The sequence below is a fragment of the Canis lupus genome, chromosome X, assembly GCF_011100685.1.
Source record: "Canis lupus familiaris isolate Mischka breed German Shepherd chromosome X, alternate assembly UU_Cfam_GSD_1.0, whole genome shotgun sequence".
Lineage (NCBI taxonomy): Eukaryota > Metazoa > Chordata > Mammalia > Carnivora > Canidae > Canis > Canis lupus.
Genome location: NC_049260.1, coordinates 88,949,848 through 89,094,026, shown reverse-complemented (window position 1 = coordinate 89,094,026; position 144,179 = coordinate 88,949,848). Strand labels below are relative to the sequence as shown.

At 41.3% G+C, this 144,179-nt stretch overlaps 1 protein-coding gene and 1 non-coding gene across 6 annotated transcripts; one reads left to right on the top strand and one right to left on the bottom strand.

Annotated features, from left to right (window-relative positions):
• Positions 1-26,404: 26,404 nt before the first annotated feature.
• PLS3 (plastin 3) lies at positions 26,405-117,326 on the bottom strand. 5 transcript variants are annotated; one of them, XM_038588120.1, is made up of 18 exons: positions 117,182-117,284; positions 113,532-113,612; positions 71,648-71,731; positions 67,960-68,040; positions 55,344-55,507; positions 47,442-47,571; positions 46,808-46,940; positions 45,130-45,211; positions 44,018-44,183; positions 40,670-40,812; positions 37,466-37,561; positions 32,593-32,788; positions 31,545-31,623; positions 30,656-30,770; positions 30,314-30,447; positions 29,304-29,427; positions 28,961-29,085; positions 26,405-27,652 (listed from the first exon to the last, which is right to left on the bottom strand). In XM_038588120.1, the coding sequence occupies exons 4-18, from the start codon at positions 68,030-68,032 to the stop codon at positions 27,520-27,522; spliced, it is 1,893 nt and encodes a 630-aa protein (XP_038444048.1). In that variant the 5' UTR covers positions 68,033-68,040; positions 71,648-71,731; positions 113,532-113,612; positions 117,182-117,284; the 3' UTR covers positions 26,405-27,519. The 5 variants fall into 5 exon arrangements, with proteins under 5 accessions (XP_038444048.1, XP_038444050.1, XP_038444047.1 ...); XM_038588122.1 differs by lacking the exon at positions 113,532-113,612 and having other exon boundaries at positions 71,627-71,731; positions 117,182-117,326; XM_038588119.1 differs by lacking the exon at positions 113,532-113,612 and having other exon boundaries at positions 117,182-117,326.
• Positions 117,327-132,217: 14,891 nt separating this feature from the next.
• LOC119868585 lies at positions 132,218-132,320 on the top strand. The gene has a single exon (XR_005386579.1). It is a non-coding gene; the product is annotated as a U6 spliceosomal RNA (small nuclear RNA).
• Positions 132,321-144,179: the final 11,859 nt, after the last annotated feature.

The window sequence follows — 144,179 nt, the reverse complement described above, 5'->3', positions numbered from 1 at the left end:
GCCTTCCCCTTATTCCACCCCACCTGGGACTACAACTCGGCTGAAGGTAAGGAGAGACTCCGGGTCCACCGCCAGACTCTAGGGGCAGGTCTCCAGGCTGCCGCAGGCAAGCCTCCCAATCTGGCCAAGGTCTATGGTGTAAGACAGGGTAAAGATGAGAGTCCAGCGGCCTTCTTAGAATCATGGGGGCTTCTAGGCAGTACACCCTATGAACCCAGAAGCCCCGGAAACAAAGGCTGCAATTATCATGGCTTTTGTTCATCAGGCTGCTCTGAACATTAAAAAGAAATTGCAAAAAAATAAAAATAAAAAAAATAAAAGAAACTGCAAAGAGTAGAGAGACTAGGAGAGAAGAGCTTGCAGGACTTAGTAGCAGAAAGAGTCTATAGTAATAGAGAAAGTCTGGAAGAGCAGGAAACCAAAGTAACCAGCAGACCTAAAACCTGGCCAAGATCCTGCTGGCCACAACCATGGATGACCCACAGCTAAAAACGGAGGCACCTCAAGAAGCAGGGACAGGTAAGGAGGATGGCCCTGGGTCCGGGTCGGGAGTGCCCTAAACTGAACAAAAACCAATGTGCCCATTGCAAGGAAGAGGGCCACTGGGTGAAAGACTGTCTTAACAAAAGACCTAAGGCCCCTGCCAAGATCTTGGAGATGGAAGACCTGGACTACTAGGGGAGTTGGGGTTTGGCACCCCTCCCCGAGCCCAGGGTATCTCTCAGAGTGGAGGGGCAACCTGTTGAATTCCTAGTGGACATTGGGGCACAACACTCGGTTCTATTACAGACCCAAGGGAAATTGGCAAGCAAGACTTCATGGGTGCAAGGGGCCACGGGCACCAGACAGTACTCATGGACTACCCGAAGAACTGTGGATCTCGGCATGGGCTGGGTATCCCATTCCTTCACGGTCATCCCTGAGTGCCCCTACCCGTTGTTGGATCGGGACTTGCTCACCAAGATGGGGGCACAAATTCGCTTCCACCCCGAAGGGGCAAAAATCTTAAACAAGGAGGGGCACCCAATTCAGGTGCTTGTCCTGAGTTTAGAAGACGAATAGCAAGAAGACCACCAATTACTTAACACTGCCCCCTCCAGATTCCCCCACCAGTGTCTCAGATAAAAATTGACGATGGGGAGCAAATTGATTGACTTTAAATGGCTCCAGATGGGACATAGCAAATAGGTCTTGAAAATTATCACTACTAAGCCTGAAACTTTTATTCTATTGAGGTTTCCTGAAGGTCACGTAAGTTCTGTTATCTTTTTGCAATTTGTTAGTAAAAAATTGGCTAAATTGATGGTTAATTGTCTGTTTCCAAGTTTTCGTAAGTAATTATTAAGATACCTTTCAAAGTCCTTGGTAACCTGAAATCTTAGTTACACTTTGATGATAAATGGAATTAAATTCATCGGACATCTAGGTATTTTCCAAACGGGAAAAAGTGCTGAAACGTTGATTTGAATCTGTTGGTGAACATGCTTTGTACTTAACTGTTTCGTAAATTTGCCGTCTAGAATCTTGGGGGAGGGGCAAGATGGCGGGAGAGTAGGGTCCCCAAATCACCTGTCTCCACCAAACTACCTAGAAAACCTTCAAATTATCCTGAAAATCTATGAATTCGGCCTGAGATTTAAAGAGAGACCAGCTGGAATGCTACAGTGAGAAGAGTTCGCGCATCTATCAAGGTAGGAAAACGGGGAAAAGAAATAAACAAAAGGCATCCAGGGGGGAGGGGCCCGCGAGGAGCCGGGCTGAGGCCGGGGCGAGTGTCCCCAGGACAGGAGAGCCCCGTCCCGGAGGAGCAGGAGCTGCACCGACCTTCCCGGGCGGAAAGGGGCTCGCAGGGAGTTAGAGCAGGACCCAGGAGGGCGGGGATGCCCTCGGGCTCCCCGGGACACTAACAGACACCTGCGCACCCAGGAGAGTGCACTGAGCTCCCTAAGGGCTGCAGCGCGCACGGCGGACCCGGAGCAGCTCGGAGGGGCTCGGGCAGAGGAAGAGGCTCCATGCAGAGGGGCCTGTGCGATTCCAGGAGCAGCTCGGAGGGGCTTGGGCGGCAGCTCCGCGGAGGGGGCTGCGCGGCCCGGGAGCGCGAATCCAACAGCGCAGGCTCCGGAGCACAGGGCGCCGGGACACAGCCCAGGATCCGGCCTGCCCCCGGGACAGGCAGAGGCCGGGAGGGCCCAGGACAGCGAGGACGCTCCTGCCCCAGCTGAGCAGATCAGCGGCCCCGCCCCGGAGCCTCCAGGCCCTGCAGACAGAGTTCCTGCCGGAGCTGAATCCAGGTTTCCAGAGCTGCCCCGACACTGGGGCTGTTCCTCCTGCGGCCTCACGGGGTAAACAACCCCCACTGAGCCCTGCACCAGGCAGGGGCACAGCAGCTCCCCCAACTGCTAACACTTGAAAATCAGCACAGCAGGCCCCTCCCCCAGAAGACCAGCTAGACTGACAACTTCCAGGAGAAGCCAAGGGACTTAAAGAACACAGAATCAGAAGATACTCCCCTGTGGTTCTTTTTTGTTTGTTTGTTTGTTTGTTTTTGTTTTTGTTTTGTTTTGCTTTTTCATTTGTTTCCTTCCCCCACCCCCTTTTTTTCTCCTTTCTTTATCTTTTCTTCTTTTTTCGTTTTTTTTCTTCCCTTTTTTTTCTCTTTCTCTTTTCTTTCCTTCTTTCTCTCCTCTCTTTTTCTCTTTTTCCCAATACAACTTGCTTTTGGCCACTCTGCACTGAGCAAAATGACTAGAAGGAAAACCTCACCTCAAAAGAAAGAATCAGAAACAGTCCTCTCTCCCACAGAGTTACAAAATCTGGATTACAATTCAATGTCAGAAAGCCAATTCAGAAGCACTATTATACAGCTACTGGTGGCTCTAGAAAAAAGTATAAAGGACTCAAGAGACTTCATGACTGCAGAATTTAGAGCTAATCAGGCAGAAATTAAAAATCAATTGAATGAGATGCAATCCAAACTAGAAGTCCTAACGACGAGGGTTAACGAGGTGGAAGAACGAGTGAGTGACCTAGAAGACAAGTTGATAGCAAAGAGGGAAACTGAGGAAAAAAGAGACAAACAATTAAAAGACCATGAAGATAGATTAAGGGAAATAAACGACAGCCTGAGGAAGAAAAACCTACGTTTAATTGGGGTTCCCGAGGGCGCCGAAAGGGACAGAGGGCCAGAATATGTATTTGAACAAATTCTAGCTGAAAACTTTCCGAATCTGGGAAGGGAAACAGGCATTCAGATCCAGGAAATAGAGAGATCCCCCCCTAAAATCAATAAAAACCGTTCAACACCTCGACATTTAATTGTGAAGCTTGCAAATTCCAAAGATAAGGAGAAGATCCTTAAAGCAGCAAGAGACAAGAAATCCCTGACTTTTATGGGGAGGAGTATGAGGGTAACAGCAGACCTCTCCACAGAGACCTGGCAGGCTAGAAAGGGCTGGTAGGATATATTCAGGGTCCTAAATGAGAAGAACATGCAACCAAGAATACTTTATCCAGCAAGGCTCTCATTCAAAATGGAAGGAGAGATAAAGAGCTTCCAAGACAGGCAGCAACTAAAAGAATATGTGACCTCCAAACCAGCTCTGCAAGAAATTTTAAGGGGGACTCTTAAAATTCCCCTTTAAGAAGAAGTTCAGTGGAACAGTCCACAAAAACAAAGACTGAATAGATATCATGATGACACTAAACTCCTATCTCTCAATAGTAACTCTGAATGTGAACGGGCTTAATGACCCCATCAAAAGGCGCAGGGTTTCAGACTGGATAAAAAAGCAGGACCCATCTATTTGCTGTCTACAAGAGACTCATTTTAGACAGAAGGACACCTACAGCCTGAAAATAAAAGGTTGGAGAACCATTTACCATTCGAATGGTCCTCAAAAGAAAGCAGGGGTAGCCATCCTTATATCAGATAAACTAAAATTTACCCCGAAGACTGTAGTGAGAGATGAAGAGGGACACTATATCATACTTAAAGGATCTATTCAACAAGAGGACTTAACAATCCTCAATATATATGCTCTGAATGTGGGAGCTGCCAAATATATAAATCAATTATTAACCAAAGTGAAGAAATACTTAGATAATAATACACTTCTACTTGGTGACTTCAATCTAGCTCTTTCTATACTCGATAGGTCTTCTAAGCACAACATCTCCAAAGAAACGAGAGCTTTAAATGATACACTGGACCAGATGGATTTCACAGATATCTACAGAACTTTACATCCAAACTCAACTGAATACACATTCTTCTCAAGTGCACATGGAACTTTCTCCAGAATAGACCACATAATGGGACACAAATCGGGTCTGAACCGATACCAAAAGATTGGGATTGTCCCCTGCATATTCTCAGACCATAATGCCTTGAAATTAGAACTAAATCACAACAAGAAGTTTGGAAGGACCTCAAACACATGGAGGTTAAGGACCATCCTGCTAAAAGATAAAAGGGTCAACCAGGAAATTAAGGAAGAATTAAAAAGATTAATGGAAACTAATGAGAATGAAGATACAACCGTTCAAAATCTTTGGGATGCAGCAAAAGCAGTCCTAAGGGGGAAATACATCGCAATACAAGCATCCATTCAAAAACTGGAAAGAACTCAAATACAAAAGCTAACCTTACACATAAAGGAGCTAGAGAAAAAACAGCAAATAGATCCTACACCCAAGAGAAGAAGGGAGTTAATAAAGATTCGAGCAGAACTCAACGAAATCGAGACCAGAAGAACTGTGGAACAGATCAACAGAACCAGGAGTTGGTTCTTTGAGAGAATTAATAAGATAGATAAACCATTAGCCAGCCTTATTAAAAAGAAGAGAGAGAAGACTCAAATTAATAAAATCATGAATGAGAAAGGAGAGATCACTACCAACACCAAGGAAATACAAACAATTTTAAAAACATATTATGAACAGCTATACGCCAATAAATTAGGCAATCTAGAAGAAATGGACGCATTCCTGGAAAGCCACAAACTACCAAAACTGGAACAGGAAGAAATAGAAAACCTGAACAGGCCAATAACCAGGGAGGAAATTGAAGCAGTCATCAAAAACCTCCCAAGACACAAGAGTCCAGGGCCAGATGGCTTCCCAGGGGAATTTTATCAAACGTTTAAAGAAGAAACCATACCTATTCTCCTAAAGCTGTTTGGAAAGATAGAAAGAGATGGAGTACTTCCAAATTCGTTCTATGAAGCCAGCATCACCTTAATTCCAAAGCCAGACAAAGACCCCACCAAAAAGGAGAATTACAGACCAATATCCCTGATGAACATGGATGCAAAAATTCTCAACAAGATACTGGCCAATAGGATCCAACAGTACATTAAAAAAATTATTCACCATGACCAAGTAGGATTTATCCCTGGGACACAAGGCTGGTTCAACACCCGTAAAACAATCAATGTGATTCATCATATCAGCAAGAGAAAAACCAAGAACCATATGATCCTCTCATTGGATGCAGAGAAAGCATTTGACAAAATACAGCATCCATTCCTGATCAAAACTCTTCAGAGTGTAGGGATAGAGGGAACATTCCTCAGCATCTTAAAAGCCATCTATGAAAAGCCCACAGCAAATATCATTCTCAATGGGGAAGCACTAGGAGCCTTTCCCCTAAGATCAGGAACAAGACAGGGATGTCCACTCTCACCACTGCTGTTCAACATAGTACTGGAAGTCCTAGCCTCAGCAATCAGACAACAAAAAGACATTAAAGGCATTCAACTTGGCAAAGAAGAAGTCAAACTCTCCCTCTTCGCTGATGACATGATACTCTACATAGAAAAACCAAAAGTCTCCACCCCAAGATTGCTAGAACTCATACAGCAATTCGGTAGCGTGGCAGGATACAAAATCAATGCCCAGAAGTCAGTGGCATTTCTATACACTAACAATGAGACTGAAGAAAGAGAAATTAAGGAGTCAATCCCATTTACAATTGCACCCAAAAGCATAAGATACCTAGGAATAAACCTCACCAAAGATGTAAAGGATCTATACCCTCAAAACTATAGAACACTTCTGAAAGAAATTGAGGAAGACACAAAGAGATGGAAAAATATTCCATGCTCATGGATTGGCAGAATTAATATTGTGAAAATGTCAATGTTACCCAGGGCAATATACACGTTTAATGCAATCCCTATCAAAATACCATGGACTTTCTTCAGAGAGTTAGAACAAATTATTTTAAGATTTGTGTGGAATCAGAAAAGACCCCGAAAAGCCAGGGGAATTTTAAAAAAGAAAACCATATCTGGGGGCATCACAATGCCAGATTTCAGGTTGTACTACAAAGCTGTGGTCGTCAAGACAGTGTGGTACTGGCACAAAAACAGACACATAGATCAGTGGAACAGAATAGAGAATCCAGAAGTGGACCCTGAACTTTATGGGCAACTAATATTCGATAAAGGAGGAAAGACTATCCATTGGAAGAAAGACAGTCTCTTCAATAAATGGTGCTGGGAAAATTGGACATCCACATGCAGAAGAATGAAACTAGACCACTCTCTTTCACCATACACAAAGATAAACTCAAAATGGATGAAAGATCTAAATGTGAGACAAGATTCCATCAAAATCCTAGAGAAGAACACAGGCAACACCCTTTTTGAACTCGGCCATAGTAACTTCTTGCAAGATACATCCACGAAGACAAAAGAAACAAAAGCAAAAATGAACTATTGGGACTTCATCAAGATAAGAAGCTTTTGCACAGCAAAGGATACAGTCAACAAAACTCAAAGACAACCTACAGAATGGGAGAAGATATTTGCAAATGACATATCAGATAAAGGGCTAGTTTCCAAGATCTATAAAGAACTTATTAAACTCAACACCAAAGAAACAAACAATCCAATCATGAAATGGGCAAAAGACATGAACAGAAATCTCACAGAGGAAGACATAGACATGGCCAACATGCATATGAGAAAATGCTCTGTATCACTTGCCATCAGGGAAATACAAATCAAAACTACAATGAGATACCACCTCACACCAGTGAGAATGGTGAAATTAACAAGGCAGGAAACAACAAATGTTGGAGAGGATGCGGAGAAAAGGGAACCCTCTTACACTGTTGGTGGGAATGTGAACTGGTGCAGCCACTCTGGAAAACTGTGTGGAGGTTCCTCAAACAGTTAAAAATAGACCTGCCCTACGACCCAGCAATTGCACTGTTGGGGATTTACCCCAAAGATACAAATGCAATGAAACGCCGGGACACCTGCACCCCGATGTTTATAGCAGCAATGGCCACTATAGCCAAACTGTGGAAGGAGCCTCGGTGTCCAACGAAAGATGAATGGATAAAGAAGATGTGGTTTATGTATACAATGGAATATTACTCAGCTATTAGAAATGACAAATACCCACCATTTGCTTCAACGTGGATGGAACTGGAGGGTATTATGCTGTGTGAAGTAAGTCAGTCGGAGAAGGACAAACATTATATGTTCTCATTCATTTGGGGAATGTAAATAATAGTGAAAGGGAAAATAAGGGAAGGGAGAAGAAATGTGTGGGAAATATCAGAAAGGGAGACAGAACATAAAGATTCCTAACTCTGGGAAACGAACTAGGGGTGGTGGAAGGGGAGGAGGGCGGGGGGTGGGAGTGAATGGGTGACGGGCACTGGGGGTTATTGTGTATGTTAGTAAATTGAACACCAATAAAAAATAAATTAAAAAAAATAAATTTGCCGTCTAAAGAGTTCTGGTGTTCAAAAATCGGTTACTCCTTAGTTTTCACTGGAGACTGAGGTTCCTAGGAATGGAAAAACTCTGCTAAAATAAGACTGATGACTGATAAAGAAAGCAACTCTGTATGTAGAAGAGGAGATATGTAAGAAAACTGTAAGGACTGGGAATATATTTTTGTTCAAGGTAAAAGAAAGTAATTTTGTCCCAAAGGAGACTGACTGGAAAGCAATGGCTTGGGACAAATTCCGAATGCAGAGGAAGGTGTAAAAGGGTTGTGAAGGGAAATCCTTGGAAAGGAATTTTAGATGTGGTCAGGACAGACTAAGATCAAAGTAAATGGATTTTAAAGTACAAGAGTATAAAATTAAAAGTCTACTTTGTGTTCAAAAGTTTCCCTGATTTGTTGGTCTGCTCTTGATAAGAGCAGCAGTTTTGTCCGAGAAGGGGTCAGGTAGGCGGGGGCAGCCGTAACCACGGAGCCGGAGGCCGTCGGGGCAGGGCCACTGGCAGCCGGAGCGTCGGCTCAACGGGCAGAGCGAGGCCCGGGCCAAGGCGCTGACCACGGGGGCAGGTGAACGGATCAACACCTACGCCGACGCAGGTCCGCCTCCGCCTCCGCCACCGCTCACCCCCCGGAGCCCTGACGGAGAGAGGGCTTCTGGCAGCGGAGGGACAGACTGTGAAGCGCCCAACAGCTCCTCCAACTCCCGAGGGCCCCCCGGCTGCCCGCGGCCCCGGCCGTCATCCGCTGTCTGGACCCGCCAGGAGCCGGGGCGCCGGGAGCCGACTCAGAAGCTCAGGAGGCGGCCCTTACGGCGACCCAGGTTTTAACAACCACGCGGCCTGATCCTCATCCGGGGGCTCCCACCCGGCCGACACCCCCAACTGTCCTGACACTGGCTTACGCCGGATCAAACGCTTGCCTCTGACCCAGTGCTCGCGTGGCTGGGGGAGGGCCGCAGACTCCAGCATCATCCTGCCAGAGGAACCGGGACGGCGGGGCCTGTCCAAAATGCGTCGGAGCGCTCCCGTGGGGACAAGGGAGATGGGAGGCCTCGTACGACATGCAAAGATCACTATTAAAGACTCTCGAGCAAGGATGGAGCGGATTGTGGCAGGCGGCCACGCATGCCGGTTAACTAACGCCACCGCCCATGGATCTAACCGGGCACCGGCTCCGGGGGGACCGCCCAGGAGCCTACTGGGAAGTGCACGTCACTGAGGTGAAACCTGGAAAATACGGCACAAGTATTTTTTTTTTTAATTTTTTTTTTTATTTTATTTATGATAGTCACACAGAGAGAGAGAGAGAGGCAGAGACACAGGCAGAGGGAGAAGCAGGCTCCATGCACCGGGAGCCCGACGTGGGATTCGATCCCGGGTCTCCAGGATCGCGCCCCGGGCCAAAGGCAGGCGCCAAACCGCCGCGCCACCCAGGGATCCCATTACTAGTGTCTGTAGATACCTTGTCAGGATGGACGGAGGCATTTCCCACCAAACATGAAGCAGCACAGACCGTGACCAAGAAACTGCTGGAAGACCTCTTACCGAGGTATGGTTTTCCTGTTAAGATTGGATCAGACAATGGACCAGGATTCGTCTCTAAGGTAACACGGGGAGTGGCACTAGTACTTGGGGCAGATTGGAAATTACATTGTGCATGTAGGCCCCAGAGCTCAGGACAGGTAGACAGGATGAACAGAACATTAAAGGAGACCTTAACTAAATTAGCCCTGGAGCCTGGCGGGGACTGGGTGACTCTCCTCCCCTTCGCCCTATATAGGGTGAGGAACTCCCCATATGAGATGGGACTGACCCCCTACGAGATCAGGTTCGGTCTTCCTCCACCTGTTATCCCCAATTTAAAACCTGAGGTGCTTGCTGAATTTGATGATCACCAACTCCTTTTCTCCCTCCAAATGTTACAACGAACCCATGAGCAGGTGTGGCCTAAGCTGAGGTCCCTCTATGAGACTGGGCCACCCCCAGACCCCCATCGATATCGGCCAGGTGACTGGGTATATGTGCGGAGATACCAACACCAGACACTTCAACCTCGCTGGAAAGGACCCTACCTCGTGATCCTGACCACTCCCACCACTCTCAAGGTGGACGGGATTACTCCTGGGTCCACTACACACAGGTCCGGCCAGCTGACCCACACGCCGTTCTCAGAGATTTTGTTCCAGAATGGAAAGGCCAACCAGACAAGGACAATCCCCTAAAGCTAAGACTGCGTCGTTCTCACTTACCCCACTAATGTTGCTTATGCTCTGTCCTCTTCGTGCCAGAACCAATCCCCATTAGCCATCTAAAAATGTGCACCTAGGGACACCTGGGTGGCTCAGTGGTTGGGCATCTGCCTTTGGCTCAGGGCATTACCCTGGAGTCTGGGGATCGAGTCCCATATCATGATCCTCCCAGGGAGCCTGCTTCTCCCTCTGCCTGTGTCTCTGCCTCTCTGTCTCTCATGAATAAATAAAATTTTTTTAAAAATGTGCACCTAAAAAAAAAGTGCACCTAATTCAGCCTTGCTTTTATTTTTTATTTTTTTAAAGATTTTATTTATTTATTCATGATAGTCACACAGAGAGAGACAGAGAGGCAGAGAGAGAAGCAGGCTCTATGCTGGGAGCCCGATGTGGGATTCGATCCCGGGTCTCCAGGATCGCGCCCTGGGCCAAAGGCAGGCGCCAAACCGCTGCGCCACCCAGGGATCCCCAGCCTTGCTTTTAAAGTCTTTTAAGGTTTAAAAAGATAGGAGCAAAAAAAAAAGAAAAAAAAAAAAAAAAGGGATCCCTGGGTGGCGCAGAGGTTTAGTGCCTGCCTTTGGCCCAGGGCGTGATTCTGGAGACCCGGGATCAAATCCCATGACGGGCTCCCGGTACATGGAGCCTGCTTCTCCCTCTGCCTATGTCTCTGCCTCTCTCTCTGTGTGTGTGTGACTATCATAAATAAATAAAAATTAAAAAAAAAAAGCAAAAAAAAGAAAAAATAAAAAGATAGGAGCATCTTAACTGTAGAGAGGCTTTTGCAAGCAAGGGGGGTTATGCCTGCCCCAAATGAGGAGTGTTGCTTCTTTACTGAACACTCAGGAATAGTCCCGGAATCTATGGCAAAAGTCAGAAAAGGTTTGGCTAGACGTAAATGGGAGCGAGAATAGCAACAAGGTTGGTTTGAATCATGATTTAATCATCCCCACTGGCTCACTCTGAGACCAGCCTGGACCCATGATTGGGTCCTTCCTTAGGTTCCTCTGAGAGGAGGAAATGTGGAGGCTGAGAAAATTAAGGCCATTCCACCTCAAGTTCAGCATTAGCACAAGTACAGCCATCTTAGGCCCCTGGCAATAAGAGCTGAACTTTATGGGAAAAACTGCAGATTGTCCTAGGCAGGGAATCCCGTAAGGGATTCAGAATGCCCTCGGCAGAGAATCTCATATCAGATCTTAAGAAACTCCCCCACCCTTTCCCCCATATTGGAATGGAAAAATTCCTCCACCCTTTTGAAGATCCCCTAGACCAGCCCATAAGAAACCCAGCTGTAACCCACTTCAGGGTCCAAACCCCTGCCCTGCTGTGTGGAGTATACTTGGACCCAAGCTCGAGCTTGTAAATAAACCCTCGTGTACTTGCATCAGTGTTGGCTCCTTGGTGGTTTCTCGGATTCACAATCTTGGGCATAGTCAGGACCATCCTGACCTGGTGCTGATTTGCTCCTGTTTGCTCCGGTTTTGCCTCTGCTCTGGTCCCTAAGGATTCATTAACTTGGGTGCCCCGGCTCCTGGTTTGTGTGATGAGGACAAGAAAGGCAAGAGAAATGCAGCTAAATATAAATCCCCTTGCAACTTGCAACCTCCGGACAAACACCTGAGATGTGAGTCCTCGGGATAGGATTCCCCAGGGAACTCATGGCTGCCTGTAGAGACCTTTTTTTTTTTTAAGATTTTATTTATTCACGAGAAATACACAGAGGCAGAGACATAAGCAGAGGGAGAGGAGAAACGAACAAGGGGTGGTGGAAAGGGAGACCGGCGGGGAGTTGGAGTGACTGGGTGATGGGCACTGAGGGGGGCACTTGATGGGATGAGCACTGGGTGTTATGCTATATGTTGGCAAATCGAACTCCAATAAAAAATTAAAAAAAAAAATAAAAATTCAAAAAAAAAATCAGCAGAGGGAGAAGCAGGCTCCATGCAGAAAGCCCGATGCGAGACTCCATCCCCGGACCTGTGGTCATGCCCTGAGCCAAAGGCAGACGCTCAACCGCTGAGCCACCCAGGCATCCCATGTCCTTTCTTTAAATCTTGCAGTCCAGGGATGCCTGGATGGCTCAGCGGTTGAGCATCTGCCTTCAGCTCAGGTCATGATCTCGGGGTCTTGGGATCGAGCCCGACATGGGGCTCCATGCTCAGTGGGGAGCCTGCTTCTCCCCCTCCCTCTGTTCTCTCTCTCTCAAATAAAATCTTTAAAAAACTTTTTTGTCTCAAAGTTTTCATGGGTAATTGTTAAAAAAAAATACAAGTATGTTTAATAAATAAAACAGTTGAATGGATTTTTAAAGTACACTGGTATAAAATTCAACTTCTGCATTTCTTTCTGTTAAAAAGACAAGGTTGTCTTGGGTTGTTGGTCTGCTCTTGATAAGAAAATGTAAATAAAGGGTCTTTTTTTCCCCCTCTTTTATCTGCCCAAGAAAACCAAGCATCTCTGTTTTGTCTTTATCAGGTCTTTGATTATTTGAGAAAGTTAAAACTTCTCAATGTTAAAGGAGCTAAGTTTTCCTAACAACTATATAGATTCCTGTAGAATCCCTTATTGCCACCTTGGTAAATGTAAATATTCATAATAATCTGTAATCCTATTTAGGCATGTGCTTTAAAACTTTCTGAGGGGGGCAGCCCCGGTGGCTCAGCGGTTTAGCGCTGCCTTCAGCCCAGCGCCTGATCCTGGAGACCCAGGATCGAGTCCCATGTCGGGCTCCCTGCATGAGGCCTGCTTCTCCCTCTGTGTCTCTGCACCTCTCTCTGTCTCTCATGAATAAATAAATAAAACCTTTAAAAAAATAAAAAAAAACTTTCTGAGGGTTTTGAGAAACTTCCCTGAGAGATGAATTATAAATAAAATCTTTTTGGACTCATTAGGCATGTTTATTTGGTACGTTAGGTTACTCTGGAAGCACTGTCAAACAACTAATGATAACCCTTACATTGTGTTTTTTGGATAAATGCTACAACTATTCTAGAAATTATATAATATTCCTAAAGTTTATTTTATTTTGTTATTTCAATTTTTTTCAATTTCATTTTATTTTAAGATTTTATTTGTTTAATTCATGAGAGACAGAGAGAGGGGCAGAGACATAGGCAGAGGGAGAAGCAGGCTCCATGCGGGGAGCCCCATGTGGGATCTGATCCCAGGGGGATCATGGAGACGCTCAACCAGTGAGCAGCCCAGTCATCCCCCTAAATTTTTTTTTAAGATTTTATTTTTAAGTAATCTCTACATCCAACATGGGGCTTGAACTCACAACCCGGAGATCAAGAGTTGCATGCTCCACCCACTGAGCCAGTCAGGCACACCAAAATTCCTAAAGTTTTTGTATGTTTTGGTATAACGTTATTAACTGACATTCTAATTACTGAAGTGTCATGTGTCACATAAATAACCAGATTTCCTTGTTGGCTATATTATATTGAACTCAGATTTTTTTTAAAAAAGATTTTATTTATTTGAGAGAGAGAGAGTGGTGGGGTGGAGCAGAGGGAGAGGAAGAAGCAGGCTCCCCACTGAACAGGGAGCCTGATGTGGGGCTCGATCCTGGGACCCTGAGATCATGACCTGAGCAGAAGGCAGATGCTTAACCAACTGAGCCACCCAGGTGCCCCTCATATTAGATTTTTAACTGTGACCACTTTAAAAAAAATCTTTGGTCATTTCTAGTTATTGTTCTGCTGCCCTTGCAAAATGTGTTTTGTCCTCAAGGAGAGTCATGAAAAGGACTTTTGACAAATACAAGTTTATGTTCTTTTTTTTTTTCTTTTAAAGATTTTATTTATTTATTCATGAGAGAGAGAGAGACAGAGACACAGGCAGAGGGAGAAGCAGGTTCCATGCAGAGAGCCTGACCCGGGTCCCCAGGATCACGCCCTGGGCCAAAGGAGGCGCTAAACCGCTGAGTCACCCGGGCTGCCCTTTGCTGGAACTTGTAAAAAGAAATCTCTAGGGCAGCCCGGGTGGCTCAGCGGTTTAGCGCCTCCTTTGGCCCAGGGCGTGATCCTGGAGACCCTGGATCTACTCCCACATCAGACTCCCTACAGGGCCTGCTTCTGCCTGTGTCTCTGCCTCTCTTTCTGTGTCTCTTAGGAATAAATAACAAACAAATGAAGCAATTAAAAAAATAAATAAAAGTTCCAGCAAAGCTGATTTTAAGAGATCTGGCTGGGGCAGCCCCGGTAGCTTAGCGGTTTAGCACCAACTTCGGCCCGGGGCGTGATCCTGGAGTCCCGGGATCGAGTCCCACCTCAGGCTCCCTGCATGGAGCCTGCTTCTCCCTCTGTCTGTCTGTCTGTCTGTCTGTCTGTCTCTCTCTCTCTCTCTCTCTCTCTCTCTCTCTCTCCCTGTGTCTCTTGTGAATAAATGAATAAAATCTTAAAAAAAAAAAAAGCTCTAGCTGGCCAATCACTATTGTTGCTGAGTTTCTATATATAATTAGGCCAAGTTTGTTAAAGCTGGACCTGATTCATGAACAAACGAGTCTTGGTTCAGCTATCATTGATGAAAATGAGAGCAGTTACAGAGGGACAATGTGTTTTGGTAACACATCTTTGTAGATAATAGATTTTAATGTTATTTATTATACACCAGACTAGATTCTGAATTCTCCTGGCTCCCTCAAATATCTGGTCATGGTCTCCAAACTCAGGTTTCCAGTCTTCTTCCATTCTCTAGACTTAAAGCCATTAAAAACTAAAACTGCTCCTTTCTCTAAAGCCCTGAAAACTAATGCCAGACAGCTGGAGGTCAGCTTCTGATAAATTGCCATAAAACTCCTGTATAGACTGTTGCTCTATGGGCCATTCAAAAGGATCACCAGAGGGAGACATTTGAATTACAAACCAGACAAATCCATCTGATTCCAGCTGCTTGTTCCCACTCCATCTGAGGATGCTTCAAGGCCTGACATCTAAAAAAATCTTCTCACTGGCAGGACTCGAGAATCAGGCACGGGGTTTGTAGTTTGCTCCAAACATTAACCTGTATTTTTCTTTTGTTTCCATGAAAGTGCTTCTGATTGCTACCTGAGTGCTCGCTCAACAAAATAGAGTCTATATGATGGTGTTTAGCACCAATTTTTAAAAATCATAATCATAAAAATGTAACAGGATTGCTAAAAGATATGAATGCTCAAATTGGTGCTAAACTGTCTTTCCCTCTCTTAATGATCAGGACTGGAGGAGGATTTTGGTGAACTGTCGAGAATCTTTCTACTGGGCTTCTTTTTCTTATAATAATATTAATCTTATTTTGTTGTGTCTGATGCCTCTATGCCTGCTGTGGAGACTCCTTCACTGCCATAACTTCAAGCCAACAGACGATCCATTCTACTCCAGGAGATTCACATACATTATCTACCTTGGACTCGGCTGCCTCTGCCTCTCATAAATGTTGACCCACACGGAGGGACATTTCTACACCTCTATTCAGCAGAAAGAAGTTATACAAGATAAGACCTTCCACTGTCGGCAACCTTAAAGACTAAAGGGTCAAAATTGTTCAGGGGGGAAAATGATGAGAACAAAAGCAAGAGAAACATAGCTTAAATCTCCTTACAACTTGCAGCTCACTGATAAATACCTGAGACATTCAGAGAGTGAATGGAACTCATATCTGCCTTAATGTTGATTTTTTAAAAGTTTTTAAAAAGATTTTATTTAGAGATAGGGAGAGGGAGAGAGAGAGAGAGCGCACATGAGCAAGTAGGGGGGAGGAGCAGAGGGAAGAGGTATAAGCCGACTCTGCACTGAGGACAGATCCCAACTGGGGGGCTTGATCTAACAACCCTAAGATCCTGACCTGAGCCGAAATCAAGAGCAGGATGATTAACCAACTGAGCCACCCAAGCGTCCTATGTTGATGTTTTATTAGAGACTAAAACAACCGTATCTTGGGGCGCCTGGGTGGCTCAGTGGTTCAGTGTTGCCTTTGGCTCAGGGCATGATCCTGGGGTCGAGACCCATATTGGCCTCCCTGCAGGCAGTCTGCTTCTCCCTCTGCTTATGTCTCTGCCTCTCTGTGTCTCTTATGAATAAATAAAATCTTAAAACCGCAACCATATCTTAATAGCCCAATCTCCAAGGTTCTGTACACCTCTTGTTCAACATAGAGAAATTCCTTAGAAATTAATATTACTTCTAACCCCCTCCCTCCACACACTTAAAAGTATACAGTCACTCCTCGCAATCACAGGGCAGCTCTTTCTGCCCATGGGCCCTGTCCCCGTGCTATAATAAAAGCACCTTTTTGTACCATAAAACATCTCAAGAATTTTTCTTGACCATTGCACTTGGTAACCCTGCACCATGTGGACAGATTTTGGTTTTCAAATTCAATACTCAGTGTGCCAAGCTCACTTCCCCGGCCCCTGCATCCCCTTTAACTTCACAATTCTGTCTGGCCTTCTGGGATACAGATCCTGCACCCCACTCCTTGGCTGCACCCTTGGGGTGGGTAGGAGAGGCTAGTGTGGCAGACTGTGCCTGAAATCTGCATGCCCACCTATTGTGCTTTCAGAATTCGGTTGCCTAAATGTATCCCATTGTGATTTCAGGACAAATACCCACACATATAGTCATGCATGATTGGGGTCAAAGGAATCTCAGCCTCAAGGTCAAATCACAATTTTTCCCAGATGAAGACTTTTGTTTTCCCATTACAGGCAGACTATTTCTAAAATTTTATCTATTTTTTTAAAGATTTTATTTATTCATTCATGAGACACACACACACAGAGAAAGAGAGAGGCAGAGATACAGGCAGAGGGAGAAGCAGGTTCCATGTAGGGAGCCTGATGTGGGACTCAATCCTGGGACTCCAGGATCACGCCCTGGGCCGAAGGCAGGTGCTAAACCACTGAGCCACCCAGGGATCCCCTATTTCCAAAATTTTAAAGTGTTCATTGCATCTTGAAGTAGAGGAGGCTTTGTTGTTATTTCATCCAAGCACCATGAGTATGGTGAACTTGGTGGGCTCTGTGAAACGATCTGTTCAATTTTAGATAAGCAAGTAGCACCGTGCAATTTGGCCACTAGATGGCAGGAGTGTTCAATATGAGCATAACAAGAAACTGGCTCAGAACACCCCCAAGTGGTCGCTCTGGCGAGTCCCAGGCCAAGCAAGAGGAATTTACCTAGGTTTAGTGAAAGGAATTCTTCATGTATGGGTCCTCCCACGTCTATCCTTACCTTGATAATGGCGTTAGCAGGTGTAATTCTGATCCAGATGGTTCCCACACTGGTAAGTCTACCCTGTCTACATCCTATCTCCACATTTAAGAACCTCCTCTAAGGAAAACCACTTTAATTAGCAAAGGAAATCGCAGATTTTTTTTTTAATGGAAACATAAGGCAAAGACAGAAACTCCACTTTTGTGGAAAAATGTTTTTCAAAAGAAGTCTCTAGGAATCCTCAAGCAAATTTCCTGAGCTCATGTGATTTCAAACATGAAGAACTGATCCAAAGTTTATTCACAGCAATTATGCACGGTTGTTTTTAAATCAGAGAACCTATTCTCAATCATTCATTCATGTAATCTCCACACCCAACATGGGCTCAAAGTCACAACCCCAAGATCAAAAGTCACGTGCTCTGCTGACTGAGGCAGCCTGGAAAGATTTCTTTGCAGTGGCAGATGTCCTATGGCTTTTCTAGACTAACTGTGCCTGCTGAGATTTTGATGTGCCTTTGGTCAAAACAGTCTGAATTTCTTGCCCAAATTCATTTCCTCAAGTCCCCCAGCAGTTTATGCTGTGGACTTACCTCAAGGCTTTGTGAATCCCCTAATGGTTGCCATCTTGCTCTTAGATTGAGGGATACGTATTGTTTTCCCTTGTTGAAATAATCCTTCTTATTTCAATCAGACTTAACTGTTTCTGGACACTGTGCACAATTCCTGAGACTCATAAGGACCTTCCAAAGCTCCTTACTTTGAGGATGAGCTCAGCCACAAACTCAAATGTTGTGGCCCACAAAGTCTCACCTGGGAAATATCTGGAGTCTCTCATACACCCAATTTTTCATACCCTGTGAAACATCTGGAGTCTCTCACACCCCAATCTTCCACCAAGCAGGATGAGGACAAACTAGAGGAGCTCAGAATGCAGAATAAGCAGAGCTTCATTTGAGAGAAGCTTACCAGAGATCCCAGAGTCAGCAAACTGAAAGGGCTCCATGGGTACCTTCACTGGCATCTAGGAGCCTTCCCTGGAATCTTCAGCAGCTGTCCTCAGGTGCCACCTCATTGCCAAAACCGTCGAATGACAAAACTAAAACAATTTAGCAATGAGTCTGAAGTTCTTTATTCAAGGGAAAAGGGTGCATGGTTTGGGGGGTGCGGTGCTCCAAGGTAGACTAGCACTCCTTCTGAGGATTTTGGGCAAGAGTAAATCTATATAGAGCGTTAAAAGAGGCAACCCTCCAACCCAGGATGTGATTGGGTAGGAGGTGGGGGATGTCCTTATAAAGGCCAGCAGGTCCTGTTTTCTAGGGTAAGGTAAAGTAGCTAAAGCTGAGTTGGAGGATTGCGATGGGAGTGTGTTGGGTTTCCTTGACAGGTGTTTCCCATTAGTGCAGGCTGACTTAGATTTAAATTTGTGATGGGGGCCAGACCACTGGGGCAGCCTTCATTTTGTGGGTGCTGATGTACAAATTAACCTTATCAGTGGGTAGAGCAAGGAGTGTTTGCTATAGCATAAATCCCCCCTTGACTAGTTAAGAGGTAATCGAGGACTACTACGTCTGTGGTTGCCCATAACAATCCAATGAATTTAGACTAATTGTCTTTCAGAGTTGAAGTTGTGCTACTTACAGTTTTGGTTAGGGTCGAGGCAAGTTTTGGGCCATGTTTGCCAGTGATACTGTCCCTAATGGGGGCGAACTGCCACTTACACAGTGTGTATAAAACCAGTCAGTTATGCCTTCTGGGAGTTTTTTTTTTTTTTTTGAATAATCTTATGGGGCATCTGGGTGGCACAGTTGGTTAAGCGTCAGACTCTTGGTTTTGGCTCAGGTCATAATCTCAGGGACTTGAGATCGAACCCCAAAGTAGGCCCCCACACTCAGCAGGGAGTCTGCTCAAGATTCTCTCTCCCTCTCCCTCAACCCCTCCCACCCATGCTCTTTCTCTCTCTAATGTAAATAGAAATCTTAAAACATAAAATAAGCTCATGTGTTTGGAAGTTTCCGGGAGTATGTTTTCCAGAGAAACATTATCCACTGGAGGGATGGCATGGTTCAATATCCAAAAGTACACAATTATCTGAAAGTACACAGAGTATCTAATATCACAATTACCCTGAATACATAGGATAAATTAGCGTACGCCAGACCAGTAAAAGCCTCCCCACATAAAATGTCGTAGCCTAATTGTGGGTAAGCTGTATTGGGAATATAAGTATCATTTATCGCAACAGGAGTAAGGCAGTTTGGTGTCCCTAGTGGTAAATTTCTTGAGTGAAGCTAAAAATTCAGCAAAGCAGGGAATTATGTGTTTTCTGAAGATGAGCTGATTATCGTGGTCAGGAGAGCCTCATTAATATTGTGTACTACTGATTGGCTTGGTTTTGCTGATAGTATTAGAATAGCCTTAGCAGCATTCTGATAATGTGAGGTCAAGGTCTATTTTTTTTTTAAGACCAAAGGTCAGGGGATCCCTGGGTGGCGCAGCGGTTTGGCGCCTGCCTTTGGCCCAGGGCGCGATCCTGGAGACCCGGGATCGAATCCCACGTCGGGCTCCCGGGGCATGGAGCCTGCTTCTCTCTCTGCCTGTGTCTCTGCCTCTCTCTCTGTGTGTGTGACTATCATAAATAAAAAAAAAAAAAAAAAAAAAGGTTAAAAAAAAAAAAAGGTTAAAAAAAAAAAAAAGACCAAAGGTCAGGATTAATGATATGAGGGAAGTTTATTAAGTACCAGAAGGAGCCTATACTATAAAAGGGAATCTGGGGCTGCCTGGGTGGCTCAGCAGTTGAGCGTCTGCCTTCTGCTCAGGATGTGATCCCGATCTGGAGATGGAGCCTGCTTCTCCCGCTGCCTATGTCTCTGTCTCTCTCTTGTGTCTCTCATGAATGAATAAATGAAAAAAAATTAAAAACGGTAATCTGCCTTCTGAGATGTTTAAAGGGATTGATATTAAATTACTGTCAGCAGGTGCTGGTGGAGGATGTTGGATAGCCATTAGTTAAATTCAGAGCAGTTGCTATGGCCTGGGAAGAAAATGTATAGAATATTTTTTTCCCCTCAAGTTCCAGAAGACCATAGAGGGGGGCACCTGGGTGGCTCAGTCCTTTAAGCTACCAACTTTTGATTTTGGCTCAGGTCATGATCTTGGGGTCCTGGGATTGAGCCCTGTGTTGGGCTCTGGGTTCAGTGGGGTCTGCTGGAGGTTGTCTCCCTCTCCCTCTACACCCCCCCCCCGTCCCCACTCATGCATGCTCTCTCTCAAACAAATAAATAAAAGAGAGAGCACAAGCAGTGGAGAGGGGCCATGGGAGAGGGAGAAGCAGACTCCCCACGTAGTGGGGAGCCCAACATGGACTCCATCCCAGGACCCGGAGATTATGATACGAGCCAAATGTAGGTGTTTAACTGATTGAGCCACCCAGGTGCCCTGGAAGTTTTATTTCTGTTGCCTGTTTCAGAATACCAAATCTCCAGCTGGCAGATCATGCAGAGAATATCTAGGTGTGTATTTTGAAAATGTATCTTATATCCAATGGTCAGAAAGCTGGAGATGTTTTGTGAGTCTCTAGGAATATTCAGTCACATTAGCTGTAATGGAGTAGAATCTGGGATTGGAAGTACAATTCCCAAATGCATGAGGCAGCTTTTTATTAACATATTGGGAGATAACATGGATCCCTGAGAGGTTTGATTTTATTGCTGTCAAGGCCTACTGGCAATACTCTGGGTCTGGGAAGTTCGAGGGTTTTTAGAGCTTTGCTTATGATAATTTTAGAATTCTATTAGTTTTCTTCATTTTTTTGAATTAGAATGTGATAAACACAGAGGGATTTCTGAGTACAATGCACTTTATTTTTTTATTTTTTAAAAAAGATTTTATTTATTTATTCATGAGAGGTGCAGAGAGAGGGGGTGGTGGCAGAGACACAGGCAGAGGGAGAAGCAGGCTCCATGCAGGGAGTCTGATGTGGGACTCAATCCCAGGTCTCCAGGATCACACCCTGGGCTGAAGGTGGCGCTAAAGCGCTGAGCCACCCAGGGATCCCCCAGTGCACTACTTTAAAGGATTTTAGGGGCACCTGGGTGGCTCAGTGGTTGAGCATCTGCCTTTGGCTCAGGTTGTAATTGAGTCCTACATCGGGCTCCCCATAGGGAGCCTGCTTCTCCTCTGCCTATGTCTCTGCCTGTGTCTCTCATGAATAAATAGAATTAAAAACATATTTAATATTTTAAAATGTCAATACCAGCAAAATGTGTGTGTGTCTCTGTCAACAGAGTGTTGTGGCCGAATCATCTCTGCCATTGAGGATGATCTCATGGAGCATTTTTGGTAAAATCCATTTTTATCATGGTTATCTTCTTAGACAATGGCAACACATCTCAAGGTCTTTTAACTCACCAGGTTCCTGGAGAGGTCAGGACATCTCTTTCTTTCTAAGCCATCATGGACTAACCTGAAATCACCTACTTACTATTGATGTAAAATATCCTCTTTTATTTATTTTTTAAAGATTTAATTTAATTATTCATGAGAGACACAGAGAGAGGCAGAGGGAGAAGCAGGCTCCCTGCAGGGAGCCTGATGCAAAACTTGATCCCAAGACCCCAGGATCACAACCTGAGCCAAAGGCAGATGCCCAACCACTGAGCCACTGAGGCATCCCAATATCCTGTTTTATATTTTGTCAGATGGTAAGTGCAGGCAAGGGCTGCATTTAGCCATCTGAACCGATTTAAGTTCCACGAGAAGCTTATATTTGAAGGAGAAATTTAAGTCTCTGATCACATATCCTGTTTAGCAATTCTTAGTTTTCCCTTTTGTGTTTGAACAATTAACAAACAGAACTACAGCAGAGTTATTTGCGAGTCTTTAGAAGGCCCGTCCAGAGCACGGGTGATTTCCTAAAAGAGATAAGCAATCAAGGGGTTTTCCTGTTTCAGGTAAAGGAAAAAGCATAACTGGGTTTGGAGCATTGCTAGCATTGATGGTGTTGTGCCAAGTAGAAGGCAGTGGCATTTCTAAGGGGGCCAGGTGACTAGCCGAAAGCTAGTGAGCACTTTTCTTCCATTGAGGTTGTTATACAGCACCAAGAAGTATTACATTTAGTGAAGATTTTAGAAGCTTACTAAAGTTTGACATATTTTGCTATTGCTGTCATAGTTGACAAAGTGGCTATGTCCTGGTGGCTGGATCTAAGCAATAGGCCCCTGGTGAGTCCTGTGTACCTGAATCCATACCCACAATGCCTCTCTATGCATATTTGGAGCAAAAAAGAAGAGCTGATTTTGAATCCAGGATCCTGGAAACATTTTTGGCAGACAGTCACCGCATCAGTCTTTGTGCTGAAACCGAGTATGTTTTAACTTGAAATGTATTTGGTCAGTGAAAGATAGAACCACCATATTCTAGGGGCGCCTGGGTGGTTCAGTGGGTTAAGCGTCTGCCTTCAGCTCAGGTCATGATCCTGGGGTCCTGGGATTGAGTTGCGCTTGGGGTCCCCTGCTCAGTGGGGAGCCTGCTTCTCCCTCTCCCTCTGCCCCTGCCCCTGTTCTTGCTCTGCTTCTCTCAAATACAATCTTTGAAGTAAAAAGAACTGTCATATTCTATCTATGCATAACTCACAGAGGACGTGAAACTCTTTTGTCACATTTATCATCATCATTACGACATTTGACAGGAAAAAGCTCTTACAGCGGTTTTGACTTAATTAAAAGTCAGAAAAATGTACTCTTATTGTCCTTTTTTTTTTTTTTTTAAAGATTTCATGTATTTATTTATGAGAGACACACACAGAGAGAGGCAGAGACAGAGGGAGAAGCAGGCTCCATGCAGGGAGCCTGATGCGGGACTCGATCCCGGGACTCCAGGGTCACACCGCGGGCCCAAGGCGGCGCTCACCGCTGAGCCACCAGGGCTGCACACAAAGGACATCTTAAAAATCTATAATGTATTCTGAATCTGGAGCCCGGATTTGGGAAAGGCGAAATCAAGAATCGCTGTTGGAGACAAGGTTCAAGTATCTAAAGACAGGAAATGTTTCGCCAACCCTGCGAAACCGTCCTAGAGGAGAGCGAGGTGGAAAGCGGCAGGGGCGAAAGCAGCGGCAGCGTCGCATGTTCGCCAGGAGAGGGAGACGTTCGTTCACTTCAGGATGCGGCCCGCGGTCCAGCGCCCCCCCCCCCCCCCCATGCTGGCGGCCCACGCGTTGGCCCAAGCTCACCGAGAACGAGGCTTAGGAGGGCCAGGCCAGCTCCCTTACGTGAGGGGCTATTTCCGTTTTTCATCAGTGATACTGGACTGAGAAGACTTATAAGTCTAAGCTGCCAAGCCTTACAAGGGGCCCCTTCCATGAAATCTAATGAACACAGCAGTTTTTTATTTTTTAAGATTTTTATTTTTTTGAGAGAGAGAGGGCAAGCGTGCAGAAGTAGGGGGGAGAGGGAGAAGCATATTCCCCACTGAGCAGGGAGCCCCATGTGGGGCTCAATCCCAGGGCCCCGGGATCATGGCCTGAGCTGAAGGCGGACGCTTAACAAACTGAGCCACCCAGGTGCCCCCGCTGCACAGTTTTGAAATGGGACTTTGAAACCAGGAAATAAGGATGGGTCACATCTGGACCTCAAAAAGGAATACACAGGATTTTTTTTTTTTTTTTAACACCTACCTGGCTCTTTTATCTCCAAACTTGTCAGAAACTAATCATCATTTCACATTGGGGATATTATTTATTTATTTATTTATTTATTCATTCTTTTATTTATTTATTCATTCATTCATTCATTCATTCATTCATTCATGAGAGACACCGTGAGAGAGGCAGACACAGGCAGAGGGAGAAGCAGGCTCCATGCAGGGAGCTCGGCGCAGGACTCAATCCCGGGACTCCAAGATCAGACCCTGGGCTGAAGGTGGTGCTAAACCACTGGGCCACCTGGGCTGTCCAAGATCTACCCTCTTAATAAATTTTTAGATTGGAAGAAAACATTTGCAGATGACATACGTGATTGTAGAAAATCCCAAAGAATTTACCAAAAACCCCACTCCAAATCAAAGGAAATACTTAGGTATAAACTTTAAGTGTATGGACTTGGGGTGCCTGGGTGGCTCAGGGGTTGAGCATCTTCCTTCAGCCCAGGGCATGATTCTGGGGTTCTGGGATTGAGTCCCACATCGGGCTCCCCACGGGAAGCCTGCTTCTCCGTCTGCTTGTCCTGTGTCTCTGCCTCTCTCTCTGTGTAGAGACACAGAGAATAAATGAATAATCTTTAAAAGACAAGAAAAGCAGTTCTTGGTTTCAATTGCATAACCCTCATTAATTTGAGAATCAGCATTCCCTTTTAATGTTCATTGGCTAATCAGTTTTTGAATTGGATAATCAATTCTTTTGCCCATTTTTCTTTTTAATATTTTATTTTTAAGTAATCTTGACACCCAGAGTGGGGCTCAAACTCACAACCCAAGATCGACGGGATCCCTGGGTGGCTCAGGGGTTGAGCGTCTGCCTTCAGCTCAGGATGTGATCCTGGAGTTTCAGGATCGAGTCCCACGTCAGGCTCCCTCCATGGAGCCTGCTTCTCCCTCTGCCTGTGTCTCTGCCTCTCTCTCTGTGTCTCTCATGAATAAATAAATAAAATCTTAAAAAAAAATAAAGAAAAAACCCAACCCAAGATCGAAAGTTGCACACTCTACTGACTGAGCCAGCCAGGCACCCCTACCCATTTTCTAATTAAATCTTTTCTTTAGCAGAAGACAGGTCTTAAGCCGGGTTTATCCTTACCAGGTACTCTGGTATATGTTTGCAGAAGACTTGCCGTTTATTTATTCATTAAAGCTGTTTTTATATTAAGAAAATTAACCTATCATATGGGTAGTATGGACCAAATGTTTGTCTCCCCCAAATCTTATCTCCCAGGTGATAGTATTAGGAGGTGGGGCCCTTAGGAGGTGCTTAGGTCATGAGAGTGCAGCCCTCGTGAATGGATTAGTGCCCTTCTTAAAGACCCCACAGAGCTCTCTCACCAACCCCATGTGACATTACAGCTAGAAGATGCCTTCTATGAACCAGGAGACAGGCCCTTACACGCTGCCAATCTGCTGGCACCTCAATCTTTACCTTCCCAGATTGCACAACTGTGAGAAATAAATTTGTTGTCTATAGGCTATCTAGTCTGTATTTTGTTTTAGTAGCCCAAAGGGACTAAGGCAATGGGACTAAACTGGCCCCCTCCACCTGGTCATCTATAGTTTGACTGTACTTATTGTATTTATTTGTACAAGTTTTTTTTTTTTTGCAAAAGCAGAATTGTCACATTTTTATTTTTTAAAAAATATTTTATTTATTCATGAGATTCAGAGAGAGAGAGAGGCAGAGACACAGGCAGAGGGAGAAGCAGGCTCCATGCAGGGAGCCCGACGCGGGACTCGATCCCGGGACTCCAGGATCATGCCCTGGGCCAAAGGCAGGCGCTCAACCGCTGAGCCACCCAGGTGTCCCACATTTTTTATTCTTTTATGTCTTTGGAGTTTGTATTATACTCAGAAAAATCTTTCTTACTTGAGCTATACAGTATTTTACACTATCACCATGCAGTTCATCAAAGGACTGTATTACACATTACTCATTTACACAAATCCTTAAAATGGTACCATGAACCACTTGCTGTCAACTAGGGGTGATTCTGCCCCACAGGGGACATTTGGCCACGTCTAGAGACATATTTGTTCCACATACTGGGGCTGTGCTACTGACACCTAAGGGGTAGAGGCCACGGAGCCCAGCTAAACCACCTGCAATACACAGGACAGCCCCTTCCGGCTCCAGCAAGGAATGATCTAGCTCCAAATGGTGATGGCGAGAAGGTTAAGAAAACCTGCCATAAACAATCTCCCCTCACTGGTTATTTGGATCCCTCATTGTTTAGGTCTTCTGTATATCACAGAACAGTGAAAAGATTGAGTGAGATGGGAACGAAGGAAAAAGGGAGGAACGGATAAGGAAATTCTGGTAAATTGGAGAAAACCCTCTGAAGCCCACTGGGACTCTCCTTAATTCGGTCCCTGTAATTCAGCTCCAAAAGCCTAAATTGAACAACCGTCACTTTGTACAGTACACCAGAAAAAGAGAATACTGGGCGGGGGTGGGGTGGGGGGGAGGAATCTGGCAGACATTACTGGCAAACCACGAAGGGGTAGAAACATGCAGAGACTAATGATTATGTAAATGCCTTTATTTGAACTAATGCATTGCTACCAGATTACATCACTTTTCAGAGTTAGCGTAACATTATGATCTCAGAAAGTACAGCAAACAGCTTGACAAAGCAAGAGTACATTAAGTCTTACATATGTATTTTTATTTTTTAGTGACCTCATCTCCTTGTTTTAGGTGTAAAATTAGAAAATTTATGGTATGCTTAGCATGCTTGGCCTACTGTATCCTGTCCACGTTCTGAGCACACTCTCTCCTCAAAAGTGTCATATTCAACAGCATTTTCAATCTAAAGAGAGAGTTTGATGATACAAGTTTTAAAACAAATAAGCATATATTGAACCAAGTCTTTTAAGACAAAATATGTCAACTGTTTACAGCTTGGGTGTGAGAGGGTAGATGCAAAATCAAGGAACACTTTTCCTCTACCTATAATGTATGGTTTTTACGTACTTGAAGACCCCTTAAAAAAAGTAGCAAAATCAGCAGTCTTATTTAATGTAATCAAAATATCCTTAAATGTACAAAAAAGATCACGTAGAAAGAATACTGTAAAAAGATACTGATTTTAAGAATAAAAGAATACGAAAAGCTTCTATTACATTCTGCACAGCCAGTTACTTCTGCCAATTTTCAGTACTACAAAGATAAGCGAAGGATACTCCTGTCCAAATATCCTCTGGCCACAGCTCTCAAACAAGAACTAGCATCCTGGATGGAAAGCAAACTTATGGTCTAATGATATTCATATCGAATCATCTAAGCAAGTCCCAAGAGGTGGACATTCTAAGGGGTGGGGGGAAGATACACAGAAACGACAATACAGCAATGGGAAAAGTCAAGGCTAGCGATGTAGGAGGTGGGAGTAAATGATTTGGCCATGAGTGCATTTCAGGTGTGCCTGACAAATCCGACTTTGACTCCAGGAAAGAGGAGGTGTTTCCATTAAAACTCTTTCCCCTGTGAGTTCTCAAGATGAGGAGTCTTGTGAATCACAACTAGGAGTCCTTTGAATGACCAACGGTTCCTTAAGCCATGAGCACTGCACCTGGGAAGAGCTGACCTGCTAATCATACACCTGGGAGCAAGGTTGTTTTTTATTCCCACGGGTGATTTTTACACCCTCTTCATCCCCCTGCCCATCAAGCATGCAAACACGGTCATGACCATCTTGGGCTTTACTTCCACAAGGTCTTCGGGGAGAGCGTACACCCTGGCTCCAATTCTTCTAGCCATGGACACGGCGTACCTATTGGCAACAAAAATCAAGATGAACCCCTTACTAGCCAAGGACAGGAGATGAGACATCTGTTTCCTCTTATAAAAGCATTTGGCTGGGATGTGAAACTTTCACATTGAAACTTCAAATTGGGATGGCTTTACGTTTTGTTGGTTTCTGTTTTGTTTTGGCGGTCACTCTTGAGTGACATCCCATTTCTAAGCTCTGATGTTTGGGACTGATTTTATTCACCCCTCTTCTGCAAGGAGAATTACTTTTGGAGCACTGACATGATATGAAGATGAGAAAAAATATATATAATTATCCAGATCGGCTGTACGGTCAGTGTTGATATGTTCATTGAGCACATAACAGGATAATGGATGCTCTCATGTGATCTTAAAGATGAGGGGTGGAAGACTATGTCACATGTCTGATTCCAAGCTGCTCTGGGAGATGCAGTGCAATCTTCCACACAGTCAAAGGAGGGGAGAGAATTTGGAAGGTATGTGGACAGAGTGGTCAGAACAAAGAAGACAAAAGGTCCACAAAATAAGGGAGGAAAGAACTTTTGTGTCCAGCTCAGGAAATCGGCAGGAGCATACTACAATTAATACACAAGACATTTCTAGGGGTTTTGTAACACAAATTTGTAAAGATGATCAAGTTTCTGAAAAAGGAAGTTTTTCAGTGGGCTGATCTTCAATGTATGCTAATCAAGCTTTCATGGGTTGCCTAGAAAACCAGGTCTCACAGTCTAGGTCTTTGGTGAAGAAGGGAAGTGACAGGTGGAAAGGCCCTTCTCCATATTGCTGAAATGCAGACAACTTCCAAAGCACAGTGTCAGTGGCAGGTTAAGCATCCTGCTCATTTAGGGAGCAAGATAATAAACTCAACATATGTAGGAAAGGTGATCTGTGCATGGTAAAAAAAAAAAAAAAAAAAAAAAAAAAAGGACAGCCATAAATAATGTGTTTCAAAAGAAAGCGTGAGGCAGAAGAATATTCTTAGCTAATTTTCTCCTTGTTGGAAGTTTGTGTAGCTGAGCTGCATTAAAACACAAACTGTAGTATTTCGGTAATTCCCTAAAGCAACAGCTGATTGAGCCCCTACTATGTCAGACGCGATGCTAGGCTCTTAGATATTTAATTCATTGCCAAATCTCTCAGCTAAGTATTACTGCTCACATCTTTACTGATGACGAGTCTGGGGCTCCAAGAGGTTTCCCTCAGGTGATACCGTTCTTACATGGTAGGACCTGAGCGAGAACGCAGACCTGCCTGGCTACAAAGCCTGTGCTCTTGCCAGGACATTGTCAGTATCATCGGTGTCTCTTACTTGGCATTATTGTGCTTGTCATCCTCTGTCAGGTTGCCGCTCTTAACAAGGTCATAGTTTATGCAGCCCGGCTGGATGGCGTCAATTAAGTCCACAACTGCCAAACTGGAGCTGATCGTCTTGTCCTAGTGTCAAAGGACAATACATCCGAGAGTTTCAGTTTGTACAGACTGGCGCGGGGTTACTCATATAAAGTTGCCATACACCCCGCCCGTGAGTGACGGGGGTCTTGCCATCAGCACAATGCAAATTCACGCCGACAAACCAACCAAAGGCTCTCCTTCCAAATGACTGACACTTCCTAGCAACCATAATGGTTAAGAGTCAAATGTGCAACTCTTACCTTGAAACTCTGAATGGAAGTTGATTTTCCAGCTTCAGCCAATGTTCTGTTCACCCAGCTTACGATGATGTCATCATTAGCTTTCTGCCCATCCCCAAGGTCTTCCAGAACATTGAGGGTGTATCTAAACAAAGAAAGGGAAGATGAGGTTTGAATCTACTTCATGAGAAAAGAAATGCGAACAATAGAAAGGTGCTTTCCCTTCAATTTCTTTTCTTCCATCCTCAGGTTTGAAAGACTAAAGATTTCAGGAGAAGAAATTCATTCTCTCTCTCTTATATATATATATTATATATAAATTTAAAAAAAATATATAAAATCATTCAAGTAGCAGTGGCTCACCACTGATTGGCCCTTTGCAGGTGGTGCTGGTGGGGGGGTTTCAGAGCTTTCCCGAGCGAGCTCAGCAGTCTAGCAGGTACCTTCTCTGTACTAGTCCAACAGTGGCAATGACTGCAAAGCAGCCGTGCTTTGGCTGGTCCTCGACCATAATGAATGCTTTTCGGCATTCCAGTTGAGAGATCTTTTTCAAATGGATACATGGGCTGTTCAGAATTTTTTGCTGTATTTTTATTGGCTGACACTAAACGGGGCTCACGTTTACGGGCCAGGCTTCCTATTAAAGTCAGGAAATGGGCAGCCCGGGTGGCTCAGCGATTTAGCGCTGCCTTCAGCCCAGGGCGTGATCCTGGAGACCCAGGATCGAGTTCCACGTGGGGCTCCCTGCATGGAGCCTGCTTCACCCTCTGCCTGTGTCTCTGCCTTTCTCTCTCTCTATGTCTATCATGAATAAATAAAAAAGATAATAATAAAAAAAAAGCCAGGAAACGTTCACGGCTCTGCGGCCTGACTTTCCAGGAGGCACCCCCCCCCCGCATCCCCGCGAACATCCAGCATCTCTCCAACTGCAAACCTCTCGTGGTCTCCGACACGCCTGCCAGACACTAACACAGACTGAGTCATAGACTGTTAGGCCCGTGGGGCTTCAGCAGGTCCTGCTGTGCACCTACCTTCTCATCAGCTGCCAGACTAAAGCTAACGTCAGCGTTTGGTTTCCATCATTCAGGTCTTGCCCTCCGATCCCAACCAGGGAGAATTTGGCAGGATGCTTCCCCAGTTCAACAGCGTAGTTGCAGTTTTCTAGCTGGAAACCCACAGAGAGTAAACCGGTGAGGATTTTTCGTGTGTTTCAGCTGCACGCGCACGCGGTGCCCTGAGCTTGACCCATCAAAATCAGTAAGAGATGGTTCCTATTCTCCAGAAGCTCAGATTCACGAGTTTTTCCGACAAAAGAAACAAACGGAGCATAAAAACGGCCTGTAACAAATGTATGCAGCAACTTAACGATCTACCTTTTTCATGTTGGCTCCGAGTTTTGGGTATGGAGGCTTATTAACCTTACTCCAGTCGACAGGAACTTTAATTCGTTCATACAACTGTAAGATTACCAGGGCATCCTGCAGGTCACTAAAGATTTAAAAATCATTTAATCAGTGTTTTCAGACAGCTGGGCCTTTGTTTCCTTAAAAACAATAACAGTATGCCAACTAAAACATAAAATCACAGATAATACCCAAGGCTCATATTTTCTAACAGTTTGTCCTAAAGATAGAGCTAACACAATCTCATTCGCTTAAAATACTTATTGAGGGCTTCTGGTTGGCAAGGTACTATTCTAGAAGCTGGGCACACAGGACAAAAATCCCTGGCCTTACACTAGAGTCAGACACAGAGAGAGACAATAAACAAGTATATGGATAAATAGATAATTTGATTCGGGGGTATATATAACTGCTATGAAGATAACAAGAACCAGGGTTAGGGTGGCAGAGTGTTAGGTGGTGGTCAGGGTCTGAATTAGTGGCTTGAATATAGTAAGGGAGTAAGGCATTAAAGGCAGAAAAGAATATTCCAGGCTGAGAGAACAGTTGAGTACAACGGCCTCAAGACATCATGGATGGTCTACTTAAGGCATTCCCAGTCTCTGTTTAAAGATAAGAAGGATCTGTTCCGTAGGGGGCTAGAAAGACATTCATACATTCTTTCACTTAACGATCATGTAAAGAAAGAAGCTGGGCTTCTGTGTATTTGGAAAATGATAATGGATGTCACCATTCAGCACTTCCAGTCAAAGTAACCAGTGTAAACTGACATCTGGAAAATGTTCAGAGCCTTAGTTCTTTCTGGGACATCCATTCACAATGTTCCTGACTGCTTAAGATAATAGTATAAAAGGCTTACGCATAGAGATGGTTTACATGGGGATTAACTCCAAGAGAATTCATCCAGTTACGGAAGGTTCTTTCTTCACGAGTTTCTCCTATTAAGAATATTCACAAAATTTATATATTAATTAAACACCTTGTATATGTGCATATAATATCAATTCGTGGGTAAGATTATTTCATTTCCTTTGGTACAGATCTAGAGGTTTTCTCCAGTATGAATCTCTAAACATTCTCTCTAAATATGTTCTCTCTAGATACAGGCTTATTTTTAAAATATTTTTTGAATTTATTTTAAAATCGAAGAATACATTATAACCAGCTACACAATTTAGAGGTCTATGAATTTTTAAAAAATTTATTTATTCATGAGAGACACAGAAAGAGAGACAGAGAGAGGCAGAGACACAGGCAGAGGGAGAAGCAGGCTCCATGCAGGGAGCCCGACGTGGGACTCAATCTTGGGTCTCCAGGATCAGGCCCTGGGCTAAAGGCGGCACTAAACTGTTGAGCCACCCGGGCTGCTCCGGTTTATGAATTTTTTATGATCTCTTCCCCCTTCTAATGCTTCCCCAATATTTCCCCAAATCCTTATACCTCAAAAGCAACTGATGTTATCAGTTTTACATTAAAAAATTTTTTGGGGAGGGGTGGTCATATGAACTCTCTATACTCATGAATTTACTTATGTCTTCCCTCTACACATTTATAAATTCTAAGCTACACATGAGTACTCCTTTTCCATGCCTATATTAAAGGAACAAATTGCATGAAACCTGAAAGCATAACATTTAAAGATTTTATAGTACTGCCAGGGATGCCAAGGAATGACTGTTATATTTGTTCATTTTGAACCTTCTACTTCATGCATATATAATCATACTGGTATCATCCCTTTCTGTCAGCTGCCACTTTTTACTCAGCCCTTGGGTCTACTTCCAGCAGATATTTGCTAAAGGAAAGTGGAGAAGGAAACTTATTCAGTCAAAATCCTGGAATCACCACGTCCTCTGTATTTCTAGTCTGTAGACCCGCACATTAGAATGTGAGAAACCTTCAATTACCTTCCAGTAGAGTCCAGTCAATATCCTGGTTCTCCGGCTTGGTTAGTGCCGGGTATTTATTAAACAGGTTAGCCACAAAGGCTAAGTTCAGTTTGGGGTTTCCACTGACCACATCAGCAGGGGTAACAAACTGTCTGCAACCTAACTTGTCAGCCTGTTGAAGCATACTCTCGGCTCTCTTCAAATCATCTGTTTCCTGTTGAAGTAAAATAAGAAGGCATCTTTTAAAAGGCTATACTAAAAATATAGAAATGTTTCCCTACAATGATAGGCTGGATATACAATTCGACTTTCTCTTAGCCAACATATGGTGCTTATTATAAAATTGTTTTGAATGCAACAGCAAAAAAAGTTGGCCGAATTTGACTGCAGTACCTCAAAAACACCCTAGGTGGCACCAGATCGCTTAGCTCAGTATAAAACCTTTCATTGAATTGGGATTATTACGTCGCTCTTGCAATAACTCCTCAAAAAGCTAAAACTGTTTAACGTTTCAATTGGACCCTAAAGAGGGTGGGAGACAGAAAAAGAGAAATTGTGAGAAAATATTTTAAAAATAAAAATCAAGAATAGCAGTTTCCAAGAATTTAATTTCAGGTTTAAAATGCATATTTCAAATAGTAGTTTTCCTTTGCAAAGAATTTTTGTTTTTCTGGTCACTGTTTGTTTGTCAGCGAAGGATACTAAATGTTATACATTGAAATATTCTTTATTTTTAAAGATTTTGTTTATTCATTCATGAAAGACACAGAGAGAGAAGCAGAGACATAGGCAGAGGAGAAGCAGGCTCCGGGAGCCTGATGTGGGACTCAATACCCAGGACTCCAGGATCACACCCAGAGCCAAAGGCAGATACTCAACCACTGAGCCACTGAGGCGTCCCTGGTCACTGTTTAACTTTTCCACCCAGGCAGATGCAGAGTTGCTCATTTCTGTAAAGAATACTTACCTCCAACTAATTCCTATGACTCCTCACTTGTAACCTTCTCTATCCTTACCCCATTCTATTTTCTCCCCTCTGGAAAGTCAAGTGCCCAGTTCTGGATTTTTCTTTTTAAAGGTTTTATTTATTCATGAGAGACCCAGAGAGAGGCAGAGAGACGCAGGCAGAGGGAGAGGCAGGCTCCCCATGGGGAGCCCCATGTGGGACTCGATCCCAGGACCCCGGGATCATGACCTGAGCAAAAGGCAGATGCTCGACCACTGAGCCACCGGGGTGTCCCTACCCCACCTCCCACTCTGGATTAACAGGGGTTGGTGAAGAATTTAAGTTATCTAATCATTTCAGCCCAATGTCAAAAACACAGTTTCTCAGGCACCCACTACTCCCACCTCCCAAGGCTACAAGTGAAAAATCTGGAGCCGCAGGAAGAACAGTGGCTTTTGGATCTTCTGTTTCTGGTGACCTACACTTATAAAAGAACAGAGTGGCACACTGGGACGTTACTACATCTACACGCTACAGTTTTGCCCCAGGACAAACATAAGCACTTCTGTGGAACAGTGTCACACGAGAAAGGGGTTTATAATCTTGTGGGGAAAGGAGAAATAAAGGTAAATGAAGCTTGAGGAATGTTACATTTATTTATTTATTATTTATTTTTAAAGATTTTATTTATTTGAGAGAGAGATAATGAGAGAGATAGCAAGAGAGCTCACAAGCAGGGAGGAGAGGGAGAAGCAAGCTTCCTGCTGAGCAAGGAGCCTGATGTGGGGCTTGATCCCAGGACCCCAGAACCATGACCTGAGCTGGAAGCAGAGGCTTAACCGACTGAGCCACCCAGGCGCCTCTGAATGTTACTTTTAAATTAAACCTGTCCAGCATGTACAATTTGACAGTCTTAACTTTGTCTTCAATGGGTGATGCTATCTTCAATCAGTTTAAGAACACCCCCCGCCATTTAAAAAAAGATTATATTTATTTAAGAGAGAGAGAGAGTGCGAGAGCTCAAGCAGGGGGAGGGGCAGAGAGAGAGGGAGAAGCCGACTCCCCCCTGAGCAAGGAGCCTGATGTGGGCTCCATCCCAGGACCCTGAGATCATGACTCTTAGCTAAAGGGAGATGCTTAACCAACTAAGCCACCCAGGCGCCCCTTTAATTACGTTTTTTAACCTCCAGTGAGGTGCCTTGGTTGTAGAGGACTCCAGAACAATGTGTATTTATTGTGCTATGCTTGTTACCTTCTGCAGAACAATCCATAAGCCTCCAGCAGCTGGGCAATTGAGTTGTATTCAACCCTTTCTTCAGGGTTCTCTCTGAGCACAGTGATTTCCTCTCATAGAGCCTATTTTATTTCTTGTAACCTGTCCGTTATTACTTTCATATTGTTTGCTTTATGCTATTTGCCAGCTTATTTTAAAATCCTTTCTTTAGGGCAGGCCGGGTGGCTCAGTGGTTCAGCGCTGCCTTCAGTCCAGGGCCTGTTCCTGGGGATCCGGGATCGAGTCCCACTTCGGGCTCCCTGCATGGAGCCTGCTGCTCCCTCTGCCTGTGTCTCTGCCTCTCTCTCTCTCTCATGAATAAATAAATAAAATCTTAAAAAAAAAATCCTTTCTTTATTGATCATCTTGGCATTCCTAACAAAGCATGGGTAATACTGGAATATAAGGAAGCTTTAAAATAGGAATAAAAATATTTTAAATAGTCAAATATAAAATAGTGAAATAAAAAATAATCAAATCAAAAATATGTATATGCCAAAAGAACTTACTTCAGCCCCTACCCCACACCACATCTGAAGTTAACCCCAAACATACTATATTTCTAAATGTAAAGCCTCTAACTATAAAACCTCTAGGAAAAAACATAGGAAGAAATATTTGTGACCTTTTTAGGCTAAAATTTCTTAGACACAAGATCAAAGCATGATCCATAAAAGAAAAAAAATGACTAAATCTGACTTGGCTAAAATTAAGAACGTCTGTTCTTTGAAAAACATTTGAGAGAAAATATTTGCAAGTCACATATCCAATCAAGGACTCATGTCAAAAATATGTAAAAACACTCAAAACTTGCTAATAAGAAAACAAATAATGCAATTAAAAGTGGGCAAAATGTTTGAACAGCAACAAAACATAGATGGCAAATAACCACATAAAAAATGTTCAATATCACATGTCATCATGGAAATACAAATTAAAACCACAATGCCAGATCATTCCGCACCTGATAGAATGATTCAAGTTAAAAGGACTAACCATACTACAGTGTTAGTGAGGGTGTGGATGGACTGGGACTTTTACATACTGCCGATAGCAACATAAAGTGGTGCAACCACTTTGGAAAGTGAATTGGCCACTTCCTAAAAAAGTTAAACATACACATACCTTACTACTCAGCCATTTCACTCTTGGGTATTTACCAAGGAGAAACAAATGCATATATTTATACATAGAGTTCTATTTGAATGTTCATAGCAGCTATATTTGTAATAGCCCCAAACTGTAAACAATCCAAATGTTCATCAACACGTGTATGTGTAAACAAATTGTGGTATATCCATTCACCAGAATAGAATTCACAAATGAAAAAGGAAAGCATTTTATGATACATGTGACAACATGAATTAATCTCAAAATAATTATGCTGAGTGAAAGAAGCTAGATGCAAAAGGAATACATACTGTAGGGGTCTGTTTACATAAAACTCGCAAAAATTCAAACTAATGTAAGGGGAAAGAAAGCAAATCAATGGTTGCTTGGGATGGGGGAGTATGGGATGGGGGCAGGAAGGCATTACAAAGGACCATGAGAAAACCTGACGTGATACTGGATATATAAAAATCAATCATCAATCAGGCCCTAAGGAAGGTAATAAGGCTGAAAAAGATGAAGGACACTGACCAATAAGGAAAAAGTCCGAAAAAAAGGTCCCTGCTGAGCAGAGAGCCCAATGTGAGGCTCGTCTCAGAATTCCAGGATCATGGCCTGAGCCGAAGGCAGATGACTGAATCACCAGGTGCTCCGAGACAGACAAAATTAACCATCATTTTTTGCCTCAACAAGAATGTTTCATGATCAACCAGGGAAGACTGAATGAAGAAGAGGCGTATCAAAATCAGAATCAGTTAGTATACTGGTGCCATTTATGCGGGCATGAGGTCACCCGGCTAGCCTTCCCAGACAGCTCCTGAGTGCACAGGATGGCTCCTCATCCATACCAAGTGACCCAAACAAAGAGTTCAGTTCTGGTAAGGGCAGTGTAAGTGGTTTAGCCAGTGTAATCTACTCAATCTGACTGCATAATAGTCTAGAAATATGGATTTTCTAAATTAGTACAGTGCATTCTGTAACTAACGGGTCCAAAGAACAAACCAGTGGATCCTAGAAACCTGAGACTAGATTGTCTAGTCCAACTCCTTACTTTATGGATGAGCAGAGTGAGATCCAATTTGGGGAAGAAATCTGTCCAAGGTCACTGAACAAATGAATGATGTGACCAGGGAACATGGTCCATGAGTGAGTCCCCAAATTGGATTTCAGGGATCAGCAGTTTGTAAACACATATTCACGTTACTCTCAACACAGGAACATTAGAGATGCATATATGCATATCTAGTCATTAAATCTTTCACTGTGATTATAATCCAAACACTTGGAAAAGGTTAGTTCTCACCACTTATTTCCCCACCCTTGCTTTGAATATTCTATGCAATCAATAGAAGCCAACAGAGCCATTATTATAGAACTCACTAATAAACTATCAAACCAAAGCTAATCTTTCTGCCTTTGATTTATACCCACAACAATAAATTTTAAAATAATGCTCAAAATTTTCAACACCATTACGTGCAATTACAAAAATTCTTGTTATTTAGAAGAAATTGGCACTATTTTTGCAAGACTGTAGAATTCAAGTGAACACCTATACTTACGTTGAAACCTGACATGTTAATATCTATCCGCGGTTCACCTTCCTTTTGTCCTTTTGGTGCAATTTGATTGAGAAGATGGAAATAGGCTTTGGAATCCTACAAATGAATTGAAAATCTCAGTGAGATCACATTGACAAAGAATGAATATATCCCATTGTCCTATGTGTGGAAGGATATTTGCATTAGATTTTGTGAGAATATATACATGGCACAAATCTCTGTCTTCTAATCTAACAGATCTTCCCCCCAGAAAAGTCCATCTATCTGGCCTAATGTCTGCCTCAAATACAGATAACTGGATTTTATCATGACTCTACAATTGATTAACATTACCAATACAATGATGCTCGTAAACAGGTAACTAGTTCTGTACCTTCACTGAATTACTGAAGTCAATAAGCTTGGTAGATAAAACAGGCAAGAAAAGAAGGTAGGAGCAGAAATCCAGGAAGCATAGGGAAAGAGAAAATAAACAGGTTATGTCATTACAAAACACGGTATATACCACAACCTATGGAGAAGAGATTAGTTATCTTAAAGATGTATTTAATTGTAATTTTTTTTAAATTTATTTATTGGTGTTCAATTTACCAACATACAGAATAACCCCCAGTGCCCGTCACCCATTCACTCCCACCCCCCGCCCTCCTCCCCTTCTACCACCCCTAATTCGTTTCCCAGAGTTAGGAGTCTACGTTCTGTCTCCCTTTCTGATATTTCCCACACATTTCTTCTCCCTTCCCTTATATTCCCTTTCACTATTATTTATATTCCCCAAATGAATGAGAACATATAATGTTTGTCCTTCTCCTACTGACTTACTTCACTCAGCTAATTGTAAATTAATTAATTAATTAATTTATTTATTTATTTATTTAAAGTGAGGATAGAGTCCTTTTTTTTTTTTTTTAAATTTTTTAAATTTATTTATGATAGTCACATCAGAGAGAGAGAGAGAGGCAGAGACACAGGCAGAGGGAGAAGCAGGCAGGCTCCATGCACCGGGAGCCCGACGTGGGATTCGATCCCAGGTCTCCAGGATCGCGCCCTGGGCCAAAGGCAGGCGCCAAACCGCTGCGCCACCCAGGGATCCCTAATTGTAAATTTAAATGACATTTTTAAAATGAGTAACACTTGAGCTGGTGAGATAACATTTAACTCTGTATAACCTGAATATAGTTAACCAAACAAGTTTGGTTGTCTGCTCAGCATGGAGTCCCAGGTGGGGCTCAATCTCATGACCCTGAGATCAAGACCTGAGCTAAGATCAAGAGTTGGACGCTTAACTGACTGAGCCACCCAGGCACCCCTGAAGATTTTTTAAGCTCCTGAACTCATTCATTGTTTGAATGTTTTTACTTGGGATCCCAATACCTAGAAGTGGTGCTACTCATATGGGGGTAGGCTGGGTGAATTCAGGCTGTGTGGACACTCGACTGCACCAGTGCAAACACTTAAGAAGAGTCTTCAACACACATGTCAAGTAAGCTTCTGCCTTTAGGGGGCTGAAACTGGAGGCTTTGACTCCTTAATCCTGTTATATTGGAAGATGACCTTCCTAGCGGCAGTCCGTTTCTATTACTGAACCTTGGCAGTCCAGATGGGCTATAAAGGAATGTTCCTCCTAGTAAGCTCTGTAGATTATGTGCGTGTCCCAATCCCCTGGGGGAAGTCGTTCAATATGCACACCACCCGGTCCAGCCCCAAACCTATCAAATATGAATCTCTGGGAGATGCATCTTATATAAGCTTTCTGAGTGAGTTTGATACATAATGCCAGAAATGATTCTAAGAACGGGGAAAAGCAGGTGAGTGAAATTCACTTCAGAGCAATTCATGAAATGCAAACCCAGATCCCATCATTGGCCAGCACAGGATCTGCCTCCCTATAATGGGGCATTACCATCGAGAAAATGCTTTCGCTTATGATCTCTTCCTAATGGTACATAAGCAACTCATAATCAAATCCTATGCACTTGAGAAGGATGGGTAAAGAGCAGACCCAGCAGTGTCTTTACTACCCTGAAAAGGGCTTCAGAGGTGAAATTGAACTTGAAGCATAGATAAATTGGAAGCCTTTTTTTCAAATTACTGTACAATCGTTTGCTTTTTAAAAAGATTCAAGACAGGCTCCATTTTTTTTTAAACAATTATTTTCTTTTGTACATTCCAAATAGGTTCCAGAACTGAAAATCCATTTAAGACTGGCTTTCAAGAACACATCTAGTGCATAAAGCAGAAACATACCTGGCCAAGCATATTGTGTAGGTTAAAAGATGGGGTGGGTGGGGACCTACTGGTCTCATAATTTGGGAGCTATCCTTAATTTTCCCTGAGGAAATCAGTAATGCAAATATCCCACGACTTCCTCTCACTGCTGAACACATTGATAGGATCATGGACTGCTGTTTCCATAGCCCTGTGGGTCAGTGACATCCGGTGAAGATCCTTCAATTTGCTCCCTGTGTCCCAACACTTGGGATTTTGGAGAGAGTCGAGTCAGTTAATGAGAACTCTGTGAGGTTTTTGCTATGATAATTTCGGCCCCCTCTCTCTGGGAAGTTAGAGCAACCTGTGGCAAAGGAATGTTGCCAACGCCTCCTTCCTCTGCTCGTTTTTTCCTTATTGCTCGTGTGCAGTAAATGTAACACAAGAAATATTTGCAGGTCTTTGATGTGACAGGTATTGTGGCTAGAGGGGGGCTTTAGTAGGAGGGCACTAGGGCCGGGGCTGAGGTAGGAGAAGCAGCCATGTGTATATAAGAGCTCATCGCCACCCTCATGAACTCAATGTCTAAAGGTGGGAGCAAACAATAGAAGCAAAGCCAAATAAGAAAGGGGAAGGGGAATCTTGGGGCCCTTTCTTGGTCTTCTAGGATTTACTAACAGGTACCCTGAGGTCTGGGAAAGGAAGGCAAGTAGGAAGGGAACGGCCGTGGCCCACCCTTAGATACTCCATGGTTAACAGGTGACAGAATAAAGTGTTAGGACTGTAATACTTTGCTCCCTTCCCCCAGAAGGAAAGCTAGGCTTGGTGCTCGTATTCCTAAGGTTTCATCTCTCCTGAAAATCTACATCAGGGCCGAGGGCCAGCAAGGCCTGGTGATAAACTGGCAGGATGTTCCCTCTGTCAGCGGGGAGGAAGTCACCCACGGCATCCACCATACCCCACCCCCGAAAGCTTGATGGTTCCTTGCCCTGTTACCTTGATGTCAGCACTAAAGTTGTTGATTTTTTGCCAGCCCGAGTTTTCCAAGTGAAAGTTTGCCCATCTGAGCAGAAGCTCTTCCGGAGACAATTTCATAAGCTCCTCCAAAGTCTCACCATCTCGAAGTAAGGCAGCTAAGGCTATAAGAAAAAAAACAACCACCATAATATATGACAATGGTCATTACAAGTTCATTCGGTCTTTTGACATTCTGTTAGGTAACAGAGGTGCAGTAACACGTATGACCTAGTTCCTCGTTTTTAGGTGCTGATAGTCTAACAACAGACATATATTAGTAGATAATCATACAATGATTTGATAAAGACACTATGTCATGAGAATGCACAGCAAATATTATCACATTATAATTTATTTCTTTATTGGTCTTCACGTTCCAAATGGTAATTAAGTTACAGTTTTTAGGGACGCCCGGGTGGCTCAGCGGTTGAGTGTCTGCCTTCATTCAGCTCAGGGCATGATCCCGGGTCCAGGGATCAAGTCCCACATCGAGTCCTGCATCAGGCTCCCTACTAGAAGCCTGCTTTTCCCTCTACCTCCTCTACCTATGTCTCAGTCTGTTTCTCATGAATAAATAAATAAAATCTTTAAAAAAGAATTACAGTTTTTAAACATTTTATGTCAGATGTTTACCTAAATTGTCTTTTTTTTTTTTTAAAGATTTTATTTATTTGAGAGAGAGAGAGTAAGCAGGGGGAAGAGTAGAGGGAGAGGGACAAGTGGACTCCCCACTGAGTGCAAAGCCTGTCTTGAGGCTTAGTCCCATGACCCTGAGATCATGACCTGAGCTGAAATCCAGTCGGATGCTCAACCGACTGAGCCATCCAGGTGCCCCCTAAATTGTCCTTTTTAAATCATATTAAAATCAGAGATTTGGGAGAGAATGTTTAAAATGGTAGAGCCTTTATACCTCACTTTTTGACTAAAGGAGTATAGAGACACTACGGTAATATTTAAGTATAATTAATTGACTCGAAGGGGTAAATCTATTTTTTAAAGTATTTTTATTTTTTTTAAAGATTTTATTTATTTATTCATAGACACACACACACACACACACACACACACACAGAGAGAGAGAGAGAGAGAGGCAGAGACACAGAGGGAGAAGCAGGCTCCATGCAGGGAGCCCAATGTGGGACTCCATCTCGGGTCTCCAGGATCACACCCCAGGCTGCAGGCTGCGCCAAATCCCTGCGCCACTGGGGCTGCCCAGTATTTTTATTTTTTAATCTCTCCTCCAACGTGGGGCTCAAACTCTCAACCCTGAGATCAACAGTCCCACATTCCACTGACTGAGCCAGCCAGGTGTCCTGGGTTAAATCTCTTTTTTAGGGATCCCTGGGTGGCGCAGCGGTTTAGCGCCTGCCTTTGGCCCAGGGCGCGATCCTGGAGACCCGGGATCGAATCCCACGTCAGGCTCCCGGTGCATGGAGCCTGCTTCTCCCTCTGCCTGTGTCTCTGCCTCTCTCTGTGTGTGTGACTATCATAAATAAATGAAAAAAAAAAAATAAATAAATCTCTTTTTTAAAGGGATATAATTTTACTTTACAGTTTCTTTTTTATTTTTTTAAAGATTTATTTATTTATTCATGAGAGACACACAGAGAAAAGCAGAGACATAGGCAGAGGGAGAAGCAGGCTCCCTGTGGGGAGTGCGATGTGGGACTCGATCCCAGGACCCCAGGATCAAGACCTGAGCCAAAGGCAGATGCTCAACCACTGAGCCACCAGGTGCCCCTACTTTACATTTTCTATAGCACCTAACATGTAAAAGCTGCTCAATTATGCTGAATTGAATGTGTAGGAGTAGCCAAGCATTTCAGGTAAGTTATTCCCTCAGGTAATAGGTAGAAGTGGAGGTGCCTGCATAGCGAACTATCTAAATTTTAGCACTGTTTCAGGAATGAGTTGTGTGGTCCTGATGCTATAATTACCTCCTGTGAAATAAAAGGAGGTCTAGATTGAATGAGAACACTGACACTGTCTGATTTCTGAAGAGGTCTAACACCTTCAGGGCAGCCCAGGTGGCTCAGCAGTTTAGCGCCGCCTTCAGTCCAGGGCCTGATCCTGGAGACTGGAGATCGAGTCCCATGTCGGGCTCCCTGCATGGAGCCTGCTTCTCCTTCTGCCTGTGTTTCTGCCTTTCTCTGTGTCTCTCACGAATAAATAAATAAAATCTTAAAAACAAAAACAACAAAAAAAACCCTAACACCTTCATCAGGCAAATTTCATCTTTCGCAGACTCTGCCTTATGCCACATCATTTTGACCCTGAGGGATTTAAGCGAGGGCAGGGCCAGCAGGTCGCTTGTCCAGGACCCTTCCTTTTGCTCCCCATCTCCACCAAGTCAAAGGCTAGAAAGGATCGAATAGCCTGACATCTATGTATCTGAGACCTTGTCAAAGACAAGCCATTTGATGTATTACACAAGCCAATGTAATGTCATTTTGCTGTCCCCTTTTCCTCTTTGAACAGACTTCAAGTTCTTTAACAAGACAAACACCACCGTGAAGAAGGATAGCAATGAGAGTCACAGTATTTGTCCAAACAGGTACCTGTGAGCAGACGCAAAGAGCAAGAGTGATAGTCTCAAAAGTGCATAAAAGTCTTATCATGGATAAATGTGCAAAATAAGACTGCTGATGGACATTCTGGGGCCTTGGGAGTCCTGAGAACCCCAAATAGATGTTCCCCAGAGGTAACTAGGATTGAGAGAGTGATTTCTGGAATAAAATAGGAATATCTGGAGCAGTGTTTACTGTTTTTAAGCTTTATAGGCAGAGGATCATGTAGTAGCACCTAGGACACACAACAATCATACTGTGTATTGCTATACATTCTACAAATCCATGATGTGATATAAAACCCCATGCTGTAAGAAGTTGAGGAAATCTTGTGACCATCAAGGGTGGGTTAGAATAGTTTGAAGAGGTTTCAATCTGTGATAGAATATAAAAGATATTCAAAATAATAGGAGATGGTGCACATTGGTAGAGCTGGGGGTGGAGGATGGGGTGGGAGTTGTGGAGGCAGATTAGGAAAGAACAGATACCCAGTCTGGGGGCCTCGAGAATGTTCCACAAACTCTCTGCGTGTGCTTTTGTGTCTTTATTGTAAAACGAATTCTAAAGTACCAGGCAAATGTGAATTACTACTAAAGAAGAAAAGTCATAATTAGACTGTTTTCCAGGATAACACTATAGCATTACCTTCTTTTAATTCTAGTTATCATCTAATCACCTCAATTAAGTGAAAGCATGACAGCCTGCATGACCAGGAAAAAATAACCAATAAACATCTTTCAAGATGACTGTGTTCCATTACCTTCATTCCTGCTTAATTCAATGTCGGCGAACAAACCGATCTTAATGATCTGCCAGAGGAGTCCCAGAACCAGATGGGGTTTCCCAGCCCGCAAATCTTCTGCACCGATGTTCACAACGTGACACCCAATGGCAGAAGCGGAGTTCAGGGCCAAGTTCAAGTTTTCCTGCAAGACAGCCAATGTACACATTTGCTTCTTGACCTTTCCATTTTTTTTTAGGAGTCGACTCCTTTTACTGAAAATAATGCTCAATGAGGAAATTAATTTCAGCCATACATGATCCACAGAAAACAAATTCCAGACAACAAACTCCAGACTTTGGTGTCAAAAGCATAGTTAAAACAAGTCTCAGCCTTATTATTGTTACTGTCTTTTCCAGAATTCCGTGGGAATTAAATTGGTATTTTTATGTGGTTTCTTTTGAAGTACACTGACACTGTCATGAAAAGAAAAGGCTGAGAGTGACTCGAGTCAGGATATCCATGTGGGTTAAGTGTTGTAGTTCTTTTTTTCTTTTTAAAGATTTTACTTTTAAGCAATCTCTATACCCCACATGGGACTTGTACTTACAACCCTGAAATCAAGAGTCACATGCTTTACTGACTGAGCCAACCGGGTGCCCCAAGAGTCATATTTCTTAAAATGCCTAAATGAGAGGTCTATTCCACATGTCCAAAAAATTTCTAGAAGTTGCAATCTCCACATCGTAAGAGGTGCTCTTGCCCGAGGGAAGTTTGCTATCTCAGAGTATAATATTCACTTGATGGAAAAGAAAAATGCTCCACTGCTTAAGCATGCTAATTAGTTAAGAGCTTAAATAGTTTTGCTCATTTCTGCATGCTTGAACACAGTGTGTAATGAAAAGAACATAGGGCTTTGGAGCTAGACCTGGATTTGAACTTCATTTCCACTGCTAACCTTGGGCAAGCTCAGGAGCCTTTCTGAGTTCCAGTTCTCCTCTGTCAAATCTGGATAATAGTTCTAAACTCAACAACTTAAGAGTTGTTGTAAGAATTAAATGGGAAGCTAATGAAGGGCAGAACTGATGGTCTACGGAATAGGCACTCACTAGGCAATTTCCCGGGAAAGTGCAAGATCACTGTATGCGTACCTGAATGATGAAGGGTGTAAGTTTCTTCTTGTTGATTGCTCTTTCATCAATTGTGTCGGGGACTGAAAGGTTGATCATTTTACTGAAACAATAATTAAACAAGGAGCTGGTTTACTTTTAAAGAGCCTGCGAGTATTCACAAATATTTGAAGGCTCATGACATGTCTAATGTAATCTGAAAACTCAATGCAATATATGACTTTTATCATGTTGATCACAAAAAAACTATATGCATGAAAAATGCAAATAAAAAGACAAAAATGTTTGCAGTAGTTGGGTATTTCTGAGTTGTGGGTTGGGGCAATACTTCCTAGTTTTAATTTTTGGTATTTTCTCATTATTTTATAAGAAGCAATAATTTGGATAATGAAAAAAACCTCACGAATAAATTTTAAAAACAAAAAAAATCCCACACTGAAATTGTATCTCTTCTCGATTATACAATTTGCAAGTAAGAATGACCATTTATTTACAAGGAGGTGAATTCATTGAGTGTGAGATTCTTTCATTCATCATATTTATTGAGAGCCTAAATGATGAGCTAGGCATATTTGGTGCTGCTAATTCAGTGGTAAGAGGAAGAAAGGTTCTAGTAATTAAACTAGAATCTGTGATTTATTTGGAAGAATCTCATTTGGTAAAATTTGGACTTAGATGGTAACATTTTAGGTGTTTATAATACTGCCCCCCAAATATGGGATTCTGCACAGGGAAAACCATGCTTCTTTCCATGTCAAAATTTTTTTTTTAAAGATTTTATTTATTTATTCATGAGAGACACAGAGAGAGGCAGAGACACAGGCAGAGGGAGAAGCAGGCTCCATGCAGGGAGCCCGACATGGGATTTGATCCCAGGACTCCAGGATCACGCCCTGGGCCAAAGGCCAGCGCCAAACCACTGAGCCACTCAGGGATCCCCCCCCCCCATGTCAAATTTAAATATCAAATCAGTAGCATCATGTGATTATCTCTCTGTATTAAAACACAGGGGGGAATTCTTTAGTGTCTATACATGGACAAAATGGGATAGCTTATGCTTTTTAACAGGGATCACAGTAGATGGAAAATGAAATGCAAAGGGGTTGGAATATCCTGACTGTTCATCTGATAGAGTTTCTGAGTGACAGAGGCTGAAGACAAATCCAGGCAGACTGATGATGGAGCATGCTCTTGGCCATCGTGTTATACTGCCTCAACAGATAGCCCATCAACTGACAAAGTGTTGATGATCTTACATCTTTTCTGCCAAGATACTGTTAGCTCTGGGGCAGTAGCAAGGACAAACACATTTTTCAGAAATAATTGGAGGGTGAGAACTGAAGAGGAGAGTCTTCATATTTTGAAGCTATGGTGCTTTAGAAATAAGGAGACACTGACATATGTTATGTCCAACATAGTTGTCATGTTCTGCTTGCTCAAGGGATGAGAAGAAATTGGAAGCTCTCAGTGTCCTTATAAAGCAGTCCCCAGTGTAAATGACTGAGTTTTAGATTTGTATTTGGTGGTACTTTCTCAGACACACTCAGATGACTTTTTTTTTTCTTTTTTTTTTTTTTTCAGATGACTTTCAATTCTAATTATTTCCCCAGCTGAAGCTGTCAAGCACTCAGAAACCAATATATCAATTATGTAGAAGGCTGTTTTGGAAGCCTGGACACAAAATCAACCAACGTCTTACCAAAGCACAATTCCATCACCAACAGCTTTGAACAGGTCATCGGTATTTGGGTTCATGGGTATAACATGTCTGCAGTCAGGATCATTTTCCAAAGCCTTGTTTATCCAGTTAACGAAAGCATATTTTTCTTCCTCTAAAGTCATGTTGAATAACAAGAAATTAGTTCACACTCTAGATTGACTCTAAAGCCTAAAATAATTTGTACAGTAGTGCTGAAAGTTAATGTGTCACAAACATGGGGTTCTCCTCTTTGGAAACCCAGACACTTAAATACAACATGGCTATTATGAAGTACAAAAGTAATAACAAGAAAACAGATCAAAGGTTAACTGATCCTTAGAGAAGTTACTGAATTCTTTCAAAAATTATTACTTACATTATTGTAGAGCTCTATTACAACAAAGTCTATCTTTGTACATACTGTATAATATCTCTTGCAAGCTAACAAAACCATACAATAAATACTTCTAATGCTATTATGTCAAGTATTAGGCCCAAGTCTAAATACTCCGCAATGAGCTTCTAACTGTATTCTTAACTAGGAAGCAGTATTTTTCTAGTGCCCCTCCTTGACATTATAGCAGGCACTCTAATTAGGTCATTGTGTTAACATACGTGAAACTCTTACTATTACCTGAGTAAGAATGCTGTGTTCCTTCACTGGACAGCTCTGAAGTGCCTCCCAGAGCACAAATCCCTTCTTTCCTGTTGATTGCTTTGCGGAAGGTTTTGGCAATGTCACTGCTTTTTACCTCTTGGAAAATCTATTAATGAAAATACATTGTTAATTCACGTTTCATTTTACATCAGGCGCAAGGATAAGCCCTTCTATCTTCTTTTATACTCCACTCACCTACATTTCCCCACACGGGTGGTGAGTGTTAAAGGAGATGGAAAACTGGGCTCGAGTTTTTAAGATGCTAACTAAGTACTACAATATTGCTACTGAAAATGAAGCCAGACAGTCAATTGCACACACTTGTCAAAAACGTTAAGTGCCACATGCATCAAATCTGCTTTAAGCTGAAAACTAGTGTGGTCCAAAGGCATAGGTAAATCTGCTAATTTTCTGCCAACAAGTAAGGCTTTGTTCCCTGGAGAGAAAAGGCTAAAGGATCCTCCTTCTTTAACCACAATTCTTAGCACAAAGAAAGATGAAAATTTATGACTCAATCAAAAAAACCTTTTTGAAGGAGTACAATGGTTAAGAGTTTGTTTAATCAAAATTTACAGAATAATAAGGTGAAAAATGGATTAAGTTGGCAAAGAAAGAAACCTATGGAGAATAAACACAAAGAAGAGATTTTTCAGTGATTGACTTGTTTGTTTATGAAATCCAGCTTCTCTTCACACTGAAGAACATGGCTAACAAAATTAACATGTACATTCTAATTGTTCAAGAGCAGGTGGTAACAAAGCAAATTTAATATCCTACCCTAACTGCCTGGTTGAATGAATGGACATTCTAAAGTACTAGCTATCTCTCTGTATTTTTTAAAGATTTTTTAGAGAGAGAGAATGCACAGGTTGGGAGGGGTAGAGGGAGGGGGGGAGAGAGAGAGAGAGAGAGAGAGAGAGAGAATCCTCAAGTAGACTGCCCACTGAGCACAGAGCCCAAGGTGGGGCTGGATCCCAGGACCCTGAGATCATGAGCTGAGCTGAAATCCAGAGTCCGACGCCTAACTGACTGAGCTACCCAGGTGCCCCAGGACTATCTATATATTTTTATTTATTAAAGATTTTAAAAATTTATTCATGAGAGACAGAGGGGGTGGGCAGGCAGACACAGGCAGAGGGAGAAGCAGGCTCCATGCAGGGAGCCCGACGTGGGACTCGATCTCAGATCTCCAGGATCAGGCCCTGGGCCAAAGGCAGGTGCTAAACCGCTGAGCCACACAGGGATCCCCCCTATATATTTTTAAATACTGGAAATGATCTAAGCCCAAACTTGTTTCTGATCTAAAGTAGCTACCTCCAGTAAAATAAGAGCAAGATGTAGCATCTTCATAAAAAAATTTCTCTAAAAGTTACACCTGGGTGGCTCAGTCGGTTAAGTGCCTGATTCTTGATTTAGGCTCAGGTCATGACCTCAGGGTATTGAGATTGAGCCCCGCGCTGGGCTCTGTGCTCAGCACAGAGTCTGCTTGGGATTCTGTCTCCCTCTCCCTCTGCCCATAGCCCCCCAACTCACACGTGCACAAATAAGTGCTTGCTCTCTCTCAAATAAATAAAATCTTTTTTTAAAAAAGGTGCTTAAAACACATTAAGTGGGCTTACAGAAGGAAACGTATGACCCTAATGGAAGAGTTGCTAACAAACAGAAAGGAGTCAAAGGCTTTTGGCATTATTGACAGGTACACACACACAGACATCTCAGGAGGTGCAGCCTATGTTTGAAGTTCATAGACCAGGGTCACAATACCTAGCAGTTCAGGTTGTATATGCGAGACCAGAGACCCAGCACAGAGAAGCTTGAAATTCAGCCCCATGTGCCATTAACCCAGCCCTGGATTCTGCATTAAGACCAGATCAGGCCAAAAGCAGAGATGGCCTTTTGATATTTAGATTTCACAGAAGAGAACCTTTTTGTCATTAATCCACTTTGTAACTGTAGGTGTTGCTGGTAGCCTCTCCTGAAGTCATGGTTTCCTCTTACCTTTCTAAAATTTTGACTTTCCTAGGACTTAGAGATCCAATTTTATTTCGGAAAATAGCAGTTAAGTTCCACAAAATCAAGCTTACTCAATTTCTACAGCTGTGATTTTTCTCTGCTCTCACTGTAATTTCAGAGGTAGAATTTTAGAATGGGTGTGCATGTGTCTATGTCTGTATACGTATATATTTGCATACACACAGACTACTCTAAATATTGCACATGACCAACGAAAGGACTTTTTCTCCTTTATGGCCATTATACTGACTCCAGTCAAGTATCAAATGGTGTAGAGCTGACTACTCATGTACTCTGGGTAATTTCTGAATTATCGACATTATTTTTACATACACTGATTTTTAAAGTCCAATTCTGATTTCATTTAATTTACTTTAACTTCTGAGCCAAGATCATACAAAATGGCAACCAGCAAATATAGCAGTCTTCACTGGGATGGATTTTTGTCACCATAGCTCTCCCTTCGATAACTATATCTCTGCTCAGTAAAAATGCAATATTCACTATTCTACCTCATTTGGAACTCCATTTAGTAAGACATTGTCTAGTAAATTAAAATCTGAAATGTGTGTTTTCCCTCATGACTGGAATACATAAATCACTGGCATGGTATACATTAAAAAAAAAAAGGCATCCAAAATGTTACTGCTTCAGAAATGACCTATGAAAAGTCATTTTTTTTTTTATTAGGACTTTTTTGCCTCATGATCTTCTCCTTCTAAAAATTAGGTTGGGGTCAGCCCAGGTGGCTCAGCGGTTTAGCGCCGCCTTCGGCCCAGGGCCTGATCCTGGGGACCCGGGATTGGGTCCCACGTCGGGCTCCCTGCATGGAGCCTGCTTCTCCCTCTGCCCGTGTCTCTGCCTCTTTCTCTGTCTCTCTCATGAATGAATAAATAAAATCTTTAAAAAAATAAAAAATACAAAATTAGGTTGGTTTCTACAATCACAACTGCAGGTGAAAAATAAATGCAAATTTATATACAGCATGGAAAAGAGGAATAATAAAAATAATAAGTAAAAATTTAAAAAAGTAATGTCTGCTGTATAATATCCTAATACAGTGACTTCTGTCGTTCTAGTTAAGCTCATTCCTGGGAACGAAAGCAGAGTTGCAATTAAATTAGTTTATTTTTAATTGTGTTACAAAGGTTATATGATCTTCATTTTCTCTTTTTAAAGATTTTATTCATTTATTCATGAGATCCAGAGAGAGAGAGAGAGAGAGAGAGAGAGAGAGAGAGACAGGGACACAGGCAGAGGGAGAAGCAGGCTCCATGCAAGGAGCTGGATGTGGGATTCGATCCCAGGTCTCCAGGATCATGTCCTGGGCCGAAGGCAGGTGCCAAACCGCTGAGCCACTTAGGGATCCCCGATCTTCATTTTCTAAATATTTTTATTATTTTTAAAAAGATTTTATTTATTTATTTGAGAGAGAGAGTGAGTGAGAGAGAAAGAGCTGGGGGAAGGTCAGAGGCAGAGGGAGAAGCAGACTCCCCACTGAGCAGGGGGCCTGTGCGGGCTGGATCCCAGGATGCAGGGATCACGACCTGAGCAGAAGGCAGTCAGCTTAACCAACTGAGCCACCCAGGCTCCCCTCTAAATATTTTTAAATAAATTATTCCAGCTCAAGTTTTCAGGTTCATGGTATTTTCCTCTGTTCTTTAGATTAAAAAAAAAAAAGAAATAACTGAAGATTTATGTATCTTCAATAGATTCACTGAAGGAAAATTTGCATTTTATTTTCTACTTTGGAGCAGAAATTGCAACAGTGGATGATAAAGCTATTTGAGTAGAAGCCCTGGCTTAACAAGCATCTCTGAAATCAGAGATAACACAAGGCCAACCGCCGTGCTGAAGTCTTCTCAATGAATCTTTTCAGAGCTGCCCGTTGTGATACTAATGAGCTCACTGTTTCATGCTGTTTTCCCTCGATGAGGAAGGGCTGGCTTTGTCATGCGCGAACAAATTCCTGGCATACACTGCTCACTCTGGCTCTCTATCGACATCTTTTCTGGTCTCTTATGGAATATATACACATATACATATACATGTTTCTTTTTCTTTTTTAAAGCTTCATCAACTTTCCAGCTCAGTACAGGACTAGTGGCCAGATGAAAGCAATCTGGAGGCATAATGACTTAAGAGGAAGGAAAGATTTCAGAAAGAATTGCAAAATATTGACTGGCTTCCAGGGTTTGAGGCTTTTGCTTTCCAAAGTGTTTCCAAAGTAGTACTTTTCGAATTTTTCCTTTTTTTTTTTAATCTGTTGTAGGCCTGAGCTTATTAATAATAGGAAAAGAACACTACTTAAACAAACAAACAAACAAACAAACAAACAGAAATTACTACCCCCAACAACATCCACATAGCATTTGCTATATGCCTGGCACTGTTCTAAGCACTTTACTTATGTGAAGTTATTTAATCTGATGACATTGGTGCTACTAGCAAAAGTCCTCAAACAGGTCAACAACTTAGAACCATCGTGCAAGAGCAAATTTCTCACTGTGAAAGTTAAGACTTTAATGCAGATATCTCTGCTGAACGAAAGTGCCATACCAGTCTTTTTAAAGATGCAGGAAAACACCCCACTATTACATTGTAGGAAAAAAAGTCCAGTCATTTCATTTTGAAATACTTAGAAGAAACAAAATCAGGGTATTACATTTAACTTTAACGTTTGAAGTTTACATTTAATTTAGGGACTCCTTTCTGCCCTATACATATTTTTCTCAATAATTAACATAAACTGATTTTGTCTGTAGGCTGCTTTGCAATTAACACCTCTTATGAAGCAATTTAAATAAAAAAAAAACAAAAAACAAAAAACCCAAGATGCAAGAGCAGGTTTATTTCTACTTCCTGTTAATTCCTGGTAGGACTTACAAATCAAAACCACAATGAGATACCACCTCACACCAGTGAGAATGGGGAAAATTAACAAGGCAGGAAACAACAAATGTTGGAGAGGATGCGGAGAAAAGGGAACCCTCTTACACTGTTGGTGGGAATGTGAACTGGTGCAGCCACTCTGGAAAACTGTGTGGAGGTTCCTCAAACAGTTAAAAATAGACCTGCCCTACGACCCAGCAATTGCTCTGCTGGGGATTTACCCCAAAGATACAAATGCAATGAAACGCAGGGACACCTGCACCCCTATGTTTATAGCAGCAATGGCCACGATAGCCAAACTGTGGAAGGAGCCTCGGTGTCCAACGAAAGATGAATGGATAAAGAAGATGTGGTCTGTGTATACAATGGAATATTACTCAGCTATTAGAAATGACAAATACCCACCATTTGCTTCAACGTGGATGGAACTGGAGGGTATTATGCTGAGTGAAGTAAGTCAATTGGAGAAGGACAAACATTATATATTCTCATTCATTTGGGGAATATAAATAATAGTGAAAGGGAATATAAGGGAAGGGGGAAGAAATGTGTGGGAAATATCAGAAAGGGAGACAGAACGTAAAGACTGCTAACTCTGGGAAACGAACTAGGGGTGGTGGAAGGGGAGGAGGGCGGGGGGTGGGAGTGAATGGGTGACGGGCACTGGGGGTTATTCTGTATGTTAGTAAATTGAACACCAATAAAAAAAAAAAAAATACCTGGTAGGACTAACTCCCTTCCTTTCTCACAGATAACTCAGACCTACTCATATTTTGACTATTTTTAAGATGTCTCACTGGTGACAAAGCAGACAGAAGTGGACAGACATTTGGTCAGACACCCATCTTTCTATTTGGTCATGGTGGTATCATTCTGGAACCTCAGACAGGTTATTTTACTGTCCTTCATATCTCCTTTTTTTTTTTTACCTTAAATTTTATTTATTTATTCATGAGAGACACAGAGAGAGGCAGAGACACAGGCAGAGGGGTGAAGCAGGCTCCCTGCGGGGACCCCATGTGGTATTCCATCCCGGGTCCCCAGGATCACGACTCAGGCTGAAGGCAGATGCTCAACCACTGGGCCACACAGGCATTCCTGTCCTTCATATATAACATTTCTTGAATAGAAGGGAGCTAACTGGAAAAAGGCACTAGTCCCCTGTGTAATGTCAGGGAGACTACTTCCTTTTTTTAGGAATCCAGGATTTTATTTTCAATTGGAAAAATGAAAGAGTACAAACATATCGATTCCTTTCAATCTTAAAATGTACATTTTAACCTAAAACATCTTCCTTAATATTTTTTAAAGATTCCTAGTGATGCCAAAATGATGAGGCATGTCATTTACTTTTTAAGAATATACTAAAGTAATCAAACCTTCTCACTTAAAAGCCTCAAAGGACTCTGAAGATTCTGCGACATTTCAAGATCTACAAAATGAAATATTTCCCAAGATCATTTTTCTCAAAGACACTCTCATAATTTTGTCCTTAATAATACTGGCAACACTGCAAAATCATAATGATTTAGGCCCATTCTTTCTAGCAGATTAAAATTCTGGGCAGTAAATTATATCAAAAATAACCAATCATAGTTAAACTTCCTCTCTAAGCTGCTTTATATTCACAATTCAACATGCACTTACAAGGGGAACACATCATACATCAGAGGACATGCAAGTGCTCATATTGCAAGTCAATTGCAACTTACTATTGAACACAGAATTCAAAACAAAAGGCTTTGCCAATAACTGAAGACAAAAACAGTGGGGAGGAAATCAGTATTTCAAAAGAAGCCAGCAGGAATGACACCATTACAATTATGACACATGTCTACATTTTTAAAACAGTAGCCCTCCCCGCTCCTGTTCCCTCTCCCGCCAACGCCACCAAATGCTCTCAGCTCACTAGACATCATTATTTAGTCCATTTGTTTCTGCAATTCTTAACAGTGTTCTAAAGGAGTTAAAACTGTAATGGGAGAGAACATTCCAGAATTTCCCTGGCTATAGTGAGAGCTTCAGTTACCATGGAAAAGGAGGGTAAGAGTGCTAGGAAGTTTGTGATAAAGACAAGCTACTAATTACCTGTTTGTAATACAGTAAAAGGAATGCTTAATCAGATCTAGTCAAACTCAGTCTTCAATTAATAGATAAAACCACTACAATCGTAAGGGTGTTGTCAACTGAGGGAAGAGGCAATGGCTACTCCTTAACATACATCTCAAATACTCCATCAGTGACTATGGGCTGAAATGGGGCAGGTCACCCCAGCTCAGTAGAGGGGAAAGAATCAGGCTTCGGTAAGGAGTGCTAGGCCTCTGCTCTGCAGGCACCGAGTGTGCTATGAACCCGGTGCCTGAAAGTGGTAGAATGAAGTCAGCCCTGGGCCTCGAGGAGTGTTTGATGATACTAGGGAGGAAGATGAAAATTTTAAATGCCTCTTCGAATGGACTACAAAGATGTGTTTCTACCTTTTAATTATCAAAATTATCATTCTAGGGGAAATGGTCGAGTTAAATAATACGACCGCGAGAGTCATAACATCTTTTTAATCAGAAAGTTCAACTGGGGAAGCTTCCAAAGCCGTGAGTAAGGGTGCAGCACTAAAATCTGGGAGCACCCTAATCACCAAGGGACAGGGAAAGAGCACCTCAAGCATGGCACTTAGCACCTTGAAAAAAATGCCCCTGAATGAAGCCCCGGGGGGAAATGGTTCACCTTTCAACACAGGTAGTGGGTTCTAGTGTATTCTAGTTTTGATTGGGGCAGTGTTCTCTTCCTCAGTCCGTTTGCCAAGATACTCTAATGGCTAAAAGAACTAACTGCATTCGGTGGGATGAGAGAAATTTTATTAGTTGTAACAGTATTAATATGATACATTTAGGAACTTAATAGGACTTGTTACTGTAAGATCCTACTAGACAAAGGAACCACCCTGACTCCTAATAACGGTGGAGTTTCAATACTTACATAGACAAATTCATCGAAACTTATCTTCCCATCTTTATTCCTGTCACCATCCAGCATGAGTTTTTGAATGATTTCTCTCACTTTATATCCTGGTAATGGCATATTGGCTTCCTTGAAAAGCTCATGAAGTTCATAGTCACAGATGAATCCATTGCTGTTGAGATCTTTGTACAAAAGGAGAACAGGCAAAAAAGGAAAAAGTTTAGGTGAAATCAGTTAACCTCTTAGAGTATTTTTTTTTAATTTTTTTTTTTTAAATTTATGATAGTCACACAGAGAGAGAGAGGCAGAGACATAGGCAGAGGGAGAAGCAGGCTCCATGCACCGGGAGCCTGACGTGGGATTCGATCCCGGGTCTCCAGGATCGCGCCCTGGGCCAAAGGCAGGCGCTAAACCACTGCGCCACCAGGGATCCCCCCCTTAGAGTATTTTTATAATGGGAGCATTTTTCTTCATTTGAGACTCCATTCCTAAAGCCTGCCTGAATACAGCATTTGCTCTTCTTCTTTTTTTTAAATTAAGATTTTAGTTTATTCATGAAAGACGTGGAGAGAAGCAGAGGGAGCGGCAGAGGGGGAAGCAGGCTCTCTGTGGGGAGCCCGACGTGGGATTCAATCCCAGGACCCTGGGGTCATGACCTGAGCCGAGGCAGATGCTCAACCACTGAGCCACCTTGGCGCCCCACCATTTGTTCTTCTTACTATCTGGGATCTAAGGTTGTTGTTTTTTTTTCTCCTAAGGTTGTTTAAAAGGGAAACACAAATTTTAACTTAAAGAGCATGCTTTTACATCACGTTTCCTGTATTTTAAACAGTGTATAAGTAGCTTCCCTTAAAATAGCATTCCTAATACTAACAAAGTAGAGTTGTCTAATAAATTATTTTTAAATCACAAAGCTGACAGGTCTTTTAAAAAATGTTTAATAGACGATATACCAATAAAACACTGCCATGGTATAAAACAATTTCTACCGTATCTATTTAGGAGTTTTATGTCCCTCATCCTTCCATTAGTCTAGTAGAATATTTTATGAATTGATGCTGATTATATTACAAAGCACACCTGAGATTAAGCTACCATATTCAGTGCCATTTTTTAAAGAGCTAATGTAAATAAACATTAATCTAAGACAAATACAGAGTTCATAAAAGTAAATGCAGCCCTGAGTAATATAAATGTTTACTATGACTCTATAAATAATCTTTTTATTTTTGTGCTAGGACAGTTCTAATGGAGCATATATCTTAAGTGTTGATGATGCTTAGTCTGAAACTGTTAAAGACAGGAAAAAAACAATCGGTAACCAAAAGTTAATTTACTGGAAAAGAGGGTTAATGTCCTGAGGGATGTAGTCACTTGGGCATATTTTTTTAAATAAAGAAAACTGGACTTTCACCAGCAATTTCAAATACCTACTGTTCAACAATGCTTTTTACTCCTTAGGCCCCCACTGAATTTCCCACATAAATTGAATTCTTATGATAAAAGGATGCAATCTCTTTTTTTTTTAAGTTTTTTTTTTTTTTTTTTTTTAAATTCATGAGAGACACAGAGAGAGAGAAGCAGAGACACAGGCAGAGGGAGAAGCAGGCTCCATCCAGGGAGCCCAATGTGGGACTAGATCCCGGGTCTCCAGGATTAGGCCCTGGGCTGACGGCAGGCGCTAAACCGCTGAGCCACTCAGGGATCCCCAAAAGGATGCAATCTCAATAGAGAAATGACTCGAGAGGACCACAGCACTACTCAAGAAAATGTACTGTGAAATTAATCTATTTGATATGTTCCTTTAAAACCATACTGGGTACTGTTCTGGGAATTGGGGATGCTGCCACCAACAAAAGAAAAGTCCTGGTGTCCCAGAGTTCACATTCTAATAACAACTACTAAGCAAATAACATATACAGTGAGACAGGGACGCCTGGGTGGCTCAGCGGTTTAGCGCCTGCGTTCAGCCCAGGGCATGATCCTGGAGTCCCCGGATCGAGTCCTGCATCGGGCTCCCTGCATGGAGCCTGCTTCTCTCTCTGTCTACATCTCTGCCTCTCTCTGTGTCTCTCATGAATAAATAAATAAAAATCTTAAAAAAAAAAAAACACAAAAAAAACCCATATACGGTGAGACAGGACTATAAAATATATATATAATGCAATATAACATAAGTGATGTGTTGAAAGGCAGGGAAAGGAATCATACTGGGGGATGTTTTGCCCCCCTCCCCTAGGGAACGTTCAGAAATGTCTGGAGACATTTTTGGTTGCCACAACTGCAGGCTAGGGTGAGGGCTGGTGTGAGGGAGGATGCTCCTGGCATCCCGTGTGCAGAGCTGCCAAATACCCTATAACACATATGACCTCCTTCCACAATACAGAATTATGAAGCTCAAAATGTCAGTGTGGTCAAGGATGGTTGCTTTGACGAAGTTGTATTTGAATGAAGACTTATTGGAGGTGAGGGAGCAAATCATGTAGTAGATATCTGGGAGAAGAGATTTCAAGTAGAGGAAAGAGCAAATGCAAAGTCTGTGATATGGAAGAGTGTCTGGTATGTTTTGAGAAGAGCAAAAATCCAGTATGAATTGAGTGGCGTGAACAATGGAGAAGGTGAGGGATGAGGTCAGGGAGCTGATCATGTACACGCAGACAGGCCATGGAAAGTACTTTGGACCTTATTCTCAGTGTGATCTAAGTGTCATTCATAGTAGTCAATTTTTGTCAACCATTTTTTTTTAGAATTAATTAATTCATTAATTCATTCATTCATGAGAGACACACAGAAAGAGAGAGAGGCAGAGACACAGGCAGAGGGAGAAGCAGGCTCCATTCAGGGAGCCCAAAATGGGACTTGATCCCCGAACCCCGGGATCACGCCCTGGGCTGAAAGTGGCGCTAAACCGCTGAGCCACCCGGACGGCCCTGTCCACTATTCTAATATTAAATATCCTATGTGAAACCATTTCCCCAATACTTTGACGGCTGATGAAATTCCAGGTTTAATTTTAATGAAGTACACTTCTAGAGTCAAACAAATACTCTGAAACCTAACCGGTACGTTTAAATCTATCAGAGTATCTGTACTTCTAAAACATCATCCTCAAACTACCTCAAACTTCTGAAAATCACGAATATTTCCTTCGACAAAGAGCACTTAATCTCCCTAGGGCACATCTTTACTTTCTTTGTTTGAATTAATAAAAGGCCATATATCAAACACTTTACTAAGTGTTTATGTAGAAATCAATCTAGCAACAACATCTGCAGTTGCTATAAAGAACAAAGTAATCCACATGATACTATGGCAGGATTTTAGCAACTTTTGATGAATGAAATTCTTGAGTTTAAATACACTATTTTTCCCCATGCATAAACCAATTTGTTTCTCCCATTTTATTTTTTTAAAAAGATTTAATTTATTTATTCATGAGAGAGAGAGAGAGTGAGAGAGAGAGGCAGAGACACAGGCAGAGGGAGAAGCAGGCTCCATGCAGGGAGCCTGATGTGGGACTCGATCCTGGGACTCCGGGATCACACCCTGAGCCAAAGGCTCAACCGCTGAGCCACTCAGGCATCCCACTTCCATTTTCTTTAAAAAGTTAAAATTAGAGGGGTGCCTGGGTGGCTCAGTTGATTGAGTGACTGACTGACTCTTGGTTTTGGCTCAGGTCATGATCTTGGGATCTTGAGCCCGTGTTGGGCTCCATGCTGGGTGTGTTTAAGCCTGTTTAAGATTCTCTTCCTCCCCCACCTCCCCCCCAATAAAATAATATAAATTAAAAAGTTAAAATAGACCTCGGTACTAGGGTGTAAATGTGACATAGTGAAAGATACACAGCATAGTTGAAGGGATTCAAGTGTGAGTAATGGGACATAGGATTTGCATAAGTCACCTCTCTAGGCCTTCATTTTCCCATCTGTAAAAGGAGTCCTTTGGATCAAATGGCCTCCAAGTTCCCTTTTTTGACTCTAACACACTCTGATTCTAAATTTGAGTAGCCAAGACTTCACAAACCACACATATACACACATTCTTTCCAAAAATATGAGGTAAAATCATAATAGATATTAAAAAAAAAACAGATATACAGTACTAACATTCTGATCACTATTATATCACATCATCTCAATAGAACAGTCCTTCGTGTTTCTAACTTTTAGGGAAAGCTAGCTTATTCCTTGCCACTGTCAAAACTTTGTCCATTTGGCAATTTCCGATCAAAAGATATTTTTAAGATATTTTGACTTTGGCTTGGGTCATGATCTCAGGGTCCTGAGATTGAGCCCTGTCAGGCTCTGTGCTCAGTGGGGAGTCTACTTGAGGATTCTCTCCCTCTTCCTCTCCCGCTCATGCACTCTAACTTAAATAAATTGATCTTTAAAAAAATTTCACAATGTATTCTATTTTACACCTGAAATGACTTATCTGAGGATAATTTAATCTGTGATTGGCTCCAGTTTTTTTTTTTTTTTTTTTAAGATCTTATTTATTCCTGAGAGACAGAGAGAGGCAGAGACACAGACAGAGAAGCAGGCTCCCTGCGAGGAGCCCGATGCAGGGCTTGATCTCAAGACACCGAGATCACGACCTGAGATCACAACCTGAGCCGAAGGCAGATGCTCAACCACTGAGCCACCCAGGCATCCCTGATTGGCTCCAGTTTTGACTGAGCATATAACAGGTGGTTAATTGTTCCTTTTATATTTTCAGTGATATAACAGAAGCAGAAGGCAGAGATGTTTTAAAATAAATATCGGAGAACTGTGAATTCAAAACTGCATGAAACTGACCAAGGTTCCCCTCCAGACTAGACTTCCCAGAGTCTAGTCCATTTGGCAGTTTCTTAGCCTGAGGGTAGAACGGAGGTGTTCAAGGGGGGGTGGGGGGGAGGGTGAGAATCAGCATTTGCGTGAGCCCTCTCTGAAATAACCTCTGTTGGCCATTAATTAGAAGACAGTTCACTGATGTGACTAAAAGATGTCAGGAAGTACCCACCCTAAAATATAAGTAATATAAAATAACCACATGTGGAAACTCCATTCTGAAGTAAGAGTAGTAATAAACAGATGCTGTTAGTGACAGGAACATTTTAAAGGGGCTTGCTGGAGTAAGACTTTGTCATAACACAGCCATCTACTTTATTAGGTTGCAAATTTCTTAACAGAGACGCTTCTAAATCTTTTTATCTCTACCTCAATCCACTGCACAGTACCTTGCATATAACAAGCAATGGGAAAAAAATTTTTGGGAAAAAAATTCTGCTTCTCAACTATTAACCAGGAAAAGAATGCTCTAATCTAATGAGCATTTTAGAAACAGAATTAAACAAACAATAAGAAAAAAAAAAAACACAGAAATAGCACTAAGAGACCGAATGGCAATTCACCAGGAAACCATAATGACAGAAATATCCCTTAAATAACATTCAATCTCATTCCCTTTGTTCTAATCCTGTCCCCACCCGGCAGCCTTCAGATCTGTAATTTGGTTTTCTAAGTGAACACACCCACTAAGGAGTACCCAAGTAGACAACCCATGCTGGTTGTCAGGTCAGGACTTCTCCTGTCCTAAATGTAGAGACCTGCTCTGACTGTATTAAGAAATACCGTGTGCACTTGTTTGGCATAAGTGAGCCTCCAGACCAAGCAGGGTACCTACTCTGTGGCAGGCAGAGTTAGATACCAAAGAGAGAGAAATTAATCAGAGCGACTCTCTCTGGTTCTTACTTGAAACTGTGGCTTTAAAATCCTTGTGAAAATAGGTTCTTCCTTGAAACTGTGGCTTTATTTTTTTTTTTATAAAGATTTTATTTATTTATTCATGAGAGACACAGAGAAAGGGAAGCAGAGACACAGGCAGAGGGAGAAGCAGGCTCCATGCAGGGAGTCCGACGTGGGACTCGATCCAAGGTCTCCAGAATCAGGCCTTGGACTGAAGGTGGCACCAAACCACTGAGCCACCGGGTTTGCCCGAAACTGTGGCTTTAAAATCTTTGTGAAAATAGGAGACACTTGGAATATCTAGCTATCCTCTATCCTTCCCAAGATGGGAAAAGAATCATCGATTATATACATCTAGTTTTACATATTTTAGAAGTTTTACCTACTCTGCAATTCTCCCATATTTTATCGGCAGATCTAGCTCGTACTACCTCCTGTCATCAAAGACATTTTAGTGTTAAGTACTAGTAAATTATAGCAAGCCTTTCTTAGAACTCCTAAATCATATCTTTTTGAAGACAACAATTTCAATTTCAATAAAAAGGCAGAGGGAGCCTAAAAAGGCAGCTTGCAATTAATTTTACAAAATCTCCCAGCTGGAAAAGTACTTGAAAGACAAAATAGGGTGCAATTATTTTTAAAGAGTTTTATGCTAATTTTATTTCCTATCCCCCGCCAAAACACACACGCGTGTGCATGTGCGCGCGCGCACACACACATCCTTAAACTATTATCAGAGATCTATTATGCTGTGCTTTGGAAAGCCAGAAAATGAGATAGCACAATGGCATTTTAGAAAGCTTCCATCTTATTGGTGACATTATTGTTTTTTAAAGATTTCATTTATTTATTCATGAGAGAGAGAGAGAGAGAGAGAGAGAGAGAGAGAGAGACAGGCAGAGGGAGAAAGAAGCAGGCTCCCTGTGAGGAGCCCGATGCAGGACTTGATCCCATGACCCCAGGATCACAACCTGAGCCGAAGGCAGACGCTCAACCACTGAGCCACCCAGGCGCCCCTACTGGCGACATTATTAACCAGGAGCCCAAAACTGTTTGGTGGTGATCTTTTTCTATTCTGAGTTTTGACACAAACATGAGAATCTAATAACAAACTGACCCAAAAAACATAGACCTAGATTGAAAACAGTTTTAACAACTGGAAACTAACATCACAACCTTCGGCATAGTGGCAGCCCTGTATTTTCTCATAAAAGCTGCCAATAATCTGGAACCTCCTTCTGGCTCGTTTGCCACGTCTTCTTTAACTACACATTGGCATGGGGTCGAACGGGTTTTGCCATTTCGAAGACGCCTCTGTTTCAGCATCCTGTTTTCAACTGCCTGATAAGGTAGATACTATCACAGCCTGTATTATCTAGAGCGTCCTTAATCTTTCTGGGCAAGCAGGTCTCAACCTTTGGGTTCAGAAAATATAGTGGGTAGGAGTCGACATTAATGAACGGCAGGAAAAAAGAAACTGCACACCTCTCCACTGAACAAAGTTCCCGCAGAAAGTAAACAGCCAAAATTTCAGTCAATTGACCAAGTGTTCTTATTTTTAAAGAGAAATCACAAAAAAAAAATAAATAAATAAAAATAAAAAAAAAATAAAGAGAAATCACTACACTTAAAAAAAAAAAAAAATCACTAACAGGCTCCCAGTGCTGCACCAGAGAAGCCTGTCTTTCGTATTGGCTGCTGGATTCATCAGAAAGGAACCGACCATTTGTAACAACAGATTCTGTCTGTCGCTCTGTCTCTGTGTGTGTGTCTCTCTGATGACACATGTAGCTTCACATCTGCATTCTGTCTTAAAAGAAACCCCATCATGCTCTTGTACCAAGTATTATTTTAAATGCCAGTTAACTCTCAACACCCTCCCCCAAGTAACCTCAAAGTAAATAAACTTATTATACAGCCATGTTCCTGCAGAAGTTTGAATCACACCAAGAATGCATATCCTTAAAAGGAAATGTTTTCCCTCCCCTTGCATCCTGTTATTTAAGCTATTTTAAGTAGTCGTCTGGGGAAAGCTGAGCCAGAATTCAAGTGGTTTTGATTTTAGCTGCTGTTTTACACTGCCCATGTCCAGGTGGTATGTGGCGCAATCCATTACTTCAAATGCATCTTTTGGGGTGCTGCTTCATCTTACCAACCTGACTGTAAGGAAAACCGGGATTTCCTTTGACTCCCAGGTTGTGGGTATGTCTGTGTTGCTTTAACCATCTTTGAATCTGTCTAAATCTAGAAGAGGTTGCATATGTGTGCCCTCATCTGTAACACACATGCAACCTCTTTACTAACCCATCACGGACAGTGCTCATTAGAACCTAAAGAAGAAATCCAATCAAGTACAGATGCACATCCTTTCGAAAAGCTGGGATCTAAAAAGTTCCATTTAGTTCAACCAATATATTCCACAAAATTTTCGCGCTAAAAAAGAAAGGGCAAAAAGAATTTAGGTGTCTAATAGTAATGGATCTACACACGTGTGGTATGCACATACGCGATCCTGAATGCCCTTACATAATGACTTAGGAGACTCAGCCAAAAGACTTGTGCAGAAGAATTTAGGTTATATTCCATCCTAAGATCTAAGCAGCAAAGTCGAGCTTTCATTAGGCATTAAAACTTTAGAAAAGGCAGCTGCTAAACTATCTCCAGATGCTTAACTAAGCATGAGTTTTGCCTTTCACAGCTTATACCTTTTGAGGTAGCTCATTCCAGCAAATAAAGAGAAGTATAATGAGTCCCAGTTAAGGGTAGAAGAGAGGTCACTACTTCCACTAATGGTGGATCCTCAAAGGTGGAGGTCAAGTGGAGCTGAAGGCTGGGCAAGATTGGAAGGCTGAACGCAGGCGATCATACATGTTGTCTATCTATCCTTTCCCAACTCAAAATTTCCAGCAGTTTGGCCATCAGTTCCCACCTGCTGCCACTCTCCGACTTAAAAAATACACACACGCGTCCACACAAACTGACATGAGCACGTTCACACACACACACACACACACACACACACACACACACACACACAAACACGTGTGCTCTTGCTCTGAAGCCTACCCATCCACATATTAGTTCTCCTATCTTCCACACCATCAAAACATGGTTTCCCTGCCATCCCAAGACTTCATCTATAGTATTCCACTGATGATTAAGTAGATGGCTCAGTGAAATAGCACTAGTTAGTTATCTTTTTGGTTGGCCTATAGGTCTTATTTTTCAAGTCATAATTAAACAAATATGCACTGGTGTAGTTTTATTGAATACTAAAAGTAAATTAAACCACTGTGCTTCTTGTGGCATCATCCTTTTTTTTTTTTTTTTTTTTTTTTTATTTATTTATGATAGTCACACAGAGAGAGGAGAGAGGCTGAGACACAGGCAGAGGGAGAAGCAGGCTCCATGCACCGGGAGCCCGACGTGGGATTCGATCCCGGGTCTCCAGGATTGTGCCCTGGGCCAAAGGCAGGCGCCAAACCGCTGCGCCACCCAGGGATCCCTTGTGGCATCATCCTGATGTGGTTTTTATGTACTAAAGAATATCAAGTAATTTGAAACAACTCAACTTCCTGAGAGGAGAAAATCACCATAACCAGAATTTTTTGACTTCGTTTGGTGGGCAGCCACAAAGGAATATACCCGTGGTATTCCTAGCCATTTACAAAACCCCGTTATTCTTTTATTTCAAAAGTGCTGAATTTGTGTCTTTGTTTTTTTAAAGCTCAGTAGCAATTGCTTAGGAGAGGAAAAAGATGTCAGTGTTTCAGGAGTAAGGTCAATCTGAAAAGATTTACATTACATGAATTTATCTTTATGACAAGTAATCATCCAAATGACTTCTAGCTTCTATAACAAGATTAAATTCTCAGAAGGTAAAAGACATTTTCTAGTTGGAAAAATATTTACTTCTTAAGTGTTCTGAAAGTTTTATTTATTCTTCTGTAGAAAGAACTTACGCATTTAAGCTAAAACGGAAACATTATGGGGGGGGGCGGGGGACAGAGCCAAGGCTTCTACTATCCCAGTGGGAAACACTGGAAACAAATGTTGAGAAAATTAAAATAATTAAATGAAAATATACTGCTTGGAGCTTAACACTAAGCAGGTGCAGAAAGTGAGCGAAAGAAGAACTTTAAATCTTAATACTGGATTTACTGCTAGTAAAGAGAATTTCAAAGCACTATTAATTGATTGGACAAAACCTATAGTTAGTGGTAATTACAGAGATTTTCCTCACACACTATGATTTTGCTGAATTTCTAAAGAGATAATCAAGGCTATTATTGTTAATAGATGGGAAAAATCACATAATGATTTCCATATTTTGTCACAACTAAACAGAGACAAAGTGGTCCTCCCTGTCCTCCCCCCACCAATAAGAAAGAATTGTCCTTGACAGGAAAATAAGTTCTAGAGCTTGTTTTTCAAATCAGGTTTCCCTGAATGAAAAAAAAAAAAAAAAAAAGGAAAAAAAGATTTCCATAACACCTTTGACAGTTGCCTGAGGGCTCCATAAGAAAGAACTACAAACTACAAAAATTTTAAAGGAAAATAAAAAGATTCAGCCGGGTCTTTAAACACTTTTCTAAAAGGCAGACTACACACAAGCCTTTATTATGCCGAAAAAAAATTTTTTTATGTGCTACAATGTCATGGCCAAAACCTCTAGCAATAAATTCCACCATGATGAAAATCTTCATAACAGAGGCCCTTTTAGTTTACAGTTGATAATGACAAAGTCTCAGAACATGTAAATAGTACGTGTAATTCCTTGGGATTCAGTCAATTAAATACTGATTGAGAACCTAGTATGCGTGCAACACTGAGCTAGATGCTGAGCAGGGGATACAAAAGAATAATATGCAGAGCAGGTAGAATAATGGAATCCAGGATTTTGATTTACGGCATATACAACAATAAGAGTCTGCATCTCTCAGGAATGAACATGTGCCTGTTAGGGACATCAGTAAGATGTATGGTCCAATCTTGTGCCTTTGGGAATCTCTTTGTCTACCCTAACCCCTCCAAGATGTAGGATTTATTTTATTTTTATTTTTTAAAGATTTTATTTATTTGTTCATGGAAGACACACAGAGAGAGAGGCAGAAACATAGGCAAAGGGAGAAGTAGGCTCCCCGCAAGGAATCCGATTTGGGGCTCGATCCTGGGTCTCCAGTATCACACCCCGGGCTGAAGGTGGCGCTAGACCGCTGAGCCACCCAGGTTGCCCAGATGTAGGATTTAAAATAAGACAGTAGTTCTATGATGACCCTCTCTTGCAGTCTAAGCTCTAACTGATCCCTCACTTCCTGCAATTTAACCCTGGTTCCTCCATGGAGACAACTGGTCAACCCTCTTCATTTCATTAAAGCTTTGAAGGAGTAATGAAACTCCTTTACTGATAACAGTATTCCAGTTCCATCAAGTCAATCATACATGAATAGCTTTAAATTTTAAATTTTTTTTAAATTTTTATTTATTTATGATAGTCACACACACAGAGAGAGAGAGAGAGAGAGGCAGCAGAGACATAGGCAGAGGGAGAAGCAGGCTCCAAGCACCGGGAGCCCGACGTGGGATTCGATCCCAGGTCTCCAGGATCGCGCCCTGGGCCAAAGGCAGGCGCTAAACCACTGCGCCACCCAGGGATCCCCTGCTTTAAATTTTAAAAAAGGTATTGCACACAATTATGGCCAAGATGCTTCACATGAGAACAAGGTCTGTATTCAACAATAGACTTTTTTTTATTTTTTTATTTTATTTTATTTTTTTTTAGGAAGCAAGGCCTTGGAGATTCAATAATGGCAATAATAAGTCCTGGTCCTTACTCCAAACTTCTAGTCATAAAGAGATAAATTAGGCTGTCCCTAACACTGAAAGAGGAGTAGAAGGAAAAAAGAAGGTTCAAAGGATATGCAACCCTAAAACAATTATAAGGCTATTTCTACAGAGTAATGAGATTTTAAAAGCCTTGCAGCTAGGAATTCATCTGCTGTTTTCTTGTAATCAATCTCGTATCAGACTGGGTAGTACTCTTCTTACAGCAAGTAGTATCTATGGCCAGCCAACAGACTGCTTTTTTTGTTTTTCATACACACAGAAAATGTGTTAAATTCAGGCCTAACCATTTTTTCTACTTAGAATTCTGATGAGATTATGAATAGTCACTTTGGTGGGGAGGCGGTCATTATCCTTCCCAAGGCATGCTTACTAAATGCCTTCACAGAAAATTCTGGTCATGAATGTATGGGAATAGATAGAGACGTATACTTCCTTACTTTTCATTAATGAGATTTGCAACACAGGTCAAAGAATCAAGCCTGATTTAAATGACAAATCATTATGATCTGACTTTATACCCCTTCATCAAGGAAATACCCAATAGTAGTAGTTTACCTCTCTAAGCCCAAGTTGACTCGTGTGAGTGCATACATCAATAATCAGTTCTTACCCTGTTTTCCCACTATCTTCTACTGATTTGACCTGAGCACTAAAATTTGGACTGTAAATACTATAAACTGCTTCCATACCTGCTAAATTCTAAGACATGTTCTATGAGGCTTAAGGAAAAACCAAATGGCATGCTAGGTCTTCCCACCTTCTACTGATACTAAATGTAACGTGAGAAGGCACAATGGGCTGCATTATCCAAAGGCACAGAAGAGCCATGAAAAAAGGCACTAAAGCCAAGCAAATGAGGCAAAGGTAAAACATCATCTAATGTTTTCGGGGGTCATACATCCCTCTGAGAATATGGTGAAAGCTCCAAATCCTCACCTCACAAAAATATGATACTAAGATTCACGATCAACCATTCATATAATTTTTTAGAGAATTAACCTTCACTAGGGCCAAATAAAGATGGCTTTGCTACAACTAAAGCTATAAAAAATACTTACCAACTTTTGCAAAGGCCTCTTTGAGTTCATCAAGCTCATCTTTGGAAATCTGAGTAGTAGCCATCTCCTCCATTTAAAGATCTAAAGAGAAACAAAAAAAGTTTAAGACTGAAAGATTGTTATGATGAATATAAGCATTCCCATGAAATTTTCATCTTAGAGACAACTTAAACTGCAAACTGCTAAAACTATCCTAATACATACCCATATTTATAGGTAAAGCCACAGTAAAGAAAAACCACATGAGAAGTCATTATTTACTAAAAGTTATTCAGGAAAAAAAAATTATGTGGCCAAAAATTCAGGGAATATGTAATTGATTTATTAAGCCCTTATCTCTCTCTCTTTCTTCCTGGCTACTTCCATTTTTTCCTGCTTTATTGAGATATAATTGACATGTAATATTGTGTGAGTTTAAGGTGTATACCATGATGATTTGATATACTAATACATTATGAAATGATTACTACAATAAGGTTAGTTAGCACATCCATCACCTCACATTGCAACCATTTTTTCCCATTAAGTCACTTAAAAAATCATTCAATGTGGGCAGCCCTGGTGGCGCAGCGGTTTGGCGCCGCTTGCAGCCCAGGGCGTGATCCTGGAGACCTGGGATCGAGTCCCGCGTCGGGCTCCCTGCATGGAGCCTGCTTCTCCCTCTGCCTGTGTCTCTGCCTCTCTCTCTCTCTCTCTGTGTCTCTCATGAATAAATAAAAAAAATCATTCAATGTGAAAACACTGATTTTCTTTTTTTTTTAACATATTCAAATGAAGAATGCTTTTAATTACTTAATGCTGATACAGTTATCTTTTTAATTAAAAAATGAGACAATTCTTTTGTACCTTTCAAAGCCTCCTTAAATGGCATGCCTACATAATCAAACAGAGTATTTTGAACAAAATTGTGTAAATAAGGACAAGCTGTAAAGCTGCACCTCTGGACCCCCCAGGGAAGGCCATTCTCGGTTCTTGAAAACACTGATTTTCAAATAGTATACTAACACCCATCAATCACTCCTATTAAAGGAGTCAACTAAAGCAAATTGAATTTCACTTTGATAAAGAAATACACACAAATATGTGCTAATAAACCCATTCTTGTTCATATAACTTCTTTTATTTGGGTTTACACCCTTTCCGATTTGGCCCTATTTTATCTATTTATCTGACAGAGCTGAGGTTGGCAAATTATGGCCTGTGGGACAAATCTGGACCACTGCTTATTTCTGTATGGCCCCCCAGCTAAGTATGGTGTTTAAAAATAAACACTTGCAGCTGATTCTGTAGATTTTTTTTTAAGAATTTACTTATTGGGATCCCTGGGTGGCGCAGCGGTTTAGCGCCTGCCTTTGGCCCAGGGCGTGATCCTGGAGACCCGGGATTGAATCCCACGTCGGGCTCCCGGTGCATGGAGCCTGTTTCTCCCTCTGCCTGTGTCTCTGCCTCTCTCTCTCTCTCACTGTGTGCCTATCATAAATAAATAAAAAAATTAAAAAAAAAAAGAATTTACTTATTTATTCATGAGAGACACAGAGAAGCAGGCTCCCTGCATGGAGCCTCATGAAGGACTCAATCCCAGGACCCTGGGATTACAACCCGAACTGAAGGCATATACTCAACCACTGAGCCACTCAGGCATCCCTGCAGCCGATTTTGACATGGCATGTTAACTCTGAACCCCAATTAAGGGAAAGGCTGTCCCCCTCCCAAGAAAGAATTCCATTTTTCTCACCAGTAGATCTGTGTTCCAAAAAAATGTACTCTATTGTTATATTTTGAATGTTGTTAGCAAAAATTCATGGAAATATTGTTATTATATCCTTGATATTAAGTATGTAATTTTTTTTAAAGATTTTATTTATTTATTCATAGAGACAGAGAGAGAGAGAGAGAGAGAGAGGGAGGCAGACACAGGCAGAGGGAGAAGCAGATTCCATGCACAGAGTCAGACGTGGGACTCGATCCAGGGTCTCCAGGATCACGGCCTGGGCTGCAAGCGGCGCTAAACCACTGCGCCACTGGGGCTGCCCAAGAATGTAATTAAAAAAAAAAAAAAAAGATTTTATTTATTTATTCATGAGAGACACACAGAGAGGCAGAGACACAGGCAGAGGGAGAAGCAGGCTCCCTGCAGGGAGCCCAGGACTCCAGGTTCACGCCTGGGCTGAAGGCAGACACTTAACCAAAGGCAGACGCTCAACGGCTGGGCTACTCAGGCATCCCAAGAATGTAATATTCTTGATTTTGCCTCTTGGCCCACAACATTTATGATCTGGCCCTTTATAGACAAACTTTACTAAGCCCTGTAAATAGAGAAAGGAGGTCTGTTTCACAATGGGTAATCCCCAAATACAAACTTACCAACAACTTTTAGACAGAAAGGCATGAAGTGCTCACTTTGGCAGCACTTATACTAAGACAGAAAGGCATGAAAATGATTATGTGTTGCTCTGGGTTTGGTTTTTTTTGTTGTTGTTGTTGTTGTTTCTTTTTTTTCCTCAGTCTTTTTTAAGGACTTTACTTTTATAAGACACTTTTAGGTTCACAGCAAAACAGCCAGATGTACAGATTTCAGTCCTCATCCACCCCCTGCCTTCGCCTGCACAGTCAATCCTGTTATCAACATCCACCCCCCAGATGGCTCTTTCCCTACAATCAATGAGCCTACACTGACTCATCATACTCACCAAAGTCCATGGTTTATCTTAGAACCTTAGAGTTCATTCTTGCTCTATACCTTCTCTGGGCTTGGACAAATACATAATGACATGTATCCCCCATTACAGTATCAAACAAAATAGTTTCATGGCCCTAAAGATGTTACCCTTTCAAAAAAGTATATGTTAGGGGCACCTGGGTGGCTCAGTGGTTGAGCATCCTTTGGCTCGGGTTGTGATCCCAGGGTCCCTGAAGCAGAGGCAGGCTCCCTGTTAAGAAAGGAGCCCGATGTGGGGCTGTATCCCAGGACCCTGAGATCATGACCTGAGCAGAAGGCAGCCACTTAACCAATTGAGCCACCCAGCCACCCCATTTTTGTTAACAATTAAACTACTCCCCAACTCATTGGGACGCCTGGGTAGCTCAGCGGTTGAGCCTCTACCTTTGGCTCAAGGCGTGATCCCAGGATCTGGGATTGAGTCCCCACATCGGGCTCCCTGCATGGAGCCTGCTTCTCCCTCTGCCTGTGTCTCTGCCTCTCTCATTCTCTCTCTCTCTGTTTCTCATGAATAAATGAATAAAATCTTAAAAAAATAAATAGAAACAGACTTTTATTTACTTATTTATTTTAAACCATTTTATTATTTTTTTTTTATTAAGCAAACTCTACCCTCAATATGGGGCTCGAACTCATGACCCTGAGATCAAGAGTCATATGCTCCACTGGCAGAGCTAGCCAGGTGCCCTAAAAACAGACTTTTTATTTATTTTATTTTTAAAAAAGATTTTATTTATTTGAGAGAGAGAGAGAGCGCAAGTGAGCATGAGGGGGTGGGGAGAGGAAGAAAGAGAGGGAGAAGCAGACTCCCCTCGGAGCAGGGAGCTGGATGCCACTTGATGCCAGAACCCTGAGATCATGACCTGAGCATAAGGCAGATGCCTGACAATCGAGCCACCCAGGTGCCCCCCATAACCATACTTTTAAAAAACAGAAAACAAAACTTACTTCTGCATGAACTTTTCTTACCTATGATGTTAAAATGTCACTGAAGAGGGACAAACTTCTCAGTAGATAAATTAGGTAAATCACCTTCCAGAGTAGTCTGAGGCTCTAGAAAGTAAAGATCTTCAGTTAGATATGAAGTAGGCATTTTAAAAAATAAGAGTAAAAAGCTATTTTTTCATATGTTAAACTGTAATCTAATGGTAGTATTTGTATCCTTTATTTTACTATTATGGTGTTAATACTCTGATTACAAAAATACTATATAGGATTTACTCCAATTTTCTTTATGCAAGTTTTAAGTAGTCATGTTTTCAATACAAAATTATTAACCATCTCCATGAACTATATACCATGTAGAACAATGGCCCACAAAGTTTGAAAGTGAGACCATCTCAGAAAATCTAAAATATGTGGCCTCTCCGTTGTCTCTAAAGGTCCTTTACAGTTTGGGCAGTTTGTACATCAGTAATGATCTAAACTATGTGAGTTAAAAAAAAAGACAAATGATTTTATTCTCATACTACCATATCCCTTCTTTATGAAAAAGCACATTAGACAGAGATGGTTGTAGACACAGCTACCCCTCCTGTCTGACTCTTCAACCCTGACTAAACCCTTCTTCCCGTTGCAGGCAGCAAGGCTGACCAGGGCAGAAATCTCTTTCCCTCTTCTTCATATTCATCCCCAACACAGACACAAGGCCTCCATCCTCACACCATTTTACCAATATTTTAGGCATCTGTTTTTTTTTTTTTTTTTTTTTGTATGCCTAGTTCCTGCCCTCAAGGAATTTACAATCTGGGGAAGGTAACACATAAATAATTATAATTTGACACAAAGGGAATTAGTGGCTGCAATAAGGGTATAGAAGGGAAAAGGCTCTGGAGACTTTCAGATTATTAATTTCTTTTCAGATGGACCAGGACATAAGTACTTTTGTCCTTCCTACAAAATTAGGAAATAGTTAGATCTCACGGAAATGATTTCAAGGCAACATTTAAAAAAATTAATGCAGATGGTAACTACACTTATGGTGGTGAGTACTGAGCAATGTATAGCGTTGTTGACTCACTATGCTGTATAGCTGAAAATAATCATTGTATGTCAACTATACTTCAAAAGTGTAAATTTAAATATAACACAGCATTAATAAAATATACTTTCAAGTTTTCTCATTTCTTATTTCTAATTGTCTTTTTTTAGATTTGAGAGGAAGTGCACATTTATGTGCACATGAGGAGGGCAGAGGGAAATGGATAAGCAGACTCCCCACTGAGTGGGGAGCCCAATGTAATGCAATGGAGGGGCGGTGTGCTGCAATGAATGGGGGGAGGGGGGGGGACTCGATCCCACAACCCTAGAGTCATGACCTGAAGTCAGATGCTTAAGAGACTGAGCCACCCAGGCATCCTCCCGTCTTAACGAAAGCCTAAAGTGACTACTTTTACACTGAAGGGGAGCAAAATATACCATCCCGAAATATGTCTCCTTGACATATTGATTATTTTAACCTGGTTAGTTTTAAGAAATAGCAAACAGCAGTGAAGCTCTGAAAAGAAGTTAACCTTTTGTATGAAATATTTATATTCATACAGGAAATCTCCATTTGTCAGAGCGTCTCCCTGTTCTACAGGAAGAGAATATCTAAATCTCTAGAAACTCTTACTAGTGGGGGAAGGCGTAGTCTTAAATCTGCATAACAAGCTTACTGTTGTTTACCATGCTTTTCCTGGTCACCTCCCGTAACTGACTCTCCACCCCCAGCATTTTCTTTTGTCTTTAGCTGAAAGTGGTATTTAAGATGGTGACTTCAGCCATTTTAGGGAGTTACTCAGTTTTCCTGGGTCTCTCCCTTGGATACAGGAGGTATGCAGGTCATTAAACTGTTGTTTTTCTCTTGTTAATCTGTCTTATGTCAATATCATTAGATCAGCCAAAGAACCTAGAAGGGCAGAATAAAAATTGTTTTCTTCCCCCAAAACACCTATGATTCACAGGAGACTTCAGGAGGCACATTGGAACATGAATAAAAAGAACTGGAATATGCATTTATCCCCAAAACATTTCCAGGCAAGTTGGTCCAGGATAACAGAATAGTTGAATTTAGGACTCTCTCACTTAAATAAACCCAATTTCATTTATTTATAATTATATGAAATAAATGCTACCCTGAAGCACCAGAGCTAAAACCAGGAAATACAAAATCAATTTTTAAAAAGATTTTATTTATTTGACAGAGAGAGAGAGCACAAGCAGGGGGAGCGAGAGAAGGAGAAGCAAGCTCCTTGCTGAGCAGGGAGTCTGATGCAGGGCTTCTTCCCAGGACGCTGGGATCATGTCCTAAGCGGAAGGTAGACACTTAATGGACTGTGCCACCCAGGTGCCCCCAAAGTCAAATTTAAAAGGCTCACAAAAAAAAATAAATAAAAATAAAAAAATAAAAGGCTCACAATAGATGCTTTAGTGATAAAAGTCACAATAAAATTTTTTTATTTTTTAAAGATTTTATTTATTTATTCATGAGAGACAGAGAGAGAGAGAGAGAGAGGCAGAGACACAGGCAGAAGGAGAAGCAGGCTCCATGCAGGGAGCTTGATGTGGAACTCGATCCCAGGACTCCAGGATCACGCCCTGGGCTGAAGGGGGCGCCAAACTGCTGGGCCACCTGGGCTGCCCAACAAAAAAATTTTTAATTTATTTGAGAGAGAGAGAAAGCGGGAGAGCAGAGCAGAGCAGAGGCTCAGTGGGAGAGGAAAGAAGCAGGCTCCCCCCTGAGCAGAGAGACTGATGCTGGGGCTCCATGACCCTGGGATCATGACCAGAGCAGAAGTCAGATGCTTAAGCTTAACCGACTGAGCCATCCAGGTATCCCAAAGTCAGTTTTTAAAGTAATTTATGTAATGCAGGCCTTTTCCCATGATGGATTAAAAAGAAGTTTTTTTCCTCAAGACTACTTATAGGTATTTGATGTTATCTTTAAGGAAATGAAGCCATTAAGTCCTATCTTGGGAGAAAAACAGCACATTTAAATAATTCAGGAAAGCTTGTCGGGTAGGTTTTTAAAATGAAGATTTTAGATATTTATTTATTCATGAGACACACAGAGAGAGGCAGAGACACAGGCAGAGGGAGAAGCAGGCTTCACGCAGGGAGCCCGATGCAGGACTCAATCCCAGGGCCCCAGGATCATGACCTGAGCCAAAGGCAGATGCTCAACCACCCAGGTGCCCCTACAATTAAGATTTTAAAAATGAAAATCTTACACATTCAAATTACAGAAACTCTATTCCTTTTCACTGCACTTTAGGGTCTTTTTCTCTCAAAGTGACTAAAACATCCTAGGCTGGGGCTTATGAAGCAAAACCGGGGATTTAACCTCATTATTGCCCTAAACACCGTGATAGTCGTTCCCACCCGGGGTCGTAGAGTGTTATAACAGAAAGATAGAACGACTTGGAATGTGGAATCAGTAAACACCAAGTGGGAGCACAGTTCTGCTCTTTCCTAGCAGGGTGTCTAAGAGCGAGTTTGTCTGGCTCCCAGTCTCCCCATTTGAAAATAGCAATAAATACCTCCTTCCCCAGGGTCCTCATGCAGATTAAGGATGGCATATGTGAAATTACCCTGTAAAAAAATATTAATACAGTAACTGCAAATCCTTGGTGAAAGAAAATGGTGGAATAAGTGAATGTCGAAGTAGTGAGAGGCTTTATAAAAATAGACATAAGTCCTAGTAAGACCTTTTTAAATGGGGTCTGTGAAAAGTTTTTCCACTTGCCCTATAATTATTGACTACGGAGTATAAAGATGTCCTTCATACATAAAAATTAGAAGCCTTTAGTCAAAGTAATTTAAGAAGGATGGGCCCCATGAAACCTGTCAGCCACTCTTCACCCATGACTCAATTTGGCTCCTTCATCAAGGCTAGTTTCTAACTCCAACTTGAAGAGTGTCCAGGAGATATATTTGAAAATGCAGATTTGACTTTCAACATTTCAGGACCACTTAAAAAAATCCCTATCTGGGCAGCCCGGGTGGCTCAGCGGTTTAGCACCAATTTCAGCTCAGGGCATGATCCAGGAGTCCCAGGATCAAGTCCCACGTCGGGCTCCTTGCGTGGATCCTGCTTCTCTCTGCCTGTATCTCTGCCTCTCTGTCTCTCTCATGAATAAATAAATAAAATCTTTTAAAAAAAATCCCTATCAGCTTGTCAATAGTGTCCTATTCCTCCCAGTCTGCACAGTTTTTTTTCTATCAGTGATGAAAAGTAACAGGTAAAGAGGTGAAACGTAAATTCACCTGCTGAAGAAAAAGTTTAACCTCAGGTTCACAGTATGTGATTGGCAGGCCAAAAGAAAAGTCTGACTTTTATTTATTTATTTTTATTTTTTAGTCCCCAGCCTGTCTTCCCACAGAAGTGATTTTTTTCTTACACGGGAGAGAGGTGGGTGGGGGTGGGGTGGGGTGGAAGTGTACACGCTGATATTCAAGAAAATAGAAATATTTTCCTTTCATTTCAATGTAGCCAAATGAAATACTAATCAAAAGTAAAAGTTCCCAGGGTCCCTGCATTTTTCTGAATTCTCATCTGCAAAGCACTTTGATCTGTCCCAAATTCTGTTTCCTCCCTAGGTCTTCTGCTGGCTGCCTCTATAAAGGGAAAGCTGCAGAAAACAAAACAATAAAACCCCCCAAAACAAAAAACAACAAAACCAACACAGATCCTCTCCCTAAACATCTGAGACAAAGGAAAACAGATTTTCAAAAAAAGCAGAAACAAAAACCCTTGTTTTGTCGGTTTCTTCATAAAAGGATATGGTGTATGACAGACCGACTGGGTCTGAATTCAGGGCGTCACCCATAGAGAAATCTTAGGCCAGTGAAGTCATCCCTAATTACAGAGTTTGACTAACAATGCAGCAATTATGAAACCACTCCACCGGCTCATTTAACTACACTCAGATCCTGAACACAAATCTTTTGCTGAGGAAGGTGTACCTACAACTAACTACCTGAAACTATTAGTCAAGTTCTGAAAGGTATTTGATGGAGGAGAGGAGGGGTGCCAGTTTTCACCCCCTACAGCGATTCACTGGAGGAATGCAGCCACTGAATGACCTATTTGCTAATCTTTGTGTTCAGCAGCAGCACTGGGGCGGGAGGCAGGGCCCACACTCTGGGAATCCCATCAGTGGATAATCGGGAGTTGGTGACGAACTCTGCATTCCTTTTTCTGGCCACTGAAAGGGAGCTAGGAGACAAAGGCAGGGGGCCATTCAACCAGAGACCTGGTCCAGCCACTAACTAGCAGGCCAGGTAAATAATGATTGGGAAAGCGAGGCAGGTTACTTAAATCAGAGATTTGCAACACATATTTAAGCTCGCATCACGAAGGAGAGAGCAACAAAAGGTGGGCAAAACGTGGAAAACCACATTCTTTCACAATGAAGAAAAAAAAAAAACAGCCAAAAACACCAGTGCCACCGCTGTGTGAATAATTCAACAGAGGTCAACAGAAAGAGGTGTATGTGTCACCCTCCTTTGTCCAAACCGGGCAGCGCTTTGGAACACCCACACTTCACATACTCACCTGCACCAACAGAAACTGCCGCCCTGTCTCCTCCCTAGTTAGGGAAGATAACAGCACCAGCCCCGGGTCACATGGGTGCTCAACACTGAGCTGAAGCTCACCTACTCTTGCCATGATTATTCAAGCTCCTGACCTGTATTTCCAAAAGACTTTCTAGATGATTTCAACTTGACTGTCTACCGTATTCACTCCCTTATTCATTTATATCTGGTCCATAACTGAAGGCTCCCCAGGCACCAGGCACTGTGTTGGGTGCTGTGCTCTATGGGGAATTAGGACCCCAAGTCCCCTTCTCTCCAAGAGCTTACCATCTAGTGGGAGAAACAGAGAAACCGAGACATAATAGTAGCGCTGTCACGCGCTCCGAGTCCTATCTCCCGAGTGGTGGGGTGAGAGCAGTGGCGGGGGTCATGGGAGGTTAGCCCAGAAGGACTTTTGAACCTTATCTTGGAACGTTAGTAGGAATTCCTCAGACATACATCACTGGTAAAGGCATTCTAGACACAGAGATGTGAAGAGAAGATTCTATTCTGGAGGCGGAGACACGCAGGGTGGTTGGAGCACTGTGCCTCGGGTTTAGGACCCACACAACGGGGAGCCGAAGGTCACGATCCACTTTCGAAGGGCTACACTCAGAATCTGGACTTGACCCTCTGGCCAAGGGAGAAGGAAGCTCAGCGAGGAGGCTTCTGGTCAGGAAAGTGGCAGCATCTCGTCTATACTAAACTTCCTGCTGCATTAGTTCCCCTTTTCAGCTATCTCCCCGGCCAAATCAGGTTTCCCTTTCATGTTCTGCAGGTTTACAAATTTGAAACTGAAGCCTGGCCACAACAAACACAGGGAGGGGTGAAGTAAACAAGCAGTCTGGATTCTTCCATCATGCCCCTGATCACTTCATGTCTGGCCTATTCCGAAAGCCTTTTAGCTGGTCTAGCTCCAGTCTGGTGTCCCTCCAATGTAATCTCTACCCTGCCAGCTCTCTGAAGAGATCTACAATCGATTCTGCAAAACACAAAATCCCACCTTTCACGCGTGACACTCAAGGCCCTACATGTTTCTGTATTGATACTTGTGTAAATTTCCAATGTCACTTCCCATCACATGCTTGCCACCCTTGACTCACACTCAAGAAAAAGTCCATTTCCCAAGCAGGCCACCGTTTCTTACCCCTCCCCTATTCCTTCTCTCCTGTGCTTTTTCTGTAGTGGAATGCTCTCCACAATCTCCTATCTGCTCTTCCTTTTTTTTTTAAGATTTTATTTATTTATTCATGAGAGACACAGAGAGGCAGAGACATAGGCAGAGGGAGAAGAAGGCTCCCCACAGGGAGCCCGATGTGGGACTTGATCCCTGGACGGGGAATCACGTGCTGAGCCAAAGGCAGGCGCTCAACCGCTGAGCCACCCAGTTGTCCCTCCTTTCTGCTCTTCAAACACATCTTTGAGGATGTCTCTTCAGATTGAACCCACCTGAGATGACAATCCTCTGCCCAGTACTGGCTATGTTTTCTTCTATAACAGCCAGCGCAGGATTTTTTTCAGACAGCTCCAATTTTAAATACCTTGTCAGAGCCTAGGTACACCAATGTTTGAATGGGAAAATGCAGTCACCACAAGGATAGCATTTATAACAAAGCTCTTTGATGGAAGGGACCATATCCCATTCATCTTCATACTCCCAGCCCTGATCACAGTGCCTACAGAGTAGATAATAATAATAATTAAGATAATATAATAATATATTATTGTAAGTTTACATTACAGCTGACATTTACAGAGGACTTATTATGTAGGTGCATTCTGCTAAATGCTTTATATGCATTATGAAAGTTACGTCTCAGAAGAAACTCTATAAACCGGGTGATACGGTTATTCTCATTTTACAAAAGAGCAAACGAGCTCAGAGAGGTTGAGTCACTTTCCCAAAGTCACACAGCTCTTGAGAGGTAGAGCCAGGTCTCAAACCTAGGTCTGCTTGCCACTAAAGCGGTAAGCAGCAAAATGGTATTCTCAACCATTTTGCTATGCAGCCTACTGAATAACAGCTTTTTGAATGAATTTATTTCCCCAAAAAGACTATAACCTTATTAGAGTGAAGATACGGCTTACTTATCTCTGTATTCACCATGGCACTTAGAAAAATGCATAAACACAGTGCATTTTCTTTCTCTTTTTTTAGAGAGAGAGCATCCAAGTGGAGGGGGTGGGCAGAGGGAGAGGGAGAGAATTTCAAGTAGGCTACATGCCCAGCATGGAGCCTGACGTGGGGCTTGATCTCATGACCCTGAGATCGTGACCTAAGCTGAAATCAAGGGTCAGACTCTTAACCGACTGAGCCACCCAGGTGCCTCCACAGCGCATTTTCAATAAATATCTTCTGAATAAAAATATGTCCCACAGCTAGTGCCCACAATCATTTTGATCATGCCTGTCCCCTTCTAGGAAGCTATAATTGCTTATGTTTAAAAGAGCTTGTCTAGGGTAGCCTGGGTGGCTCAGCGGTTTAGCACCGCCTTCAGCCCAGGGCATGATCCTGGAGACCCGGGTTCGAGTCCCACGTCGGGCTCCCTGCATGGAGCCTGCTTCACCCTCTGCCTGTGTCTCTGCCTCTCTCTGTGTCTCTCATGAATAAATAAATAAAATCTTATTTTTTATTTATTTATTTATTTATTTATTTATTTATTTATTTATTTATTTTTTTTATGATAGTCACACACACACACACACACACAGAGAGAGAGAGAGAGGCAGAGACACAGGCAGAGGGAGAAGCAGGCTCCACGCACTGGGAGCCCGACGTGGGATTCGATCCCGGGTCTCCAGGATCGCGCCCTGGGCCAAAGGCAGGCGCCAAACCGCTGCGCCACCCAGGGATCCCAAATAAAATCTTTAAAAAAAAAATAAAAGAGCTTGTCTAATCTCTGCCTGATATTCAGGTCCTCTGGAATGGTCCTACCGGACATACCTCACCAGGTTTACATTTCAGCAACACTCAGTTAGCTTTTTGATCAAAACTATCCTCCTGAATGTGTCCTGTTAACTCCTACATAAGTACCTTTTGTTTTATCCTGCCCATTCCTCTTTCCCTCTCTCCCACTAAGGCTCTCTTCTGTGTCCACCTCTCACACTTAGAATGCCCTCGTCACTTTCCTCCTCTCCCTATCCAAATCGTACTCAGCCTTCATAGTTTAGCAGAAGCCTCACCCTCTTCCAGAGCATGTTTCCCAGTGACTCTGCCCTCTGTAGCCCTTCCTCTTCAAATCCTACAGGCTTTCAAATCTTATAGCAAAATCTGGCAATTTCATTACAGCCTTCCTCCCTTAGTTACAAAAGTGCATATGAGGCCCATCTGGCTGGGACATCTGTCATCTTAGTTGATTCATTTCACCTGCCCCCTCCTCCATATAGCTCCTCCAACTCGCTTCGAGAATATTCTTCCCCAATAAAAGGGATTCCTTCTTTCGATAAAAGCACACAAATACTTGTCTAACTACTTGCTCTGCTAGTCTCATTTCAAAGATTGTTTATATCTCAAGAACAGAGTCTTAATTCCATCTTCCTCTTCCATACTCCCACCATAATGATCCACTGTCGGATCCTGAGTAGAGGCGTGGCTCAAAAAAAATATTTCAACTGACTGCAGGGTTTTGAGGGTAGTGAGGATTCCCAGCATGCTCAATATCCAACCACTACTGAAACCGTCTTAAGAAAGCAGAGCCTAGGGTAGTTACATGATTTTACCCAAGATGCAAAGCTGTACCACAAGTGTAAAATTAGAAGAGTGTGTGTGAGTGAAGGTAACGAAGTACTCTTACTGTAAAAGCAAAAACAAAGGGGCTACACACTGCTTTTGAAAAGAAGGCTCATGCCCTTATAGTGGCTACCCAAGATCACCGAAAGTTTCTTAACAAATGTGACCATGGTAGTGAAAAATATGCAGTTACCAGAAAACGTAGACAATGACTCCCTAGCCAATACTAACTTGTTTTCGTTAAAGGGTAACTTTGAATTCAATTCAACTTGAATTGAAATCACTAAAACCTATTATGGAAACATACAGAATACAGACAGGACACAGGTTCAGTAAACACTATATACTATGGAATTCTACAAGTTCTTTCTTCAAAACATTCATGTTAAATGGGTACCGACAATAAAACACACCATACTTTTGGGGATCCCTGGGTGGCTCAGAGGTTTGGCGCCTGCCTTTGGCCCAGGGCGCGATCTTGGAGTCCCGGGATCGAGTCCCGCGTCGGGCTCCCGGCATGGAGCCTGCTTCTCCCTCTGCCTGTGTCTCTGCCTTTCTCTCTCCCTGTGTCTATCATGAATAAATAAATCTTAAAAACAAAAACAAACAAACAAAAAAACAAAACCACACCATACTTTTAAGAAGTAAGGACACCAATGCTTACTTTCTCTTGTGGCCCATTCATTCCTCTATAAGATAGGCTCATGCTTCACTGGATTTAATACTTCATTTCACCCTCTTAAATGCTAAGTACTGTGAACAACCACTCCCACTGTATCAGTGCTAATAACTTAGTACAAACATAACCAAAGACTCAAGTATCTACGGGATTTACTTTTTATTTTAAGGATCTTTTTTTATATGTAAGTCATCACTACGGCACCCATAGTCGGTTTCTTTGTTTTGTGTGATTTGTTCTTAAACTGAACAATTGATTTTTCTCAAGGGGCAAGCAGTTTGGAGTTTTGTGTGCTTTCTTTTAGAAAATTTCAGCAGAGAGGCGCCAAGGTAGTTCAGTCGGTTAAGCATCTACCTGCAGCTCAGGTCATGATCCGATCTGGGGGTTTGTGGATTGACCCCCACATCTCTAGGCTACCTGCTCAGCAGGGAGTCTGCTTCACTTTTTCCCTCTGCACCCCCCCACCTCCTCCCCACACTTCTACTTTTTCTCTCTCAAATAAAATCTTTTTTTTTTTTTTTAAAGATTTTATTTATTTATTCACGACAGACACACAGAGAGAGGCAGAGACACAGGCAGAGGGAGAATCAGGCTCCATGCAGGGAAGCCCGACATGGGACTCGATCCTGGGTCTCCAGGATCAGGCCCTGGGCTGAAGGCAGAGCTAAACTGCTGAGCCACCTGGGCTGCCCCAAAATCCTTTTTAAAAAAGAAAATTTCGGTGGAATCTTGGTATAGGAATAATTAATTGTGAGAGCTTAAGTGGTTACGTGCATCTTTCTCAGTTTAATGATTTGTTGCTCTGAAAGTCAAAACAAGGGAGTTGAACTCTAAATGCCCTCCCCCATCACAGGGTCCTAGTCCTGAGAGTTTGGGAAAGGTCAGAGCAGAAAGAAAGTGGTGACAGATTTTACTGTCGATTGTCCCAGCACCTCAGCATTATGACAAATTGCTTCCGATAGCCGATGTGGAGAGCAAAGTTCTACGAAAGCAACATTCAACAAGTACAGCATACTTGATTCAGTGAGGTTGTTTGTCAGGCCTAGATCTGCTGCTAATTCTACTTGATATTTCTGCCACAAACTGGTCAAACTGAACAGAGGACACGGCTAGATGACCCCAAATAAAACTGACAGCATTTTCCCATGAGGCAGTGTTGTAGATGGTATTAGGTCATACAGGATTGAGGACTCCAGACTAAAGCAACTGGCTGATGGAACATAAATCTGGCTATATTTAGAAACTATGCTTCTATAATTCATTTAGATTAAAATAACATGAACACAACAATATATTACTTCGGGTAACAAAGTAGATCATTTCAGGAACATTTGTGAAGTGACCTGAAAAACCTTACCTACTACTTCCATGACACAACGGGTTTCAAACTCCAAATCGATGGAGAAATGAACTTTAGAAGCCTCATCAGTGACCAGAGGCTAACTCTACCCCACCCCACATAGTGGCCCACCTACACAAGTGCAACTCTGCCTTGGATGTACCCTTGAATGTTTAAGGACTTAAACATTAGCTTACTATTTAATGTGAGGAAGAGATTGCTATCTCCTGCAGGTACGCTGCTCCAACAACCCTTGAGATGTAGGAGAGAAGTATAAAGGCTTTATTAAGAAGTGCAAGGAAGCAGAGATGGCTCTCTGTCTCTCATGAATGAATACATAAAATCTTTTTTTTTTTTTATGATAGTCACACAGAGAGAGAGGCAGAGACACAGACAGAGGGAGAAGCAGGCTCCATGCACTGGGAGCCCGACGTGGGATTCGATCCCGGGTCTCCAGGATCGCGCCCTGGGCCAAAGGCAGGCGCTAAACCGCTGCACCACCCAGGGATCCCTAAACAAAATCTTAAAAAAAAAAAAAAAAAAAAGATTCTATTTATTTATTTAGAGTGCACACGTGTGAGGCGGGGGTGGGGCAGAGGGAGGAGAGATTCTCCACTGAGCAGGGGGTGGGGGGTTCCATTCCAGGACTCCAGAATGACCTGAACTGAGTAGAAGGCAGACTATACTAAACCCACTGAGCCACCCAGGAGCCTCTTCTTTCCATCGTTTTAAAAGAGATGCACCACAGAGCCCTAGTTGCTAACCACTAACTCCCCCACCCCAATTCCTGTAGCCCCGTCCCCTCTCACTATAGGATGACCACTTACTTCTCTATTTCTTCCGCCAGTCTGGGAGCTCCTTGAAAGCAAGGCTGGTATCTTATTTGACTTTGTATCTTGTATATCTTTGTATCTTTATATATCTTTATATCTGTATCTTGTATCTTGTAATAAGCCCCTACTAAAAAATGTGTGTTGAATAAATGAACTCCGATGGAGGCAAGAAGGGAAAGCAAGCATACTTAAACATAAAGTAGGCTAAATAGTTGTCTCCTTGGTTTTAAAAATGCATAATCTATTAGAGAAAGCTGTGAACAAAATAGTCAAGACAAAATAATGTTCCCATATTCTTCACATGCAATTAGCCTATTAGCATTTAGCTATTTACTCTTGTTTACTGCTTCAAGATACTACAAAACTACTCAAGATGTTTGCAGCCTGTCCTTTGAATTTAGCTGGAAGTCAAACAGAAAGGTTTTTCTCTTTTTTTCCCCAGGAACAGTTTTTACTTGCTACAATTTTGACAACCAAGCAGCACATTTCACCTTTCTAATAATACATACCGGGCACCAATCATGCTTTGACAAATCCATAAGTCATAGGTAAAAGTAATGTTTGGAAATAAACGTAAATAAAGCTATACTTGAATGTTCTTTTTTTTTTTTTAATTTTATTTATTCATTCATAGAGACAGAGAGAGAGAAGCAGAGACACAGGCAGAGGGAGAAGCAGGCTCCATGCAGGGAGCCCGATGTGGGACTCGATCCGGTGACCCCAGGATCACGCCCTAGACTGCAGGCGGTGCTAAACCGCTGCGCCACCAGGGCTGCCCACTTGAATGTTCTATTATGAAAATTTTCCATATACACAAAAGGGAAAATAGTACTATAAACACTCATAAACCCTCACCCAGACTGTACATTGATCAGGATTTCCCCGCACCCTGCTTCACCCCTTCTCCTCTTCCCCTCCCACCCCCTTCCCTTTTCTGTCTCTTTCTCTCTTGAATTATTTTAAAGCAAACCCCAGACATCTCATGGTTTTGCCCTACATAGCTCTCTTAAGAAATGAGTTCATTTTCTGGAAATACCTCTATTGTATTCTAGAATCCGGCATAAGCTAGATTCTAATTGATCTTTTTTTTTTTCAAGTACCAATATTTATGAGTCACTTAAACCCTAAAGGGTGCCCAATCCTGTGTCATTTCCTGGAGGAATATCAAATACTTCCATTTAAAGTAAATGTTTTTTCTTTTGTGTACTTAATAAAAAAAGAGAGAGAGATAAGACCTTAAAGTAGTGGCTATTTAAAAATAAGTTGGTTACTTTTCCAATAATGGAAACATTCAATTCAATCTAGTCAGATTGAAGACATTCTTTACATTCTTACCAGTCAAGAGTTTACAGATATTTAAGGTATGTCCTCATCATATTCTAAAAGCCCCTCTTGATGTGATGAAGAATACTATAACAAAGCCAAAGATCAAACAACAAAGTAGCCCCTCTCCTCCTCCCACCTTTACAAAGCTAAGCTTGTATTAATTCCTTGGACTGAATCAGCACCCTCTTGGGGTACCTGGGTGGCTAAGTGGCTGAGCATCTGCCTTCAGCTCAAGTCGTGATCCCGGGGTCCTGGGATCGAGTACCCTCATCGGGTTCACCACAGGAAGCCTGCTTCTCTCTCTGCCTCTGTGTCCTCTCATGAATAAATAAAATCTTAAAAAAAAAAAAAAAAACAACACAGCACATTCTCCTTTGCAAAAATCTAAGCTTGTCTATATTGCCTAAGTGAACACTGACACTTTCTTCAGATATCTGAGTTAACTCATGAAAAAATACATTTGCTGCTAATGAAATTAATTAAGCTTCACATCCGAGGGGTATTTCCATTGTCCTTTCCTTTTTTAAAAAAATATATTTTATTTATTTATTCATGAGAGACACACAGAGAGAAAGAGAGGCAGAGACACAGGCAGAGGGAGAAGCAGGCTCCATGCAGGGAGCCTGACGTGGGACTCGATCCTGGGTCTCTAGGATCACACCCTGGGCTGAAGGCAGTGCTAAACCACTGAGCCACCTGGGCTGCCCTCCATTGTCCTTTCCTATGAAAATTAACATGGAAGTCAAGGACAACCTTCAGGGGCTTCTGTGCATACACACACACACACATATATATACACACATACACACACATCACAAGACAAGGTCAGACTAGTTACCATGCTTCAATTCAAACCAAAATATTATGATGTACAACTCAGAAGTCACTAGAGATACAATTTTAGCTTAGGCTTTGAGCTACGCTGAAAAACTGAAAACGTACTCAAAGTGCCTCCTACAGTGTTGCATACCCTGCTTATATGTTCTGAGATATAGTACTTGTTAACGGAGAAAACACTTCTTACTTCATACGCCTATCAGAGGCAGATAGCTAGCTCTGCTGAAATAAGGAGAAATATATGATAACCAATGGGTGGAAATCCCAAAGGACTTTTTGTGGGCATTGGAATGCACTATCACCACCGCGTTACAATAACAGCACCAAAATTTCATCACTGATTTTCATGTATCTTGTAAAATATAAATAGTAACACAACATTTGTCATAAGTCATTTTATATGAGCAGAATACTGGCCTAATCATAACCTATTCTATCATGACAGCTACCTCATCTTTTCCACAGAATTTTGAAAAACCATTTATGGATCAAAGGCATCAAATGCATTTGAAATTCCACTCCCCTCCACCCTGACAAGATATAAAGTAATAGCTTCTGTCATTTAAACCTCGGGCCTCTCATTTGATAGATACAGGTATATAATTAAGATTTCAAAACCAATTTTTAGAAAGTACAAAGTTCCTAGAATATTCCTCAAATAATAAAAAAAGGTAGAATATAAAGACAAAATTTTAGATTCTAAAACTTCAAAACTTTTCTCTCTTATTTGGTTCTCTTTGAATAAGGTTTAGAATGCATCTCCAAATGTTTAACTACCCAAACACACAGTAAGAATTTCAAGGTTTTTAAATAAATTTCTGCTTAAATATTCAGTCACCTAGAAGCTAGAGCCTAACAAAATAATAATAAAATAGTTACCCTTCTGCGACGAGAGCAAACCTGTTTCTTTCTCTCTCCCAGCACTAATAGAAGGAACCTCCCACGCCCAGAAAGCCAATCTGGAAACCCAACATTCTTCTTACAATTGCAACTTTAGAGAGCAAGTCATAACACTTCCTGCTAGAAAAAGAGAACACCCTGACAAAGGAATGATACAATACTTATGAATCCTCTTCCTGACAGCCTTACGGTATTTTGCCAAATATTAATAAATTCTAATTTTACAAGATTCAGTGAAAAGTTAATTTTTAAAGATTCCGGCTCCACTGAAATCCTGCGAGACCACAAGGGAATTTAAAAGTTGGTTCAGGTCAAATAGCTACAACCCACATACCTATTTAGAGCTTGAACATTAGCCAAGTAACCTGCTTATTTTAGAACACATGGAACCAGCTTCTCCCAAGTGCCCAAGTCACTCGTCCATAGGAAAGTACATTACTTAGAAAGGCAAATAAAGTGTCTCAGACCACTTACGTTTCTCTATTGTTCAATTCAATTTATACCTATTCATACATTTATGCTCCCTATGCTAGGCGTTATGTAGCATTTATCACTGAGGATCTAGGTCTTGTTCTCTTTGGAAAAGTCAGCTGTTAAGTGTGGGAATTATATTTTCTACAGGCACAGCGCATAGGAACTAAGCCAATACTTGGCTGAACTGAATAATCTTCTACTCAGAGGCAGTATCGCAGAGTAGTTCAGGGCTGTGTGAGTCCTTGGGCGAGAGTTGCCTCAGCTCCTGTGCCTCTACATAACTTGAGATCATATCCCGGCCAGTGGCAGGCGTTAGATACGCGGATCACTGGAATTCTTCCTATTGAAATTTGCTTTTAAACCAATCAAGCAATTCTAACCAGTCAATTGCTAAATGAAGCAACTGGTTCTCTGTGGGGTGCCTTTTAGGAGAGAGAACAGAAAATTCATAGAGGTACTGTGCTAGGCTTAAGAGACCACTTCTTTAGATTTTATTTATTTGACAAAGAGAGCACAAGTGGGTGGAGGGATAGAGAGAGAGGGAGAGGGAGAAGCAGACTCCCCGCTGAGTAGGGAGCCCAATGCGGGGCTTGATCCCAGGACATTGAGCTCATGACCTGAGCCAAAGGCAGGCGCTTAACCGACTGAGCCACCCAGGCGCACCTTAAGAGATCATTTCCAATACTGACATGGGGCAAGTCGATCATTTGAAAGGAAATGGAGCATGGTGCAAGCATTAGGGTCTTAGGAGTCTGCCAGACTTGAATTGTTTGACTTCGAACAACTACTTAGCTTCTCTGAGCCCTAGGTTTGTATCTGTAAAATCGAGCTAACTCCACATACTTCACTGGGTTACTATAATGATTAAAGGAGATGACAGAAATACATAAGAGTGTTTGGCTCCAGCAAGGTGCTAAGCGGCAGACCTTATTATAATCTTTCTGGGATACAACATGCCTACTACCATCTGCCCTATCTACCTAATATGAATGAAAGTGAGAGAAGAGAAACTCCAGTCCCTTGTAAATAATAGAAAGCAAACCGAGGCATGTTCTGACAACATATTGAATTCTTAAAATAAGGAGGCAACTCTTACTGCACTCGCTTGTAAAAGGGTTCAGGATGGTCCACGTCATGAGACAGAGTGTTCTCCTGTCCTCATCACTAACCACCATTAGTATACTCTGCATAACATTTTGTCTCCTTAATGGAAGCACTTTATTTCATTAATCACAAAAACTGCATGAAATATCAAAAGGCAACAAATCCGGAACAGAAAGAATATAGCGGCAGGAGCCAGACGATGTGTTTTTCCATCTGTCTCTGTTGCTGACTCACTCTGTGAAGCCCCTTCAACTTTCCAGAGTCTCAATTTCACTGTTTGTAAAAAATAAGTACAGCACTATCTGCCTGTGGCCTGCCAGGGAATATATGACAGTAAGTACTTTCCGAACACTTTAAGCTAACTGGAAAGAAGGAGATACTCGTATATGTTATCGTGCATCATACAGATAGGAGGAAATAAGGGTGCAGACTATCGCCTCAGTAAGAGGACAGGATCACTATTAGACCAGAAATGTTGGCTTTTGGGGCACCTGGGTGGTTCAGTGGTTGAGCTTCTCCCTTTGGCTCAGGTCATGATCCTGGGGTCCTGGGATCGAGTCCTGCATCGGGCTCCCCCATAGGGAGCCTGCTTCTCCCCCTTTCTCTGTGTTTCTCATGAATAAATAAATAAAATCTTAAAAAAGAAAAAAGTGTTGGGTTTTCCCAGCCTTACCTTTTCTGCGCCATCCTTGTCACTTCCAACCACTTAGAAGGGTCTGCCTCAAGTGCTATTAATCTCTTCAATGATGGTACCTGGAATCAGCTTCTCTTGACCTTCCCTTCAGAAGCTATCAGATGGAGTGCATCTCCTTGCTAGCTTCGTGAACTCCACGACTAATCTTTGATCACAGGGAAATCCCATCAACAGCTGGTCATTATTTTTTTTTTTTAAAGATTTTATTCATTTATTCATGAGAGACACAGAGAGAGGCAGAGACACAGGCAGGGAAGAAGCAGAAATCCACGCTGGGAGCCCGATGTGGGACTCGATCTCAGGACTCCAGGATCATGCCCTGGGCTGAAGGCGAGGCTCAACCGAAGGCAGACGCTTCCAGGCGCCCCGGTCATTGGTTTTAAAGTCCACTCACAGCATAATAGAACTTTGTAAACTGCGAAACCTCGTGAGGTTGTGAAAGTGCCAGGAATGGATGGCTACTCCCTTCAAAAATGCACATCTTCTCCTTAGGAGATACGAGGCCATTTTCTAAAAGACTGCTCTACCGCATCAGTCGTTGAACCAGTTTTAGTCTGCGGCCCATTTTGTAACCTACATGTCTCCTCATCTGAGTATGTGTGGGTGTGCAGGTTGCTGTGAGCGCCTCTGTGTGACGCCGCGTGGGAACAGAACCTGCTGAAAGTTGGTGTGGGAATAGGACATGGTGGCAGGAGTTGTGGAAGACAGGTCATGTCTTTTCTCAGCAGGTCACAGGATGAAAACCTACTCTGCTGCTGTATTCCAAAATTCATCATGATGAATGTTCAGGTGGTACAAACAAATCTGTAAAGTAAAAGTTCACACACACGCACCTCTGAACACACACACACACACACACACACACACACACCCCTAAGAGTGGAAAGGAAGGAAAGAGGCACACCCGAAGTTTCCTGAGAGTTTCACCAATGTATCAGGGTGACTCTCATTGAAACACTGTGCTCCCCACCGCACCCATACCGGGTATATTCTTTCCATGTGTGACATATACACCAGGGCCCCTCCCACTGTGCCCCTCCCACACCTCGGTAACACTGACCTATTGTCCTCTAATGAAACAGGATTTCTACCCACCTGCGTGACTTATAAAGCAAACAAATAAATAACAACTTCCACAGTGAGTGAAGCATCACAGCAAGGGGATCGTCCAGAAATTAACATATAGGCAACTGCTACTGTCTTTTGGACTATATTTCAAAGTTTAGGATATTTATACCAGGAGTAGTAGTAGGTGCATGGTCTTCCTGCAGCATGGATATGTCCGTTTTAACAATCAAGCGTGTCTGGTTTATGTTATCATTCTTTTCATATTTGAGGCAGAAATAACCCACAAATATATCTTAATTCCAAGGGAAGTCTCCTCAATAGTAAGGATTTATTAGCTCAGTGTTTGTGTAACAAAGTAATCAGAATCTTAAAATAGAATGTCCTATTATACATTATATACCTTGTCCTAATGCACTAAAACAAAAAGGTTGACATAAATAGAAGGTAGTTTGAAGCATTCGAGTCTTCCAGAAATAGTTGAACTACAGACAGGGCAAGGAACAGATTTAAAAGACAGCTGTCGTGACTACAGTTAATACTGAATAGTGTATGTGAAGTTTGCTAAGAGAGTAAATCCTAAAAGTTCTCATCATAAGAAATGAGGTGTTGGAGGTTAACTAGTCTTTTTATTGTGATCAGTTTACAATATATACATATATCGAGTCATTATGTGGTACCCCTGAAACTAATGCAATGTTAATGTCAATTACATCTCAATAACACTGGGGAAAAAAAGCCATCTGTGTTCTGTTCACAGCTAGTAAAACCATACAAAGGAACAACTCAGATCCTCTACGCTTTTCTATCCTGAGGGTCTCTCATTCAAAAAAAGAAGGAAAGAGGAAAGAAAAGGAAATGGGAGAGGAAAAAGGAAAGGACTAGAAACAAGAAAAATTCAACTCAGCAATTCCTCAATTTTTGGCCTCAGGACCTGAAGACACCAAAGAGCTTTTTGATATGAGGGTAGATCTACGAATGCATTTATCATGTTAGAAACTACAACTGGGAAAATTTTAAGGCATTTATTTAAAGTAACAATAAACCATTACATGCTAACATAAGTAACATTTTTAATGAAAATCACTAAATTTTCCCCCCAAAATGGGCAGTGTATTGTTTATATTTTTGCAAACAGCTTTATCATTTAACTTAATAGAAAGACAGGTGGATTTTCATGTCTGCCTCTGCATTCAATGTTGTTTTAGGTTCAAGCGTCTTCAGAAAATATGGCCTTGCAGATACACTGTTGAAAGAAGTATTTTAAGAGCCCTTTCAGATAATTATGGATATTCTTCCTTATAATGCTACAGCAAAACTTGAGAATTAGTAGCTTCTTAAATGTTGGTTGCAGTGTGGAATCTGGTATCATACAGATGAATTTTTCCTACCCTGTTACATTAAAACTCCCTGGACTACCTTGCACATCAAATGTAACAATCAAGCATTGGTCACCTGGAACAATATTGTTTGACTAATACAGATCTTCCAAATGTCCCACTTCGTTTTACAATATCTAACAAATAACTTTTTAAAAACAGATTTTATTTATTCATGAGACACACAGAGAGAGAGGCAGAGACATAGGCAGAGGGAGAAGCAGGCTCCCCGTGGGATCCCGCCCTGAACTGAAGGCAGATGCTCAACCACTGAGCCACCAAGGCGTCCCTAACAAATCACTTTCACTAAAAACACCACCAATCTCAGAAAAATCTAAGTATTGACACTTAATGGCTGATGCAAGTTTTCAAGATTTTGAATTTTTGCCTGAAAGCTCCAATTTTATCACTGGCAACAAATACTCTCAGTGGTTGCCTTGTAGTAACAGGAACACTTGGTTCGTTTTTAGAAGTTTTAAAGTAATCTCTACATCCAACATGGGTTTGAACTCACGACATCAAGATCAAGAGTCACATGTTCTCCTGACCGAGCCAGTGAGGCTCACTTGGTTCATTTTTGATGACATATCTCCCAAATACTCAGGTCTGGATAATCAGGTAACATGTCATTCAATCTTTGAAGTAAAGACAGTTTTTTTTTTTTTAAGATTTTATTTATTTATTCATAGAGACACAGAGTGAGAAAGAGGCAGAGACACAGGCAGAGGGAGAAGCAGGCTCCACGCAGAGAGCCCGACGCAGGACTCGATCCAGGGTCTCCAGGATCACGCCCCGGGCTGCAGGCGGCGCTAAACCGCTGCGCCACCGGGGCTGCCCTAAAGACAGTTTTCTATTTTTAAAAAATGCGGCTAATTTAGCTTGCAACTCAAACAACTGCACATGTACTTTTCCTCAGGATAACCTGTGTACATGTATATACAGTAGAAAAGCTTTATGTATGTTTCCCATCTCATCATACAGAATATTAAAAGATGTGTGCCCAAGACTTCAGACTTAATAAAATTATTTTTTCCTGCTTCATTAAGGACACTCATAAATGAAACACACATTGTAGGTTTTTATCTAACTGTAAGGGTATGTGGGGTTGCATACAATGACTACTAATACAGGGTGGTGGTGGTGCTGCCTTGCTTCTTGCTAAGAAGCACCAGTAGTTTTACTACCATTGCTTTGGCACCACTGGTACAAATGTCAACACAGATAAAAAAGCAAATAACATCCTAGTGTCAGTATCCAAGTCATTTTGATCCCCAAAGGCTTATAGGTCAACATTTTTTTTGAGAACTGGTGCTTTATTTATTAACATTTATCATGGAGTCATCGAATTTCTGAGAGATAAAACACATAAGGTGTGTAGGTTTTGTTTTGTTTTTAAAGATTTATTTATTTATTTATTTATTTTAGAGAACATGAGTGGGAGGAGCAAGCAGAGAGAGAGAGGGAGGGAGAGAGAATTTGAAGCAGACTCCGTGCAGAGCATGGAGCCCAACGCGGGGCTCCATCTTACGACCCTGAGATCACGACCTGAGCTGAAACCAAAAGTCAGACTCTCAACTGACTGTGCCACCCCAGGTGCCCCAGGTATGTAGGTTTTGACAAGAAATTTCAAAACTGAGAATACAATTACCAGAATTGCATAGGTAGGTTTTCATGGGAGTTCTGTGGCTATTGAATTATGAAAAGAAAACTTAATGCATTGATATCAATTCTGAGAGGACCATTATACAGCTTATCCATTCCAAGGCACATTTTGCAGAATCAGGTTCATGTCTGAAAGACATAAATTTATGATAGTGTAGTTCAGAAACTTTTAATAAATTTTTTTAAAAGATTAATGGCAGGGACACCTGGGTGGCTCAGCGGTTTAGCACCTGCCTTTGGCCCAGGGCATGATCCTGGAGACCCGATGTTGAGTCCCACATCAGGCTCCCTGCATGGAGCCTGCTTCTCCCTCTGCCTGTGTCTCTGCCTCTCTCTTTGTGTGTCTCTCATGAATAAATAACATTTTTTTAAAAATAAAAAGATTAATGGCAATATATTTGTTAAAAACTGTTTCAAAATATCCAGCTCATGGGTAGCAAATCAGATTAACAGTGTTTCTCAGATATAAACTAAAATAGAAAGGGTTTGAAAGTTAAAAAAGTCTGTGTGAAGTGCAGACATTATTACTATTTTAAAATATTAAAAACTAGGGGCACCTGGCTGGCTCAGTCAGTGGAGCATGTGACTCTTGATCTCAAGATCGCGAGTTCAAGCCCCACAATGGACCTAGAGTTTACTTTAAAAAAATACAAATAAAAAAATAAAATATTAAAAACTAAGTGTGGGGACACTTGAGTGGCTCAGTGGTTGAGTGTCTGCTTTCCGCTCAGCACATGCTCCCAGAGTCCTGGGATTGAGTACCATATTGGGCTCCCTCCGGGAAGTCTGCCTATGTCTCTACTGGTCTGTGTCTCTCATGAATAAAATCTTGAAAAAAACCAAAGACAACTAGGTGTGCTATGGGGCACCGGGTGGCTCAGTCAGCTAAGTTTCAACTCTTGATTTCAGCTCAGGTTGTGACCTCGTGGGTGGGGATCAAGCCCCCATGCTGGCTCCAGGCTCAAAGGGAAGTCTACTTGAGGATTCATTCTCTCCTGTCCCTCCCCTCACTCGCATGTGTGCATACTGTCTCTCTGTAACATAAATTAATAAAAACAAAAACTGGGTGTGCTATAGTACTTATGGGTAATATACGGCATATTTTAAAGCAAATCCCAAACAACAAATAAAAAGGGGAGAAAAAAGATAAAATAAGAATATCAAATATTGGGGCAGCCTGGGTGGCTCAGCGGTTTAGTGCCACCTTTGGTCCAGGGTGTGATCCTGGAGGCCCGGGATCGAGTCCCACGCCGGGCTCCCTGCATGGAGCCTGCTTCTCCCTCTGCCTGTGTCTCTGCCTCTCTGTCTCTCATGAATGAATAAATTAAAAAGAAATTACTATAAAAAAAAGAACATCAAATATTGATAATTGTTGAAGCCGGGGGAGGGGGGGTTTCACGATCCTATTTTACTTCATATGTTTGAGAATTTCCATGAAAATAAGTTTTAAAAAACTCCATGTGCTTATAAGAGAGTATTTAGTACACTGGCAAGCAAAAATAAATTCCTGGCTTCTACTAATTCACTTAGACAAATACCGAATGAGCATCCACTCTGTAAAAGGCACTGTCCTAGATGGCATCAGGAAATACAAAGGTTATGAAACATGCCTATCACACCCAAAGGGCTCAGAGTGTCTGTGCCCATATATGTCATGAATTCCCTAAAATGGGTATAATGCCTCTGCCACGACCATCCTCAGGGGTACTTACACTATTGCAAAGCACACACTGGGCCAACTGAATTGCCAGTCATCACAATGCAATTTTCAGAAAAGAGAAAGGACAAACGGCAGAAAAAGAAAATACAAAAAAGAAACCAAGAAACTAAGAAACGAGAAAGTCTCTCTGATGTTCCTCTCTAAAAGGAAACGAACAAGGGATGTGAACGAATATGGGCATGACCACATCATGTTTCCACCACAAGCCATCATCTTATTTCACTGCAGGACAGGAACCATCATGTCATATCCTTTGAGTCAGCTCTTGTACTACTCACATAGGCAAAAATAACTGAGTGATACATTCATTTTCCATGGTGAACACTAAGAATTCTAGAATCCTTCAAATGACTGAAGGCAACATTTATAAATGCCATACGTTAGCATACGTTAATTTCTAGGGCTACTGTGTCTTTTTCACCACCTCCCTCCACACAAACTAAGCCCATCCTGAAGAACAAATCCACATGTTCGACTGGTAACAGTCCTCAGTTACTAAAGTGTTCTGATTATAACATTAATAAATGAAAAATAAAAGCGATAACCAAAAAATCAATTATTTACTTATCAGGTTCCAGCTTAGTGCCATATATTCCAAACAAATTGTCAATTTTTCCCTATTCAAACTTCAGATAAAATGTATAAGAGTTCTCAAAGCTCATGCAATGAAAGTCTTTAAAAGCTGAGAGTGGGGATCCCTGGGTGGCTCAGCAGTTGAGCACCTGCCTTTGGCTCAGTGCATGATCCCAGAGTCCAGGGATTGAGTTCCACATCAGGCTTCCTGCATGGAGCCTGCTTCTCCCTCTGCCTGTCTCTGTCTCTCTCTCTCTCTCTCTCTCTCTCTCTCTCTATCTTTCATGAATAAATAAACAAAATCTTAAAAAAAAAAAGCTGAGAGCATTAAATGATTTAAAATTGCTCAACTGCTTCAATATTTAATATTAGCTAATGTCTATGAAGGCAGTGGTTGGTCTGCTTTGTTTACCGATCTATCTCAAGCATCTAGAACAGTGCCTGGCACACATAATATATGATAATGACATTGCATCCAAAGGGAATTAAACTCATTTGCTATAGTGGGTTATTACGTAACCAAGGGCAAACTTTTAGTGCTTGTAATACGTACCAAATAAATATAAACACAAAAGGTGTCTTTTCTTATCACACTGGGTAACTCTACAAAATAAGAGGATTCCTTTTTTTTTTTTTTTAAAGATTTATTTGTTTATTTATGATAGAGAGAGAGAGGGAGGCGGAGACACAGGCAGAGGGAGAAGCAGGCTCCATGTCGGGAGCCCGACGTGGGACTCGATCCCAGGTCTCCAGGATTACGCCCTGGGCCAAAGGCAGGCGCCAAACCACTGAGCCACTCAGGGATCCCAAATAAGAGGATTCCTGAGAGCCAATCTAGCAACACAAATCGTAGGTTACATCTTCCTAGTGGCACTGAATCTATGATCACATTTGAGTGAAATATGAAGGGAAGGATTCTTAAAATTCTCCACTTTGAGAAAATCAAGGCACTTCAGAGAAAAGAAGTAAAATGGAAAGTATAAAGAACTCTGAATTTTATTTTTTCCCTCAAATTTACCACACAAAGAGAGAAAGAAAAATCTCACTTAGCTGTCAAGATACCACTGCTTCTAGTTCTCTAAACTTTAAAACGAGTACATTTCGACCTCACAAGGAATACTGAAATCTTCAAAAGAAAGAGCGGCTTTAGCATTTCCTGCCTGCCTGCCCTAGAACAAGATTAACCTTGTCAGTTCTTAGGAAGACATATAAAACCCCTTTAAATGACTAATTCAGATGAAGTGGTAACATGAACCTCTAGTTTATAAGACGCTGGTTTCTACTTGTTACCAGATGTTGCCATCACTTCAAAGTGTTAAATGCATTCATGAAGAGGTTCAGATATATTTGCATGTGAAATAATTTCTGACTTCTGCTATTACTGTGGAGACACATTCCCAGAGAAAAAAAAATTGTTGCCTCATTGTCTAACAAAACGTCTTTAAGACTGCCAATATTTCCTATAAGAACCACCAGGTACTCTAGGTAAATCTAATTCTCCCATGTAATTCTTGCAAGCACATATATACATTTTCGAAATACAACACAAATTACTTTCGGTTCACTGGGAGTTTGTCATGAACAGCCAGCTTGAAGGTCTAAGCTTAAAAATTTTTCTGTATATATATACCTTTGGAACTTTTTAGATAAGTAAACAGCCCCCAGCTTAGAGTTCCTTTACTAGGTATCATTCAACAATTGCACGAGGTTTTCTGCTTCTATCCATTCTTTTATGATTAATTTCTTTGGTTATGTTGTCATTAATTTTTAGTAGCTTAATTAAAAGATTTTTTGATCTTCAGAGCTGTTTTTTTAAGATTTTATTTATTTATTCATGAGAGACACACAGAGAGAGAGAGAGAGAAGAGAGAGAAAGAGAGAGGGAGGCAGAGACACAGGCAGAGGGAGAAACAAGCTCAATGCAGGGAGCGGGACGTGGGACTCGATCCCCGGTCCCCCAGGATCAGGCCCTGGGCTGAAGGTAGCGCTAAACCGCTGAGCCACAAAGGCTGCCCTCCAGAGAGAGTTTAGTTCAACAACAATGGTTGCTATTTTCCACACATAATGGTCATTTGTTAAATTTAGCCCAATACAGAATCCTGAACACAATGTAGGGTTATCCTTAAGATTGGGTGCAAAAATACTGTGGGCTCATAAAGTGTTATCTGCCCATACTGCTCAAACATGTGGGAGATGCCCCATAAATGTTATTAATTATAGTTTTGCTGAGATGCCCCAATTTTATTTCTTTGAAAATGAAGTTGAATCTGTAAACATTACACTACACTGGCTCCGGTTTTTAGAGCCTGAATTCTAACTGACCAGTGTTGCTTGCTCAGTATTTTATTTGGCAATCTGTTACCTGGTTAAACTAAAAAGTCTCATTATAATTCTGCCACAAAGCAAATAGCTTGTGTGGCTTTCACTTGCTAAAAATCGTATTGTTAGCAAAAAGTCACCCACACCAGAGTAACTTCCTCCTTCTCTGAGTTTATCCCTCTCCCTGGTACTATGTTACCTTAGAGGTTGGCTAAAGCCATTAGCAGTGTTCTTTTGATGGCGTAGACTGTCATAGGCTTAATGATTCTGAGAATTCACTGCTTTAAAGAAGGTACTTTTAAGTCTCTCATTAGACCAAATAAATAAAAACAAATGCAGATAACCTACATGTGAAAATAAGAAATTGGAATATCTGTTTATGATAAGCACTATTTTATTGCATTCTTCCTTAAATTACACTTTTTTCCCCAATTATAGGGAAGATTATGGGGTAGCTTGACCATTACCTAAACAAAGTTAGTTATAGGTGAGGCGGGGGGAGAAACAATGGGTGAAATCAGTGGTAGTAAATTTCACTATGATGATTATACTAAAACTGAGCCATAGGCTCTAACTTAGGGAAGTTTTCATTATTGGGAAATTAATTCTGCTAACTGTACTTATCAAGGTAGTATCCTTGGACTGTGATTTTCAAGTTCCTGTCTAAGCCTAACTACTTAATACCACATACATAATGTTATAGGCCACCAGTGATACATTCTGTTAAAGCAATAAAAGCCAATCTAGAATATAAACAGGATAGGAAAGATAGCCAGAGGTTTTTTGGTGCCTCCACCCTCATTAAGCAGAAAGAAGAGTGGAAAAATTTTATCTTGAGAAAGCAAGACAGAAATGAGAGCATGATCTCATTCACTTTCCCTTACCCAAAAGCAACAAGGTGACATTTTCTCTTCCATTCTTCTTCAGCCCTAATCAATTTAACAGTCCTCTTTTTTTTTTTTTACACCTAAGAATAAGTTTCCAAGTGTCCTATTTAAACTAAGAAGTTTACCAGGTTCTTTTTGTAATTTTTAAGATTTTATTTTGCAGAATCAAAAATCAAAACATGAGAATGACCAAAAGTTTTAAAACTTGGTTTACTATTTGTGAATAACAAGCACATTCCAAACTTCAATACCCTAAATCCCATTGCTTTAGTGGCATATTCTGTTTTGCTATTTGAGGAAACGCATTTGTTTAAAACAACAGGAAAGGTAAACCATAATCTCCTTAAGGTAGAACGATAGGTTTAGGAAACTTGTACACAAAAATCTAATGTGGGGGGGGGTTTAAAAATTCTGGAAGGGCAGCCCCAGTAGCCCAGGGGTTTAGTGCCGCCTTCAGCATGGGGTGTGATCCTGGAGACCCGAGATGGTGTCCCACATTTGGCTCTCTGCATGGAGCCTGCTTCTCCCTCTGCCTGTGTCTCTGCCTCTCTGTGTCTGTCATGAATAAATTAAAAAATCTTAAAAAAAAAAATCTGGAAGTAAGCCTTCAAAAAAGTTTTAAACTGAAAACTAGATCAATGATTTAGAACCTGAAAGTTATATATCTAAATCAAGATATATCAATGTGACATTCATTTGAAAAAAAAGGAAACTTCTAACTTTGGCAATCAAAAAAAGGCATCTAAGTTATGTCTGGAAAGAAATGACCAACTAATATTCTTTCAATGATTTAAAAATCATAGCAGTTGGGGTGCCTGGCTAGCTCAGTCCGTGGAGTATGTGGCTCTTGATCTCAGTGTCGTGAGTTTGAACCCCACATTGGGTGTGGAGATTGCTTAAATGAATAAATAAATCTGTAAAAAAGATAAAAAATTAAAATCATAAAAATTGGGACCACTGTAGAAAGTAAGACCTAGCATGAGACCACGGAAAAAATTAAATTGCCTTCCTTATTGGAATTACAATTTTTAACTTAACATTACGTATGCAATCTCAAAATTCTAATTCATTAATGCAATTTCTATCAATATCCTAGCATAGTTTTATGTAGTCACAGACCAACTTAGTCTAAAAACTTATGTGGAAACAAGCAGGTCTTGCCACAGGTAAAATATATTGAAAAATAAAGTGGGTCTGTCTGGTGTCAAATCCTATCTTGTGGCTGCAGGAATCAAAACAATGTGGGGTTGGCAGAGCAACAGACACAGAACAATGGAACAGGTCAAGGAACCCAGAAGGAGACCTACACGAGTATACTCAACCAATTTGTGACAAGGGTGTAGAAGTGCATCAGTGAAGTAGTGGTGCTGGGGCAATTGGACAACCATTAAAAAAAAAAAAAAAAAAGAACTTCAATCTAAACCTCACACTTTTACACAAAAATTAACTCAAAATGGGTCACAGACTTAAATGTGAAACATAACACCATACAACTTTAGAAAACAACTTAGAAAAACTCTTTCAGAACCATGTTTAGTGAAGGGGTGTTAGACATGACATGACATCAAAAAGCCAATTCATAAAAAGAAATAGTGACAAATTTGGCTTCGTCAAAATAAATACCTTTGTTCTCTGAACGCCTTTGGTTCAGAGGATGGAAAGACAAGTTACAGACTAAGAGAAAATAGCTGTATACCACATATTGGACAAAGGATTACTATCTAGAATATAAAAGACCTCTTACAACTCAACATTTAAAAAAGTCCCATTAAGAAAAATAGGCAAAAGACATGAACAGATATTACACCCAAGAGGATACATGGATAGGAAAGAAGCACATAAAAAGATGTTCAACATCATTAACCACTGGGAGATGTAAAATAAAACCACAATGAGAAATCACTACACACCTATCAGAATGGCTTTAAAAAAAAAAAAGTGACAACACCAAATGCTGGCAGAGATGTGGAAAAACTGTACCACTCATACACTGCTGGTGGGAGATTAAATGGCACAGTCACTCTGGAAAAATGTTTTGGCAGTGTCTTACAAAACTAAATATGCAACTCTCCTACAACTCAGAAATTGCACTTTTTGGGCACGAATCCTAAAGAAATAAAAACTTAACATTCACACAAAAACCTGTACACACATGTTTACAGCAGCTTTATTTGTAATAGCCAAAACTAGAAATGGCTCAGAAGTTCTCCAGTGGGTGAATGGTTCACAAAACTGTAGTACATCTACACCACTGAACACTACTCAGCAATAAAAAGGAAGTGTTGATATAGACAGCTTGGGTGAATCTCCAGAAACTTATGCTGAGTGAAAAAAAATCCCAAGATTTTACAAATTCTGTGATTTCATTAATTTTTTAAAAAGATTTATTAATTTGAGAGAGAGATTAAGAGTGAGCACAAGCAAGAGGTGCAGAAGGAGAGGGAGAAAGAATCTCAAGCAGACTCCACACTGAGCAGAGCCTGATGCAGGGCTCGATCTCACAACCCTGAGATCATGACCTGTGCCGAAACCAAGCTAGTTGCTCAACCAACTGCGCCACCCAGGTGCCCTTGTGATTTCATTTATATAGTACTTTTGAAATGACAAAATTATAGAAATGCAGAACAGATGAATGGTTTCCAGGGGTAGAGACAGGGGCAGGGGTAAGGAGGTATGTGTTGTTCTAAAAGGTTAACAAAAGGGATTCTAGCACTGATGGAACTTCACTTTGATTCTGCACTATGGTCTTACAAGAGGTTCCCATTGGGGGAAACTGGGTAAAGGGTATACAAGATCTTTCCAAGTGCTTTCATTTTTTTTTTAAAGATTATATTTATTTATTCATGAGAGATACACACAGAGAGAGGCAGAGACACCGGCAGAGGGAGAAGCAGGCTCCCTGCAGGGAGCCCAATGTGGGACTTGATCCGGGACCTCCAGGATCACGCCCTGGGTGGAAGGCAGATGCTCAACCACTGAGCCATCCAGGCATCCCTCCAGGTTCTTTCTTACAGGTACAGTCTATGATTATGGCAAAGTAAACATTTTTAAAAAATCGAATTCAGACAAACACAGAATATAGTATAATTAAATTGATAAGGAAAAGAGAATAAAATCTACTTGCAATAATACCATATTCCGTTTTCAACATTATTCCCACTAATCTTTCCAAAACATTATTGACATAACTATTAACAGCTTTACCATAGACAGTCAATTCATGACTCTATTAGAGTATCTGATCTGGGTAAAAGATACTTTCTTTTTCTGTTCAATACCAAAATAAGAAGCTGAAATAAAGGAGAATTTCAGGGCTGAAACCCATCAGTATATGATAATTTAGGTACCCTTTATTGGAATTATTATTTTTTTTTAGTTTTTTAAAATTTTTATTTATTTATGATAGTCACACATACACACACACAGAGAGAGAGAGAGAGAGAGAGAGAGGCAGAGACATAGGCAGAGGGAGAAGCAGGCTCCATGCACCGGGAGCCCGACGTGGGATTCGATCCCGGGTCTCCAGGATCACGCCCTGGGCCAAAGGCAGGCGCTAAACCGCTGCGCCACCCAGGGATCCCCCGTTATTGGAATTATTTAGTTAACTGGCACTTCGCCCCAGATCAGGAACTGATCATGGCTCCTTCCTTGATCTCCTTCATGTCCTGCCCCACATATCTTCCTGTCAGTGAAGCCTCTGTGACCACCTGACTTGGAGATAGCAATGCCCCTCTTCCCACTCCCTGAATCTTTTTTTTTTTTTTTAATTGGAGTTCAATTTGCCAACATAGAGCATAACACCCAGTGCTTATCCCATCAAGTGCCCCCCCTCAGTGCCCATCACCACTCCCTGGATCTTTAATCCTGCTGCAATTTTCTTCACAACACACTACCAACAAATACACTATATTATCGTTTATTTTCTATCTTTCCCTAGTAGGATGTAAGCCTCATAAGGATGGTAACCTTTGTTTGTTTCATTCAAAGTTATCATTGCCAGTGTCCTAGGACATCCCCTGACCTATAGAAGGCACTCAGTAAATATTTGTATAAATGAATGAAATGGAATTGTTTGTGTGTGTGTGTGTGTGTGTGTGTGTGTGTGTAATAAGACAAAGAGGAAATACCAGCTCTCAGAGAGTGACAAAAACCACTTCAAAAGAAATCAAGAGTGATCAATCTCATAATGTATATCCAATATATTGACACTAGAGTTTTCAAAATCTTTTGGATACATCACAATATAGGAAACTCTCTTAAGATCAGTAATCAGGACTGCAGTTTTGTTAGTGTAAGAGTAGTCTGGACTAAATGTATGACCTAGAAAAATAATCCACCACTGTAAAGCCATTTCTAATGAATTTCCATTAGTGACAAAGCGCTGGCCGAGTTAAACCAAGCTGCTTAAGTTATAGGTGAAGTGTATCTCAGTTCCTGTCAAGTTGAATGACTTGGCATCTGCCATTTTCTTAACACTTGAAGGAAAACGCCCTTTAGTATAAGCTAATTCAGAGAGGAAGAGGCTTTCCTAGTAAACAAAGTTGGATTCTGGATGTGGTGTTTGAATTCATGGTGAGAAATGTGATGAATTAGGTAACAGGCAACTCTACATTCTACATTCCATCCCTGTCCTCGACCACTGGATGCTGGGGCAAGTCAAAATCAACTAAACCTGTCACCTCATCTGTAAAAATCAGTGGCCAGATTAGACTCTGAGCTCTTCAAACAATGTGCCATTGTTTGATTTCTCTTGGTGATACCAGTGCCTGGCACACTGTTGATAATTAATAAAGGCCTGTTAAATGAATTAAGTAATTATCTAGCAAGTTCTAAATGGCTCTCCCGGAAATTATAGCTTTTCTTAGCTGAACTACAACCCTCCTCCCTCAGGGAGGGCTATCCTTATGTTAGGTATACACCATCCATAAGACTAAGGAGACTGGGGGGGGGGGGCTACATGGCTCAGTTGATTAAACGTCTGACTCTTTTTTTTTTTTTTTTTTTTTAAACGTCTGACTCTTGATTTCAGCTCAGGTCTTGATCTCAGGGTTGTGAGTTCAAGCCCCACACTGGGCTCCACGTTGGGCCTGCAGCCTACTTAAAAGAAAAAAAAAAAAAAAAGGGATGCCTGGATGGCTCAGTGGTTGAGTGTCTGCCTTCAGCTCAGGTCGTGATCCCGGGATCCTGGGATCGACTCCCGCATCAGGCTCCCCCTGGGGAGCCTGCTTCTCCTTCTGCCTGCCTGTATCTCTGCCTGTGTCTCTTGTGAATAAATAAAATGTTTAAAAAAAAAAAAAAAAAAGACTAAGGAGACTGGGTCTAGAAACGTCTCTATGGGTTGAATCCAGAACACAATGGCAGAAGTCAGTTCTAGTATCATTAGCTATTTTGACCTGATACCATGCAGGTGAATTGGAGGTGGTCAAGGGTGCTTGAAAGAAAAACGGATCTGAAACTAAGGGCGATTCTTTTAATCATTCTTTGATAATCTCTCATTCTCATATTTAAGGCAGAAAGTAAAGAATTCCTCAACCTTAACATCAGTTCCAAATGTGGAACACCATGCTCTTCCGAAAACATCAAGCGTTAAGTGTACTCAATATTATTTCTGGATGGATACACAAGGAACTAGGTTCTAATGGTCAGCTCTTGGAAAGGGAAATGGAGGCTCAGGTCTGGAGCAGAAGGCTCATTTTCTTTTATGTCCTTTTATAGCTTTCGAATTTTGTTCTGTGAATGTTTCATATTTGAAAAATAAATTAAAGAAATATATTAGATGTGTTCAATAATGCTTTAGATCAGCTGAAACCACTGTGCTCAATACTTAATAGGTGTTCAATAAATGTGTATAAACAAGAAATTCTGTATAGATCTATTATACAGTGAGTTTTATTTATTTTACAGTGAGTTTTAGAAAAGGTGATTATACAACTTGCACAGGCTTTCAATTATTCCAGTGAAAATATTACTAAAGAAAAAGGAATTGGCAACAAGGTGATAATACGCAACTAAACATTAGGAAACCAAAATTCAGCTACCTTGAGACGTAAAAATCAGTACTGCTGAGAGTCAATCAAAGCAAAGATTTACAGTAATAGAGTAGTGAGAAGTGAAACGGCATCTTGTCAGTACCACTTCTACATCATTAGCTGACCTGTGGTTAGTCATTTAATATCAGCATTGTCCATTATTCCTAATAGCCAAAAAGTGGAAACAACCCAAATGTCTATCAAATGGATACATGGACAAACAAAAGGTGGTACATCCATACAATGGAATATTTTTCAGCCATAAAACGGAATGAAGTACTGGTACATGCTACAGTGTGACTAAACCTTGAAAACACTATACCAAGTGAAAGAAGCCAGTCACAAAAGACCATGTGGCTCTATGTTCCATTCGTATGAAAGTCAGAATGTGGATACTGATGGAGACAGAAAGTAGATTAGCGGTTGCTGAAGAATAAGGAGGGGGAAGCTAGGGACGTAGAGGGCGGGGGAGAGTAATAACTCAAGAGCATGAAGTTTCTTTCTGAGGGGAGGAAAATGTTTAAGAATTGACCATGGTGATGATTATCCGTATCTCCGAATATGCCAAAATCCGCTGAAGCTGTACACTTTACTCAATAAAACCACTTCAAAATGTAAAAAATAAAATAAAATAAAAAATTAGTATGTCCCATTTTCTTCTTTGAGTCAAAAATTAAGCAGTTATCACAATGCAAATGCCAGCCATAACATTAACTCCTATTTGTTTAAAACAACTGAATGAGAAAGAAAACCAAGGAAACCATTGGCTTAGTCTTCTTGTAGGTTCACATGATTATGTATTTTATTTGGTGTGTTTCCTAAGTTACAAATTATGCTGGTTAGGTTTTCAAATTTAATCTTCATCTGTAAAGGTCATTCATAGCCATTTCTTTTTTGTTTTTTTAAAAAAAGATTTATTTATTCATGAGAGAGAGCGGAGCAGAGGGAGAAGCAGGCTCCCTGCAAGGAGCCTGATGCGGGACTCAATCCCAGGACCCTGGGATCACGCCCTGGGCTGAAGGCAGATGCTCAACCGCTGAGCCACCCAGGCATCCCATCTTTTTTGTCCTTTTAAATGTTATGTATGTATGGAGATCTGCCTTGTGCTAGGTACAGTGAAAGAACTAGAAGAATGGGGCTTCCCCTCAGAGTTCCTCTTCCTTTCTCTCTAGAAACACAGTTCTTTCCATGGTACACCCAGACATAGTCCACAGAGCATCTGATGCTCTCCCACCAAAATGAAATGATGATGAGATTTGGAATTCGGGCTTTTCCTGCTCATTGTAAAGTCTGTGACAATCAAGAAGTTCAAGGAAGGAAATTAAGGTGTAGGTACTCACTACTCTTCTGGAGTCAGATAAAACTTAACAGAATACTGTACTACAGAAAGCCCAAGAACTGCAGGTACAACTAACGGCTTATCAATGTTTCTCGGGGCTTCTGCACACATGGCTGTTTCCACAGCTGTGGCTCCAACGACAGCAGAGCTCCATGCTGTGCACAACATCTACAATTTAGTAAAGCTGGAAAGAATTTTATTTTTGTAAAAACTAAATGGGGTGTGGCTCATTTTCTTGCCAAAGGGCTATTTTATTCCAAGACACTGCTGTCTGCTGACCTTCATTTATAGGCTGAGCAATGTTCTATTTAAGTAAAATTAACTCATAGTGGGCACTGTTTTTTAGGATGCAATAATTATTGCAAAGAAATAACAATGTTTAAATTTGATTTGTTCTTAGTTTAGATTTGATTATATTGGGTTATAAATGAATGTCTTTGTTCACACAAGGTTTAAATTTAGAAATTATTTTATGTTGAGAGAAAGGGCCATATTTAAGTTCATTTTCTACATGGAAGAATATTTTTAGCTTTCATGAAATCCAATATTTTGTATTTTTTGCTTCTACTAGGCTGCAGGTGTATCTTACCCACCTTTACAGTGATGGCATCTAAAAGTCTTTGTTACATATTTTTGTTGTTGTTGAATGATGAAACCATCCCACAAACTCAGTAATTAAGGCATCATCTATGTTACTATCCCTGGTTAACTAGTACTTCATCTGGAGTTTATACTATTCTCAATATATATTTGGGAACTATGGGCACATTTTAAAGTTTTCCTGAGTTTACATCTATTTATAAATGGCCTAGGGGGCGCTTGGGTGGCTCAGTGGGTTAAGCGTGTGTCTTGGGCTTAGGTCATGATCTCAGGGTCCTGGGATCAAGCCCCACATCAGGCTCTCTGCTCAGCAGGGAGTCCGCTTCTCCCCCCCCACCCCTCCCCTCTGCTCGTGCTCTCTCTCTCTCGTCAAATATATAAATAACATCTTTGAAAAATAACAAATAACTGGCCTAGAGGCCTTCTTTTATGTAATTCTTAGATATCTTGAGGGACTTGACAAATCCTCCTTCCCTTCCTCTTTACACAAATCTCTGGTTAGGGAAGTTTCCCATCTTTGGCTTGCACCTATGAATAGATTCTAGTTTGCCTTTTCTTTCTTTTTTTCTCCCCCCCCCTCCCCCCAGAGGGCCAACAAATGCTGGAACGCTTTGATTTAGGATCAGACACCAAATGTGTGGGCTGGCTTATATTTTTAAACATGTAAATCTGTCAGTATTACTTTTTGGTGATCTATATACACTAACTAATTTGGTTATATTTGTTTTTTAATCATAAGATGTAAATTTGAATTATTCATGGTCACATGTAAAAATGATTCCAACTGTAGCTTTAAACTGGAGACCCACAAAGTGCTCAAAATATTTGTTGAATGCGTCAGTGTCCTTCATCATTTCCTGGTTTTTGCTTTTGAAAACTTCCACTAGAGGAAACAAGGGGCATCATAAATTTAAGATTAACATGTTTTGGATTCACCCATTTTCCAAAGGCTACATGTCATCTTGGAAAGATGCTGATTTCGTTTATAACCCTTTGCCTCTCTGCATTCCCCAACACTAAGTTTTCACTATTTTCTTGTCTCCTATTTTTACAAAGGTAAACTTCCCAACATTCACATTTCTATTCCTCCTACTGCAGAAGCACTGAAGACGCTGAAGCTTTTTTCCCTCCCCACCTCCCCATCAAGCATCAACATTACCTATCATTACCTTTCACTCTGATCTAAGCTGTATTTTTTTAAAAAGATTTTATTTGAGAGACAGAGATAGTGACAGAGCACAAGCAGGAAGGAGGGGGAGAAGCAGGCTCCCAGCCCCATGCGGGGCTTGATCCCAGGACCCCGGGATCAAGACCCTCTGAACCAAAGGCAGACGCTTAACCAACTGGGCAACCCAGGCACCCCTAAGCTGTATTTGTTAGCCACAATGGGCTTAATAATGGTTTCTGTAATGTATGTATAGAGTCACATTTCCAATTTTCCTTTGAAGGCGAATTTTTTAAACTGTTAGGTGGCAATATTGTCACAAAAGAATAAATTAAATGGTAAGCAGGTTTCCTAGCTAAGTCAAGAATCTTTTTCAACCTGGAACATTGTTAAAATCTTACCTATCCACAATAAAAAGCAATGGAAGGCAATATTTTCACAACACCATTAAATAAAGCAGAAAAAAATAAACTATCTGGTTTATCTAGAATAGTGATACTTAAAGAAAAAGTGTCTGAATCAGAGGAAAATGAACAGGTGGATAAAGATATCTGACAAGGTCATCTAAGGGGAAACATTCACCTGTAAAAGGGAAGTATTTATTGAGTACCTACTACTGGCTAGCTTCATTGTTAATGTTCTCATTTCATTTTACGGACAACACTGAAAACAAGGGGTATTAGCCCCATTTTACAGATGGTGAAACTGAGGTTTGAAGCAGTTACAGAACTTCTCTAATGTCACAGAGACATAAAATAGCAAAGCCCTTGGAACCCATATTTTATGCTAACATCCATTCTGACTATGAAGTATAGTTGTAGATGATCTCTCTGAAAAGAAAAAATAATGGAGATGGTAGGAATGAGTTGTCAGGTCAGACAAAAATTTTTTTTTAAGATTTATTAAAGAGAGAGAAAGAGCATTCACGTGTGAGTAGAGGTAGGGGTAGAAGGAGAGGGGGGAGAGAATCTCACGCAGGCTCCCCACTGAGGGCAGAGCCTGGCGTGGGGCTAAATCTAAGGACCCTGAAATCATGACCTGAGCCGAGACCAAGAGTCGGATGCTCAACTGACTGAGCCACCCAGGCACCCCCAGGTCAGTCAAATTTTCTCTATCACTTCTGGGTCATCTTGCTACACCCAGACCAATATGGTCCCTAGTGAGACTGGCGACCTGGGGGAAGGAGAAAAACATTAGGGAAGGGTCTGTGAAACAGCACGGGACAAGTTTTGAGAGGTACATGCAGTGTACAATGACCCATTCAAATATACGAATTATTTCTTAAATCAAGTGTTTGTAATCTGGGGAGTCACCATATACTAGAACAAATTAAGTAGTAGCATCAGTTTCCACCACTATTGAAATCTCTGCAGAGTTATCTAAGCAATGTGAATGAAATACAAAACTTCGAATTTATTGAGTGATCTCAAGGTAATTTAAGGGACAGCCAGCCTGAGACGGAGAAAAGCCTATCAACAAATATACTTAACCAACTCCAGGATTACAAGTTCCTTTACAGGGATGCCCAGGTGGCTCAGTGGTTGAGCATCTGCCTTCGGCTTGCATCAGGCACCCCATGGGGAGCCTCTGCCTATGTCTCTGCCTCTCTCTCTGGGTCTCTCATGAATAAATAAATAAAATCTTAAGAAAATAAAAAAAATAAAAGTTCCTTTACGATACTGAAGGTTTATGGTCACAAATAAGCTCTGGATACTTGAACTGAGTTTTATAGCAACCTGAAATCTAAGGGCAAGTTAAAAACAAACCTGTCTCCCTTCCCCCATTAACAGTTCCGTTTTAAAAATAGACTTCCTATGATTGTATGCCCCACACGATTCTCCTTTATCCTGCTTTGCACCTGTTAAGTAGATCAGAGGAAACCAAAATATTTCCAAGACATATACTTTACCTAAATCAGCTTCAGTTTAGAGTCAAATACCATACACTATATAAAGAACAGTCCTTTTTTTGTGTTGGAATACCACTGTTTGAAATCAAGGCCTCTTTTTGCTTAAGCCAATGTTTAAATTTCAGCGATTGGCAGAGGACTTTAAAGAGAAAAATCTTTGCAATTTCTCCTCTCAATATTTATCTCAAGGAAATAATCAGAGTTGCAAAACGGTTTTTGCTCAAGGATGTTCAGTGAAGCATTATCTACAAAATATGGGAACACCATAAACTTGCAACAACCTGGAATTAGTGAAAGTTATGAAATACCCATTATATGGAATATCATAGTAATTTTAAAAATTTTCAAAAATGTTTGATTACACGGGTGCCTGGGTGGCTCAGTCCATTAAGTGTCTGCCTTCAGCTCAGGTCATGATCTCAGGATCCTGTGATCCAGCCCAGCTTCTGGCTCCATACTCAGCATAGAGTTTGCTTGACCCTCTCCCTCTCCCTCCTCTGCCCCTCCCCCTGCTTGTGCTCTCCCTCTCTCAAATAAATAAAAATCTCTAAAAAAAAAAATACTTGATTACAAGAAAACATAGTAAGTAAGTGAAAAGAATGGAATACAAACTATATATACAGGATGATTCCAATTTTTAAAATATATAACTTTCTATACTGGAAATAGATTAAAAATATGAACAGGTGGTACAATTATGAGTAATTTTTATTTTCTTCATTATAAATCCTTTTATATTTTCCTCTAAAATTTTTATGATTACTTTGAACTTTTTAACCCAAAGTGGTTAAAAATATTTTAAGTATTCACTACTTAAGATAGGTTTCTAGTAGATTAACTAAATCATACATATTGACTATTGTAGCATTTCCTATCGTGATCACTTCTAGAAAACACTATGCAGTCTATAATGCTAATTCTCTCTGACCTGAAATACAAGCCCCAAAATATCAAAAAAGAATAAGAAAGGACAAAACCAGAAATACACAACAAGCTAGTTAAATACAGGAAAAAAGCTTACAAATTACATTAGTTTATGAAAGATAGTGTATTATTCAGTGTCAATAGCAGAAATGTCAATCTGAGTGCAACACTATGTAATTAGAGCATATAATAAATATTCAAAGCTATTACACTGACCTCACAAATTTTATTGTAGAGAAAAATATGTATTCTATGCAAATTATTATACACACACATAATATAAGCAGCTTAAAAGATCTGAGTTAGATTTTCAATAAATGGCTTACAAAAATAACTTGCTATTGAATCTTTTAAACCAAAGATAGTAGAAACAAGAGATCAGACTTTATAAAAGAAATTGACCACCATGAACAAAAAGAATCCACTCTTCAGAACCAGTCACATGATACCAGGTTATTTCAAAAGCCCTTTAACTCAGAGGTTTCTGCTTATTTCATTTTAATTCAGTACTATCACTTTACCAATGATATTTGAACAAATAATATCAAATACCCTATGATTTCACTCATGTGTGGAATTTAAGAAAATTTAAGAAACAAGTGAACAAAGAAAAAAGAGAAAAACGAAAAAGAAGTCTCTTAAATATAGACAACAACCTGGTGGGGGGGGCGGAATAGGTGAAGGGGGTTAAAAGTACATTGATGGTGATGAGCACTGAGCAACTGCTGGATCACTATATTGTACAGCCAAAACTAGTGTAACACTGTATGTTAAACATACTGGAATTCAGAAGTAAAACCGACGAAATAAAAATGCATGGTAGCTCAAAGAATGACAGAGTTAACACTGTCTTGTAATTGGCAAGATGACAATAAACACTGAAAATTAATTCAAGGTTAATGGTTTTGAGGGTGGGCATTAACTCTGACCCCTCAGCAGCCAGCTATCCAACGGGCTTCTCAAATGCAGATCTACATTAACGTCCCTTTCCGTGTTCATGAGGGCTTACCAGGAACATACCACAGATTATCTCCTCCATTAGAAGCTTTTGCAAACCTGTACTCCTCTAAAGGGCAATTTAAGGAGAAGCATTGGCTTTTTCGGGAGCAGCTGGGGCCCCTCCATTATGGGCAGTCACAAAACTATGAAGTTGGATAAACCATTGGATTCCGTAAGATTACCAACAAACACTACGATACTGCTCAGTAGTTACTTGAGAAGGAGAAGAAAAAAAAAACCAAGCAAACAAAAAAAACGATCACAGTAATTGCTTCCAGCATTACATATAGGTTTTGGTTCTCTTGTTATCTGCCGTTTCTCCTTATTTTGCATTAGATTATGCCTGGCTCTATTTCTCCTATGCTCGTAAAACTGGATGGCCGGAGAACATTTGCCGGCAAGCAAAAATGGGGCGGAGACTGAAGTGATGAGGAGTCTACCATTTCCGTAGACTCTTGTTAAAAGTTTTAGTGTGCCTGTGACCTACTACTACAGTACTTTGATTTTATATAGCACCTGTCTGCTGAAGAGCCAAGGCTCACTTATCCATAGCTCACTTATCCTTTCAGCATGGCTGTGACAGATTGGAAACAGATGGCTTTAATAAAGTAAAATCCAAATATGAACACAGAGAATGTGTGTGATTTACCTACAATGGCCTTTATGTCCAAACTGTAGAGGACTAAGAGCCCTTGGGTTCCATGCTCACTGCCTTTGCCAATAAACGACACCACCTCCTTTCCTCAAACAGTAAGAAAAATTAAGCTTTCTCGTAATACAAAATCAGTAGGGTTTAATGTGCCAAAATCCTTGCTCAGAATGATGTTAACAGTACCTCTATATTTTAAAGAGCTAACACGAGTCATAGAATGGGCCACTGGTGACCATCTTCCTGAATAGCTACCAAAGTGCCAACGAGGTAGTTAGTTTGGTTCTGTATGGGGGCATTAAAACTTGAAAAATCAACTAATAAAACTGAAATAAGCCAGACTACAACTATTTAGGGGGGAAAAATCCCCGGCAAACCCAAAACCTTGAGCCATGCCCACAATTGTATAAATGAGAAGATATATAATGTACTCGATGTGCATTATCAATACAGTAATATTTTAAAGATTATTTATTCATTTGAGATAGAACACCAGCTAGGAGGGAGGGTCAGAGGGAGAGGGAGGAGCAGACTCCCCACTGAGCAGAGAGCCCCATGGGGGGCGGGGGTAGGGGCTTGAGATCCCAGAACTCTGTGATCACCACCTGAGCTGAAGGCAGCCACTTAACCAACTGAGCCACCCATGCACCCCTCAATATAGTAATTTTAAGTAACTTTCCCCAGGTCAAACTAGGAGTCAGTCAGTAGCTGAGACGTATAAAATTGAGCTCTTCTGAAGGTAGATATATTTTTCCCTTAGTATTTCAATTTTCACTTAAAAGCATGTTTTTTTTTTTCATCCCTAAAACATCAAATACTGACATTTGTCTTTCAAGTGCCAAGATTTTTTTTTCAAGTGCCAAGATTAAGGCAAATTAGGTATTATTAAACATACTGAATTTTTTTGACAGTGCCTTACCTTCATAACTACAGTAAGTTGGCCCAAGAGTTATGACCTTCTGAGCCTGACATTTCATGATTAGACAGTTTTTTGTATTTCTAAGCCATAACTGTAACCAAAGCTGTATAACAAAAAACAGCTAGTCCTGACCATTGGTGTCTGAGAACTTCCAACAGTGTAATGTATCCAAAAAGCTTTTGAAACCTCCCAACACACTGAATGTACATATATATGGCAGATCACTTTCTAGAATACTTACACAGACTCAAAACACGATCTGTTTTCATCCAAACTGTGTTTTATTAGTTTCACAGATCAAATTTTTCCCTCCCTGGATTACCTTCAACCAAAAGAAAAACGATCACGTGAGCAAATATGAAACAATTTTAAAAAGAGATACCTGAATTGTATATTGATAGATGATGGTTTTTAATTTTATACCAGCTACTTTTGGAATCTGTACTGACCAGCAAAAAGTTTAGTGTTCGCATTTTGCCTAGGCTGAGCTCCATGAAACAGAAGAGCGGATTCCTGAATTTATCATATGTGGTAAAAATATCATATCAGTAAATTTCTTGGAAAGGCAAGGAGAAATGATGCCTAAAGCCAATGGAAAGCGGACTTTCTTCCTTTTCACCCCTGTCGGTTTCACCAAAAAGAATCACTTTAGTTCTCGAGTACCATGGCCAAGCTACCCCCTTCTTTTTAGTAACAGTCATGCGGTTTGCCTAGGAGCAAAATTTCAGTTGGTTTCTGATAGTGCCCTGGATACTGACAGTCTGCCAGTATAAATAGTCAAGTCTAATGTGCATGTAACCATTTGTAGAAGAGATGTAATCTCAACCAAAATATTACTCACCAGTTATAATTAATCCTTCTACCCCAAATGCCATAAGCCCAGACGTTTTTAGCTATGGAATCTAAATGATGGCATCAGACTGGAGACCCTTCAACTTCAGCGCTGACTGTCTGCACTAAGTCAAGGCAGAGCATAATTTGTTTGGCTTCCCCACCCCGGGGAAAGAGAGTGGTTGATAAATTGCTAGATCTAACAGTAGACATTAAGAATTAGACTCACAACCTCCTAATCTTAAGAAAAACCTGAGTTCATTAAATGATACCCCCCCCCCACATTAAGTCAGTAACAGAGTCAGTGGTTTTAAATGAGTGTACATTTGAAGACAATGAAATGAAATGCTTGGTCGACTGAGAGCCTAGCGATGATACTATTTTGATGTGTTAATATTTTAAAAAGAGCTTATGTCCCCATCACTTTAACCTGGTTGGATAATTGTATTCTCTCTTTGAGGTTAAGATACGTATTAGGAGTTCAATCTAAAATATATGATCACCTCACTTCCACTAGGGGGGTCTATCTACCAGTGTAGTTAACTCCAACAACTCAGGTGTGGCTTAATCCCACTTTGAGCAAATCTGTGCCACAAGGCTAGCCCTGCTTTAAGTAGTTCTAGTTTTTAGGCTCAGAAACCCAGGCACAGCACAAAAATGGAGTGCTCCAGTCATTCCGAGGTTGCTGCAGTAGACAGAGGGTTTTTTTTGGCTAATGCCTACAAAGCCAAAAAATCTCTTAAATGTTCCCACTTTCATTTATAGCTGCCCTAGTTTCAAGGCTGAATATGTATCAACTGGATCCACTTTTGTAAATAAGTTTTTAAACTCCTAACCTCAGAGACTCCTCTGCCCATTTTTCTCTCCCCCACCCCGCCCTGCCCATTTCTATACTCAGCACAATATAATCTGAATATCAGAACTGCCACGTTTTTCCAACAGCAATCTTAACTTGGGCCACATGGGCGAGTACTGGTCGTCACCCGAGTTGTTTCAGGGGCTTCTCATCATTCCATCTAGATACTGACAGGCAAAAACCCAACCAACTCGATTTATCAGATTTAGAATCCACTGTTTTTGTAGCTGATTTCTGATCCAATTAATTCCAAACTACAAATTACTGGTGGTTAATTTTAGTCAAGAAATGAACCACCACCTTCACGTAGATGCCTATTAAAGAGAACAGTTCAATTAGAATATAGGCCAGAACCAGGAATATGGGTAAATCCTAATTTTTTGTGACACTATCTTACGGAATATGGCTTCAAAACTATCATTTAGGGATGAAGTGGGTGTGCACTAATGGACGGCTTCCCTACCAAATAATTAGTAAGATTTTTTTTAATTTAGGAGAGCCACTGGGGAGATATATATCCCAGCACAAACATATTTCAAATAGTTATTTTAAAAACAGCTCCCGTTTTTACTTCGGATAAAATCGGAGCACCAAATTCCCTTTCTGTTCCCCTCCTCCAAATCCAAGTAGAATTCCCTGGAGTAGAGGCTAGTTCACACTCCCCCTCTCCTTTTTTGTCGTGGTAGTTTTTGGAAAATGGGCTTCAGCCATTACATTCCAGTTTTCAAGGCAAAAGAAGTCATGTGACCATTACCCTAGGGGCATCAGAGACTTGGGGCACGTGATGCCAATCAGCAAGTGTGGGACTTCGGCCACTTCGCTGGAATTCACTGTAAATCGCGTCTCCAGGATCAAGTTGAGGCTCCCAGACACATTGTGACATCAATAAAGTGGCGCTAAGTGCTTCTCTCTCAGGAGTCTGTCATTTCACTTGACGTTTTCAACCTACGTCGAGGCCAGCCAGGCGCTCGGCCCCATCCCCCCGCCCCCGCCAGCATCCCGTCCGTCGGATCCTAAAAGGCGAGGCTCGCCAACAGTTCTAGGCTCAGCCTGCGCCCCTGCGGGTGGGGTGCAGATCCGGGGAGCGGCAAGAAGCACCGCGTCGGGCAAGTGTCAGACAGCAGTGACCCCACTCCCCCCCCCCCCGCCCCCCGCCTGGGACCAGCCGCTGTCCCGGAGCCGAGCGGTTGGAGCCGCCCGCGCGCTAGAGCGGTAGCAGCGGCTGCAGCTCTGGGACTGGCGAGAAGCCAGGGCGGGGGTGCTCAGCGTCCCCCCGCCTCGTATTAGCGCGCTTAAGTGCTGCGGCGGAGGAAAGTAAACAGCGGCAAGTGCAGCTGGGGGGCGGGGGAGGGGAGATCACCCCCCTCGGGCTCCGCCCGACGCTCAGCCTCCCCAGGAGCCGCGGGAGGTCCCGGCTGCAGCCGCCCGGGCCGCGCGCGCTCGCGGCTGCAGAACCGGAGGAGCCGGGCAAGGAGCGCACGGGAGGCGCGGGGTCCGGGGAGAGGAGGACCGAGGGGTTCGGCCCCCACGGCCCGCGGAGCTTGTGCTACTGAAGAGAAAAAAGTGCTTACTCATAGGAGACGCGGCGCGGTAGCGGCGCTCTCGCCAGTGGCCAGGGAAGCGAGCGGGCGGCCGGCAGTCGGAACCCGGCTCCTTCCCTGGGCCAAGGCAGCCGCTCGGGGACCCGGAACTGGCTTGAGCCCGGAGGTCACCCGGGGCGGGCGAGCGGGGGCCGGAGGCGTCGCAGGCTGCGGGCTCCGGGATTTCCCGAGGCCCGGGCGGGGGGGCAGGGGCAGGGGCCGGGGGAGGACGGCGAAGGGAAGTTAGCCGCCCCGTTCCCACTTCGGGGCCGCCGCCACGGCGGGGAGAAGGGCAAGGGTGGGCGTCAAGGACCGCGGCCCCAGGTAGGCAACAAGTTGGGAGCAACTAGCGAAACACCACCACCCCGATCGTTAAGAGCAGAAAACGTGTTTGCGGCGGGCGGTCGTGGGAACGCTGTCACTCCCACCCATCCTGGGTGCGAGGACCGCTTCGGCGCCCAAGGTCCAGGACGGAAATGTCCGCAGCCCCCTCTCCGCCCCGCGTCCCCCCGCGCTGGGCACGTTCCAGCCCAAGTTCCGGGAGATGCTCTCCCCTGGACGCACGCCTGCCCGCGCCCCGGGCGCCCGCTCCCGCCGGGCCCTGCGTGCCCCCAGAGCACTTACGAGGAGTCGCAGAGTCCCGGCCCCGGCACGGCAGCCTCCGACCGACGCGCTCAGACAACTTCTGCCTCTTGGAATCTTGGCGGCGGCGGCTCTAAAGGCAGCGCTCCCTCCCCCCGCCTGCCCCCTCCGCCCCTCGGCCGCCGCCATTGGCTCGGGTGGTGCTAACAGTCGGCCTGGGAACCTGGAAGGGGATTGGGCCACGAGCCTGTCACATCAACTGGGTGGGGAGCCGGGAGAAGGCTCCCCGGGATGGGCACCCTGGCGGGATGGGGACTCTAACCCCGCGGCCGGAGCGGAGAGTGGTCCCTCGCGCCGCAGCTCCCTCTCCCCGGCTACCAAGGCATTAGAAGCCCACGGTGCCTGGCTCAGTCATATGCAAAAAAAGTAAAAATTAAAATAAAAAAAAAAGTGGAAGAGATAAATGGGAATGTTGGGAATGGGAGATTGAGAGTCACCAAGCCCCTATTTAAGCCCGAGGGAACCGTTCCCCCCACCCCTGGAACGGCGAAGATAAGCCCGGCGCAAGGAGGGACGTTACTCGTAGTTTCGTCCGCGCGGATGAGCCCAGGTGTGAGACCTTAGCGATCTTCCCTTTTCCCTTCCGGGGTCCAGGGATCAGAATATGGACCAGGACAAGGCTCTCAAGTCTGGTTTCGTGCCAAGTGAATTAGTCGTGGAGCAAGACCACCTGTCTGGTAGGTTTGTCCATGCGGAAAGGGGTGAGAGGTCGCGGTGGTTCGGAATGGTGGAAGTAACGTCCTTCCACTCGTTCGACTGGAAATGGATGTCAATTCTCATCAATCTCTTTCCACCAGAGAAAGCTTGCAGACGTGCTACTACTTCCCAGAGTACCTCTTCTGTTTGCCAGAGTAGCTTTTCTTCTTTGCCCATGAGATTGCCTCCAGGTCAGAGCTGGCTTCTTCCATTAATACACTGGGAGGTTTCCCTCCGTATCTGCATTCCGATCCTATGGCTCACTCCAGATCCAAAATCAGCTCGGAGGGCCGGAATCTGAGGGCACTCTCCAGGGTCAGGTCAAGTGATTGGCTTGTGGGACAGCTGTCGAAGGGAAAGTTTTAGCCCTTTCCCGTTCGAGTGGCAACCATCTGGTTCCAGAACTGTGTCCTTGATTTTTTTTTTTTTTTTACAAACAAAATTGGTTCAGTTCCATCCCATTTTCCATGTGTTTTAGGAAAAATGCTAAATTAAGAGTGGCCTGAAAGATTGAACGCTCTTGTAAAGAGACCCCCATTTGATCTGCTATTATGAATTCCCTTGGAGAAATTAATCTGTAGTGGGTGCCAGGACTTCTTAAATGGGAAGGTGTAGGGGAGTCCAGAGACTGCCCAAAAGGTAGATAAGCAGAGAAGGACTTGGCACTGGGGAAAAAAAGACTTGTTAAATATTTATTAATGATTAACCAACCAGAAGGACTTATGAAAGGCACAGGAAGGTGAAAAAGAAATGAGAGGGCAATCATGCTTTCAGAAACATTACATTTCTGTTATAAGATTTCATACTGGGTCAGGTTGGGGTCACCACAAAAATATGGATTTCAACGCATTGCTGTTAGGGTGACTGGGCAGCCGTGCACTGCCACACACATTTACAATAGGCTCCAGAAGGAGATCTCTGGCTTCCAGTAGTTGTCCCGCGTTTTGGTATGGTTTCTGGAATGCTTTGCACAGAATTTCTAGACACGCTAAATATGGTACTTTGGTTTTCTACCTTTTGCCTGTAAGTCACCCCGGAAAAGCTTCCACCTGCTTTCCGACTTAAACTGACAGACTTAGCAATAGTGTGAAGGAACTCGGCAAGCTAAGTTTTCGAGGATAGATATATTTGTCTCAGTTAATTTTCGACTTCAGTTTATTTTTCAAGTTTTGGAATTTAGAGGATGTCAAAATATTAAGAATCCTATGCATAGGCTACTTTTGCTTTCATTTTTAATCAGAAAAGCTTATGTTGAAAGTTTAATAAAAGTCTTTGTTCACCACTAACAGTGAGGATGTAGAATTCTGAGTTTGTTGGTGAGAAGTGTCACTTTAATGGAAGCGCAGTGGTCTATAGTTTCAAAGCTGCAGGGTGCCCAAGTGGTGGCACTACTCATGGCCTCAAGAGTCTCCAACAGAAAAAATATACCTTAAACATGGAACCACCTATTTGGATCTAGTTGAGATTCCCCCTACTTTTTTTTTTTTTTTTTAAGATTTATTTATTTGTTAGAACACAGAGGCAGAGGGAGACACAGACTCCCCAATGAGCATGGAGCCAGATGCAGGGGCTCTATCCCAGGACTCTGGGATCATGACCTGAGCCAAAGGCAGACAGTTAACCAACTCAGCCACCCAGGAACCTGCTAGTTGAGATTCCTATGTAACAAACTCAACAGTATAATCCAGGTAGAACTGCATTTTGATGGATATTATTAAAATAGGCATTTTGATGTAACTAAGCTACCTTTGTGTTGCCCCAAATCTAAAAGGTCTCTTCACTGTCTAAATGTGTAATTGTGTACCAATCTATTTTAATTAATTGCTTTATGATTTATCAGTTAATTTCCAGGAACCAATATATTTTGCTTTCATCTTATGTTTTAGTATGATAATTCTATTTCATGTTATGATATTTTTATGTTCTTGGATTGATCCTTGATTCCTTTTTTTTATTCAACATGTTATATGTGGTTAAAAATATAGCTCATATGATAATATCCATAGCAAATAGTGACATACAACTTTTCAATTGTGATTTAAAAAAATGTGATTTTAAAGATTTCTCTTATCCTTAAATATTAAAGCATGAGGGTGATCTTGGTAGACCTGGAAACGTCTTAAAAATTTTTGACCCAGAATATAATAATTGCAAAGTTATTTCCATTGTTTACTAAGTGAAGGTGGTTTTCAAGTTGCCAACTCAAAATGTATGCATGTATAACACATGAATGTTAACTCTTTGGATAGGCGTGTTAAAATATTTCTCAAGTCTTAGCAGTTACTATCAATTTGAATGACTGCTAAAACCTGCCGATTATCTTTTTTTTTTTTAAAGATTTTATTTATTTATTCCTGAGAGACACAGAGGGAGAGGCAGAAACATAGGCAGAGGGAGAAGCAGGCTCCCCATGGGGAGCCCGATGTGGGACTTGATCCCAGGACCCTGGGATCACAACCTGAGCCAAAGGCAGATGCTCAACCCCTGAGCCACCCAGGTGCCCTTGCCAATGATCTTATAAGCATATTTTCATAAAGAAATTATTGTGACATGTCCAAGAGTGTTTTCACATTTTCATTTTTTTAAAATAAATTTTTATTTATTTATGATAGTCACACAGAGAGAGAGAAAGAGAGGCAGAGAGAGAAGCAGGCTCCATGCACCGGGAGCCCGACGTGGGATTCGATCCCGGGTCTCCAGGATCGCACCCTGGGCCAAAGGCAGGAGCCAAACCGCTGCGCCACCCAGGGATTACCTCATTTTTAAAAAAATTTATTTATTCATGAAAAACACACACAGAGAGGCAGGCTCCATGCAGGGAGCCCGATATGGGACTTGATCCCGGGTCTCCAGGATCAGGGCCTGAGCTGAAGGCAGAAGCTCAACGGCTGAGCCACCCAGGTGCCCCACATATTTTCATTTGTTAAAAAGAAAAACAAAAGGCCAAAAAAAGTCCAATGAAATGTCTTTACTAGGATTAGGATATATTTGATCAACAGTAAACTTCTATTATGTAGATCCAATGAAGGTCACTATTCCATCACAGGAAATGCTCAGAATTAAACTGTTACCCTCAGGTTTCCTGTCAAATCATTAATGGACAATATTCTTTTAAGCACCTATTATGTTTTGGGCATTGAATTAAATAATACGGCACGCTGGGGTTAAGCATCTGACTCTTGATTTTTGGCTCAGGTTGTGATCTCAGGGTTGTGGGATGTTGGACTCTGGTCAGTCTGCTTGAGTTTCTCTCTTCCTCTCCCTCTGCCCCTCCTCCCTCAAATAAATCATCTTTTAAAAATCAATTATATGCAACGTAGAAAAAGTATGGTCTCAACACACATGGAATTAATAGTTGAATAATTCAATAGCAAAACCAATGTAGGTGAAATACTGAGACAACAAGATAGAATATACAAGGGATGCTATAGTAACTCTGGATGCTCTGGAATGGGAATGATTAGGCTGAAGCAGTCAGAGAAGGCATCTTTTGTGCAATGGTACTTGAGTTAGGCTTTAAAAGATGCATAAAACGTGATAAGGCTAAGTGGAAATGAAAGGCATTCCATTTCAAGGAGGAAAGCAAAAGAAATTTGGGTGAGTTTCTGGGATTGGACTTCCTTTACAGGCTTCCACTTCCCTATCTGCAAAACAAAAGCTTTGAATTTGCCCATTATAAAGGTCCAGTGATAACATCAATCAGAAAGTGGCTTGACATCTATTTAATCCACTTCGAAGATAAAATATCTGTTATACTTCCTGTTCTAGAGATAGAACAGACTTCTGAACCTTGTTTTACAGTGATTAAATTGCAAATTACAGGAGGTCTTGCTTTTGGTTACAGCAATTTTGACAGTTGCTTTAGATACTGCTATGTTAGTCCCTCCCATGAAGTTTACATAACTAATTAGCACATGTCACATTTTGGTTTGGAAGGAAAAACACGCCTGTAAATTACAGGGCAGGTAGGTGAGTGCACTAGCTCCCATGCATATCTTGGCTTCACTATTTTGTGTGTCTGGGTTATAAGAGCATTCTTTTGGATGGAATATTCAATCTGCATCAGAATATAATTCCAAACACTGAAAGTTTCCTATGAGAAGGGTCTTTTAGAGATATACTAGAGAGCTTTCAGAATAAATTGTAGAGCATATTTCAAAATTCATAAGGATTATCCATAATTTTCCACACCACTAATCAGGCTCCTAAAAGAAACAGTCATGTCTAGCCTATTATGTTTGGTTGTTTGATGCTCAAATGTTAGGCTAGATTTTGGTGAATTTAGGAGTGTGTGAGTGCATGTGTGCATGTGTTTGTGTGTCTGGTTGTGTGTGTGTGTGTGTGTGTGTAGAGAATATAATCAGATTTTAAAATGCTATAAATATTTGGGTGTCTACTAAATATGCAAAATGTGGCTTTGAAAAGTAATTGACAGTATTGCAAGATGAACGAACTTTGAAAACATGCTAAATGAAAGAATCCGGACATTTATGTGATTCCATTTATATGAAATGCACAAGAAAGGAACATCCGTAGAGACATCCATGGAGGAAAATGGGGGAGGTTCCTGCTAACAGGGGTCCTTCTTGGGGTCATGAAAATGTTCTAAAATAGATTGCAATAATGGTTGCACAACTCTAAATATACTAAAAACCACTGATCGGTATTATTTAAGCAGGTGACTTGAATAATGACTGTGAATTATATCTCAGTAAAGCTGTATTAAAAGAGAGATTGACACAGGCTGTTTAAACACAGGAAACTCATACTAATGAGGATATGACATGCGATGGCAGAAAAAAGTTGTTATAAGGATCTGTATTGGAAGAGACAAACTACCCTCAGAAATCAAAAGGGTTTTGGACCATAAAGGATTCTATGTCCTGGTCAAGCGTGAGCCCTTGTTTGCCACTTTCATAGAAAAAGGACAAAGTACTTTGTCAATATACCACAAAAGAGAGTTACATGTTGCAAAAAACATTTTAAACAAGCCAGAAACAGAACCCAGATAGCAAAAGATGATATATACCTTTTCTGATACTTTTAGAAAAGTTTAAGTACATGACTATATTGCTTTAAAGATTTAAACCATGACAAGGTTTTAATAACTAATTGCAGTTAGAAGATCTGGTCTAAATAACCAAAGGGTTCCTTAGAAAGTGTCACAGAAGTTTCATTTTGAATCAACAAACATTTCTTGGATAATTCAAGACCAAGAATGCTTTCACCTGTGTGTTTCTTTATCAATGCCATAGGGTCGTATAAACAACATCTCATTTAGTAGATGGAATGAAGTAGGCATCTAACTAAACTAAGCTTTTTAAAAAGGTTTAAATATTTGGGAGTCCTTTGGAAAGAACATTATGTGAAATGAGATCAGACTCTTAAGGACTATTCTGGCTCAGGTGTCAGCAAACATTATCTTAAAAGGGCCAGATAGTAAATATTTTTGGCATACAGATCATACAGTCTTTGTTGCAAATACTCAACTCTGCTGTTGTAGTACAAGAGGAACCACAGACACTAAATAAACAGGCATGGTGGTGTGCCAGTAAAACTTTATTTTTAAGAATAAGCAGCAATAGATTAGGTTTGCTGCTGTAGTTTGCCAATGGACCCCTGGCTAGTTTCCTGTGTTTGCTTCAATAGGGATTTGGCATCTGGGTGTATTTGTGTTCTTAAAGGGGTATTTAAGTAAGAGTTAGTTGATGGAGCACCTGGATGGCTCATAGGTTGAGCGTCTGACTCTTGGTTTCTGCTTCAGTCATGATCTCAGGTTTGTGGGATTGAGCCCTGTTTTGGGCTCTGTGCTCAGTGCAGAGTCTGCTTGTTCTTTTCCCTCTTCTCTTCCACTTGTGCTCTCTCTCTCTCAAATAAATACATACATAAATAAAATCTGTAAAAAAAAAAAAAAAACCCAGTTGGTTCACAGCTGGAGATACGAAACAAGTTAAAACGGAAATTAGCACCCTTCCCTCAGCACAATCTTAGATCTTCACAATCTTAATACTAAGCAATAGACAGATGGTTATATCCTACTGTCATTTCTTTTCCACTTTTCAAATTCGAATGTAAACACAATGACAAAATTTCACCAAGGGGAAAAATGACAATATCTACAGTTACCCCTTATTAAGTTCTTCAACGTGGCGGGATTTGTACTAGGAACTTTACGTATATTGCCTCATTTAATGCTAATAACTTCCACAAATGGGCATATATCCCCATTTTAAGACGAGAAAGCTAAGGCTTACAGAATAAGTAAACTTTTACACAGGTCACCTGGCTTGTAATGCAGGAGTGGGGTGCAGGTGTGAGAGTAGGCAGGAGAGTGTTCTATCTTTGCAGCCTGTGATCAGAACCACAGTGTTACAGGCAATGTTCCCTGCTTTATCCCAAGAAATAAAGCACAAGAGCACTACTGAGTATTTCACCCTTCTTCTCATTTCTATGGAAAAGTGGCTAGCCCAGTAGGAGTAAATCTCACAGGTAAGCAGGCATGTTTATTACAGTAATGCCTAATCTAATGTTAGGCATGCATTTATTTTCATAATTCTATACAAGGTGTTTTCTTTCCACCAAATGGCACTGTCAAGTTTAAAGAGTAGGTCAGTGGATCCATGTAATAGCAATGTATGCCGATGGCAGCAGGAAGAATATAATCCTATCTTCGTCTTTTGTAATATTTGTAGGTGATGTCTAGGACTAATAATAAATATTTTTATGGGGCACCTGGGTGGCTCCGTGGGTTAAGCTTCTGCCTTTGGCTCAGATCATGATCCCAGGGTCATGGGATCGGGCCCTGTATCGGACTCCCAGCTCAGCAGAGTCTGCTTCTCTCTCTGCCCCTGCCCCTGCTCATGCTTTCTCTCTCTCTCTCAAATAAATAAAAAAATTTTTAAAAAGATGTTTTAATATTATGAAGACTGGAAGCAAAGGGTGTTTTGAGTCTATATTCTACAGGGTTTTAAAATCTAGGGTAATTTTAGTGAAAAGTTTATCAAACTAGTTGTTTGTTACAAACACAAAACAACAGCAGATTTTCAGTTTATCTGCTAGGCAGGATAAAGACAGAGGCATAATTTATCAAATTTTCCCCCAAATATACTATTTTTTTTAAATTTTTATTTATTTATGATAGTCACACAGAGAGAGAGAGAGGCAGAGACACAGGTAGAGGGAGAAGCAGGCTCCATGCACCGGGAGCCTGACGTGGGATTCGATCCTGACGTGGGATTGGATCGAGCCCTGGGCCAAAGGCAGGCCCCAAACCGCTGCGCCACCCAGGGATCCCCCAAATACACTATTAACAGCCCAAGTTGTCTTACCTTATGAACTCTGAACTACAGGTCACACAAATCATTGTGTTTATGGGGGGTAGTTTTAAGCAGCTGAAGCATATTCTAAGATAAGTGTTGATAAAAAAAAAAAAAACACCCATCGCATAAGAGCATCTTGGTGGCAGAGCTCATTAAGCATCCGACTCTTGGTTTCAGCTCAGGTCGTGATTTCAGGGTCATGAGATCGCCTGGCTTCACTCTCAGTGTGGAATCTGCTTGGGTTTCTCTCCCCTCTCTACCTCTCACCTTCTTGTGTGCATGTGCTCTCTCTCTTTCTCTAAAATAAATAAATCTTAAAAAAAAAAATCTCCCATAGCATAGAGCTGACATTTTATTTAACATAGGGCCTCTTGAAGTATCACATTTAAGTACCAAAATAATTTGATCATTAATATAGAATTTTTGTATTAGAAGAAACATTATATTTTATTTATTTTTATTTTTTAAGATTTTATTTATTTATTCATGAGAGACACACACAGAGAAAGAGGCACAGACGCAGGCAGAGGGAGAAGCAGGCTCCATGCAGGCAATCTGACGTGGGACTCGATCCCAGGTCTTCAGGATCAGGCCCTAGGCTGAAGTCAGCACTAAACCGTTGAGCCACCTGGGCTGCCCAGAAGAAATATTATAGACCATCTCCCTCACTTTACAGATTAGGAAAACTGAGGTCCACAGAAGCAAAATGACTGGCCCTAAGTTTTGGTTCTTTCAAAGTTCTTTTATAAAGTTCCCTTAGGGCGGCACTTTTCTTTTTAGAAGAGAAAAGCACTTGTTGGCATTTAATGAACCTCCCTCTCCTTGGCTTCAAGCTACCAGGACACAGGCACCCCCACCTCCCACATGCTTAATCTTCTCAATGTGTCTACTGAAGGAAGAACGTGGCTTTCACCATGACAGGCTGTTCTGGGAGCTTCTCTTTCCAAAACTTTGTAGTAGCCCGTCGCACCACATCAATGGGAAGAGCAGCTCCAGTCCTGTTTTTGACAACATTTACCTGTGTCTGCTCACTGACCGAGGTCCACAGTTTATCAAGGTTGACAGTTGGGCAGAAGCTCTGGTTCCTCTTTAAGTGGTCATGCCTCATACCGACTTTTCCACAGTAGCCTGGGTGATGTTTGTCAATGTTGATCCCGTGGTGATGCATGCCACCAACATTACCTTGGCCCTCTGGGGGCTTCTGGTGCTTGCCTGTGAGGCAGTGCCATGGCTCCCGTGGCCCCAATGGTTCTGGGCCTTCCTTAGTTTGGATGGCATGTCGGCAACCCAGACGAAAGAGCTAGGGTGGCTTTTTGAGGATTATACTTTTCTTTCTATGTAACTCAACTTCAAGTGTGGATTTGCAAATATGCTAAATAAAGATGCATTGCAGTGACAGTGCCATCACTTGGGCCATGTAGCAGGGTGAGGTCCTTTCCAGCTATTCGTTTCCTGGAGAAAGGAAGTCAACAAGAGGGTACTGGCTGAAGTCAAACAGCATGCAGGCTGTAAGTGGGTCTCCAAAGCCTTGCACCTTGCAGAGCAAACCTAGAGCCAGGACTGACCAAGGCCAGGCACTCAGTTAACCAAAACAAATGCAAAATCCAAGCGTTAAGGACCTAATAATCTTTTTTTTTTTTTTTTATGATAGTCACAGAGAGAGAGAGAGAGAGAGAGGCAGAGACACAGGCAGAGGGAGAAGCAGGCTCCATGCACCGGGAGCCCGATGTGGGACTCCATCCCAGGTCTCCAGGATCGCGCCCTGGGCCAAAGGCAGGCGCCAAACCGCTGTGCCACCCAGGGATCCCAGGACCTAATAATCTGAGTGCTTGACGAGAAGGCTGGGTAAAGGTAAAGAAAACCTGAGTTGTAACTAAGCAGAGAGATAGTTTGGACTGATATTTGTGTCCTCTAGTTAATTACCCTGATTTGAGAGGCATGGAAGGAAGTACATTTTTCCTTGGGAAGCTGGAGGAAAGTATTTATATCATTAGCAGCAAGTCCGTGTCTGCAAAGAGGTCACTGGTCAGGTCATTCTGCCACACAATGGAGGGACTTCATCTAGTTGGCTTCCTTCATTCTCTTCTCTCCCCTACCTTATTGTTGGCTCTCTAAGACTCTCTTCTGTAAAAGGACAATGAAGCCCTGTGTCTTCATTAAACCTGAAAAAGAGATTCTTCATTCTTTCCAATTTATTTTTTTTACCTTGATGGAAGCATGTACTGCTCATGAAAACGGACTCATCATTCTGTCTCATTGTAGGGTACAACTTCAGCGGAGCAGAAAATCCCAAGGAGCGAGGTATAGGTAACAGATTGAAAAAAAAAAAAAAAAAGAAAGAAAGAATTGGAAAGATGAAACCCAAATATGAATACCAGCCTCTCCAACCTGCCAGCAACATATGACTATGTGTTGGAGCTCCCCAGATGCACAGAATGGATGTGCAGGACTAGAATTGCTTGTTGGGGATTCTTCTTTAAAATTTGTCTTGGAATATTTAAAAATAGTAAGTAATATACATCATTCTTTTTACCAGAAATGATTCAGAACATTAAGGTCTTTCCTATGCCTAATTTTCCATTTTGAATTAAATGTAAAATTTTCAAAAATGAATCAATACTGCCATTAATATTTATATCAACCCAGTTTTTGAGTATGTGGAGGAAAGAAAATCCTCTGAAGGATGGAACAGCTCAGCTTTCAACGTGCAGGTCAGAAAATTGGGTTAATTGAATGCTTATCAGTAATAGTATAATTTTTCCCAAATGTCTCATAGCATTTTATAAATAAGTAGAAATACAAATTCAATTTCTAAAAAGGAAATTGGTGCATAATTTATAACAATGTGTATGACACATATGAAAGCATGAAATATTATATAAATTCAAGAAATGCATAACCATTAGTAGGATTTTTTCAATTACTTTATCTAAAATGAAAGTGCAGTGCTGGGAGCTAATTCCTCTGTTTTCCGTTATTCCTATTAAGAGCCCTTAAATTAATGATAATGCTTTGGTGCACCACAGAAGTGATATATTTGCTTAAACATTAATGTCTACAAACTTAAAGCCAACATCTTAAGCCTCAGTGCTGGGTACAATTCTTTACCATGACCACTAAGATCGGTCATTTCAATGATTGCTCTGAAGGCAAAACAGAAGTCTCATGAAGTGACTATAGGTTTGCACTACTCAGCAACTCAATCTTTTAAAAAAAATTTATTTAAAATCAACTAAAAGGGTATCCCTGGATGGCTCAGTGGTTTGGTGCCTCCTTCGGCTCAGGGCGTGATCCTGGAGTCCTGGGATGGAGTCCCACATTGGGCTCCCTGCATGGAGCCTGCTTCTCCCTCTGCCTTTGTCTCTCTGCCTCTCTCTCTGTGTCTCTCATGAATAAATAAAATCTTTTAAAAAAATAAAATCAACTAATGAACATATAGTATTTTATCAGCAACTCAATTTTTATTGCCATTTTCTTTGGTAGCACCACTTAACATAATTTTAGATTGTGTAATGAGATTTCATTTTGTGAGAAACAAGTTTTCAAGGTATATGCAGATCTTGACAATGTTTTTGGGATATGTAAACATGCAACTACATAAACACAATACAGTGATGACACAATGTCAAGGTTGCCATTTTTATTTGGTACTTTTCTCCGTATGTGCTTTAGATAGCTGTTCCCTTATCATTGCTTGGGTTCTGGCATATTGTCTGGAAAGCTGAGTGATAGATATTCATGTTATTTTAAAGTAATTGCAAGTAAAAAATGGTTGCATTAAGAATCAATTTTAATTCCTTCTTGTTTTTTTTTTCCATCTCCACATTATGGGGTCATAAGTTTCTAAAAACTTTAAAAAGCTATTATTGTACCTGTTCCAGGACCTTCTTGGAAAGGCATAAAAAAAAAGAACGATTTCCCTTTTTCTAAAATCAAATGCAAATGATCAGATATGTAAACCTTAACATGCAAATTAGTGAAACATTCCACAAATTTTCTGCTGCCACTTCCCACCCCCTCCCCACATTCTCTTTTATTCTAGCCAAACCAGAAATTTCATCATTTCCCAAATATGCCTGTATACCTATACAATCCAGTTTTGGGGGTGGAATGGAAAACATGTGTGTTTAGGAGAGAGTCAGAACTTGGTTTGAATCTGCCTCTTCTTATCTGTGTGGCTTTGGAAAAATCACTTAGTCTCTGTATGCCTTTGTATCCTCTTATGAAAATTCAGAGAATTAGTACTTCTGCACAGTGTTTGGTATATAGCATGCGCTCAGATCACTGTTACTGAATGAAGGATCAACTATAATGTTTACAATAGTATCGGTAGATAGTACCTCTTACCATTTCTCTTCTGTCCCCCGTGAGTTCTGCTGTCATGTTCCTTTGTAAACTAGCAAATCCCTAACCATTCTTCAAGTCCCCCATCAAATGATGTGTCTTTGGAGATGATTTCTCCCGCCCCTCCAGGCAGACTGAATGGTTCTATCTTGGCATTTCCATAGCATCTTACACCTACTTCTCAGAGCTTGTGTTGCCATTGTAATCTGTCCATTTCCTCAACTAGGTGTCCATTCCCTTAGGGCCATGATTCCACCTTATTGGGCTTTGTGTCTCTGTTTTCTAACAGAGTTTCAGGTATATGATAGAGCGACTGACTAAATGTTTGTTGAAAGATGAAGAGACTGAGTTGTCTAACAGAGCTTTGTTAGAACATAGGATTGGACTTTTTTTATTTTAAGGAATCTCTACACCCAATGGCGGGGCTTGAACTCAAGATCAAGAGTTGCATGCTCTACCAACCAAGCCAGCCAGGCACCCCTTGACTATACTTTTTAATTCACATATTTACCCCCCTAGACCATGAAATCTAAGGGAAGGACTCTTTCCTTTTATTTGTAACACTGAAATGGGGCCTGACTCAATAAACGTCTGTTGCATTAATGCAGGGAAAATCTGCCTTTAGGGCTCTTTCACGGATTCTTGATTTGAATAACTCTCCTCCCACCTTGCAGGATCCTTAAAATATCTGTCTCTTCATGTTTGTTCTTAGTTTCTGCTTTCTTTTGCTAAGTACCAAAAGATAGGTCTGAATTAGGTAAACTCATCTCTGCTAAGTTTCGTTAGCTAACTCCTTGCTCTCTCTTCCCAATCGGTGCCTCAATCCAGCTCTAATGTAAATGTCCCAGCAAATGATGGTATATCTGGCTTCAGGACAGCCTGTTTGGGAGGAAGCAGAAATTTGGATGCATAATCCTTAAAATATCTTTCAAATTACATTGCATATGGTGACTATCCAGTGTGTTAGTTGGCCTGTCTAGCCCTGGGCAGAGAGGTGTGGTGAGTTAGAGATAGTGCACCGACCTGTGAAATCTCTCGGTTTTGAACTTGTCCTTTTAAATATAGAGAATTAACCTCATCAAGTCTAATTGCCTGCTCTGAGCTCGGGAATGCTCGAGTAATAATCTCCTATGGAGCGAGGAGAAAAATCTTGGTCCTACCTTCCTTTCAGATTACCTAAGGTGACCCCCACTTTGTTTTTGTTCGCCCAGCAACCAAGAAGGGATCATTTTACACACTGATTTTAATATGAAGAAGTTTGTGTTCTAGATGGGTATTTAGCTAGCAAATAGTGTCCCAGAATTATCTGTTTTAGCAGTCTGTCAATCTGATCCATACAAAATTGACCAGTGACCAATACAAAATTAAGATGGATGCCTAAGATTCCTCAGTATTGTCTCCTGCAAAGCTGGTGTTTGATTGGGTCAGGTATCCTAGCATGTGTCATCAAGAAAGGAGTAAGACATTTCTCTTATGATTACAATTTTCAATTCTTGAAGGAGAGCCTTTTCTGTTAAAAAAAAAAACCCTCATAAATATTAATGGTGTTATGATGTATCAGATTGTACAAAGAGAAAGGTTTTAGTCTAAGAGTCCAAATGAGAATGTAGTTAGACTAAGGATTGTTAGTAAAATTTGCCTTTTACTTTATCCCAATACTTGTTTTATCTCCCTTCGGACATCTGTTCCCAGAGACTGTCGTCTCTACTCCATATCCGCGCGTCTTTCAATTAGGGAGACAGATAAGCAGTTGTCTTGAGAATATAAGGTCACTGGCATTCCATAAGTGGATTCCAGCGCCTGCCACAGAAACAAGTGGTGAGTGTTCTCTGTCACTTGCAAACTATAAATTAATTAAGTTGACAACTTTTCCTTCTTTATGTTATGCTTTCAGAGGAACTTTGGAAATACCATTTGTTGCAGTTTCTGATTGTAATAGTAATGTGATCATTACAGAGAATTGACAGTACAGAAAAGTACTAAGAGGGAAATAAAAATCTCAACACCTAGAGATAACAGCTATTAGCATTTTGTTGTATTTATTTACAGCTTTCTTTTATTATTTTATTTTATTTTTTTTTTACTTACAGCTTTCTAATGTGCTTATGAAATATTTTTATTGGCATTATATTATATATAAAAATGCTATATCTTGGGTTTTCAAAGTGTCCTTATATCTGAAACATTTTCAAGTACCGTTAAGTATTTGAAAGCATTTTAAATTGCTATGTAACATTTTGTCACATGACTATACCATGTGTTGTTTATTAAAAAGAACATCCTTTTATTGTTGGACGTTTGGTATGATTCCAATTGTTCCATCTTAAAAATAATTCTGTGCTTAATCTTTGTCTGAATATCTGTTTCATTAGACTAGAATCCTACAAAGGGATTTACTAGGTCTAAGTGTATGATTTTTTTTTTTCAAAAAACACTCAAGAGGGGCACCTGTTTGGCTCAGTGGGCAGAGCATACAGCTCTTGATCTTGGAGTCATAATATTGAGCCCCTCATCTGGGGTAGAGTTTACTTAAAAAAATACACTCATGATAATAATTTTTAAATTATTTAAAGAAAGTTTCTATTAATTTACCTGCCCACCAGCAGTATTTGAATGTGCCTGTCCATTTCACTGAATTCTCTCCCAAATGATCATTTAAGTGCTCGCTTCAGCAGCACGTAAACTAAAATTGGAACGATACAGAGAGGATTAGCATGACCCCTACGCAAGGATGACACCCAAATGATCATTTAAAAGTTCTTAATTTAATGGACAAAAATGGTATTTATCACTGGTATGTTATTTTAAGTATGCTCTATGCTCAACACAAGGCTCCAACTCACGACCCTGCACGTCCCATGTTCTACCGACTGACCCAGCCAGGCATCCTTATCACTGGTATTTTAAAATATTGAACATTTTTTTAAAAGATTTTATTTATTTATTCATGAGAGACACAGGGAGAGGCAGAGAGAGAGGCAGAGGGAGAAGCAGGCTCCATGCGGGGAGCCCGATGTGGGATTCCATCCTGGGACTCCGGGATCAGGCCCTGAGCCCAAGGCAGACGCTCAACCACTGAACCACCCAGGCATCCCTAAAATATTGAACATTTAAAAAATATATTCACTAGGTTCTTGAACTTGTATCGTTTGTGTTTATCTCTGTTCCTGTTCTTTAGGATTTTCCATTTTGATTTTTGTGAGCTTTTTAATATTTCAAATCTATCATTTCTTTTTAGTGTCTATTGCAACTATTTTTCCTAGCCTGTGGCTGGTCTTTTAGGTTTTCTTATTTAGTAATGGCTTTTGAGCTTCAATTTTTTTCCATTTTCGTGTAGTCCAAATCTATTGATTTTTCCATTTGCGGTTTCTTCCACTGCTTATATGCTTAAAAATTCCACTCTTATGCAGTAGATTTTTTTGGTTAGCTTTAATTAGTCAGATTTATAATTTTGAAGGCAATGGATTTGTTCTACATGACTGCAAATATAGCTCTTGCTGCTCTTTGTTCTTTTTAAATATTTTCTACATAGACTTGGAAGTGTTAGTTACAAAAGTAGGAGCAGCTGTAATTCCTTTTAAACATGACCCTGTGTGGAGAGAGGGATTCTTAAGAAGTCTTTTGGAAAAAAAAAGATCTGAAATGTTGACATTTTATGGCAGTGAACAATTGTGTTGATTGAATGTTCCACATTATTCACTTCACATTGTGTAAGAACTCTGTAACTCAAGGCAACACAACACTTAAACTGAAGAATCCCCCAGCAATTTTCACTTTGAGGATTCTCTTATTTCAGAATACCTACAACAGCATTTCTCAAAGGGTGATCTTTGGACTCCCTGCATCACAATCACTTATATTCCTTTTCAAAATGGAGATTCCTATGTCCTCCCTCCAAACATCCTAAATCTGATCCATTGGGGAGTGGTAGTGTCTGAGGTCTCAGAATCTGCATTTTAACAAGCATCCCAGGTGATTCTTGTGAACTCTAAACTTTGAGAATCTCTGGGCTAGGAAGGAGCATTCCTTTAAGAAGTGGATGGGGGGGGGCAGCGCCTGAGTGGCTCAGTGGTTGAGAGTCTACCTTCAGCTCAGGTCGTGATCCTGGGGTCCTGGGACCGAGTCCCGCATTGGTCTCCCTGGGGGAAGCCTTCTTCTCCCTCTGCCTGTGTCTCTGCCTCTCTCTCTCTCTCTCTCTGTCTCTCATGAATAAATAAGTAAAATCTTAAAAAAAATAGAAGTGGATCTGTGGAGGCAAAGAATAAAATGCAAGCATGTGAGACCTTAAAGTCACAGATCTCAAGCCCATATATGAACCCAGTAGGCAGAAGGGACAGTTGGAATGCAACAGGGCATAGGTGAAAGCCTGGTCCCATTCAGCAGAAAAAAAAAAAAATCACTTAATATTCTGTGTCCTCAGGCAAGTCATAACTCTTCAGGCTTCTTATCTTTAAAATGAGAAAAAACACTTGTACCCAAGTATACAAGATGGTAAAGGCCAGGGGAAATATGAATTTAACATTTGTAAAGTTCATAGGTTTTGTCGTTAATAATAGAATCAGAGGAAGTGCTGGGTGGTGGTCAGCATCTGGATGATGTGGTACCAGGTATCAGAGACTCAGTGTTGACAGGTATAGAGTTCAGGGTCAAGAAATCCTGTCCCTGAAAGGACTTGAAGTGGGGGTGGGGGTTGGTGAGGGGAGGGAGAGGGCAGGACATCAAGTGAAGGCTCTGGCAGGAGCACAGGTTATAGGCAGACCCACATTGGAAGGACCAGAGCTGTCAGGCTCTTTCAAGGGTCTCCGTCTTCCTGAGTGATGTGACTAATAGCCACCAAGTTCCTTCTCCACTCTCTCTTCCCCATTTAGAGCCAGGATCCTGTCAGGGTATGAGGTGAAAGTACACCCAGAGGAGGTGACCATTAAACTGGTTCATAGAATTAGGATTAGAAGCTATGGGGGTTGAGAGAAAGTGGAAGGATTCAAGAAGTATCTCCTTTTTTTGTTGTTACAACCTCAGGAAATGAGAAGTATGTCTTCTGAACAGTCTCACTTCCTTTTTTGTTGTTGTTGTTATTGTTTTTAAAGATTTTATTTATGTATTCATGAGAGACACAGAGAGAGAGAGAGACAGAGACAGGCAGAGGGAGAAGCAGGCCCCATGCAGGGAGCCCGATGTGGGACTCGATCCCAGGACCCCGGGATCAGGCCCTGAGCCAAAGGCAGATGCTTAACTGCTGAGCCAGACGTCCCATCTCATTTCCTTTTTGACTTCTTTTCCCTATAGGATTTCAGTTGCCTTTCTTGCAAAGTTAATAAATTCCAGAGTTATTAAATCTCAGTGGGTAATAAATAGACTACATCACAGTAAATAGCGATATACATAGTTATTTGAACCAGCCTAATGCAAACTCCATTCATTAAGTCTAGTGGAAAAAGCATGGGATTCAGTCTGTTGGGAACCACCTGAATTATTTCTGAGTTGGAATTCCCTCTCAATTTCTTACTGTTTGACCTTGAATAAGATGTCTATGAGCCACCATCTTTTACATCTAGAAACAGAAGATAAAAATTTCTACTTGAATAGTTATTTGAGGACTCAGATATAAATAGGGAAAGAACCTGATGTATTGACTGGTACACAGTAAGTGCACAGTGTCCTTTTTTAGTTGGTTAATCAAATTTCAATCACTGTTTTTTTCAATTTCAGTAATTCTTATCTGATTTTCTCATATCGTGCCTCAACTCCTTGCTTTAGTCCTCATCCTGTGGGGTCCACAATTCTTTCTTGTTTTCAGCTTTCCTTGCATCACCCAGCTTTTCTCATTCTCTTTCGTGTTTTTTCCTCCTTCCCATCTTGACTTTTTTTTTTAAGATTTTATTTATTTATTCATGAGAGACACAGATATATATATATATATATATCTCTCTCTCTATATATATCTATCTATATATATATATATATATATATATAGAGAGAGAGAGAGAGAGAGAGAGAGAGGCAGAGGGAGAAGCAGGCTCCCTGTGGGAGCCAGATGCAGGCCTTGATCCGGGGACCCAGGGATCACACCCTGAGCCGATGGCAGACGCTCAACCACTGAGCCACCCAGGCGTCCCCCCACCCCGACCTTGACTTCTAAGGAAGTGAGGTTCTTTTTGTTCGGGAATCTAGGGCCATTTCTCTCTAGATGGAAAATTCTGTCCTCAGCCTCCTAAGTACTGAATATGTTCTCCCATTCTTCTACTCAGGAATCTCTTTCAACTAGCCTCCCACGTTTTTTTCCTGGCCCTTCCTCAAGCTTGCTTATTTTGCATCATTTATTCTGCTTTTGTATATCCGGTTTTTTAAGGTCTCCTGCCCTCCTTATTCCAGAGTAACTTTTTGTAGCCCTCCAGGTTTTGTCATCCTCTTCTGGCTACATTCAAGTCTTCCTACAGATGTGAAAGAACACGCTGACCTCAAATCTAACTAATGAGGAAAGATATCCTAACCAGGCTAGAGCTTTCACCACTTGATTTTGAGCCCATGACAAAAGACCTGTTCTAAGACTCTAGAATACACTGCGCTATGGTCAATACTCACTTTAGCTAAACCTCTCTATTGACCCATAGGGGGCCAAGGAGTTACTGCTGAGCGCTACTCAGTTTTTAGACTTGGTCAGCAGGGAAAAATCCCAAAACCTCTCTTCTCTTTCTCTCTGCCTCCAAGCAGCTGTCAATAATAGAGCTGTAAACATCTTTTATTTTGAGCTGGTGAAAAGGGAAGAAACTCCTTTCTAAGCCCCACACTTCTGGTACGAAGGTGTGAGAGTTAGTACAACCTAAAAACAGTTCCCACATTCATTTGTTTAACAGATATTCATCAAGAACCTATGATATGCAATGTAAAGTTCTGATGAGAGGATTAAGATGAGTGAAATTGAATTGATTAAATGAAAGCCCGCTGGGATCTGACAGAGTCGAGACAGGAAGGGAAGCTACAAGCAGCCCCTGCTACGTGGCATAAAGGGATGAGTGTTGTGTGCATGGTACTAATGAAAGAGAATGTATCTTCAGAGAAGGGAGGGTTTCCTCCAGGCTGAATACCTCATGTGATTCGTTTCCCCCACTGATTGACCAAATATTTCAGGCTCAAGAAGCCAGCTGAGCTTTAGTAACAAGATTTTGAAATATTTCAAGTCAATGTAAGGAAAAAATGAAATTCGATTGTCCCAACAATGAGCATAGTGTCATTGGATGAGGACAGCCTGTGGGCATCAGAAGACCCTGACAATTGCAGTGCTTCATCTGTAAAGCCTTCTTTCTTTTCCTCAGGTTGTGGAAATAAAATAAAAAGTCCTCAAAAAGAGCAAAGTGGAGAATTTCCAATTTTGTCCTTTAATAAATGGTTTGTTGGCATTGAATAGAATGAAAATAATGATAGGTCTTTTGCCACCACAGCATAATGACCCTTGTGGCCTTTCTCCTCACTCTGTACCCTGTACTTTAGATGGTAAACAGCAATTTGAGTGGCAATGTTGAAAAAGATTTTAACTCTCTGTTGCTCAGCAAGCATGAAGCAGACATAGAACCCACATTGTGCTCACTGAGCCAGGACAAATAGCAAGGGAGTGTTCCTTGAATTTTCCCCTGTCTCCCAAGTTCACTGAAACAAAGTCTGGTATCAATAGATATAAGGCCTTGATTGAGAAGGCCAGGAATCCACGGAAAGCCAGAAAATTTTTAAACCTAGGATTTACTGTGACACTGATATTCATACTGCATAGAACTTAGACTCTTAGTTTTGTAGGTGAAGTCATTACTGTCTTAACCTTTAGAAAAGCAATAGAAGAGTTAGATTTCAAATTCTGTTTACAGTAAAGGAAACAAGTTATTTTTCCTACACCTAACTGTGTAAAAAGTCTATTTTTTTAAAAGACTTTTTTATTTATTTGCTACAAACACAGAGGGAGAGAGAACATATGCATGATCAAAGGGAGGGGCAGAGAGAGAAGTAGGCTCCCCACCTAACCAACTGAGCCATCCAGGTGCCCCAAAAGTATTTATTCTTTAAAGAATATTAAATTATAAAACCTGACTCTAAATTTTAAATGCCACAGATGTGAGGGAGTAGCACCTCAATAGGTTTGCCAGAGTTAGCAAAAACAAAGAAACCCCCACAAAACTATAGGATGCCCAGTTAAATTTGAATTTGAGATAAACAACAAATAGTTTTTTAGTATAATTATGACCCATGTAATATCCTACAATCCTAACCTTAGGGGACATTGCTGCTTGATTATATAATATTCCAGTGAGCTGGTGAAATTTTAGGAGGCAAGTTGGCTGTATTTTTTTTTTTTTTTTAACAGAGTGTGTAAGTGAGAGTGAGGAGGGGCAGAGGGAGAGAATCTTCAAGCAAGCTCCTCCCTGCTGAGGGGGGAGCCTGACTTAGGACTCAATCTGAAGTCCCTGAGATCATGACCTGAGCCAAAACAGAGTCTGACAGGGCAACCAACTCAGCTGCCCAGGCACCCCCTGGTTTGCTTTTAAATGCAGTTTTCATCTTTCCCTATTTCTGCATGTCTCCTCAACATACAAGATTTCTTTGAATGAATGGAAAGGTCTTCTCTGAAGAAGACTATTCATTTCATAAATAAATTATTTTAGGGCAGCCCGGGTGGCTCAGCCGTTTAGCGCCGCCTTTAGCCCAGCGTGTGATCCTGGAGACCCAGGATTGAGTCCCACATCAGGCTCCCTACATGGAGCCTGCTTCTCCCTCTGCCTGTGTCTCTGCCTCTCCCTCTCTGTATGTCTCTCATGAATAAATAAATAAAATCTTTAAAAATAAAATAAATAATTTTAAAGCCTTCCACCACTCTGAAAAAAAAAAGTGGACAAAAAGCCTCTTTTTGTCCCCTTTTTTGTGTTGTCCCAATTGCTCTTCACCTGTTGATCTGGGTTCCATCATTTAGAGTAGAGCCTCCAGTATGAGTCTCAACTTTCTGTTGCTCTTGGTCTGAAGGCTCAGCCAGATGGAGATGAGGCTGAGGTGGGGAAGGGGGGAAGCCTAGGAACTGAGTCAGAAAGGTAGAACTAATTAAAAAAATTTTTTTTAAAGATTATGTTTATTTATCCATGAAAGACACACAGAGAGAGGCAGAGACATAGGCAGAGGGAGAAGCAGGCCCCATGCAGGGAGCCCGAGGTGGACTTTGATCCCAGGACCCCGGGGTCACACCCTGAGCTGAAGGCAGATGCTCAACCACACTGAGCCACCCAGACATCCCTAAAATTTTTTAATAGATTTTATTTTTAAGTAATCTCTAAACCCCACGTGAGGTTCAGACTCACAACCCTGAGATCAAAAGCTGCGTACTCCTCCAACTGAGCCATCCAGGTGCCCTAAAGTAGAACTATTTTATTTTATTTTATTTTACTTTACTTTATTTTATTTTATTTTATTATTATTTACTTATGATAGTCACAGAGAGAGAGAGAGAGAGAGAGAGAGAGAGAGGCAGAGACATAGGCAGAGGGAGAAGCAGACTCCATGCACTGGGAGCCCGACGTGAGATTTGATCCCAGGTCTCCAGGATTGCGCCCTGGGCCAAAGGCAGGCGCTAAACCGCTGCGCCACCCAGGGATCCCAGTAGAACTATTTTAAGTGAGAATTTGGAAAACACCCAAAAGGAACCTGCAGTGGGCCAAAATGTAGAGCTCACCATGGGATTTTCCTTTAACTAAAGACTCTCACTTCTCCAAATAGTAACTCTTGTCTGATCATTTCAGTGAACATTCAATTCCCACTTCCATCAGAGAGTTAAAAAAAAAAGTATGAAAAATTCTGCATTTAGCTCTTATTAATTTTACACATAAAGATATATCTTCTTCACAGTTGAATACTGGATGTCAGCTTCCAGGATTACTTAATTGCTTCTTATCTCAAAAGGAGATTGGAGGGATTGGATCTCAGGGTTGTAAATTCAAGCCCCACTTTGGGCATAGAGCTTACTTAAAAAAAAAAGGGAGATTGGTTCCCTGCACCTTGGGCTATCACTGAAGACAGATTCTAAGTAGACAAGTTGTTTGAGTGAATATGAATAAGGTAGGCTCCTCTCTAGATTTATAACGTTTTGAGAAGGGCATCAAATACTAAACAAAAACTGTAAGAAAAATTATAGACTTTCAGTAGTTGCTTAATCATTTTTTTTAAGATTTTTGTTTATTTATTCATGAGAGACATAAAGAGAGAGTCAGAGACATAGGCAGAGGGAGAAGCAGGCTCCTTGCAGGGATCCCGATGCAGGACTTGATCCCTGGACCTGGAATCACGGCCTGAGCCCAAGGCAGACGCTCAACCGCTGAACCACCCAGGCGTCCCAGTAGTTACTTAATTCTAACATAAGAAAATCTTTTTATGAAATCCTGAGACAGCTTAACAAGGTTTTAAATATATTAAACACACACATTACATATTAATATGTTGATTATAGAATATTCTTTTCAGTTAAAAAAATCTTGACAGAGCTTTGCATGAAAAATTCATTAGCTTGGTTTAACTTAATAAAACAAACATAAAAAAACACATATTTTAACAAACCAGAAGTTCTAGTCAGAACAATTGGGTGACAGAAATAAAATGCATCCAAATTGGAAAGGTAAAAGTAAAGTTATCAGTATTTCCAGATTACATCACTATATATGTAGGAAATCCTAAAGAATCTACCAAAAAAGTTAAAGTTAATAAGTGAATTCAGCGAACTTACAGGACATGAGGCCAACATGCTAAATAAAATTAATTGTAGAATAGAGGGTCCAGAAGTAAACCCTCACATTTATGGTCAATTGATTTTCCACAAGGATGCCAAGAATGCTACTCAATGGAGAAAGAGGAGTCTTGAACAAATGGTGTTGGAGCAATTAGATATTCACGTGTAAAATAATAAAATTGGATCCTCATCTCACATTAAACAATTACTTCAAAATGGATCAAAGACCTAAATGTAAAAAATAAAACTATAAAACTTTGAGAAGAAAACAAATGAAATCTTTATGACCCTGGATTTGGCAGTAGTTTCTGAAATATGACACCAAAAGCACAAGAAACAAAATGGAAAAGCATATAAATTGGATTTCATCAAGACTAAAATCTTTGATGCGTCAGAGGACACTATCAGGGGCACCTGTGTGGCTCAGTCAGTTAAGCGTCTGACTCTTGGTTCAGCTCAGGTCATGATCTCAGGGTCCTGGGATCAAGCCCTGCATGGGCTCCATGATAAGGGGAGAGTCTGCTTCTCCCTCTGTCTCTGCCTTTCCCCCACACTTGCAATGCATTCTCTCTCTCCTCTCTAAAATAAATAAAATCTTTATAAAAAAACAAAGGGGGATCCCTGGGTGGCGCAGCACCTGCCTTTGGCCCGGGGCGTGATCCTGGAGACCCAGGATCGAATCCCACGTCGGGCTGTGCATGGAGCCTGCTTCTCCCTCTGCCTGTGTCTCTGCCTCTCTCTCTCTCTCTCTCTGTGTGACTATCATAAATAAAAATTAAAAAACAAAACAAAAAAAACAAAACAAAGGAACTATCAAGAGTTTGAAAAGACAGGCCACAGAATGGGAAGATGTATTTGCAAATCACATTTCTGATAAGGGTCCAGTAATCAGAAATTAGAAAAAAAAAAAACCTGTTACAACTCAACAACAAAGAGGTTCATTTCTTATAAAATACTAGAATGCTAAGAGTAAAAAGAAACTCTCAATTTTACAAAAGCCATGTACGAACTCTGTAGATAACATCGTGTGCAGTGGTAAAAAAATGAATGCTTTGCTCAAGATCAGGAACAAGATGAGGAGGTCTGCTCTTTCTACTTCCCTTCAATGTACTAGATGTTCTAGCAAGTGTAATCAGGCAAGAAAGAAAAGGCATTCGGACTGTAAGGAAAGAAGTAAGACTATTTATTCACACACAATGTGATCATCCACATAAGATTATGGAATCTACAAAAAATATGTCAGATATAATAAGGGAGTTTAACAAGTTTGCAGGATACAAGATAAAAATGGAAACATCAATGTTCTTTCTATATACTGGCAACTAACAATTGAAAATTGTATTTAAATAAAATACCATTGACAGCATTAAAAAAAAAACCCATAAAATACATAGGTGTAAATCCAACAAAAGATGTTCAAGACCAGAATACTGAAAACTGTAAAACACTACTGAGAAAAAATAAATCACAAATAGATATATGGTGTTCACAGATCAGAAGACTCAGTTTCGTCATTATGTCTATTTTCTCCAAGTTGATATATAGATCCATATATATTCAAATTCACATGGAAATACAAAGGATCTAGAAGAGCTAAAAGAACTTGAAAAAAACAGTACAAAGTTGGAGGAGTAAGAATATCTGTTTTCAGAACTCATTATAAATCTATAGTAATCAAAACTATGATACTAGTGTCTTTACAGCAGTATATTTTTACAAACGTGTAGATAAATGGAACAGAATAGAGAGTTCAGAAATAAGCCCACATCTATGTGGACAGCTAATTTTCAACAATCAATCAAATGCAATTCAGTTGAGAAAGGATAGTGTTTTCCACAAACTGTGCCAGAACAATTAGATATCCATATGCAAAAATGTGAATATAGGTTCATACCTCTTATTATATATGAAAATTCACTCAAAATGGATCATAGATCTATATGTAAAATCTACATCTATAAAACTCCTTGAAGAAAATACGGGAGAAAATACTTGTGTCCTTGGATTTGGCAAAGATTTCTTAGACATGATACCAAAAGTACAATCCATAAAAGCAAAAAATTGATAAAATGGACTTCATCAAAATTTTAAAATCCTGCTCTTTGAAAGTTACTGTTAAAAGAATGCAAAGACAAGTCACTGGGTGAAAATGTTTGCATTGTAGATGATAAAGACTTTCATGCAGAATGCATAAAGAACTCTCAATGCGGAATAATAAAACAGCCCAATTTAAACATGGGCAAAATTTGAACAGTTCACCGAAGAAAATATATGAATGGCAAATAGACAAATGAAAAGATGTTTATCATTAGTAATCAAAGAAATGAAAATTAAAAACAATAAGATACCACTATACATCTATTAAAAGGGATAAAATGGAAATGACTGACCATACCAAATGTTGGCAAGAATGTGGAAGAACTGGAATGCTCATATACTGCTTGTGGGAATGTAAAATGGTACAACCACTTTGGCAACCAGTTTTGCAGCTTCTCAAAAAGTTAAATATACCCATACTATATGATACACCTATTCAAATCCTAAGTAATTATTTAAGAAATATCAAAGTATATGTCCAAAGATTTGTATGCAAATGTTGAAAACATCTTTATTTGTAAAATAGCCCCAAATAGGAAACTTCCCAAATATCCATCGACAGCAAAACGGTGAATTATGGAATATGTATACAATAGAATATTACTCAGCACTAAAAAGAAATGAACTTTTGATACATGCAAAAAATTATTTTAAAGATTTTATTCATTTATTTGAGACAGTGAGCATGCAAGTGAGGGGTTGGGGGCAGGGGGCAGGCAGGGGCAGAAGGAGAGAGAGAAGCAGACTCCCCATTGAGCAGGGAGCCTGCCACGGGGCTCCATCCCAGGGCCTTGGGATCATGACCTGAGCCGAAGGCAGACACTTAACTGACTGAGCCATCCAGGTGCCTCACAATAACAATTTGGATGAATCTGAAAATAATAATGCTAGACAAAAAAGAGTTCAGACTACATGATGCTATGTATACATAAACGATTATAATGTTCAAATGAATCTATAATGACAGAAAGCAAATCAGTGATTGCCTGGGAATGTGGAAGATGAGGATTGAGCATGGGGAAAGGATTACCATGGGGCACAGGGAACTTTTTGGGGGTGGTAGATTTGTTCACTATGTTGATTGTGATGATGATTTTTGTGTATATATGCATGTGTCAAAACTTACTAAATTGTACAATTTAAATGTATTCAGTTTATTGATTGTCAAGTTATATCCTAATAAAGTTGCTGAAAAATAAAATATCAGCTTATGATATTTTTTCCTGAAAAGCTTTCACAGTGAATGTCATTTAACTGTCTTGCTGGCATTTTTATGTTAATTTGGAGCCAAATGACAAGGCTTCCCCTGAATGAACACATTGTACTTTCCCTGATTTTTACTGGTTATTATTTCATCTTTTAAAAAATTTTATTTAAATTCAATTTAGTTAACATATCACGTATTATTAATTTCAGGATTAGAATTTAGTGATTCATCAGTTGCATATAACACCCAGTGCTCATCCCATCAAATGCCCTCCTTAATACCCATCTCCCTGTTACCCATTCCCCACACCCATCTCCTCTCCAGCAACCCTTAGTTTGTTTCCTAGAGTTAAGAGTCTCTTATGGTTTGCCTCCCTTTCTGTTTTTATCTTATTTTATTAAAAAAAAAAATGAGAGCAGAATGGCCTAGCAAGTGTTCTGAAAAGCTGGAATAGTTTGAGGGCAAGGAATCTGTCATCAGAGAGAAATTATTTTACTTAGCTGGCAAAAGGAAGTCAGATATTGTCTAAAACAACAAATGGAGAGATATACCATTTTCATTGGTTGG

Coding starts and splice junctions, on each gene's coding strand:
- PLS3 (XM_038588122.1), bottom strand. CDS start 68,032: ATGGAGGAGATGGCTACTACTCAGATTTCCAAAGATGAGCTTGATGAA. Junction 55,508..67,959: donor AGAGGCCTTTGCAAAAGTTG/GTAAGTATTTTT, acceptor TTTTGTACAAAG/ATCTCAACAGCAATGGATTC. Junction 30,771..31,544: donor CATGTAAACCATCTCTATGC/GTAAGCCTTTTA, acceptor TTAAATCTTTAG/TGACCTGCAGGATGCCCTGG.